The sequence below is a fragment of the Fulvia fulva genome, chromosome 4 (assembly GCF_020509005.1).
Source record: "Fulvia fulva chromosome 4, complete sequence".
Classification (NCBI taxonomy): domain Eukaryota; kingdom Fungi; phylum Ascomycota; class Dothideomycetes; order Mycosphaerellales; family Mycosphaerellaceae; genus Fulvia; species Fulvia fulva.
In genome coordinates this window covers 3,874,550-3,996,256 of record NC_063015.1, presented here as the reverse complement: position 1 = coordinate 3,996,256, position 121,707 = coordinate 3,874,550, and the positions used below count along the sequence as shown (strand labels likewise).

General features: G+C 48.9%; 28 protein-coding genes across 28 annotated transcripts; 16 read left to right on the top strand and 12 right to left on the bottom strand.

Moving 5' to 3' along the window:
• Positions 1-432: 432 nt before the first annotated feature.
• On the top strand, positions 433-1,743 carry CLAFUR5_04828 (Dothistromin biosynthesis peroxidase dotB; the record flags this gene model as incomplete). The annotated part of the gene is made up of 2 exons (XM_047903976.1): positions 433-889; positions 944-1,743. 2 exons carry the CDS (start codon positions 433-435, stop codon positions 1,741-1,743), a joined length of 1,257 nt encoding a protein of 418 aa, XP_047761294.1.
• Positions 1,744-2,712: 969 nt separating this feature from the next.
• On the bottom strand, positions 2,713-3,103 carry CLAFUR5_04827 (uncharacterized protein; the record flags this gene model as incomplete). The annotated part of the gene is made up of 2 exons (XM_047903975.1): positions 2,713-2,892; positions 3,038-3,103. The coding sequence occupies 2 exons, from the start codon at positions 3,101-3,103 to the stop codon at positions 2,713-2,715; spliced, it is 246 nt and encodes an 81-aa protein (XP_047760796.1).
• Positions 3,104-5,271: 2,168 nt separating this feature from the next.
• CLAFUR5_04826 (Trehalose phosphorylase) lies at positions 5,272-7,482 on the bottom strand (the record flags this gene model as incomplete). The annotated part of the gene is made up of 3 exons (XM_047903974.1): positions 5,272-6,832; positions 6,886-7,097; positions 7,150-7,482. 3 exons carry the CDS (start codon positions 7,480-7,482, stop codon positions 5,272-5,274), a joined length of 2,106 nt encoding a protein of 701 aa, XP_047760350.1.
• Positions 7,483-54,119: 46,637 nt separating this feature from the next.
• CLAFUR5_04824 (Kinesin-related protein 11) lies at positions 54,120-57,488 on the bottom strand (the record flags this gene model as incomplete). The annotated part of the gene is made up of 1 exon (XM_047903972.1): positions 54,120-57,488. The coding sequence occupies one exon, from the start codon at positions 57,486-57,488 to the stop codon at positions 54,120-54,122; it is 3,369 nt and encodes a 1,122-aa protein (XP_047761291.1).
• Positions 57,489-60,235: 2,747 nt separating this feature from the next.
• CLAFUR5_04823 (putative catechol O-methyltransferase 2) lies at positions 60,236-61,213 on the top strand (the record flags this gene model as incomplete). Its single annotated transcript, XM_047903971.1, has 3 exons — positions 60,236-60,484; positions 60,551-61,117; positions 61,172-61,213. The coding sequence occupies 3 exons, from the start codon at positions 60,236-60,238 to the stop codon at positions 61,211-61,213; spliced, it is 858 nt and encodes a 285-aa protein (XP_047760798.1).
• Positions 61,214-61,914: 701 nt separating this feature from the next.
• On the top strand, positions 61,915-62,871 carry CLAFUR5_04822 (uncharacterized protein; the record flags this gene model as incomplete). The annotated part of the gene is made up of 3 exons (XM_047903970.1): positions 61,915-62,051; positions 62,108-62,443; positions 62,490-62,871. 3 exons carry the CDS (start codon positions 61,915-61,917, stop codon positions 62,869-62,871), a joined length of 855 nt encoding a protein of 284 aa, XP_047760797.1.
• Positions 62,872-63,207: 336 nt separating this feature from the next.
• CLAFUR5_04821 (Werner syndrome ATP-dependent helicase) lies at positions 63,208-68,037 on the bottom strand (the record flags this gene model as incomplete). Its single annotated transcript, XM_047903969.1, has 1 exon — positions 63,208-68,037. One exon carries the CDS (start codon positions 68,035-68,037, stop codon positions 63,208-63,210), a length of 4,830 nt encoding a protein of 1,609 aa, XP_047760351.1.
• A 187-nt stretch (positions 68,038-68,224) lies between these two features.
• CLAFUR5_04820 (U6 snRNA-associated Sm-like protein LSm5) lies at positions 68,225-68,676 on the top strand (the record flags this gene model as incomplete). Its single annotated transcript, XM_047903968.1, has 5 exons — positions 68,225-68,306; positions 68,361-68,399; positions 68,456-68,483; positions 68,534-68,597; positions 68,647-68,676. 5 exons carry the CDS (start codon positions 68,225-68,227, stop codon positions 68,674-68,676), a joined length of 243 nt encoding a protein of 80 aa, XP_047761293.1.
• Positions 68,677-69,248: 572 nt separating this feature from the next.
• CLAFUR5_04819 (uncharacterized protein) lies at positions 69,249-69,883 on the bottom strand (the record flags this gene model as incomplete). The annotated part of the gene is made up of 2 exons (XM_047903967.1): positions 69,249-69,563; positions 69,617-69,883. 2 exons carry the CDS (start codon positions 69,881-69,883, stop codon positions 69,249-69,251), a joined length of 582 nt encoding a protein of 193 aa, XP_047760494.1.
• A 661-nt stretch (positions 69,884-70,544) lies between these two features.
• CLAFUR5_04818 (Farnesyltransferase/geranylgeranyltransferase type-1 subunit alpha) lies at positions 70,545-71,492 on the top strand (the record flags this gene model as incomplete). The annotated part of the gene is made up of 1 exon (XM_047903966.1): positions 70,545-71,492. The coding sequence occupies one exon, from the start codon at positions 70,545-70,547 to the stop codon at positions 71,490-71,492; it is 948 nt and encodes a 315-aa protein (XP_047760495.1).
• Positions 71,493-71,893: 401 nt separating this feature from the next.
• CLAFUR5_04817 (uncharacterized protein) lies at positions 71,894-73,117 on the top strand (the record flags this gene model as incomplete). Its single annotated transcript, XM_047903965.1, has 2 exons — positions 71,894-72,294; positions 72,637-73,117. 2 exons carry the CDS (start codon positions 71,894-71,896, stop codon positions 73,115-73,117), a joined length of 882 nt encoding a protein of 293 aa, XP_047760498.1.
• A 101-nt stretch (positions 73,118-73,218) lies between these two features.
• CLAFUR5_04816 (uncharacterized protein) lies at positions 73,219-74,271 on the bottom strand (the record flags this gene model as incomplete). Its single annotated transcript, XM_047903964.1, has 1 exon — positions 73,219-74,271. One exon carries the CDS (start codon positions 74,269-74,271, stop codon positions 73,219-73,221), a length of 1,053 nt encoding a protein of 350 aa, XP_047761339.1.
• A 276-nt stretch (positions 74,272-74,547) lies between these two features.
• CLAFUR5_04815 (uncharacterized protein) lies at positions 74,548-75,153 on the bottom strand (the record flags this gene model as incomplete). Its single annotated transcript, XM_047903963.1, has 1 exon — positions 74,548-75,153. One exon carries the CDS (start codon positions 75,151-75,153, stop codon positions 74,548-74,550), a length of 606 nt encoding a protein of 201 aa, XP_047760497.1.
• A 1,731-nt stretch (positions 75,154-76,884) lies between these two features.
• Positions 76,885-77,879, top strand: CLAFUR5_04814 (uncharacterized protein; the record flags this gene model as incomplete). The annotated part of the gene is made up of 4 exons (XM_047903962.1): positions 76,885-76,966; positions 77,091-77,224; positions 77,277-77,528; positions 77,583-77,879. The coding sequence occupies 4 exons, from the start codon at positions 76,885-76,887 to the stop codon at positions 77,877-77,879; spliced, it is 765 nt and encodes a 254-aa protein (XP_047761338.1).
• A 194-nt stretch (positions 77,880-78,073) lies between these two features.
• CLAFUR5_04813 (uncharacterized protein) lies at positions 78,074-78,964 on the top strand (the record flags this gene model as incomplete). The annotated part of the gene is made up of 2 exons (XM_047903961.1): positions 78,074-78,280; positions 78,383-78,964. 2 exons carry the CDS (start codon positions 78,074-78,076, stop codon positions 78,962-78,964), a joined length of 789 nt encoding a protein of 262 aa, XP_047760133.1.
• Positions 78,965-79,503: 539 nt separating this feature from the next.
• Positions 79,504-80,385, bottom strand: CLAFUR5_04812 (Tyrosine-protein phosphatase; the record flags this gene model as incomplete). Its single annotated transcript, XM_047903960.1, has 1 exon — positions 79,504-80,385. The coding sequence occupies one exon, from the start codon at positions 80,383-80,385 to the stop codon at positions 79,504-79,506; it is 882 nt and encodes a 293-aa protein (XP_047760501.1).
• Positions 80,386-81,114: 729 nt separating this feature from the next.
• Positions 81,115-85,039, top strand: CLAFUR5_04811 (uncharacterized protein; the record flags this gene model as incomplete). The annotated part of the gene is made up of 3 exons (XM_047903959.1): positions 81,115-81,319; positions 81,410-82,864; positions 82,914-85,039. 3 exons carry the CDS (start codon positions 81,115-81,117, stop codon positions 85,037-85,039), a joined length of 3,786 nt encoding a protein of 1,261 aa, XP_047760499.1.
• A 491-nt stretch (positions 85,040-85,530) lies between these two features.
• CLAFUR5_04810 (uncharacterized protein) lies at positions 85,531-87,843 on the top strand (the record flags this gene model as incomplete). Its single annotated transcript, XM_047903958.1, has 2 exons — positions 85,531-85,555; positions 85,607-87,843. 2 exons carry the CDS (start codon positions 85,531-85,533, stop codon positions 87,841-87,843), a joined length of 2,262 nt encoding a protein of 753 aa, XP_047760500.1.
• A 237-nt stretch (positions 87,844-88,080) lies between these two features.
• Positions 88,081-89,151, bottom strand: CLAFUR5_04809 (uncharacterized protein; the record flags this gene model as incomplete). Its single annotated transcript, XM_047903957.1, has 1 exon — positions 88,081-89,151. One exon carries the CDS (start codon positions 89,149-89,151, stop codon positions 88,081-88,083), a length of 1,071 nt encoding a protein of 356 aa, XP_047761265.1.
• A 561-nt stretch (positions 89,152-89,712) lies between these two features.
• On the bottom strand, positions 89,713-91,437 carry CLAFUR5_04808 (Glutathione hydrolase proenzyme; the record flags this gene model as incomplete). Its single annotated transcript, XM_047903956.1, has 1 exon — positions 89,713-91,437. The coding sequence occupies one exon, from the start codon at positions 91,435-91,437 to the stop codon at positions 89,713-89,715; it is 1,725 nt and encodes a 574-aa protein (XP_047761264.1).
• Positions 91,438-91,868: 431 nt separating this feature from the next.
• Positions 91,869-96,262, top strand: CLAFUR5_04807 (ABC multidrug transporter B; the record flags this gene model as incomplete). The annotated part of the gene is made up of 2 exons (XM_047903955.1): positions 91,869-92,613; positions 92,661-96,262. The coding sequence occupies 2 exons, from the start codon at positions 91,869-91,871 to the stop codon at positions 96,260-96,262; spliced, it is 4,347 nt and encodes a 1,448-aa protein (XP_047760046.1).
• Positions 96,263-96,737: 475 nt separating this feature from the next.
• CLAFUR5_04806 (uncharacterized protein) lies at positions 96,738-97,511 on the top strand (the record flags this gene model as incomplete). Its single annotated transcript, XM_047903954.1, has 2 exons — positions 96,738-97,406; positions 97,455-97,511. 2 exons carry the CDS (start codon positions 96,738-96,740, stop codon positions 97,509-97,511), a joined length of 726 nt encoding a protein of 241 aa, XP_047760045.1.
• A 337-nt stretch (positions 97,512-97,848) lies between these two features.
• On the top strand, positions 97,849-98,395 carry CLAFUR5_04805 (Small ubiquitin-related modifier 3; the record flags this gene model as incomplete). The annotated part of the gene is made up of 3 exons (XM_047903953.1): positions 97,849-97,973; positions 98,027-98,285; positions 98,339-98,395. The coding sequence occupies 3 exons, from the start codon at positions 97,849-97,851 to the stop codon at positions 98,393-98,395; spliced, it is 441 nt and encodes a 146-aa protein (XP_047760049.1).
• Positions 98,396-98,694: 299 nt separating this feature from the next.
• Positions 98,695-99,524, top strand: CLAFUR5_04804 (uncharacterized protein; the record flags this gene model as incomplete). Its single annotated transcript, XM_047903952.1, has 2 exons — positions 98,695-98,950; positions 99,001-99,524. The coding sequence occupies 2 exons, from the start codon at positions 98,695-98,697 to the stop codon at positions 99,522-99,524; spliced, it is 780 nt and encodes a 259-aa protein (XP_047760047.1).
• A 315-nt stretch (positions 99,525-99,839) lies between these two features.
• On the bottom strand, positions 99,840-100,636 carry CLAFUR5_04803 (putative phosphatase; the record flags this gene model as incomplete). Its single annotated transcript, XM_047903951.1, has 2 exons — positions 99,840-100,495; positions 100,549-100,636. The coding sequence occupies 2 exons, from the start codon at positions 100,634-100,636 to the stop codon at positions 99,840-99,842; spliced, it is 744 nt and encodes a 247-aa protein (XP_047761269.1).
• Positions 100,637-101,134: 498 nt separating this feature from the next.
• On the top strand, positions 101,135-101,494 carry CLAFUR5_20090 (uncharacterized protein; the record flags this gene model as incomplete). Its single annotated transcript, XM_059462932.1, has 1 exon — positions 101,135-101,494. One exon carries the CDS (start codon positions 101,135-101,137, stop codon positions 101,492-101,494), a length of 360 nt encoding a protein of 119 aa, XP_059318977.1.
• A 603-nt stretch (positions 101,495-102,097) lies between these two features.
• On the top strand, positions 102,098-106,260 carry CLAFUR5_04802 (Dolichol kinase sec59; the record flags this gene model as incomplete). The annotated part of the gene is made up of 4 exons (XM_047903950.1): positions 102,098-104,788; positions 105,251-105,260; positions 105,315-105,652; positions 105,703-106,260. 4 exons carry the CDS (start codon positions 102,098-102,100, stop codon positions 106,258-106,260), a joined length of 3,597 nt encoding a protein of 1,198 aa, XP_047760051.1.
• Positions 106,261-106,731: 471 nt separating this feature from the next.
• CLAFUR5_04801 (uncharacterized protein) lies at positions 106,732-107,614 on the bottom strand (the record flags this gene model as incomplete). Its single annotated transcript, XM_047903949.1, has 2 exons — positions 106,732-107,402; positions 107,425-107,614. 2 exons carry the CDS (start codon positions 107,612-107,614, stop codon positions 106,732-106,734), a joined length of 861 nt encoding a protein of 286 aa, XP_047761271.1.
• Between the last annotated feature and the right edge of the window lie 14,093 nt (positions 107,615-121,707).

The window sequence follows — 121,707 nt, the reverse complement described above, 5'->3', positions numbered from 1 at the left end:
CAATGAGAGACAGCCACCAGTCTTCCGAAAGCGGTCCCACGTCCAAACAGTTGGTGAGGTCTTTCGGCTTGTAACCATGCGGTATTCGGATGGTGCATGGAGCTTCCCGGACCTGAAATCATCACTGCCGGATAATCGCCAGGAGCCCGTAGAGCGATCTTGTTCGGGGTCGGCTAACATCCTTGCATTGCGGCCGAACCGATGTTACTTCACGTACGCGAGAAATAGCCAAGTCAGTCCAAAGGGGCTCGAGCTGTGTAGTGAGCAAACCGTCGATCCCAATGCGGATGATGCTGGATAGCAGGAGATTGGTTCGCAGAGCCTTGCGTGGACACCACGCGAGGTGCCGAGGCACACTTCTGCAGGTACCAAAGCCAGACACCAGTCAAAACCGGCTCCTTGGTCATCGATGTTTGAGACACTGATCATACCATGTATGCTGTCCACTTTCGGCTTTTACTGGCTGTCTTCGGACTCCTAGGGCAATGCGTCGTTGCGCTGTCGGGACCAAATCATCATGAACACCTACACGACCTGCACTTAAACCTTCCGGACAAGCGATTACTTCTGGACGACTTTTCTGAGCCCATCAGTGTGACGGGAGAACATGAGTTCCAGCCACCAGGCGAAGGAGACCAGAGAGGTCCATGTCCTGGCCTCAATGCTATGGCAAACCATGGATACATTCCCAGGAATGGTGTTGTGTCCTTGCTAGGGGCCATCGGCGCGATGAATGAGGTGTTCGGCGTCAGTATAGAGCTGGCCGGGCTCCTGGCTGTGATGGGCACGGTATGGACTGGCAATCCGGTGTCCTTGAACCCATCCTTCTCGATCGGCGGAACGGATCCAGAAGTGCAGGACTTGCTTCGAAACTTGCTCGGTCTCCTGGGTATGCTCTTCGATGCTCTGATTGCTGATTGTTGCTGACAAGCTGTCTCTGTAGGCGAGCCCAGAGGTATCAGCCATTCCCATAACTTCATCGAGGCAGACTCATCGCCCACGAGGAACGATCTCTACGTGACGGGCGACCCAGTCACGATGAACCTAACGAACTTCGAGCACCTGTACGATCTGGTCTCTGAGAACACCAACGACACCGCAACCCTCGACGTGCTGATCGAGCACGCTGCGGTACGCTGGAACCAAAGTGTTTCGACCAACCCATACTTTTACTATGGTCCAGTCACCGGCATGATCGCTCGTAACACTGGATACTGTTTTGTTAGCAATCTCCTTGCCAACCATAACAAGGAAAACCCAACCGGATATTTGACACCACATATCCTCAAGAGCTTTTACGCAGTGACTGGAGACCAGGAGAACTTCACATATACCAAGGGTCATGAGCGTATCCCCGAGAACTGGTACAAGCGCGGGCTGGACTACACTCTGGTGCAGCTGAACCTGGATGTGGTCACATTCGTGTTGAAATATCCAGTATTTGGCAGCATTGGCGGAAACACTGGCAAGGTCAATTCCTTCACCGGCGTGGACTTGTCGAATCCAGTCGGTGGTATCCTAAGTGGGATCAACTTGCTGGAGGCGAATAACCTGCTGTGCTTCGTGCTGGAAGTGGTCAACTTTGCGGCTCCAAACTACCTCAACAACCTAGTGGAGACGTTGGCTGTGCCGCTTGAGCTCATCACTAAGTACGTCGCCGCGCCACTGCTCAGTACGAGCTGCCCACAACTTGGCGAGATCACGCGGGATGGTGTTCCGCTCTGGGACTCTCTGGGTGCCTAGTTTCCTGGTGCCAATCGTAGCGGCAGTGCGATGTAAGGTGCAAGAAATGTAGAGGAGAGGCTTGAACTAGCTGCAACATGTTATAGAGGAGGTAATGAACAGATAGACCGCAGGCGGTTGAACCAGATTGAGGTGCCTTTCATGCTGTTTGGTGGCGCTGCGGGCAGAGCGAAGAATACAGCAATATGTGAATGGATGTGACGACAACAAGTCGTTGTTGATGTTCAGGGAAGCACCTTCAACAACAGGAAACACGTCGACACGCCTTCTCCCACCAAGACTTTTGTCGCACCACGACCTGTGGCACTCCTCGGAGCAATGCATCCGAAAGCTGACCCACGGAGATCCTTCCAACGTCACACACGACGTCTCCCTCCAACCTTCCGCCTGCTCTCACGTTTCGCCCTCTCGGTCGCCCAAAGAGGCGCAATGGAGATAGCCTCGACCTCAGTACAGCCGCTAATCGTGACTCAATGCCAGTCACGATCTTGAGACCAACGTCGTTAACACTAGGCAATGAGTCAATGGAACGAATGCAGAGCGATCGCACGATACTGTACACGCGAGGGCGGCTTTATTTTCATACGCTGCAGCTACTATGCTAACACCCGTCAAATAATGCTGCCAACGAACTCCCTTCCACTCGTGAAAGTGAAGCCGATGCTGTAAGCCATCTGCCAGTCCGTGAGGACATCTATCATCTGCATCGTTCCCTCTATCCCCCTCGCTATGCAGTCAAGCAAATGATACAATAACTCCAGCCCGTGCTATGCATAAAGTCCCATCGAGGTTGTTGAGAGCAGCCCATCTCCGAACCTGAAGACTACTTCGTCCATGATCGTAAAGAGTGCCTGCCGCCTGGGCAGTATCAAAGGGCCAGCCGTTGATGTGTTGATTTGTGTTGACCTCTGGCAGTTGCTGATATAAGAAGATGCTCGTGCCAATTTTTGTTTTGCTGTTGAGCATGACCTAACTGTTGGGTGGGTCGGTTGGGGTAGGGCCGTTTGGATGATTTGGAGGAGGCATAGCTGCGAGTATGGCGCTGGTGTCGAAGATATGGCTCATGTTGCTGGTGATGTTGTTCTTGATCTTGATCTTGTTGTATGTGAAGTTGATGCTGATGGAAGCTTGGGTGGTGTATGTGTATGTCTGATTGTTTGTACTGGATGCGTTGCTGTAATGTGTATTGAGTTGTGTGGGATGGGATGAAATATGGTGGGATGAGAGAGAGCATTATATGTCATTGGTCATGTCCACCAGCAGAGCCAAGGGCACCTGTCTGCCTGACACTTACCGTGGGTGCAACGGGCGATGCCTGGTACTCACAAAGCGGCCTCAGGACAGGGCGCAGTAACAACATCTGGACAGAAAAGAGCGTCCGCCAAGTGGAGCTCGTTGTGTCACACGCTGTGTTACTCTTTCTGCCTTCACAAGACGAATGCTCCTGTTGGTGAATGGGTCTTTTGCCACCTTGACGCTACAACGGTATAGGATAGAGGGAAGGATGGAGGGCCTGCAAGAGGAAGTGGGTTAGCTACAAGGTCGGCTAGAATGGCACAAGCACTCACCCATTGCACAGGGTTCAGCCTCCAACAAGAGTCCAGCACGACGCGCAGCACCAACAGTCATGCGACTAGAGGAGGAGATGTATCTTTCTCCAGGCAGGTAATCGGAAAGGTGCGTGCCTGAGGTGACTTTGATGCCTGTGTTGCCTAGTCCGCCAGTACCGTCTGGGCGGCTGTCCGGCAGTCAACAGTCATTGCCGCCTGCATGAGTGAATGACTCCGAAGCGCTATCTCAGTTCCAGCCGCAGACAGTTCAACGATGCATGATGTCTGTACACACAAGAGGTGAGTGAAAGCTGAAGGCAGCTTCGCGGCTGCGGTGCTCAGATCGAGCGTGAGCCTCGGCAAGCCGATCCATCTCCGCCCAGCTGGGATCTCACAGCCAACCCAATCTCTACCAACACCACCACATCTCACACATCTGCAGGTACACGGCGGCAGCCTCCACAGCTGCATGCTCGGTATCCCGAAACAGATCACTGTTAGCATTGATTCTTTTCTCGTGCCTCTATCTACACTACAACAACCGCCGTCTCGAAATGTCCAGGCCAGTCTCCACAAACTGTCCGCAGCACTTTCGACCGTGTTGGTGTCCGGTTGAGGGCTGAATACATCGCCTTCCTTTGGCTGCCTTCCCTCTCGCTTGACAGGTGTCCAATCACTGCTGAAGACTGGCCATCTGTGAAGCGAGCGCGGCTCCGATCGAAGGGCGGAGTCGGAGTAAAATTGGCCCCAGTCGCAGCCCTGCGCGACAAAAGCACCTCGCAGAAGGGGCGTGACTCTGAAACCATGCTCCAATCCTGACAGACGCCACTGTGCTCTCTACTGCACTGCCAGTCGACCATGTGCCGAGCAGGAACCAGGAGCCGGATCCCTCATCCATCCTGCAGGAATGTCATCGATACACCCGCCGCAAGGCCAAGGAGCCGGCCGCTGGAGACACGGGTTACCAACACGCATGGCCAACATGTAATGTAGAGCAGTTCGGCACAAAGTACCCGGCACGACTCGATCGAAGCCTTGGAGGAACAATACTTGGACAACATCAAGTGAGGCTGATGAACTCACGTTCCAGGCGGGCGCCGCCCATTCACACATTCCCGCGAGTGCCCTTTGATTCCCGGATTTTGCAGGACATGTTTATCGACAGCTCCTGTGAAATACCTAGCCTAGTCTCAGTAGTAGCAGTATGCACAATATACTTTCCAAACGCAAACGCGAACTTTCACCTTCTCTACCCTATGCGAAGCACTCCTACGAGGCTAAACACCACGCAACGTACTGAGACCACATCCAACCCGAGTGAATCCATCCAGAGTCACACAACAGCACCACGATCCAAGTCCAAGAGTTGTCTGCACTGCTCCAGCCTCAAAGCAAACCCAATCCGCTCACTACGCTCGTGCGCAGCAACATCACACAACAGCACGCGGCTCAATTCAAATGGCATCATCGTACTACAGCCCTACCCCAGGGCTGAAAGCAGAGCCTCATCGAGGCCACCTTGGGGCCCGGCAACGCATCATCCCTCCGCGGGCCGCAGCATGAGACCATTGCACGACATCCGCCAAGGGAGCGCCATTCGGGAGCCCGTAGCACCACCATTTGCAAATTCGACAACGTGCTGCGGAACTATCTTGAGTCGATCGAGTGACACCTGTACAATCTGTCAAACGAACACGTTTTCGAAGACGAAAGCTGTGCCACATTGCACATGCCTCGGCCCCGAGCAGATTGCACAGGTGGCTTTCATGTTGTGCAACAGCCCTGCAGCCTGGGATCTCCTCAATGTGTTCGTGGCTCCAGAGTTGAAGCAGGCACAGCGTGACGTCAGGACCTGAAAATGAGTGAATGCTCAGCTTGCACGCTCACATACGGGTTCATCACTGAGCAACTGTGGCCTGCGTGACTGAGAGGACACGCCTTGGTGGTGTCCTTTCGCCATGAATGTTCCCAACACACCCTACGTCGTCCAATTCCTCGGCAACCTAACCTCACCCTCCTCCCTCCCCTCCCCAACTAGATCCCTAACCAGATCCCAAATCCACCTTCCACCCGGCTCGACCCTCTCCCCTCTACTCAGCTGATCCGCCAGATACATCCAATTCACCGCATTCCCCACCGTCCCCACCTCATCACTCACATGACTCGCCGCAAACTGACTCATCTCCTGATACCGCTCCTCATCGCTAAACAGCACATCCAAATACTTCGCCACAGCCTTGTAGTCCCCCGTCTCAACCAGAAATCCCGACTTTTCAGGCTGGACTTGGAGCGGGATTCCACCAGCTTTGGTGACTATGACGGGAACGCCTTTGTGTAGTCCTTCGGAGACTTTCACCTCGAAACCTTCCCGGGTGGAGAGCTGGAGGGCCACGCGAGCATTTTGCATTAGGACGTTGAGGAGTTGGTCGGTGGGGCCTAGGCGCATGACGACTACGCTGTCTTTGATGTCGCTGTACTCGCCATCGAGGAGTTCGAGAGTTTGGTTAAGCACTCGGACGCCGTCAGGATCGTCGACAGAGTAGTGATCAGCGACGACGAGCTGCGGCGTCTCATCTGCCTTCTTATCTCTGCAATGTTCAGAATTACGGCGCAACTCGGCATAGCTGGCGAGAACATCCGGAATGCCTTTTGATGGATCGAAGCGTGCGATCTGCACAATGTAATCGCGCTTAGGGTATTGTAGGGTATTCATCCGCTGGCGAACACATTCCGTGTTGAACTCGTGGAGGTAATACTCATTGCCAAAGTCGCGAATCTCCTTATTAAGGCCATCGAGCCAATCGGTCGTCGCAGGCATGTACGCCAGAGCCCGCCTGTTGACATGTTTAGGCACGAAAGCGCTGACAGGATGGGCGATGAAAAGGTCGGCGTGCTTTACACTTTGCCACAACCAGTCCCATACGCCAGCGGTAGGTGTGCCAGGGGTATCAGCCAGATCAGCTTGAATCTGGATGTGGGAGCGGAAGATGACAGGGTGTTCAGGATCGGCCTTCTTCGAGATGTCCACAATGTTGGGCATTTGCGGATCATCCACAATGATCACATCGGCGCCACCTTCTGAACGAGGCTGCAGCGGGCCCTTGTCCCTGAGCCAGAATCGATCTGCATTCATCTGGACCCAGTCATGGATCGCCGAAGCCTGCTCGTCTGAGAGTCGCTCATCGTCGCCGGCAACTGCTTGGAGGATGTTGTGGTTTGTCTTGGTGATGCGAAAGATCTCGGGCTTGGGCTTTGGCACCCACCAAGTGCAGTCCACACCTAGCAATGTGTAGAATCGAATCAGAGCATGTCGCATCAGCGCAACCCATCCACCCTGCGGCGTGGCAGAGAAGAATGCAATCTTGACCTTGCGCTCTTTCAGTGCGGCAGCATACTTGGTGACGGCACTCCATGTCCTCTCGCTAACCGTGCGCTTGTAGTCTTCGATCGATGTTAAGCGTGCGCGATTTGCCAGGTCGACTTCGACCTTATTGCTGAAGCCGACCTGCACTCGCGGCTGGAAGCTGGGACCGAAGAACCTGAGATTATCAGCCAACAACGCGCGTGAGCGTCGGGTAGGGGTCCAACATACATCAGACACTTCCTCGCCATCGAGTCCGCCAACTCGTCCACGCCATCAATCTGAGAGGCGGTGTGCAGACTGCCACCTTCCTCCACCTTAATCAATAGGGGCACGATATCAAGCTCCAACCACAACCTCGGCGCGATCTGCGGATTGATGTCGAGAACTTCTTGTGACAGTCCGACTCCCACAAATGTATACGAGTTGGTCGCCTCATAGTCCTTGATAGCGCAGACCAGATACTCGGCAGCGCCTTCCCTGCTCTTCCCTCACCTCCGGTAACTTCGTCGGACACGCAGCCCTATCACCATGCGAGTCCGTCCCATCCGTACGGAGCGTATGCCCCGCGAAGTCAATGCTATACGTGCCATCATGACAAGCAAACCCGATATCGACCTTGGAATCACTCTTCCGCTCAATCGCGATGCCCAGGAAAATCTCCGATAGCGCTATACCCAGCTCATGCTTCTTCTCTCGTAGGCGCTGTTGCCGCTCGATGTGTCGTGTCGGTGCTACGGCCTGAAATTCGTGCTTTGCAGTGGCTCCGTTGTTGGCTGCGGCGTGTGAGGATCGCCGTGACGCTTGTGCGCTGCTGTGCGAGTCCATGGTTGCTGTGCTTGGTAGGTCAAGGGTATGTGCAGGTTACAAGGGGGGGATGATGAAGCGAGAGAGCTGATGGTGAGATCTGGGTTGCACAAACGCGGTCCTTGCATGTGCTTGGAGCTCTTGTTCGTTGTTGCGTGACAATGACGTTGACTGAGCGGCCGGTATTGTACCACTTACCTGGTCAGCGATGGACTGCAGCGGAGTCCACTCAGTGTGGGGAGTATCAAGTAGATGGGTGTCATCGACATAGCAGGGACTTCTCCGTGCTCGAGCGTAGATGTGTGGTCGAGTGTGTGGGAGGTGTTCGCACAACGCGTGTCCAGTGACAGATTGCTCGCTGGAGGAATGCTGCACGGAAGTCACATGAGGTCTGGTGGAGGACGAAGTCTAATCGCAGCCCAATGTTCCGCTGCCGGATTCTGCCGGCTTCACATCAAGGTCGATCAACGACCATATACAGATAGTTTGTAACAGTGCAACGTTCAATAACCATTCAAGAGGTATAGATAGCTTCATTGATCCACCCGTTATCCGTCTCTATGTACTGACTCAACAAGTAGCTAATTTACAATACATTGTTACACAACAGATAAGAATTTGATCGGTCCAACGACCTTCAGCGAGAGGGTATCGCGCACTGAGACATTAAACTCCAAAACAACTTCCGACGCTCCTCCTCACCATACCGTATACGCTCTGTTTTCATGCGTGTCATGCTGAATGGGAGAAGGCGCCGGTGAAAAGAGAGCACCGCTCGTTCGTGTACGATACGCCGTGTAACCGTTGAGCGTGAGACACCGTGAAACCATGCTAGCCGCGCGCATATGCAAGGAGACCCTCGCAACATCAATGCATAATTCAGCCCGCGACTCGTGCGCTCCACCAATGAGGGCAAAATCCGTTCATCTCCAGCCACTGAGCCTAAGGGCAGACGTGCAGACCCCAGAATAGACTCTAGGCAGACCCCATACATGACTTATGTAGAAATCACTATATCGCATTATTAGTCTGTGTAATTAACGCTTACCACTCGTTATTAACGAGTAGTCAAATTAAGAGCACTTTACCTTATATCGCAAGTATCCTACTAGTCTCGTTTACTACGTAAATTTCATTAAATAAAATTAAATCAAATCAAATCTCCTAATCAAACCTATAACACCGGAGTATATAAGCTAGTCTTCTTGTTTAGAACAAAGACCTAGGTCTAAGCTAGCTATTACGTTAGAAGTGTAGGAAGTTATTATACGGGCTTATATAGGGTGTTTCAAAAGCAGGTTATGTATTGTATATGTCTATCTAGAATAGACAAGTGTTGCTCTTGAAGAGGCTATAGGTGACTAATTAGTCACCTAATTCTTAGCGTACGTGGCCTTAAGTTTTGATAATAGGATGTTACCTATATATACGCTCGGATCGCGACACACCCCCTTAGCTCGTACGCTAGAGTAAATGAGCTGATTTCTATATGATTGCGTACACCCTGTCATAACTACCCCCCTACCTATAGTAGTGACGTTAGGCCCTCGGTATTACTACTACTATAGTAAGGGTAAGTCAGCTATTTTAAGTAAAGTAAGCTAAGGTAAGTAAGGTGAGCTTTATACCCCTTCCCTTATTCCTCACTTTTACTACTACTATTATTACCTATATAATAAAGCATAGATTGTGTGACTATTACCGGTAAAATAGCTTAGGTAATAGTCCCGTTATACGGACTTTTACTTAAGTATATAATTATCTTACCTACCGGTAAACATTAGGGGTCCTAAGTTTAATCTAGGGGTAGCCTTAGTCCTATCGTATACTTGAACATATATTATCGTCCGCTTAACTTATTATATTGTCCGATAATTACTCTATACTAAGTTATTTCGCTCCGGCGAATAGTAAGAGAGCTCGCTTTGCCCCTAGGGAGTATAAGATACTAGTTAGTAGCGCAATATACTAGGCTGTCTACAACAGAGCTTACACTATATAAGGTGTAATAGGGCTCTAATAGGTAATACCGGAGTAACGGTATCGGAAAGTTAAAAAGGTACCTTCGGGGTGCCTTACTTTCTACACTTTTAAAGGTCATTACCTTAGGGTAGTAACACCTTTTTGTTTTAGGCAAGTGTGTACTATATATAAAAGCAGCAGATAATATAGTAATAAGGTAGTAGTGTTATTACTAGTAGTAAGTTAGAGGCGTTTCTCGCGTTCTAATTAGACGCGCTACTTTTATCGCGCGCGCGTACGCTACTACTAGTAATAGGGGTGTTTCTCGCCCTTACGCTATTAGCTAATAGGAGTCCGAGAAACACCTATTAATAATAGTGCTAGGGCCGTACCGGTAAATAGTAGATACTTTACCCTAGCTTTGTTATCGTCTATAGTATAAGTAGCTACTAGTAGCCGTGTTTCACGCCTACTAGCGCTTCTAGAGAGGTGTCCGTAAAGATAAAGCTGTTCGGTGTTCGTTTCGAGATAAGGTAAGGCCGCTACTACGGACTTCTTAGGCGTCTATTAGCCCGTTACCTCCTAATACGGCTATAGAGGGTACTAAGGTACGTAGGTCTACGCCTTCCTTAGCTATATTAAGTAGCTTAACGAAGTGCTTATACTTCTATAGTAGAAGTAGCTTAGTCAGCCCGTCTATAGGTATATAGTTAGTACTAAGATACTTGATCTTAATATCTCCGCGCTAGTCTCGCTATCGGAGCTAGTAGTAGTAGATATTAACGTAGCGTAGCTTTGTATTAAGCCTTTACCCTTATTAGTTAATAAGGCGGATAGTCTACGTGTTATTAACTGTCATAGTCTCCCTATAGAGTGTACAGAAGGTGGGGACAGAAGAGCCTCAGAGTGCTCAGAAGTCGTTAAGAAGTGACAGTCTAGCTTAGTGTGTGAGCGCCAAGAATCATATGCCCCGCAACATTCACTACGGGACCCAGCCCTCCAAATTCACCCCTCTACCAAACCTTAACAGATTCACTTCGGCTCGTGACTGTGTGACTCACGGCACTCCCGCGAGCACCCGCGACTGCGCTGGACCCTAGAAGAAGCACGTGGAAGACTCGGAACGTAGGGCAGGTTGGAATAAGGTTTTGAGCAAAGCTACTAAGCGCGGCTCCGCACGGGTTAGCCCTATTGATGCGGGGACACGCACTCGCGAGGGTCGCGTATAAATATCTGGCCTTCCCTAGGCCTCTCTTGCTTTCTTCGTCTTTTGTTTTGTGTAGCAATTATACTATACCCTTTTGCATCTGCACTTCGCACCTACATTCTCGCTTTCACCCTTACATCTCACAGGCCAGGCTCTCGCCCTGACATTAACACGCCTTAGAGGGCTATTACCTCTTCGTATAGGGCTTCGATTGCTCTTATTACGATAGGCGCGTATTCTAGGTCGTATACCGGACATCTAGCCGATAATTATATTAGCGACTATAATCTAGTATAGTATATAGTAGAAGTAGGCCGTTCGTAGGCGCTTTCTATTCTCTATAACTATATAGTTAGACTCCTCTAGTGTATAGAGCTCTAGCTCTAGGGGGAAGAGTAGTATATTAGACGCGTTATATATTAACGCGTCTTCTAGTAGTATAAATGTAGATAGATATAGCTCGCGATTAGGGTCCGTGTTACCTATGATCTCCTTACGGTCTTCTACGGTAAGGGCATCTATTATCTACTACTATAGGGTGCCGTAGTAGTTAGTAGTGTTATATACTAACTACTATATATTGTCTTAAGTTACGTAATCTATTACGTACTCGATTTGCCGGTCTTTTTAGTTATATATTACTAACTCGCGGTGTTACGGCTAGTATAGTTCTTACCTAAGGAGCTTTTAGTAGGCGTCTCGAGGTTATTAGGTATACGGCTACTAAGCCTATTCTTCTACCCCCTCGGCCTATACTATGTCTTACTCGTAATAAGCGACATATAGGTCGTAGTATTATTTAGGCTCTTTAGCCGGTTCCGCTATTACGATATTCTCGATAGGGGTCGTATACCCTACTATTAGGCGTAATAGGTTATAGAACGTAGTCTTATCGAAGAGAACGTCCTTAACTCGAATAACCCTATCTTTTAATAGGTCCTATACGCGGTGGATATTAGTAGAGTCGTATCCTATAAGGTAGCCTATAAGCGCTCTCTCTTAGAGTTTCTCGCTCTTACTAGGCTAATCTAGTCTATAGATGAACACGTATACAAGGGAGCTATATACTACTATATGACCTACATTCGGAATTCGTCCTATTACTAATTCGAATAGAGTCTTCTAGCCCTTTGACTAGATAGGGGATCGCTAGAGGATGTATACCGCTACTATAGTATATTCTAGCTAAAGCTTTTCCGGCAATCGTACGTAGATACGAATAGTTCTACTTATAGTAATAATCAGAGCTCTAGCTCTTTCTACTAGGTCCTACGTAGGCGCGTATTCCGCGGTTACGCGCTATTTAATCTTATTGTTGTTAATAACTAAGCGAAACACCTCCTAATAGCGGGCTCGTTATCGCTATAGAAGTATACGAACCTACGACTAATAAAGTTAATAAAGCTTAGTAGGCTATTAAAGTAAGCTAATACCAATTACTAATCCCTATTCTTAATAGTAAACTAGAAGTGTCTATAGGTATCTAGATCGTAGAAGTAGATAAGGTACCTATTACCGTTATAGGCGATAGTGAATTCTACTAAGTCTATAGCTATATATCCGTATAGGGTCATTACCCTAATAGGCTAAGACCGATTATACACCTTACAAGCTTTACTAAGCCTATATACTCTATAATATATAGTAAGGGGTGCGCTTAGACTATCGTTAATAATCACCCCCTTAACTCTAAGCGGCAACTACTTGATACGTTTAGCGCTAATATAACTAAAGATTTAATGCTACTAGCGGCTAGAGAGCTTTCGGTATTTAATAGGGGTCCTACTAGACGTAGCTATACCTTTAGTACCCCTAGTACTGTTTATAACTACAAGAACGGTACGGTTACTATCCTCTTAAGTAGTTAGAGATACTACGCTATTAGTAGGTTTATCGCTGATGTTTATACCCCTACTAATAGTGCTAATAAAGTGCGCGTTACGTATCTTTTTAGTAACCTTCGGTAGTACTAGGCCCTCTTTTATAGGCTATTAGTAAATGATAGGTGACTTAGGTAGTATAACTACCTTAAAGAAAGGGATTGTACTAGTAGGGCGGTCTAGGTCTATCAACTTAGTATCGTTATGCCATATTGAATTGCTACGTCCGTACTACTAGAGTCCGGCCGTTTCTATACGTATATAAGAGATAACGTTTATATAAAAGCCTAGGTAGTAAGCTATATCTAGTAAGGTGAATAAATAGCCCCTAATTGACATATAAACACGCCCTAACGCTATAATTAGAAAGGTAGTTATTCTAGCCTAGATTTCTAAGGTAGTAAGGCGCTCTATAATAAACTCTACACCCTCCTAGTCATAATAATTAATGATATAAGTGTCTGAATAGTTATTATATACCTAGTAATCCCTAAAGTTGACGCTTGACTTACTAATTAAGCTAGAAAGAACAGTAAGGCCAATAAAGCCCTTATCGCTTAGTAATGCCTTCTCCGTATTAGTAATAGCCTTATTAAGTTCCTAGTCCTTACGATTGTTACGATTTAACACGCTAAGTAGACGCTCGCCGTCGTCGCTTAAGTAGTAGTTAATAAAGTTTTTCTAGTACTTCTTCTACTACTCTAAGCGCTAATCCTTTACTAGGCGCTTATTAGGGTTGATTATATCGTATAAGAACAGGCCCTTATAATAGGTGTCCTTAGGCTCGCCGGTGATGTTCTAGTAGCCGCTAAGCCTATTATTGTCCTTATCTTTGTTCTTATTGCCGCGGCTACTACTACGACCCTTATTACCGCGGCTATTACTACGGTTATTACTACGGCTACTACTACGGTCACCCTCCTTTTAACTAGTACCTATAGGTACTGTTTTATCCTCTACTAAGGTTTCTCCGGAGAAGGTTACGAAGACTAATCGACCGTTAGTTATTACTAGTACGGTGTCGCGTATCTATTCGAGGTAACGCTTAGTAAGCTTTTATAGTAACATTTTATTACGCTTCTACTCGTTATATAGAGAAGCACCGTAGGCTAGAGCCTGCTTCTACTAAATAGTAAGTAGGGAGTGTCTACTAAGGTCGTCGTACTCGGCGTAGTTATACTTAAGCATCTTAGTCTATAAAACTAACTAGTCTAAGTACTAGTTATCGATTCTACGTACGCTAGCCTTCTAAAGCCTAGACAGCTTAAGCGTAAGCTACCGCTTACGTAGTATATCGTCTAGACTATACTAATCCTTAAGAGCCTAGTATTTTGCTCTAAGGGTGTTCTAGCCGTATATTAGCTCTTACCCTAGCTCTATCGTCGTACGGATAAGGTAGGTAATAAGCTTTAATCGCGTAGTAGTAAAGATGTCGTATATCCGTTACCTTCGGTCTACGTCTATTTGTCGTAGCTTAATAAGATCTCTTAATATAGCGTCTCCTACCGTATACGCTTATTAGATTTCCTTAAACGTTAAGTAAGTAGGCTCTATTAGCTCGTTACTTAGTTAGTAAGGATCTATATACTTCTAGATATTTAAAGACTCTACGTAGAGCTCTAGCTAACGGTCAAACTTGTCCTATTAGTTATAGCTCTTTAGAACTACGGTACCCTAAGGTAGGGTACCGGTAGTTACCGGCGTCTCGGTAGTAGCTATAACTATAAAATAGGTTATAGGCTAGTAAAAGTTCTACGCGGGTTTACTAGGCCTAGGGGATACTACTATACTAGTTATAGTAGTAGTGCTATAACGATACAAACTCTACTTTAGGGCTTCCTTATTGTAGTAAATGTTAGTAAGCGCTAACCGGGCTTATAACTATTACGTTAGAAGTATAGGAAGTTATTATACGGGCTTATATAGGGTGTTTCAAAAGCAGGTTGTGTATTGTATATGTCTATCTAGAATAGACAAGTGTTGCTCTTAAAGAGGCTATAGGTGACTAATTAGTCACCTAATTCTTAGCGTACGTAGCCTTAAGTTTTGATAATAGGATGTTATCTATATACACGCTCGGATCGCGACACTAGCTAGCTAGTAATAGTCGTACTATTCTAAATTAAGGTAGTATCGATAAGTACCTAATTCCGAGGAATATTTAGGGCTACCTTAACGCTATAGTATAGTATTATACGTGCCTTACGACCTATCTTCTAAGCAATATTTAGCTCTTTGTTCTTAATAAAAAGACCTAAGAACTTACTAGAGTCTTACTATTTATCTAGTATAGGCCCTAAGTATTATATAGAAAGATAGATAGATATTTGATTTAAGCTGTTATAGTGCCCTTTGGCCTATATAGCTATACTATCTTGTTTTCGTATATATAGAGGGGAAACCGTATTAGTAAAACCCCTCCTCCTTCCCGCCTATCTTTTCCCCCTCGTTATTATCTAAGATTTCCCTTATTAAGGGTACGCTAGTATTATAGGCCTACCCTAATGACTACCCTATCTATAACCCCCCTAGCTTCCGCTTCTTATCTATCTACTCCTCCGTCTCGCTAGCGAGGCTAAACTACTAGAGGTATCCCTACTATAGTATCTACCGTAAGATTCGGCAAATATTGCCTTTATCCCTAATAATTGACTTATAGTCTCTCCTCTCCGCTTAGTGCCTCTAATTTCCTCTACTACTCGCCTACTACGGGTATCGTAGTAGTATATATTCTAGGTTTTACGATAAGTAGCCACACTAGTAGGCTAGGCTATAGATGTCTAGTACGCGTCTCCTAAATAGGTAGGCCCTTAATCTAACATGTTCGGACCTAATTTGGATCGCTATACTTGCTTCGGCCCTTGTTAGGTCCCTATATAGCTAGTAATTATGTCTCTAGAAGGCTCGGAGCGCTATCGGGCCTATTGTCTTAGAGGGCTTCCTTTTCTAGTCCTGCTCCTATAGGTAGCTCGCTATCTATTCCGCTAGGCTTTAGGTCTTAGCCTTACTCCCGCCGGCCTAGCGAGTCCTACGCTCCTCCTCTTTTCGTACTAGCCATTCGGTGCTTATCTATACGGCCGTAAAGGTAGTAAGGTCATCCTCTTTTTAGCTTGTCCTATGTCCGGCCCCTCTCTAGTAGCGGCTTTCTATCTTATTCTTTGCCTCCTAGATCGTAGTTTATACTAGGTAATCTATCGTCTTTACCGCGTATTAAATTCTTATTCCCCGGATATACTAGCCGATTAGTAGTATTCCTATCTCTATTTCTAGCGTACTTATTAACGTTATCTTATATACGCCTAGTATCCTACGTAGGTTGCCTACCTATATCCTATTTAGGGGTTACTCTATCCGTTTCGGGATCGGCTTACCTACGCCTCCTGTTCCCTAAATCTATACCCCGTATAATATAGCTAGTCTAACGATCGCCTTATATATTACTCTTACCTTATCGAATGTTACTCCCTATATAGATACCGTAAGCCTCTTTATCGAGGCTTCGTTAACTTACGCTCGACTCTAGGCTTTCTTAATCTATATATTCTAGCTTAGCTTCGGGTCGAGCTAGATCCCTAGTACTCGTAGCTCCGCTAATAGCTTAGTCTCGTAGCCTTAGATTCTTACCGCCGCCTTTATATTATAGTATGTTCTCGCTTTACTAAAGTGTATAAGTTAGTACTTTTTAGGGGCGAACCGGGCACTATACTTCTTTGCCTACTCCTCGCATTTCTTCTACCTATCTTTAAGGAGGCGACAGTTCTCTTCTATCGAGTCTAACTAGGCTAGAATATTTATGTCGTCTATAAACCCCGATACTAAGGTTTACGGAGAGGTGAGTAGGGGGATCAGATTAGACATAAATATTAGAAATAGGATAGGGGAGAGAGTAGATCCCTAAGATATTCTAGCCTCTACCTTTACCGGGTCGGACGTATACCTCCCTAGGACTAGGTATGTCGTCCGTTCCTAGAGAAAGGAGTAGACAAACGTCGTTACCTACTAGGGGATGTCTTTCTACTATAGGATATATATTAGCCTTTAGTATAAGACGTTATTAAAGGCTCCTACGATATCGAGGGATAGTAAGGACGCCGCTCGGTTCCTACCGTAGTACTAGAGGGTCTAAATTTACTCCGTAATTAGCTCTATTACTATTAGTGTTAATCGCTAGCTTCTTCCCCCTATCTATATTACTAGGAGTACGTAGTTATCCTCGGCTAGCTACGTAAGTCTCTAGGCTACTATCTTTTCTAGGACCTTCCCTATTATATTTAGAAGTACAATTAGTCTATACGATTTGGGCTAAGTATAGTCCTCCTTCTATAGCTTACGTAGCACTACTATTATAGACTCTCTATACGGCTTCGGGTGATATCCTAGCCGTAGGTACGCGGTAAATAGGTTTATAAGGCTCGGCGCGATCTCTTCTCTATACTCTTTTAGTAGTATATTTAGTATCCTGTCTAGGCCTAGGGCTTTTCGTCCTTTTAGCTTACTTATAACTCCTATTACTATATTAGAGCTAACCGCCTAATCTATGTCTAGGGGTTCCGGGTATATACTCGGGTCGATGTCCGTAAGGTCTACCTCTACTTACGTCGAAAAGAAATAGTCGGCTAATACTTTTGCCTTACCCCGGGGCGTAGCCTAGGCAATCCCTTTACGGTCTACGATTAGGGGGAAGTAAGGGGTTCGTTACTCTTTAGGTAGTCGTATCTATTTAGCTAGTCTCTATATCTATTTCGGGTTTTCTATAACGAGCCCGATCGTTGCTCTCTAGTCCTATTGTTACGAGGCTATAGTACGAGAGTGTAGGGGTGTAGTATTAACAAAGTCGATAGCTAAAGAGAGAAGTAGGTTCTAAGGTCGAGGCCTATACTTAAGAGCCGAGGTGTTACGGGTCGGCTTCGGGCCGAGCGTCACGTGATCTGAGGTCACGTGCCCATTTGCTCATCCTTTACTTATAGAGCGGCCGTAATACTACCCCCCCTTAAAATACCTTCGTCTCGAAGCGTATGTCCTTGAATCTTCCTTAGTATATATATAAAGGCTTTGTTATCCTCTATACCGTCCGTCTTATCGAGTAGCTCTATCTAGGCCGTCTTAATTATATCCTCTATCAATATATCCCTCGTTATATCTATTAGCTTACCGTAAGCCTTTATATTACTTACGCCCTCCTACTATACCGGCGGGTAGTCAACTTGGCCTATACGAGCGTATAAAGGTATAGTCGAGCTAGTACTCTCGCTTAATAACTTACTAGAAGTAGGTACCGAAACCCCTTTAATATTGCCTATAGTAATATTAGAAGGCGTATAGTTACTAATATAAAGAGCTATAGCACTAGTACCGTTAAAGGGAGGTCGTACGACTCTAGTTACCTAAGGTACTAGATCTATACTATATATATCTACTTTAGGTCTTATATCGCGTAACGTTTTATTCGGGATCTAACTAGGTAGCGGATAAAAGTTGACCGGTATAGACTTCGCTAGGTTATTATACTAGAAGTCTATAACTGCCTTCGGTACATCTTTATATTTTACGCCCGCGGGCTCCTAAGTAGACTTACTATCTAAATATCCCTACTACTTTACTAGTATAGTAATGCCTCTACCCTTCGGCTTTAAATCTAGAATACGCTTAATCTCCTACGTTTTGAACGTATTGCCTATATTATCTATAACCTTAATTAGCGGGGGACGTATATTATCCTCGGGATCCGCCGGTCGTAGAAGGTTTACGTAGAACGAGTTATATACTCGTATACGGGTCTCGTTAAGGTTGACTCTATATACGTTCTGTCCTAGTATAGCGGTAATAGTGACCGGTCCGTACTACTTTACGTCGAGCTTCTTAGATAGTCGCGATGACTTCTAGTTCTTAGTATTAATATAGACGCGGTCGCCTTTCTAGTATCTAGGCGGTACGGTACGGTATATGTTTATATTATTAGCTTATAGGGCTTAAGTATAACGGAGATACTCGTATAGGTACTTGTAGAAGTCCTTTATCTACTATACGAAGCGCTCCGCTTTCTTAGTACTAATACGTTACTTAGTAGGTATAAGGCGCCTCGGCAAGTTACTATTAAAGTTACTAGTACGCGGATTACGGCTACGCTCGGCAAAGAATAGCGAAACACCTATAGCTTCGGTAATATAGTTATTCTTTACAAATTTAGTAAGTAGTAGCTAATCTACCTAATCGTTCTAAGCGTAGTTAGTAAAGGTACGGAGGTACTTTTTATCTCCTTATTCGTATTCTCCGATTAGCCGTCCGTTTTAGGATAGAAGGCGGTAGATAGTTTATAATCTACGCCGACGAGCTCGTAGAGCCTACGCTAGAAAGTAGAAAGCTATTAGCTGCCCCTATTAGTTATAATCGATAGAGATAGGCCGTAGAGACGGTAGTAGTCCCGTACGAAGATATACGTAATATATTCTACGGTTATCTCCTTTACTAGGATTATATAAGAGCCCTTACCCGTACGGTTAGTAATAGTCAAAACATCCGTATATATTATACCGTCGTAGCTACCCGTACTTTCTAGTAAGCTAACTACGAAGTCTATTACGATCTTATCCTAGAGCTTAAAGGGAATTAGTAGTAGTTTTAGTAGCCTAGGGTATTACGTCTACGAGGGTTTCGATAAGCGGTATTTATAGTACTTAAAGATCTTATTACGGACGTATTATAATAGACTAGGCTAGACGAAGTCTCTAGTAATAAGCTCGTAGGTCTTCGCTCGTCCCGGGTAGCTAGCGGAAGGTATACTATAGTAAGCCTAGAACACCTTAAAGCGTAGACCAGGTATATCCGGAACAAAAACGTTATAGCCGCCGTATCTATTCTTAATATATATCAATCCGCCTACGGCTACGGCATTAGTATCGTCTATACGGTGTCGCCTTAGGAGCTAATATAGTTCTCCGGTATCTAGCTACCGTAACGCTTACTATATCTCTAGTTCACCGTAGGCTATACGTACTTCTATTATTAGGTCATTAACTTGTCGCCCGGGGCGAATTTCTATCGGTAAGATTTTAAGGAAGCGATGTTTAGGTAGTAGCGTTTATTCTTAGTGCTATCGCCGTAGGTCGTAATTACTAGTTAGAATATCTTACGGACGACGAGTAAGCGTATCGGGCTTAATATTACTTTTACTAGGGATATATATAATCTTAAAGTAGAACTGTAATAAGAATTTAGACTAGCGTACCTACCGGCGGTTTAGTACCTTCGTACTTATAAACTATTCTAGGTTCTTATAATTAGAGTATACAAGGATAGGCTTACCGCTCTCGTCGGTAAGGTGCTCGAAGTCGGTCTTATCGCCGTCGATATCCCTAGATATAAGCTCCGGTTTCTACTCCTCGAACGCCTTAACGATAGCGAGTAACTCCTTATTATAGATGTTATAGTTATATTCCTATAGTAACATCTTCTTTAACATAAATATAACCGGGCGCTAAATACTATAATTACCCTTTTACGATATAATAGTAGCCGTAACGAAATCCGATACGTCCGTTTTAAGTTTAGTTTCTCTACTAGCTACGAAATACGCGAGTACGATATTATCTTCTATAAAGGCTTGCTTTATACGGTCGAAGGCTTACTAATAGATATCATCCTATAGCTAAGGTACGTCCTTCTTAGTAAGTTATGTTATAGGATACGCGATACCTAAGTAGTTATAAATGAACCTACGATAGAATTTATAGAATCCTAGAAATAACAAGATGTCCGTTAGGTTACGAGGGGTCTCCTATTCCTAAAACGTAGCGATCTTTTCCTTATCTATCTTGATCCTATTAGTACTAATAATAAGGCCTAGGTACTTAGTCTCCTAGACGTAGAACTCGTACTTATCGATGTTAAGCTAGAGGCCGGCCTCCTAAAGCTTAGCTATCACCTTGTCTATATACTCGATATGCTCCTCGAGAGTATCGCTAAAGATCAGAGCGTTATTAAGGTACGCGGAGGTAAAGTTATTAAGGGACTCTCGTAGGGTATCGTTAATATATAACTAGAACGTACTAGGGGCATTATATAATCCAAATGGCATAACTAAGTATTCGAACTACCTATACCGTATTATGAAGGCAGTCTTCTATTCATCGCCCTCTATAATACGTAGGCGATTAAATACGGCGATAACGTCGAGCTTAGTAAAGTACTTCTTCCTACTAATCCGGTTTAGGGTGTCTTAGATAAGCGGAATAGGGTACCTAGACTTGACTATAATAGTATTTAAAGCTCGGTAGTCAATATATACTCGTAGACCGCCGCCCGGTTTATATATAATAATGACTAGCGAAGCGGCCGGTAAATTACTACGCTAGATATTACCTTTCTCGAGCTAGTCGTCGACCTAAGCTTTTACTACCTTAGACTCTTTATTAGATATTAGATATAGGCGTTTGAAAGGTAGTCTAGTATCCTACTTCAGCTTGATCTCGTAATCTAAGCCTAGCCGATACGGAGGTAGCTTACTTAATTCTACTTTTAAGAAGAGGTCCTTTCTATACTAGTAGTAGACTAGCAACTTCGCTATATCGGCTTCCTTCTCCTTCCTATATAACTTCTCTATAAAGACATCGTAATCTACTACGCTTATAGCGTACACTTCCGCCTAGTACTCTTAGTAGTATCGTAGTATACGGTAATAGGAATCTTCGACGTATATAGCGTAGGCGAAGGTAGCTTTACTACCTATAACTTTTCGTACTATTATAGTATATAGGCCTAATGCTTATATAGTTACGGGGTTAGCTACGCTCTTACTAGCGTAAGTCTCGCGCGGGTTAATCTATGTCGTATAGACTTCAGCCCCCTTTATACGAGATAGCTTACGGAGTCCGTAGAGGCTAATTTACTTAATATCGCCTTTACTTGTATAGTACCTAACACGCTCTACGCTAACTACTTCGATAGGTTAAGAGACCGGTATAGCGGAGATGTCTAGTCGTTCAAGGCTATTATAGTATAATAGAGGGGTTACTAGTGTTTCGGTAGGAGGTAAGACTATAGGTAGCATAATATTCTAGTAAAGGGAGTAGCTACGGTAGCTAGTATTGTTAAATGTGATTCTATGTCGCTTCTAGTCCTTATAAGGGCTATGTTTTACGTACTAACCTAAGCCTAATACGATGTCGTAGTAAGTGTCGGTAACTAGACACTTTACAATTTCGGTATAGCCCTATAGGTTAAGCTCGATATTTATTACTTTTGAAATAATAGTAGGGGCTTACGAGCCGTCCCCTAGTCCGAGAGTAAAAGGTTCAATATTATATAAATAGAAGTTATGTTTTTGCGCGTAGGAAGTGTTTACGAGTTTAGAGTTAGTACCGTTATCGAGAAAGGTATATATATAATGTCTATTTGCCCTACCCTCTACTATAAAGTAATACGAGACTTCGGGTCCTTTATCTACTTCTATAGAGGGCGTGTTCGGACGGGCTTATAAGGAAAATGCCTATACTATTCTTATACCGTAATGTTTATATTCGTGTTTGTGTTCGTAAGGTAAGTAATAGTACTTATACTAATATAATACTTCCTATATTGGACTATTATCTATTACGCTTAGATAATAGTCTAGACGTTTTCCGCCGGTAGTACTACTACTATAGCGGTTAGACTATTGTTAGCGGTCTTTCGCTTTAGGCGCTCGTAGGGGTCGAGTAGATAGCTAGCTACTCCTAAGGCGTGTCCGGTACCGCGGTACCGTAGGTAGCTACCGCTTATAATAATCTAGGTACGCTAATCTTAGGTAAGTAGTACGAGGTTCTTATATTGCTTAGGCCGGTCCTTCTATAGAAGTAAGGCCTAGTTAGTATATAGTAAGCGACTAAGCGGTATACTAGTATTAGCGGGAATCGCTAGCGGTATTACCTAGCCGATAGTAGGCGTAGTTATACCTAGCGTCGCGCCCGGAGGCTTACCGCTAGATAGCTTCTTATTGTCCTTATTATTGTTAACCTTTTAAGGCAGGTCGATGTCGAGCTAAGCTATCTCGCTCTCTAGGCGATAGCATTACGAAGCTAGGCCCTCGACTGTCTTGAATTCCGTAAGTCCTATAAGACGGCTACGGTACTTAAAGCTAAGCTTCTTCTTTAGCTTAAGAGCTTCCTACCTACGGCTTAAAGCTAGCGGTAGGCGAGCGCGTTCCTTCTAGTACTTAGCGTAGAATAGAGAGAACTTATCTAATTCCTATCTTTAGAGCGTCTATATTGTTACGTACCGTGCCTTCGGGGTTATAGTCGCCGAAGTTACGGTTAAGGAACTTAAGGGCTTTCTATACGGACTTAAAGGGCTTACTAACTATATACTTTCCGATAAGGATCTTCTATAGAATATAGTTTCGAAGCATCTACTATACTAATCCGGTAGTATATTCTTAAACGAAGCGGAGGGCGGATAGTACGTCTTTAAAAGTCGAGACGGCGAACTTATTACTAAGTTATATAGTCTACTCGTCGAGGCTTAGGGAGTCCTTACTATAGTCCTTACTAGAGAACTTAGGCTTCGGTATGTCGACGCGGCTACTAGTCTTAAAGTCCTTAGATATAGTAAGATTATAGCGGACTACGTCGACGCTAGTATCTACTATCTCGTAGTCCTCCTTAATAATAACTAGTTCCTTACTCTTCTTCTTATCCTTCTTCTTACCCTTACTCTTATACGGAGGTAGATCGACGTCGGAATTAGAGTCGGAGGATAAGTCGGATAAATCTAGATTAGATAAGTCGTAGACGCGCTACTTACGGTGCTTACGGGCGGTAGGCTACTTCTTAGTCCCCTTATCGACAGGCTTATCGGCGGGCGTATTAGTAGGCTTATTAGCGGGCTTATTACCGCGGCGGCGTCGTAACTCGGAGAGGGAACGAGCACTACGTTCCTTTAGTTTCTCGGTAGTACGGCTACGCTTAGCCTCCTCGAGTTCCTACTAGAGCGTCTAAATCTTCTATTATAGCCCTACTACGTCTATAGTAGTAGGTACGGTCTTATTAGGTACGAGGCTATCGAGTTCGGCTACCTTAGCCTTAAGTATACTAACTTCCTTCTTAGTAGACTTAGTATAATTATACTATTCGTCAGCCTACTTCCTATACTTTGTTACGTCCTACTTTACCTTACTTAAGTCCTCGTTTACTTATTCGAGGTCTTACTTATATTCCTACTTATACTTCGTAGTATATTATAACTCGGTATATATATCCTTAAACTTCTTCTTGTTCAGCTCGTTAGCCTTATATAACGCCGCCCTATCTAGGATAGCTTAGCGATGATCGGCTTCGAGCTTACGAAGTACGTATAAGATAGCTTCTAGTTAATTCTTAACGTAATTATAAAGCTAGGTCGAGTCGAGTATACGTAGCTACTCGAGTAGGATACGCTAGGTACTACCGCGACCCTAGGCGTCTATAAAGTCAACGGCGAAGTCTTTTCGAGTATTATCGTAGGACCTATCGTCGCTCTTATACTTAATAATGTCGCCCTCGTATAATAACGTAGTAAGGTTAAGAGTATCGAGGATTTCGAGCTATATCTCGTTACCTTCCTCCTCTTCTAGAAGCTAGTCGAGAATCGCGCGCTCCGTATTAGCGTACTTAGTATAGGGATCTAGTAGGACGGAGTTATCGGACTAGGTATACTAATCGGCTCGCGTAAAGAGTTCTAAGTTTCGAGTTAGTCGCGTATAGCGTACAATACGTTAAGTATTCGCGCCGCCGCTAGGGCCGGTGCCCTACGGTCTCGCTATACTATAAGTATAGTACGCCCTTCTAGCGTCTTTACTAGGAGGGAGAGAGAGAGAGTACTACGTTTCTAAGCTAGTACGAGTCGGGGATTTTAAGGAGTCGCGTTATTGCGATTTTTTAAGCTAAGCGGCGCTAAATGTAGTAGCGTCCTTATTAATAAGCTATCAAAGTGTTACGAGGCTATAGTACGAGAGTATAGGGGTGTAGTATTAATAAAGTCGATAGCTAAAGAGAGAAGTAGGTTCTAAGGTCGAGGCCTATACTTAAGGGCCGAGGTGTTACGGGTCGGCTTCGGGCCGAGCGTTACGTGATCTGAGGTCACGTGCCCATTTGCTCATCCTTCACTTACGGAGCGGCCGTAATACCTATAGCTTATTACGTCTTATCTATACCTTCTTCTCTTATATCGCGCGATAGTATTACTCCTACGTCTCTTAGGTATACTCCTTCGTCTACTATCGCCTTACCCTTCTAGCCTCCTTTACCTTTATAGAGTATTTAGGGGTCTAGAAGGCCTTCTACTATATTAACGGCCGGAGTAACGGCGTATATTGTTCCGCTACTTACTATATAACCGAGGTAATCTATTCCGCTACTTAATCTAGCTAAGCTATCGTCTCGAGTTCTCTATACTATAGTAGGTTCGCTATTAGGAAGCCTCTTATATCGTCCTAGCGTACCTTCTTCTAGTTACGGCGTAGTTCGCTTACTAGCTCCTCTATCGCCTTTACCCCTAGCGTCGTTTGAATAGGGATATAGTCTAAGGAGGCCTCTAGCGCGTAGTTCGGTCGGTATTAGACTAGTCTCTCTTTAAGTTCTCGTAATAGAAAGTATAGGTCGATTATACTTATACTTATACGAGCCTTCTACGTCTCTGTTCCCTTTAGTATTACTAAGGCTATTCCGTAGCGTACGGTTATATCTAGTAGCTTTCCCCCTAGAAACGCGTACGGGGGAGTGAATTCGAGTCCCTACTATAGGTAGTAGAGGTTAAAGTCGCCGAGGAGTACTTACTTCGTATCTTAGCTTAGGGTCCGCTCTAGGTAGGCGAGGGTTCCTAGTTCCCTACTCGTCCGACCCCGCGGTAGCGGGTTATAAACGTTATAGATCTAGATAGAGCCTTATGTCGTATCGATCTAGATTAATATTATGTCTCCTAGGTTGCCCTACTACGGTAGTATAACCTTCTACGACTTAAGGTCTATAGTCTTACTTATATATATATATATATCCTCGGGATAACGCCTAGTTAGCCCGCGATTACGGTATAGTATCTCTAGTTATTATAAGTAGCTAGGAGTCCTACGTAGAGGTTGATCTATAGTTCCTATACCGTAATAACGTAGTACCGTAGCGGGTCTAGCTCTTATAGAAAGTAGCGCTATACCTTATCCCTACTTTTGTTTACGTTATACTATACGATAGTAATGTCTTCGTATAGTATTTTTTATTATTAGTAACGTCTATTTCCGTACTAACCTACTATATCTCCTGAACCTCTATCCCGCTATCCGGCTAGCCCTAGGGCCGCTAGGGCGCCCTAAAGATTCGTATTTAGCCTAGTTTGTTAGTAGCCCGGTTAAGGTATCGAGGCCTACCGGGAGGTAGATACGTTTAAGGTTAGGTTCCCTTATTCGTCTCTTCTACCCTCTTACTCTTACTCGGCTCGAAGTCCTTATATACGGTAGGTCCCTCCTACTATCGTTAGGGGTACCTAGCTAGTATAGAGATCCTTACTTGTCTCGCTCGTTCTTATACTACTATTCTAGCTAGGTATTAGTTTGAATACGCTAGGTGCCTTCTACTATAGTATATATACCTACTATCCTTTTTTAGGCATTCCCTTCCCTAGTATAGGCCTACGTAGTAAGGACACCTTAGGGTCTTCTCTCCGTATTTTAGGGCTATATGACCGTACTATTTATATTAGAAGCATTATAGTACCCTATAGCTACTCTAATAGATCTGCGTATCTATTCTCTCGTAGTTCTAGAATAGCCTATTATCTAGTATCTAGTTAGCTTGTTCCGCTATCTCTACCTAGATAATAAGCGATAAATACGTCTTCTCTCGGTCTACTGTCTTATATAACTATACCGCCTTCGTTAGTCGTACTCCTAGGGATATGTTCTAGTTCTATACTTGGAGGTAGGGAAGGTCTTCGACCTTAAATATCCTAGGGACCCCGTAGGCAATAACGGTATACTATTAGTAGGAGACTCCTACCGACTTCGTAACTTTAGTAGTCTACTCCTTATAGGTCTCTAGCTTTCGTCTATTAGACTCTTATACGGTAAAGAGTCTTACTACGCCTATTGCCTCTACCTTCGCTCTAACTACCTCCTTTTAGCCGATTCTATCGACAATCTCCTTACTTATTAGGGCTACGATTTCTTGTTTGTCCGCCGGATAAGTAATATATAGGCGTACCGTATTACTTACCTTCGTAGGGAGTTAATTCTTACCTACCACTACTATTGCCTATATAGTTAGTCTCTAGGCTACCTTCTATATTACTTATTAGATTGTCTTTAGGATTTAGTATAATAGCGCTTTTAGCACTCCTAGTAGCTATACTATAGTGTTCTTATATACCCGGGCTAGGTATTCGTTATTATCTAGTAAGTTTTCCGCCTCCGTATATAGGGTCGTCTACGCTATATTGTTTGTCGTTAGCCTCCACTTTCTATATAGTAGGCCTTAGCTTATATTCTAGGTTTTTCCTTAGTTTGTTCTCCGGTTTAGCTCTTAGTATAGAATATTCGTAAGGCTATAGCTCTCGTTAGTTACTATCCTTCGCTACTATTCGGGGTGAGGTCGCGCTTCCTAATTAGGTAGTTATCCTCCGTAACTCCGTAACTCTAGGGTCTACCGTTAGGGGAACAGAACCTTAGTTTTAGGGTTCTTTATACTACGATTACGCCACCGCTAGCGTAGGCGGGTCGCTACTACTTAAGTAGATTACTCGCCTTAATAAGGGCTATTAAATAAATAGTCCTCGTCAATGTTCCGCTCTCTCTCTAAGTAAATATACGAACTATAAATAGGGATCTAATACTATATAAAGATATACGCTATCCTATTAGGTCCTTCTTCGTCTTTTATATAATCCGCCGTCTTCTACTACTACGTAACTCGTACCTATTCAATAGGTTATAAGCCCGAGTTAGTAACTCGGTGTTTTACCCTCGATAAAGTCGTATTAGAGTTATTCCTCTTTAGAATAAAAGGAAGGCAGACTAGAGGCCGTACCCGCCTTATATAGGAAGCTATAGCCGTACTATAGGTGTATATAAGACGTAAAAGAGCCTAGTAAGGTACTATTAGACTCTAAGTTAGGGAGCCTATACTAATACCTTAGATAAGTAGGCGAGCTTACTAAGAAGAGTCGCTCTCCGGACATCGCGTTCGTATCGACTAACTGTTTATTCTAAGAGAGCCGTAGTGTCTTAGAAGCCCCCTCTACTAAGAGAGTTACGCTATAGTGTCTTAGTACTAATACGATCCTTACCGACCGACTTTCCTCCTCTTCCCGGCGGTTAGCTATCCTCTCCGCTATTAACCTCGCGTTCGGTTTATCCTATTTCGATCCGATCGCGTACTATTAACGAGCTAAGGGCCCCCTTTAGACCCTGAAATTTGCGCGTCGAATCTCGTTAACCTTTAACGGTCAATTACGTAGCGGGGGTATATAGGGGTACTACTAAGATATATATAGTTAGGAGGCGACCTTAGTAGGAAGCTAGGATTTACGAAGAATCTCTCTATAAGGCAAAATACGGAAATCTAAAAATTTCAGATTTATTATCTTTTAGGATCTTAGTATATATTTTACGGCCCGCGGACTAGTAAATATATATACCTACGCGTAAGCTATCCTAAGGTTACTAGGCGCGCCCTTACTTACTAGGGTAGTTAGTCGTCTATATTTTAGTAGTTAATAAGGGGGGGGTTTAAGTATATACCCGGTAGTATTATTAGTATATTTTAGTAAAATCAAGGTCAAGGTCGACTCGAAGTCGAAATCTTAAGGTATTAAGGCACCTAAGGTTAAGGTTCTTAGTATTAAGTAAAGTAAGTATAACGTTACGAGTAAGGTTACGGTTACGAACAAGGTTATAAGTTTTAGTTATATCTTTATCGAGGTTCGAGTCGTTTACTAGTATTAGAGCTAGCTAAGAGTTACTAGAAAGTCTAACGAAGGTATATAGGCCTTATAGGGAGGCTATAATCCTAGAAGGAATAGAAGACTCGGATAGCAACGAAGATAACACCCCGGAGGCTTTAAGCTCTAATAAGGGTAAGGAAAGAGTACGACAAAACGACTAAGAAGAGGATAACTTAAATAAGGGCACTATAACGTTAGGAATATTAGTTAGTTATAAAGTAGATGCTGCGCTTAATCCCTAAGATTAATATACTTAATAAAATAGCTATTTCCGCTACTATCGACGATAACCTTATTTAGAAAATAGTAGAAATAAGTATTTAAGCTTACTAACGAGGTCGCGCGGCGGAGGTTAGATCCTTTAACCCTAGTAAAAATCAAAGGTCTATATAACTAGAGAACCCCGATCGAGTGCCTAAACCGTAGGTTTACTTAATATAGATAGATAGATATTTCATTAAGCTGTTATAGTGCCCTTTGGCCTATATAGCTATACTATCTTGTTTTCGTATATATAGAGGGAAAACCGTATTAGTAAAAACCCCTCCTCCTTCCCGCCTGTCTTTTCCCCCTAGTTATCGTCTTAGATTTCCCTTATTAGGGGTACGCTAGTGTTATAGGCCTACCCTAATAACTACCCTATCTATAACCCCCCTAGCTTCCGCCTCTTATCTATCTACTCCTCCGTCTCGCTAGTAAGGCTAAACTACTAGAGGTATCCCTACTATAGTATCTACCGAGAGATTCGGCGAATGTTACCTTTGTCCCTAATAATTGACTTATAGTCTCTCCTTCCCGCTTAGTACCTCTAATTTTCCCTACCTCTCGCCTACTATAGGCATCGTAGTAGTATATGTTCTAGGTTTTACGATAGGTAGCCATACTAGTAGGCTAGGCTATAGATGTCTAGTACGCGTCTCCTAAATAGGTAGGCCCTTAATCTAATATATTCGGACCTGATTTGGATCGCTATGCTTGCTTCGGCCCTTGTTAGGTCCCTATATAGCTAGTAATTATGTCTCTAGAAGGCTCGGAGCGCTATCGGGCCTATTGTCTTAGGGGGCTTCCTTTTCTAGTTCTACTCCTATAGGTAGCTCGCTATCTATTCCGCTAGGCTTTAGGTCTTAGCCTTACTCCCGCCGGCCTAGCGAGTCCTACGCTCCTCCTCTTTTCGTACTAGCCATTCGGTGCTTATCTATACGGCCGTAAAGGTAGTAAGGTCATCCTCTTTTTAGCTTGTCCTATGTCCGGCCCCTCTCTAGTAGCGGCTTTCTATCTTATTCTTTGCCTCCTAGATCGTAGTTTATACTAGGTAATCTATCGTCTTTACCGCGTATTAAATTCTTATTCCCCGGATGTACTAGCCGATTAGTAGTATTCCTATCTCTATTTCTAGCGTACTTATTGACGTTGTCTTATATACGCCTAGTATCCTACGTAGGTTGCCTACCTATATCCTATTTAGAGGTTACTCTATCCGTTTCGGGATCGGCTTGCCTACGCCACCTGTTCCCTAAATCTATACCCCGTATAACATAGCTAGTCTAACGATCGCCTTATATATTACTCTTACCTTATCGAATGTTGCTCCCTATATAGATGCCGTAAGCCTCTTTATCGAGGCTTTGTTAACTTACGCTCGACTCTAGGCTTTCTTAACCTATACATTCTAGCTTAGCTTCGGGTCGAGCTAGATCCCTAGTACTCGTAGCTCCGCTAATAGCTTAGTCTTATAGCCTTAGATTCTTACCGCCGCCTTTATATTATAGTATGTTCTCGCTTTACTAAAGTGTATAAGTTAGTACTTTTTAGGGGCGAACCGGGTACTATACTTCTTTACCTACTCCTCGTATTTCTTATACCTATCTTTAAGGAGGCGACAGTTCTCTTCTATCGAGTCTGACTTAGCTAGAATGTTTATATCGTCCTACGAACCCCGATACTAAGGTTTACGGAGAGGTAAGTAGGGGGATTAGATCAGACATAAATTTTAGAAATAGGATAGGGGAGAGAGTAGATCCCTAAGGTATTCTAGCCTCTACCTTTACCGGGTCGGACGTATACCTTCCTAGGACTAGGTATATCGTCCGTTCCTAGAGAAAGGAGTAGACAAACGTCGTTACCTACTAGGGGATGTCTTTCTACTATAGGATATATATTAGCCTTTAGTATAAGACGTTATTAAAGGCTCCTACGATATCGAGGGATAGTAAGGACGCCGCTCGGTTCCTACCGTAGTACTAGAGGGTCTGAATTTGCTCCGTAATTAGCTCTATTACTATTAGTGTTAATTGCTAGCTTCTTCCCCCTATCTATATTACTAGGAGTACGTAGTTATCCTCGGCTAGCTACGTAAGTCTCTAGGCTACTATCTTTTCTAGGACCTTCCCTATTATATTTAGAAGTACAATTAGTCTATACGATTTAGGCTAAGTATAGTCCTCCTTCTATAGCTTACGTAGCACTACTATTATAGACTCTCTATACGGCTTCGGATGATATCCTAGCCGTAGGTACGCGGTAAATAGGTTTATAAGGCTCGGCGCGATCTCTTCTCTATACTCTTTTAGTAGTATATTTAGTATCCTGTCTAGGCCTAGGGCTTTTCGTCCTTTTAGCTTACTTATAACTCCTATTACTATATTAGAGCTAACCGCCTAATCTATGTCTAGGGGTTCCGGGTATATACTCGGGTCGATGTCCGTAAGGTCTACCTCTACTTACGTAGAAAAGAAATAGTCGGCTAATACTTTTGCATTACCCCGGGGCGTAGTCTAGGTAATTCCTTCGCAATCTACGATTAGAGGGAAGTAAGGGGTTCGTTACTCTTTAGGTAGTCGTGCCTCTTTAGCTAGTCTCTATATCTATTCCGGATTTTCTATAACGAGCCCGATTATTGCTCTCTAGTCCTATAACTTATCGCGTCTTATCTATGCCTTCTTCTCTTATATCGCGCGATAGTATTACTCCTACGTCTCTTAGGTATACTCCTTCGTCTACTGTCGCCTTGCCCTTCTAGCCTTCTTTACCTTTATAGAGCATTTAGGGGTCTAGAAGGCCTTCTACTACGTTAAGGGCCGGAGTAACGGTATATATTGTTCCGCTACTTACTATATAACCGAGGTAATCTGTTCCGCTACTTGATCTAGCTAAGCTATCGTCTCGAGTTCTCTATACTATAGTAGGTTCGCTATTAGGAAGCCTCTTATATCGTCCTAGCGTGCCTTCTTCTAGTTACGGCGTAGTTCGCTTACTAGCTCCTCTATCGCCTTTACCCCTAGCGTCGTTTGAATAGGGATATAGTCTAAGGAGGCCTCTAGCGCGTAGTTCGGTCGGTATTAGACTAGTCTCTCTTTAAGTTCTCGTAATAGAAAGTATAGGTCGATTATACTTATACTTATACGAGCCTTCTACGTCTCTGTTCCCTTTAGTATTACTAAGGCTATTCCGTAGCGTACGGTTATATCTAGTAGCTTTCCCCCTAGAAACGCGTACGGGGGAGTGAATTCGAGTCCCTACTATAGGTAGTAGAGGTTAAAGTCGCCGAGGAGTACTTACTTCGTGTCTTAGTAAGGAAGGAATCGTATTTAGTAAGCTAGCTACGAGATAAGGTAATAAGTCTTAATCGCGCTTTCCTACTCATCTAGCACTACCGTGTAGCCTCGTTTCGAGAGGTTAGCCCGGAGCAAAAGCTTCCCTCTACGCCCTCCCTCCCTATTTACTCCTTAAGCTAATATCTACCTCTATAGGCCTAAGCCCTTTAGTGCTCTCTATTGACCGACATACGTATCCGTCCTCTCGGGCTATATAGATAGTGTTAGCCGTCGCTACTAGTGTATACTACGCCCTAGGTTTTGACGCCCTTCGCGTTACCGTAGCCTATCTCTAGAAAGCGGCCGTCTATACCTCGTAGGTTTGCTCGGGGCACACACTACGCCGGGTAGCGTACTCCTTACGTTTCTACCTACTAACTAATATGAAGTTCCTTATCGCCCTGCCCTCGATCCTCCCCGATTATAGAACTAATCCACTTGTATTATACGTCTTTTCCCCGTCCTAATAGCCGTCTTTTCCTTGCTTAGGCTATCGTCTTTTCCTCGTCGCAATCTACTATATTAGACTAGGTGCGTTGTGTAGCGGGATAGGCAGTGCCTTAGGCAAAACCCTCGTTCCTATACCGGGTGTTTAATAGGCCCTTATAGGCTTCGTCGCGTGTCTACCTACCTACCGTATTGCCCGCTAGCAAACACTAGATTGTTTCGTAGTCCGCTCGACGCCGTCGTATAGTCCGCTTAGTTATTATTCTATAGTCCGCTCGTCTAATGTTCGTCGCTTAGCCTACTCGGTTTACGGTCTCCGGAGGTGAAAATTCTATACTTATACTAGAGGTGTCCTATCGAGCGTATAGGCCACGGTTCTACGCCCTTCTTATACGTAGAAAGAAGAGGGACTCGCTCCCGATACGAGTATACGCTCGTCGGATAGTTTTTATACCCGTTTTACTAGTAGTCCTCTATTCGCCGCGGCTTCGCCTACGTTACGCGCCCGTCGCGCCTACGACGCTCTAGCGTAAGAATACTTAGCTCTCTCGTAGTAAGATAAGAGGTTCGTAGCCGATACTACGTATAGGTAATTCTCGTCGTCGACCCTCTTTATTATATAGAGCCTTGACTTATATAAGTGAATCCTACTATACTACCTACTACGCTACCTCCCCCTCCCGTAGCTCGCTTAAATTGAGCTTAATATCGAGGCGAGCGGGCGGTAGGATGACCTAGCTCTAATACTATAGACGTAGATCGCTTAGATCCGACGGTAGATCTTACGATCGTCTAGTAAGACTATTAGGCTTTATACCCTATACACCTAGACAATAGGTAATTTTAAATACGAACTGTACTAGGAACTATACCTAGTATACCTACCGTCTATTAAGTAATTTCGTACTTATAAAGTATTCTAGGTTCTTATAATCGGAGTAGATAGATAGATAGCTTTGTTATTCCCCTATTCTAGGACCCTATCCGGCCTATATAGGTATATATCTATTGTTATATACAAAGGGAAACCCGAATAGGTGAAAACCCTTCCCGCCCCCGACTACTCCTTATCTAGATTAGCTTTCCCTCTGAACGTACGTAGTCTATATTACTACCCCGTTAGCCCCCGCTTCTAGCCGGTCTCGTCGCGCTACGTCGTATCCTCTCTTCCTATACTACTCCTACTAGGCGGTACTGTTCTAGCTAGCCCTTCTCTAGTATCTAGTTCGTAATACGCCGTAGGTCCTTAACGTTATTAAGAAGTGCCCTAATCGTCCGGTTCCTCGCCTTTACTATCTACTCCCCCCTTCCTAGCGACTACCTCGGATAGACGAGGAGTACGTACCGTACGTTCTAGGAGCGATAGCCGTAGGGGCAGCTAGTATTCGTATATCCTAGAACCTTCCTCTATAATAGGTACCCCTAGAGGCCGATATGTTCGCTTCGTAGTTAGGTTACTATACTACTCTATACCCTCGTAAGGCGGTAGTAGATAAGCTTCGGGGGGTACTTAACCGCGGATTTTGTAGCTAACTATTCCTTAGGTTGTCCTACTAGCTAAGGGCGTCTACTATACCCTATAACCTAGTTGTTCTACCTCTCTTTCTATAGTTGCTCTATAAACGATTTCTTACCTTCCTATTATATTACTAGCTATTCGTCCCTTGCCCGGTAGTTCGGCTCGTTTCCGGGTCGAATGCCCTTATACGCTAGTACTAATTCGCGGGCCCTTACGACTATACTAGCGATGACCTTCTATACTAGGTACTGTGCCGACTTGCCTAAGTAGGAGGTCCGTAGTCCCTAGATATATAGGTCGATCGGCGGTATAGCGGTCTCGTGCTTAAGTATCCTCGTTAGTATCGACTTATATACCCCGGTAACCTTCCTTAGGCATTAGTTTTAGATCTTCGCTAGCGGCGCGACGAGTCCCTTCGATAGGTAGGCCCTCTCGCCTAAGGACTACACTTAGCTACTATAGGTAAGGACTGGCCGTATAATAGCCGTATATAGAAGTCGTAACTACCGGAAGTCCGCCCCCTATATAGACGTAGTAAGCCTCTAGTATAATACTATATTCTGTTTAGCTTTCCGTAATATTACCTATACGTACTTCCTCTACCGTAGCGCCGGGTCTACCTATAGTCCGAGGATCCTAAGCTAATTTGCTAGGTTAGTCGTATAGCCCTATATCTAGATAGAAGCTTATATATTATAGAACCGTAGCCGGCGCGTAAAGTGTATCAGATTGTACTTTTCTAGGGCAAACCGAGCCCCGTGCCTCCTAGCCTAGTCCTTATAGATCTTATACTTCTCTTCTAGTAGCCTATAGTTCTCCTTAGTCGAGGAAGACTACGCTAGGATGTTTATGTCGTCTACGAAGCCGCTCGTAGCGGTGTTCTAGGATTCTAGGGCTAGGAGTAGCGTCGCTATAAAGAAGAGGAACAGAATAGGTACTAGCGTTAAGCCTTACGGGATTCTAGTATAGACTGCTTGAAATAGGCTTCTGTACTAGCCGACTAGGATCGACGTACTACGGTTTTGGAGGTAGGACCGTACGAAGTTAACAAGCTACTTAGGGAGTCCTTTCGACCTTAGGATATAGAGTAGTAGCGGGTATAACACGTAGTCGAAGGCTCCCGATATGTCTAGGCTAAGTAAGGAAGCCACCTTGTCCCTATTCTTATACTAGATAGCCTTTACCTAAGAGGTGATAAGTTCTATCGCGGATAGCGTCGATCGCTATAGGCGCGTACCTATCTAGGTGTCCGGGAGTAGGGAGTGTTCCTCTACCGCCTCGGAGAGTCTCGTTATAACTAGCTTCTTAAGCGCCTTCCTAAGAGTGTTAAGGAGCGTAATTAGGCGGTACGACTTCACCTACGTATAGTCTTCCTTCTACGGCTTACGTAGGACCACTATCGTCAATTGTTTAAAAGCTATCGGGTAGTATCCGGTCTATAGATAGGCGTTAAAGATCGCTATAACTACTAGGGCTAGTTAATCTCTATACTTCTTTAGTAGCTCGTTTAGGATCCTATCCGGCCCCGGGGCTTTCTTCGCCGCTAACTTCCTTAGTATAGCGGCAACTTCTCCCTCGGACACCTCCTATTAGACCGCGATACTAGGGGCTAGGGGAGTAGAGCTGTTTATGTCGCTTAGATTAGCCTCGACTAGGAGCGGGAAGAACTTACTAGCTAGTAGACGCGCCTTAGCCTCGAGGTCGCTAACCGGGCCACTAGGCGATTGTAGCGCTAGGATAGAGAAGGAGGGGCCCTATGTAGGGTCCTGTTAGGCCCATTTTGCTAGCTTCTATATCCTCTCTAGCTTACCGGCGATTTCTTCTACTATAGCCCTCTAGCCGACTACTTTCTCCCTCCGTATTATAGCTTTCTTCTGTTAGTATACCTCCCTACATACGTTCTAGGCCTCCTCGCTATAGCTGCTCGTCTATACCCGGCGGGCTCTCCTTGCTTCTCTTACTACCGTAGTACACTCCGGCGTCTAGTATAGTTTAGACTATATCGTTAGTTAGGTAAGCGGAACGTTAAGTAAGGTCGCTTTTCTTATTTCGTCTATTAACCCCTAGACTGCTTCGTCTATCTCGTCTTTACTATTGTATTACTACTACGCGATATAGACTAGCCTCTTAGAGTTATCGAGGTACGCCTAGATATTAGCCTAGTAGGCCTTTCCCTAGTTTAGCTTAGGGGTTCTCGCTAGTATACGTTATATCTATATCTTAATAGAGGTCCTGACTAGTATATAGTCTAACGACGCCTCGAGTTTATATTCGATCCTATAGTAGGTTACCGTATAGTAGTAGCTATCTAAGATCTAGAAGAGGTCGATCGTGCCTTAGAGTCCCCCTCTCTTCTAGGTGCCTAGGTCCTTCGGGGTATTAAGGGCAATTACGTTACTCGCTATTAAGTCGAGTACTTCGTCGGCTATAGGGTACGGCTATATAAGGCTTTCCTAGGAAGGGTAGTATATATTAAAGTCTCCTACTACGATGTGGTACCCTTGTCTCTTAAGCGTACTGTCTAGGTGTCTATAGACCCCTAGGTCGCGGCTAGACCTCGAGGCTAGCGGTTATATATATAGGTTGTGTATCTAGGTACTACCTACGTAGAGGGAGGTAATATCGCCCCCGCCTTCTTCGTCTACGTAGTACACTACCTCCTAGTCGGATTCTAGTATGTCCTTACTAACATAGAAGTACGTACGGGGTCTACCGTCGCCTCGTAGGCATGTCGTATAGCCTAGTGACTTATAGGTCGTTAGTCTCTTATAGTACGGGTTAATCTATAGCTCCTAGATTATAAGGACGTAGTAGACGCGCGGGTCCGCCTCGTATAGGAAATGGTTCTAGACTATATCCTTGCTATAGTTGATGTTATACTAGATAATACTAAGCGTATCGAGGCTAGTTATCGGTATTGATAATCATTTCCTCTATATCGTCCTATGTCCTACTACCCTATACGTCCTAGTCTACGCCTATCGGCTATATACTAAAGGGGAGCCGGGCCTAGTTAGATTCCCTCGCCGTAGCTAGTAGAGTACGTAGCCTCCCGTACGCCCTAGGTTACGTATCCTTTATATCGTTCTCGGCCCTAGGGCGCTTATACCCGACCGCCGCTAGTTAGTTCCGGTATAGGCTAGCCTTACGGTCGCCGTAGAATCTTAGGGCGACGGTTCTATTTGTGATTTCCTTGTTTTTCGCTAGTTTCTGCTATAGGCATTCCGTACTATACGATAGGTAGTACACCGGACAGTTTGCGTACCGTCTCGTAGTCGATATATAGTCCCTAGATATATAGTCTCCTATATAGTTCGAGTAGGCCTACTTATTTATACACGTATAGGTTTAGTGTCTATACTATTAGCATTTAAAGCATTAGAGGACACGAAAGGATAAGGAGTGCTTTTCTACTATCTTAAGGCTATATTACTAGACTAGGCCTTGTTCTATCGCTAGATCCGCCGCTTTCGCGTCTTATAGCTATACTATTAGCGCCGAGGCCTTCTTGCCTTCTAGCCATTTCCTATAGAGCCAAGTCGCCTTCTAGATTAGAGAGTTAAGAGTGACCGGATTGTCCTCTTAGAGAGCGCGTAGGTGACCCTAGTTAGTTAGGTTAAACTTCTTAGGCATATCGTAGACTAGGATCGTAAATTATTTCGTTAAGACCTTCGCTAATGCCGTAACCTTAGATGCCTACTATAGCTATGCCTCTAGGTGCCTCCTAGTATTAGCAGAGCTAGTATAGATCTATAGAGTGCCGTTAGACTATTAGTTCACGACGACTAGCCCTAGTTAGTTAATTCGTTAGGCGAGCTCCTTATTCGATAGCTTCGTAACTTCGGCCTAGTCTTCCTTTGCTATAATACGGATCGTAACTATATTGTACGTTAGGCGGGGGCCTAGTATCGATACCGCGACCGATACCTAGCTATAGGGGTGTTGATTCCGGGTGGCCTTACTAATCGCCTAGGACGTCGTCCTTATTTCTTATTGCCCTCGGTAATACGATAGTATAAGCGCCGTACGTAGCTAAGTGATCATTACCTATAGAGACCGGTAAGGGAGCTAATCGTTAGTTTCTATACTTTTTACGTCCTCTATAAGTTGCTACTAGTTGTCTTAGGGGGGCTTCGCCTATAGGGCCGTAGGCGCCGTTAGTACCGTAGCCTAGGCTACTATTACCTAGGAGTTGCCTAATGTAGCTAGGCACCTCCGCGGCGTTTAGAGCTGAAGAAATAGGGTGAAGAGAGCTTCAAGCTGTCTAGATTGAATAAGGTAGAACTCCCTTAGTCCTAGGGTAAGGAAGGAATCGTATTTAGTAAGCTATCTACGAGATAAGGTAACAAGTCTTAACCGCGCTTTCCTACTTATCTAGTACTACCGTATAGCCTCGTTTCGAGAGGTTAGCCCGGAGCAAAAGCTTCCCTCTACGCCCTCCCTCCCTATTTACTTCTTAAGCTAATATCTACCTCTATAGGCCTAAGCCCTTTAGTGCTCTCTATTGACCGATATACGTATCCGTCCTCTCGGGCTATATAGATAGTGTTAGCCGTCGCTACTAGTATATACTACGCCCTAGGTTTTGACGCCCTTCGCGTTACCGTAGCTTATCTCTAGAAAGCGGCCGTCTATACCTCGTAGGTTTGCTCGGGGCATATACTACGCCGGGTAGCGTACTCCTTACGTTTCTACCTACTAACTAATATAAAGTTCCTTATTACCCTGCCCTCGATCCTCCCCGATTATAGAACTAATCCACTTGTATTATATGTCTTTTCCCCGTCCTAATAGCCGTCTTTTCCTTGCTTAGGCTATCGTCTTTTCCTCGTCATAATCTACTATATTAGACTAGGTACGTTGTATAGCGGGACAGGTAGTGCCTTAGGCAAAACCCTCGTTCCTATACCGGGTGTTTAATAGGCCCTTATAGGTATCGTCGCGTGTCTACCTACCTACCGTATTGCCCGCTAGCAAACACTAGATTGTTTCGTAGTCCGCTCGACGCCGTCGTATAGTCCGCTTAGTTGTTATTCTATAGTCCGCTCGTCTAATATTCGTCGCTTAGCCCGCTCGGTTTACGGTCTCCGGAGGTGAAAATTCTATACTTATACTAGAGGTGTCCTATCGAGCGTATAGGCCACGGTTCTACGCCCTTCTTATACGTAGAAAGAAGAGGGACTCGCTCCCGATACGAGTATACGCTCGTCGGATAGTTTTTATACCCGTTTTACTAGTAGTCCTCTATTCGCCGCGGCTTCGCCTACGTTACGCGCCCGTCGCGCCTACGACGCTCTAGCGTAAGAATACTTAGCTCTTTCGTAGCTAGACGAGAGGTTCGTAGCCGACACTACGTATAGGTAATTCTCGTCGTCGACCGATCGGAGTAGATAATAACGGGATTATTATCTATATCCTTCGTATTCTCGAAATCGGTATCTATATTATCGTCTAAGTTGATATTAAGCTTAGGTCTCTACTCTTCGAAGGCGAGGACGATAGCTAATAGTTCCTTATCGTAAATCTCGTAGTGATACTCCTATAGTAACATCTTCTTAGACATATATACTACCGGTCTCTAGACGTCTCTATGTTTTAATAAAATTACTACCGTAGTAACGAAATCTAAGGTATCTATTTCGACTATAGTTTCTAACCCTAGTACGAAGTATACGAGTACCGTGTCCGTTAAGAATATATCTTTCAATCCTTAGAAGGCTACTTCGTATTCTATTGTCTAAACGAATAGTATTAGCTAACTATTCTTACTAGTCTTTATTAAATCCGTAAGGGGTATATAGATTTTAGGAAAGTTCTATATAAACCTTCGATAGAAGTTTCTAAACCTAAGGAATACTTATATAGCCTTTAGGTATATTAGAGTAAGCTAGTTCTTGACTACGTCGACCTTTTCTAGGTCTATACGGATACCGTCGACTCCTATAATGACACTAAGGTACTTCGTCTCCATTTAGTAGAACTCGTATTTATCGATGTCTAATTATAGGCCGGCTTTACGTATACGCTATAGTACTTTACGTACGTATTATATATATTCCTCGAATATATCGCTAAAGATTAGGATATTATCTAGGTATACTAAATAGAAGTTATTAAGATACTCCCTAAGCGCATCGTTAATATATAATTAGAATACTCCTAGAGTATTATATAGGCCAAAAGGTATTACTATATACTCGAATTAACTATAGCGAGTACTGAACGTAGTTTTCTATTCGTAGCCCTCCGTAATACGAATACGGTTAAAGGTAGAGATAATATCGAGTTTAGTAAAGTACTTCTTCCTATTTAGGCGGTTTAGCGTTTCTTAGAATAGCGGTATTAGGTATCTACTTTTGACCGTAAGGGCGTTAAGAGCTCTATAGTCGATATAGACCCGTAGACCGCCGCCTAGTTTACGTATAATTAGTACTAGTATAGAAGCCGGGCTCGTACTTTGTTATATCGCTCTAGATTCTAGCTAATTATCGACCTACTTCTTAATTACCTTATTCTCGCGAGACGATATTACGTATAGCCGCTTAAAAGGAGGTGACTTAGTTCCGTCTTTAAGGTGTATTTTATAGTCTTTACTAGGGCGGTAAGGTAGGATCTTCGATATATCCTAACGGTTAAAACAGTCCTCGAAATCGTATAGTTCCTAGGGTAAGTAGACCTTAGTATCTTAGTCCTTATCTTTACCTTTTATAAATCTATCGAAGTCGCTGTTCACTATTATTATATATACTATTAAGGGGTTTACTAACTATACCTTCCGAGCGTTTATAGCGTAGAGCCTAGTAGGATCGAAGTCTTACCTAGTCGCTACTATTATATAGGCTCGTAATAGGTTAGCGTAGTACTTCTAACTAGATAGTATAATCTATATTATATAGACTTCCGCTCCTTTCTTACGAGCTAGTTTTACTACGTAGGCTACGGAGATGTTTATAATATCGATCTCTAGTTCTAGTTCGACAACTCGTTACTTTTGTTTCGTATATCGATACGATCGCTTTAACGTCTTAATACCGTCTACCGGTAACGGTTATCGAGTAAATATACGGAAGTCATCCTCTTCGTCCTCGAACGTCGTATAGAACTATAGTTAGAGTATATACTTAGGTAACGATAGCGTAGGAGCGGTAGCTTCGTCGGGGTTATCTTCTACTATCGGCGGTCGATAATTGCCTAATAGTACTAACGTAGCTAGATAGTTAATAGACTATACTATTAGGTACTTATTAGACCTCTAGTTTGCCTTATAGGTACGGCATTTCAAATGATTCATTATTATAATACCCTTCTCCTATTGTATCTCTAGTTCGTAGTCTACGAACTAACTAGAGCCGAGTACGATGTTATACTCTAGTAATTCTACTAAATAGTAGCTAAGGATTTCGACGTAGCCGCCGATATTAAAAGGAAAGTACGTAGACTCGGTAATAAGCTCGTTAGCGGAGCCGCTATTAGCTAGTCCTAATTAAAGAGGTTCTTCCTAGAGTCGAGGAAGATTATATATATAAGCGTATACAGAATTTATATACTAAGAGGTAGCACTATAATTAAGAAAGGTAAGAGCTTGATTACTATCTATACTACTAGGCATTATAAGGTAAGGGGACACTCTCGGCCTTAGTACCCCTTGTATAATAGGCGGTATTAGAGAGCTTACTAATATACGTAAAGCGTACTCTAGTCCTTATATTACCGCATCTCGCTATATTTCCTTCTTAGTATTATGTTCGTAAGTAGGACTAACGGTTATTGTACTTAAGCGTTAGTCTAGCTATTTCCCTATTACTAAGGGTTAGCCGGTGTCTATATTATAGAGCTAGTATTCGCGCGCGGCGGAGGGCGCTTATACTACTTAATAGGGTAGTCTAGCGAGTATAAGTTATAGTCTATACGGCGGTAGCGGACATAACCGCCTACTACGATAATACTAGCCTTCTCCTTAGGCTCGAGCTTCTTAAGTTCCTTAAATTCGCGCGGTATCTAAGCGTATAGCTTAAGGCCTAAACCTTAGGCTACGCTAGGCGCGGTAGGTATAGTATCGTTACTACCGCTAGTACTACGAGGTAGTCGTAGTATAGCTAGGGTCTTTGACTTTAGGCGCTTAAACTTAGCTTCGAGCTTATAGTATAGGTCGACTAAGTCTTCGCGGTCCTTAGTCTCTATAGGTAGTGCCTCTATATATTTATAGTTAAGCTTACCCTCGAGTAGGCGGTGATTAGTCTTAGCTAATAGGTTATATAAGTTGCGCTGTTTGTCGTACTTAGCGATAAAGATAGAAAATGACTCGTTCTTACCCTACTATAAGACCTAGAGCTTATAGAAGGCCTTGCCTACGACGTCCTTCTTACTATACTAATCGATAAGGAATTAGATTATCCTATCGATAGACTTAAAGGGGTTAACGTAATTACGCTTAGTACGCTTAGAGGGTACTCGCGGATTATATAGCTAGTACGGGTACCCGTCGAGGTAGTTAAAGATATAGCGTAGTCCGTCCTCGATAGTCTAGAACTATATTACGGACAGCTTGATCTCTAGCTTATCGAGCTAACGGTTAAAGTTTATATTCTTATTATTAAACTTACTTTCTAGGTCCTTAACTGACTTATTAGTATATATAATATTAACGGAGGGTTCAATAGTAGTGAACTAGCTAACGGCGGTATTACTAGTTACCCTAGAAGCACTACTAGGTATACCCTAGCGTTCTTATCGTAAGGAGTTACGGTATAGGTAACGGCGTAGTCGACTATTATCTCTACCCTTATCGTTATTAGAGTTGTCTCCGTCGTTATCGCTACTACCTCTACTACCTCCTCGTTAGGTGCCTCTACCTATACGGTCCTACTAAGTAGGAGGCGTAGGTGATCGTGAAACACCGTTACGACAAGGGGAGTAGACGCGGACCTAACGACTACGGTTATTATTATTATTACCGTTAGTACCGCTAGTATCGCTAGTACCGTTCGTGTCCTTAGCTACTAGCTAAGCCTTTAGCTCTGCTACCTCCTTATTTAGAGCCTAATTACGCTTAGATAGGGCTTTAATGTCCTTAGGTAATATGCCTACCTACGACTCCTCGACCTATCCGAAGAGCGTATCGTTATCCTATCGGAGGCGCTAATTAGCTTCCTTAAGGTCTTATATCTAACTCTTATACTTCTAGTATTTATTAAAGTAGAGTATAAAGAGGCCCTTAACATCCTTATCCTTTTCGAGTTAACTAAGACTCTCGGATGTTGAGAATATGTAGGTCATAGGGTCAACATTGAGTGCTTAGGGGGATTAGTAATCAGGGCTTGCTAGTCAAGTCCTAAGTACAGCTGTCCCTCCTGAAACACCTACACTAACACCGGCGATACTGTATGTAGATACACGCTATCCCATTGGGTCCTTCTTCGTCTTTCGTGTGATCCGCCGTCTTCCACTACTACGCAACTCGTACCTGTTTAACATCGGATACGATGTCATGTTCCTTCTTTATATCGGCGTACTTACGCTATATAACCTTATTAGCCTTCTTTAGGGACTCGACCTAGTTAAAAAGTGTGATAAAGTCTGACTATATCTAGCGAACGAGGTAAAATATAATCTCTAGGTATACTATAGTACGAGTCGCGAACTCGGCTAGGCTCTTAAAAGTAGTATACTCTAAGGCGACTACCTACTCCTTAGGTGAGCGTATGTCATTAGTTTTGCTATCTTATATAGATATATCATCTCTTGACTCTATAATCTTATACACCTTGATTCCTCCTTCTTCTAAGATCTATTCTTCGTCGAGGAATTGTACGAAGTTAATAGGGTTAGAGGTTAAGGCAAACTACTATTCTTTAGGTAGTAGATCCTTCTCGATCTCTTATTATTCGGCGGCGAATACGTTCGAGTCGTCGTCGGAAGGGAAGGCACCTAGGGCGGTCTCGATACCTAGGTTATCGAGTATCTACGTTTTAGTAGATACGGTTAGGAAAGGCTTAGCGCGTACGAGCGACTAACGCTTATACTTACTAAGATCTAGATAAAGAGGTTGCTTAGATAAGAGCACCCCGTTAGTAGTACTACTAGGTATAGCTATATTATACAATTACGTAGTAGATAAGACTGCTCTCTTAGTAGGTATATAAGGGCCCTATAAGAGTAGGGAGGCGCGCGTTTTACGCGAAGGAGAGAGGTGATCTATTGACTTAACTAATACGCTTATTTACGCGACTATAGTTATTATTAGTACGCCTATACGCGCGACTCGACGGTTAGTAACTATAGTGAACTTGACCTACTTTAACGCGTTTTACGTAAAGGAGAGAGATGATCTATTGACTTAACTAATGTGCTTGTTTACGCGACTATAGTTATTGTTAGTACGCCTATATACGCGACTCGACGGTTAGTAACTATAGTAAACTTGACCTGCCTTAACGCGTACTTTACTAGTACGATTTGATTATAACTACTAGCCTAACTAGATAGGCCGCTTATAGGACCGAACAAACTATTACGGATAGTAATCTATAAGACGATAGTATAGGGTTACCGTAAAATAAGCGTTGTTTAGTAAGGCTACGAAAGAGAAGCGTAAAGCGCGCGAGATATATAAGGAAGCGCTAAGGCGCGCGACGTTACGGTAGTAGTGAACCGTAATATTAGCCTAGTTTGTTAGTAGCCCGGTTAAGGTATCGAGGCCTACCGGGAGGTAGATACGTTTAAGGTTAGGTTCCCTTATTCGTCTCTTCTACCCTCTTACTCTTACTCGGCTCGAAGCCCTTATATACGGTAGGTCCCTCCTACTATCGTTAGGGGTACCTAGCTAGTATAGAGATCCTTACTTGTCTCGCTCGTTCTTATACTACTATTCTAGCTAGGTATTAGTTTAAATACGCTAGGTACCTTCTACCGTAGTATATATACCTACTCTCCTTTTTAGGCATTCTCTTCCCTAGTATAGGCCTACGTAGTAAGGACACCTTAGGGTCTTCTCTCCGTATTTTAGGGCTATATGACCGTACTATTTATATTAGAAGCATTATAGTACCCTATAGCTACTCTAATAGATCTGCGTATCTATTCTCTCGTAGTTCTAGAATAGCCTATTATCTAGTATCTAGTTAGCTTGTTCCGCTATCTCTACCTAGATAATAAGCGATAAATACGTCTTCTCTCGGTCTACTGTCTTATATAACTATACCGCCTTCGTTAGTCGTACTCCTAGGGATATGTTCTAGTTCTATACTTAGAGGTAGGGAAGGTCTTCGACCTTAAATATCCTAGGGACCCCGTAGGCAATAACGGTATACTATTAGTAGGAGACTCCTACCGACTTCGTAACTTTAGTAGTCTACTCCTTATAGGTCTCTAGCTTTCGTCTATTAGACTCTTATACGGTAAAGAGTCTTACTACGCCTATTGCCTCTACCTTCGCTCTAACTACCTCCTTTTAGCCGATTCTATCGACAATCTCCTTACTTATTAGGGCTACGATTTCTTGTTTGTCCGCCGGATAAGTAATATATAGGCGTACCGTATTACTTACCTTCGTAGGGAGTTAATTCTTACCTACCACTACTATTGCCTATATAGTTAGTCTCTAGGCTACCTTCTATATTACTTATTAGATTGTCTTTAGGATTTAGTATAATAGCGCTTTTAGCACTCCTAGTAGCTATACTATAGTGTTCTTATATACCCGGGCTAGGTATTCGTTATTATCTAGTAAGTTTTCCGCCTCCGTATATAGGGTCGTCTACGCTATATTGTTTGTCGTTAGCCTCCACTTTCTATATAGTAGGCCTTAGCTTATATTCTAGGTTTTTCCTTAGTTTGTTCTCCGGTTTAGCTCTTAGTATAGAATATTCGTAAGGCTATAGCTCTCGTTAGTTACTATCCTTCGCTACTATTCGGGGTGAGGTCGCGCTTCCTAATTAGGTAGTTATCCTCCGTAACTCCGTAACTCTAGGGTCTACCGTTAGGGGAACAGAACCTTAGTTTTAGGGTTCTTTATACTACGATTACGCCACCGCTAGCGTAGGCGGGTCGCTACTACTTAAGTAGATTACTCGTCTTAATAAGGGCTATCGAATAGATAGTCCTTATTAATGTTCCGCTCGAAGTTCGTCTACTTTAACTAAAAGTCTTTTTCTAGACTTTATATATAGGTTGATCTATAGTTCTTATATTACAATAACGTAGTACTATAGTAGGTCGAGCTCCTATAGAAAGTAGCGTTATACCTTATCCTTACTCTTATTTACGTTATACTATATAATTGTTATATTACTAACGTACTTTACTACCGAGCGGGCTATACTACCGAGTAGGCTACTTTTACTAAGAACTATACTACTTCTATAGATATAGCTATATAACTACTATTATAGCTTATAATATCTTTAAACAAGGCCAAACTGACCTTAGCTATCTAGGCTACGAAATGCGACGCGACAATTACGAATCGACTTGCTATAAAGATATACGACGCGTCTCGAACTATACTAGGGTATCGATTGAATAGACGACCTCCTCGGGGTAACTACGAGCCTAATTCAAAGAAGCTTATAGAGCTAGAAAAGAGGGTAATACTTAAGTATATACTCGAGCTAGATCTTAGAGGTTTTCCGCTATTAAAGGCTAGTATACGAGCAATGGCCGATTTATTACTATAAGAGAAGGGTCTTAAGCCCCCTAGTCTTAATTAGACAGATAGGTTTTTTAGGCGGTATCGTAAGCTAAAGGTTCGTATAACACGTAGATACGATCGTTAGCGAGCCCTAATAGAAGATCTAGACGTTATCGAGAAGTGGTTCTTACTTATACGTAATATAAAGGAGAAGTATAGTATTTTTAACTAGGACACCTATAACTTCAACGAGATAGGGTTTATAATAGGTGTTATTACGTCTTAGAGCGTCGTTACGGGTTTAGAAAGGCGTAGTAGAAAGAGGAAGGTCGATCAATAGGGTAATAGAGAGGGAGTAGAGAGATAGCGCATTAGATAGCTCTTATACGAAGCGAGATTAGTAAGCTACGTAAGTCTAACGAGGCCCTTATATAGCGGAAAGTACGAAAGCGTAAGTACATTCAGTCTAGAGGGTCTCTTACCTTCGATAAGGCGTCGCAATTGATACCTCTAGAGGATACTAGGAGGCAGGAAGTGAGTAGAGAGTCGCTAGATAGTGTTCGGCTAGCACTAAGGCTACGACGCTATAAGCGATATAGCGAGTCGGGGCATAACGTACGCACCTATCAAGTAGACTCGCTAGATAGCGAAGAATCTGAAGAGGAATTGTCCTCCTAGTAACGATTCTGTAGGATGTCGTCGTATTAAGATACCGTCGCAATTAAAGTGGAAGTGGTACAGTTCTTAGCAAAAGTGGCCCGCTCGGTAGTGTGGCCCGCTCGGTAGTAAAGCACGTTACATTATATCATTCGTCGTTATTAGTAAGGTCTATCTCTATACTTGTCTGTTCTTCCTAGGCTTATATATCTTAGGTTCACCTTGAACCCCTGAGGACTCGGAATGGCGACGACGGCGACGGAAAGAGACGGAGAACGAGGAGGAGATGAATGGGGAATGCTTTGTAGAAAGGCAGAGGAGATGGTAATGGCAGAAGAGGGACAATTCCCAGAAAGAGCACTAAAAGGGGTAATAAGTGAGCTCCTCGGGGGACTGAAAGCACTCAAACAACAAACAGGCACTACGATTAATAGAGCAATCGAAGTGACAAGAAACACCTTCCAGAAAGACCCAAGGCAGGCCCAAGGCCTAAAGACATATACTGCAGCAGCAACGAGCCCCCCACTAGCCCCCCAAAGCACGGTAGTCCGCATACACATCACAGACCAGCGGGAGAAGGAAGAGGTAGGCAAGATGACAGGAAGGGAGATAGTAGAAAAGCTTGGGATGAAGGAGGTAGTAGGAGCAAAGGCAGACAATAGAGGGGTCAGACTGTTTATAGCCCACACACAGGACAAGAAGACCCTAGAGATGAACAAGGAATGGACACTAAAGATTGGCAAGACAGCAAAGGTCTCCCATCAGCAATACATAGTCATTGCACATAGAGTCCTAAGATCCTTCAACATATAAGAAGACATGCCAAGCCTTCAGAGACAGAACCAAGCAACAGTCCCAGGACTACAGATCACAAAAGTGGCATAGGTCAGGAAGAAGATTGAAGAGACTAAGAAGGCCTCATCTCTCATCTTATAGGTAGGAACTGCAGCCCAGGCAAACAAGGTTCTAGACCAAGGACTATTTTGGGACTACGAGAGACTTGAAGCAGAGATACATCAGAGTAACCACAGAGTCCTCTAATGTTTTAAGTGTCAACAGTATGGCCATATTGCCCCAAAGTATAACAGACCTACACCAGTCTGCTCCCACTGTGCTGGTGATCACGTAACCCAGGAGTGCCAGAAGAAGAAGGAAGACACGAGATGTGCAGCTTGCGGAAGGAAACATCCAGCATGGTCAAACCAATGTCCAGCTAGACTTGCAGCCCAGTAGAAGGCGAGGGAAGCAAGAGTAACAACTCCTGCAAGATTCTTAGTGGGGGAAAAAGACCAGCCAGCAAGGACCTTTCACCCAAACAAGAGACCAAGGCCGCAAGATGAGCTAATACCTGCAATGGGGAGGCCAACACACCTGTTCAGAGCAGGACAAAGCAATGGACAGATGAAGATACACCAGATGATAGGGAGCCAGCGGGAGGAGTCGGAACAAATAGAGCAACAAAGCCAGGAGAACCAGCCCTACAACCAACCACATGACCAGCCAGACACACCCATGTCCTAATGCCTCACACCAACAAGCTAACCATCATTCAGTACAATGTCAATAAAAGCAAGGACAAGGTCCAGAGGAGCTTCCTGCAAGCCCTGGACCCAGAGGTACACCACATTGTGGCAATACAAGAACTATGGATCAGCCCACATACCAGAATCCCCTCAACAGTGAAGAGCCCAGAGTATCACTCAGTGGTCAACAGAACAGAGGGAGTCCCAAGGTCCTGCATCTACATCAGCAAGAAGGTGTCAACTGAGGACTGGCAAGCCTTGCCAAGGGCTGACAGGGACATTACCACAATACAACTAACGACATCACATGGCCAGATCCTGGTCCACAGTGTGTATAACCCACCCCCAGAGTCTAGGAGTAGCACACAGCTACACACATTGGAAAGACTTCCAGAGGCAATGAGTCAACAAGCCCAGAACATAGTGGTTGGGGACTTCAACCTCCATCACCCAACATGGGGATCAGACTTCTCCCCAGCACACCACTTCCTGGCAGGCAGGCTTATTAGCCAGATGGAGACAGCCCAGCTAGGCCTAGTCACACCAAATGGAACAGAAACATGGGCAAGAAACAACAGCTCTAGCACACTAGACCTGTGTTTTATGTCCCATGCCCTGACACAGAAGGTGGAGAGTTGCAAAGTGAGCAGCCACCTTGAGTCCTCATCGGATCACCTCCCAATCCAGACGGACATCCAGCCACGGTTGAGGAAGAGAGGGAGCCAGAAGAGAAGCTCAACTGGAAAAAGGCCAACTGGTCACTAGTGCAGGAACAGCTAGAGGGTGAACTTGAATGGGTGAACATAGACAACTTGTACACAACAGAGGGGATTGACCAGGCTGCCACACAACTGGTGACAGCCATAGAGAGAGCAGCCCAAGCCCACATACCCAAGAAGAGGTGGTCACCATACCAGAAGACATACTGGACACATGAATGCACAACCAAGGTCAAGGACGCAAGAAGGGCAAGGAGAAGATGGGAGCAACAACGTACCCAGGCCAATTGGGAGACCTATAACAATGCCTGCCAGGCCAAGAAAGCACAGATTAGGAGGGACAAACAGCAAGAATGGAGGTCCACTGTTGGGATGATCACAGAACATCTAGAACAAATCTGGAGGCTAGCCAAGTGGGCAAGGAAGCCCAAAGATGAGAAGAACTCCCTACCCCAGTTTCCCCCAATACAAGACCAGAGAGGACAGGTGCAAACCACTCTTAAGGGGAAGGCAGAGGCATTTGCAAGCCATTTCTTTGGGACCCAGGTAGAGGCAGACCTCAGCAACATCCCAGGAGCTCACATCCCACAACCAAGAGAGGCTAGCTGGCATGTAGATGCTAAGGAGATTGAGGGAGTCATTAAGAAACTCAAGGGAAACAAGGCCCCAGGCCCGGACAAGATCCCCAACTGCTACCTGAAGGCATGTAGAGACCTTATCACCCCAGTACTGGCACCAATCTTCACCCAATGTATGGCACAAGGCTATTGCCCAGGGATCTTCAAACAATCCCTCACATGTGTCCTAAGGAAACCCCAGAAAGAGGACTACACCAAACTAAAGTCATATAGGCCAATTGCATTGCTGAACACAATAGGAAAGCTCCTTGAAAAGATCATTGCTCAGAGGCTTACAGAGATTGTGGAGGAACATAACCTCCTCCCAGCAACACAGATGGGGGGCAGGAGAAAGAGATCCACCCTTACAGCAGTGGAGCTAATTACAGAACAGATAAGACACATCTGGCACTATGGCAACAATAGAGTAGCATCACTGCTCTCACTTGACATATCAGGAGCCTTCGACAATGTCTCCCACACTAGGCTCATCCACATCCTAAAACAGAAGGCTATCCCAACATGGATCGTCACATTGGTGCAATCATTCCTCCAAAACAGAACAACCCAAATCCTCCTTGGAACCTACAAGGCCCCACAGACACCAATAGCACGCACAGGGATCCCACAAGGATCCACACTCTCACCAATCCTCTTCCTTCTCTTTGTGGGAGACCTAATGCCACTCCTGGAGACAACAAACACTACAGCATCAGGATTTTTAGATGACACAAACATCCTAGCATGGTCAGACTCCACAGAACACAACTGCAACCTCCTCGAGGAAAGACATAAACAGTGCGAGAAATGGGCAAGGGAACACGGGGCAAAATTTGCACCAGACAAGTACTAGCTTATCCACTTCAGCAGGGCAAAGACAAAACACAATTTGCAGGCAACAGTACAGATCCAGGGCTTTGAAACTCACCCTACACAGGAACTCAGGGTCCTAGGGATATGGCTGGACCCAAAGCTTAGCTGGGGTCCACAGGTGAAGAAGGCTCAGGCAAGAGCAGACATAAACAGACAGTCTATAGAAAGGCTTACAGCCTCCACATGGGGCGCAACCTTCTCTCAGGCAAGGATCATGTACAAGGCTATTGTCAAACCTGCAATGATGTATGGAGCAGCAGTCTGGGCAGCAGCAAAGCACACCCCAAAGAGGATTGAGGAACCCCTTAACAGAGCCCAAGCAGCCTGCCTGAAGAGAGTACTTGGGGCCTACAAGTCAACTCCCTACAAGACATTGGAAATGGAGTCAGGAACTGCTCCTATCAAAGAATACCTCCAAGGCCTAAGGAGCCAATATGCAGGCAGGACATCTGCATACCAAGTACAGGGAGCCATCCAAGCAGCCACACTGAAGATCAGAACCCAATGTACAAGGAAGAGGAGACCCAACAGGCCACACATGATCCCACAAAAGGAAAGAGACCTTGCAACATTTCAAGAGATCACGGCAGCCCTTGAACAAGGGGAGGCCCACAGAGGCCAAGCCAGCTCAAGAGACAAAGACAAGAAGAAACAAAGCCAAGCTGAGCAAATTGCAGGATACCTCTGGGAAAAAAACTGGAGCCAACAGCACGTAAGACCAGGGGCCCCACTAGCAGCAAGAACATTTGGAAGGTACAACTACCACATCTACAAGGACCTGAAGAGGGCAGAAGCAAGTATAGCCATCCAGATCCGTTCTGAGCACATTGGGCTTAGGGCATACTTGCATCAAAGAAGAGTCCCAGGACATGAATCCAAGAGCTGCCCATGTGGCTACCTGTCCCAGAACCCGGAGCACATGGCCCTAGTCTGCAAGGAGTGGGTCAGAGGGAGGAGTCTATGGAGAGCAAAGGCAAGAGATAGGCAGTACCAAGCCATTATCAAGAACAAACGAGACATACAAAGGGTAACAAGGTGGATCCTGTCGGAGAACTACCTTGAACAGTTCTCTCTTGCAGTGGAAACAGAGAGATGGATTGAGAAGAGGGAGGAAGAGAGAAAGGAGGAGGATAGAGGAACAGGGAATGAAGAGGAGGACAGAACTAGGGCCGCGGGCAAGGTAGTCACAGGGTAACAACTATGACACTAGCGCACCCTAAAGGGAGGAAAACGGGAAGAACAAGAGAAGGACAAATCCAAGGAGAGGGAGAGGAGGTTTTCACCCGTTACTCGGGTTTCCTACCTACATAAATATACTCTATAGCGAGAGACCTGCATGGGCCAAGAGGCACCAAAACAGGCAAATGAATAATCTATCTATCTATCTATATCTTAGGTTCCTAATCTACTTAGCTATAGCTAAGATTAGAACGACCCGACGATTCGTATTTAACCTTACTTATTTACCGCTCGGCTAAGGTCTCTCGGTCTCCTAGGCGGCGGGTATGTCGGTACTAGGTCGTCCGTTCTCTTACGCTTGCTTGCTTCGAGCCCCCTATAGAGCCCAACTCCCTTCTAAGGTTGTTGCTATAGGTATCTAGCCGGCGTAGCGACCCTTACCTATCTCGCTCGTTCTTATACCGCGATTCTTACCGGGCATTAGTTTGAGTATGCCGGGTGCTTTCGGCTATAGTACGCGTATCGAGTCTCCTCCCTTAGGCAGTCTTTCCCTAAGTAAGGGCCGGCGTATCGGGGGTACTTTAGGCTTTTTTCTCCGTACTTAGGGGCGATATGTCTATATTGTTAGCAGTAGAAGTATTAGAGTACTCTATAGCTACTCTAATAGATCTCTATGTCTAGTTGCTCGTAGTTCTAGAACAGTCCCTTATCTAGGACTTAGTTTGCCTATTCCGCCATCTCTACCTAGACTATTAGGGATAAGTACGTCTTCGTAGGTTCTACGGTCCTATAGAGCTATATCGCCTTCGTAAGTCGTAGTCCTAGGGATATAGCTTAGTTTTATGTCTAGAGCTAAGGGAGGTCTTCGACCTTGAATATTCTAGGTACTCCGTAGGCTATTAGTATATATTGTTAGTAAGAGACCTTTACTAATTTCGTAACCTTCGTCGTCTATTCCTTATAGGTCTCGAGCTTACGTTTATCGGATTCTTAGGTAGTAAAGAGTCTTAGGGCACCGGTCGATTCTACCTTTGCCCCTACGACCTCCTTCTAGCTAATCCTATCTACGATCTCCTTACTTATAAGAGCTACGATCTCCTATTACTCTATCGGGTCGGTAATATATAGTCGTACTACCGTGCTCGCCTTTATCGGTTACGGTTTCGCGCCTATAGCGACTGTTGCCTATGTAGTAGGCTTTTGGGCTGCTTTTAGCGTAGCTTACTAGATTGTCTTTAGGATCTAGTAGGATAGCGCCTTTAGCGCGCCTAGTAGCTAGGCTATTATGTTCTTGTATACCCGGCTTAGGTGTTCCTTATTACCTAGCATGTTTTTAGCTTCGTTATATAGGTTTGTCTATACTTAGTTAGTCCCTTGGTTTGTTCCCTGGTTAGTGCTCTCTTGATTTGCCATGAGGTGACGATTGCCTAAATAGGCCGGTCTCCTCCGCGTCGCCGCAATTTCAGGGTCCACCGTCATGGGAGTCGGATCTCGACTCTAGGCTTTTTGTACAGCAATTGCGCCGTCGCTAGCGTGAGCGGGTCGCTTCTGCTTTCGTGAGGTGTTCGTCTTGGTGGGAGCTCTCGAATGGTCCTCAGTGTGTCCCGCCGCTCGGAGAAGGTCCTATCGGTGTAGGATATAGTTCTCGTTAATAGCGAAGGACTAAGGTAGATACGTTAGTAACGAGATAGTAGGGTCGAAGGATTAATAAAGAAATACGCGAGGACGCGACGGCAGTAGTAATGTTAGGTATGAGCGATAACATCGCGTTAATAACGAATACAACGATATAGTTATGTCTACATGAGTCATGTATAGGGTCTGCCTAGAGTCGATTTTGGGGTCTGCCCTTAGGCTCAGTGATCTCCAGCTCGTCACATATCATAAATTGCTGTGCTACCACGCCTCAGCGCCATCAGGCCTTGACGCCTTTGCTTTGGGCTGTTGGCACTGGATCCTCGTGAATGACGGTGGCGCTGAGCGCGTCGCTGATCTGCTGGGTCAGCGTATCATGACGGATTCGTAAAGACCCTCGCTCGCCCCGAACAACGTGTCCTGATTCCACTTTGTCCTGGATCATTTGATCGAGCAGCTGCGTCATTTCGTCAACACTCTTGCGACGGTTCACCTTGACAATCTCCTTGCCGAGGCTTTCGCGAGAATTGCTGGAAGAATGTCCTGGACTTAGAATGACCATCGGACTCAGCGGCGTCCTGGAGAAGTTCACAGCGCTGGAACTGGAATGGCTCGCATTCGAAGGGGTGCTGCGATGACTGCTTCGTGCCAGATTGGGCGGCCTGAAGCTGTGTCGTGATGCACGAGAGCTGTTGTGCCTCTGGAATGGCAGACTGGACAACTCCGGGACTTGATCAGACACACCACTGGACGTCTGGGGCCGCGCGGTCTCGTCACTGGTGGTGGTAGCGTGACTCTTCCTCTTGTCCAGCATCTCGCGCTTCCGAGCGGCGCTCCTCAATGCTGTCACCATCCGCATCTGGTCGTCCAAGGTTGCTCGAAGCTCTTCGATCTCGCGGTCTCGTTCACGCAAAAGACGTTCCAAACTTGCATCTTCCGGCAGCCCGACCCGGGAAGCGAAGTGCATGCTGACTCTGCTATGACTGGTTCTCCTGGCCTGCAAAAGACGCTTTTCAAGTGTTGCAATGTACCGATTCTTGTCGCCTAAATCCGCTTGCAGCATGCGAATCTGCTGGGACAAGCTGGCGTGGCCCTCGCCATCGATCCCACCAGAGTCTGCTCCATCCTCTTCGTCATCGAGCACTGCATCGTCCTCCACAATCCGGGAGGCCTCTGCCGCGGGAAGTGTACCCATTGTGATGGAGCCGCTTGAAATCGGCTGATCGCGTTCCTCTTCGAATGGAACTTGCAGCGTGACACCACTGTCGCGGGCCGGCATGCCACTGTCTCTGCTGTCCGGCCGGACTGTGCTCACTGGCCTGCCGTACTCGGACTGCGATATGCTGTATATGCTCATGCGAGGGTTGAAAGGCATGCTGGAGCTGGAGAAGCGTCCGGAGTTGACACCCAGCGACTTGGACGACAGAATCAGGCGATTTAGATGGCTGATGCGCTCTTTCAAAGCCGTACGAGCAAGCTGCATTTCCAACATCTGCTCTTCATGCCTGGTCCGTTCCTGGCGTTCGAGCGCTTCCTCCATCTTCCGATCCTCCTCGATCTCCTCCTGTTTCTCGGCTTCCTCCTTGGCTTTGTTCTGCTGTTCAAGCTGCGATCGTAGATCCTGAATCTCCATGCGATATCGATCGAGAAGCGCTCTGCTGTTAGGATCGCCAGGGTTGAGGTTCGATTCGTTCCGCTTCGCGTGGCTGACGATGTTGTTCTTCGCTCTGCTGGCAAACTTGAGTGTGTTCAAGGTCTCTCCGGTATGCGAGCTCGCAGTCGCGGCAGCAGTACCAGCAGAGGACAGCTGGATCGTGCAGAGAATGGAGACAAGTGAGTTACCAGAGAGTGCTCCCTGAAGCAGGCGGGTGAGCTTGCTGTCTCGATAGGGCAGATGCTTCAGCCCGTCCTTCTTATCTGTGCTCTTGGTGCCGTCTTCCTTTTCGTCTTCGCCAGACAGGCGCGCGATAACTGTGCCCAGTGTGAGCAACGACTTGTTGATGTGAGCACCTTCCGTTCTGCGCTCCTTGTTCTCTGCCGCCCTTTCTGAACCTGCCAAATCAATCAATGACAGTGTTGACACCAATACGCCACCCGGCATAATCTTGTCTGTTCTTCGAGTCTCCTTCTCGAAGTAAGCGCCGTGGTCCGTAGCCGTCCTTGCGCGAGACTCGACAACAATCTGCACAACGGCGTGTGATCGGGAAGAGCGCGCATTAAATTGTGTGCTGCCTGTTCTCCTAGCAAGGTCACCTCGTGCAATGACTCGCAAGAGCTGATTCGGTGACTGCACTATCTCTTCCTTGAGTGGTGTCGCATACACGCCACGCTTGCTATCCTCGCGAAGCTTAATTTCCTCTTGTTGCTGCCCAGGTGTGGACTGACTGAGCAGGTCATATATCTTCTCGTTGTATATCTCCAAGTAGCTGACACGTAACAGAAACTCCCGGCATGGGTTCTCGCGAATGTAAGAAAATATGTCAGTGATGGCCAGCGGTATAACACCAGGCGCGTTGGCGGTTCCCTGCATGGAATAAGTCTTTCCTGTACCGGTCATGCCGTACGCAAAGACTGTGCCGTGGTAGCCTTCCATGACCCGACGCACTAGTCGTTTGGCTGCGTTGTCGTAGACTCGTGAATTGTGATCGTGTGGGGAAAAGACATTGTCGTAACGATGATCGCCGCCCTCACGTCCTCTGTAGGAGATGAGTGACCTCCGCCCATCGACCAGCCATTCTCCGTCCATTTTGGTATCGTCGTTGGCCGCTGAATCGGGTCGTACACGGACGCTAACGATGACATTGCCCTTAGCATCCTTGCCACCTGCAGCGTCCTTCGAATCTGCTGTCTTATCGGAATTCCGAGAGCGGCCTCGTCGACCGCCATCCTCGGCCCCGTCTTCGTAGGAAATCATGTCCCCCTCGCGAGCGCCCTCGGCAGAAGAGCTTCGGCTGTGTGGTGGGGATGGCAGACTGAGCAGGCTCTCCGAATGCCTTGCACCCCCACTTGATATCATGGCGCGCTCGCCTGTGCCATTGAGCAGACTTGGCGAGCCGCCGAGGCTTGGACTTGTCCGGCTGGGATGCGATGCTCTTGGACGAAGGCCATAGCCAGAACTGCGGGTGCGCGGTTTCTTAAGCCCGCTTTCCACGCTTCTGTGCCTTGACGAGTCGCGCTTGGGACTTTTCGCTGGAGGTGGAGGCGGGATGCCATTTTGTTCGTTCGAAGACGTGGATGCGGATAGTGGGCTGGGTGGGAGGCTCGTTACCCTAGCAGCGCCCTTGGGCGGTAGAGGGAAAGAGCCAATGCTACTGGTCTTTCTCACCGTCTTCGGTATGCCTGAGCCGATAGGCGGGGAAGGGGAGGGTGCAGGTCGTGCGTCGTTGGTGGACAGAGTAGGGACGGCCGATGTGGAGTTGGCTTTGGCGGGTTTGTTCGGCGTGGGCAGGCCAGAGATTGTCACTGCTCGTGAGGGAATGGACGTCTTCTTCGACGAGGGCGGGGGGATATTAGAGGCAGTTGAGGTTCGCCTTGATTCGGCGGCAGCGCCATCGTCGCTGTACTTGCGCGTCTTGGAGACTGGCAAGGCCGGTAGTGGGCCTGTCGGAGGCGGTCGTGGTGTCCTGGGACCTGAAAGAGTGGACGCCATGATGGGTTGGCTGTTTGGCTACATGCGATCATGCGGCGGCCGGTGCGCCTACTTGCAGCAGCTGTTGGCAGCAGTTGGCCAGTGTGCTGTTCGCCAGCGGCGGCTTGTCACCTCTCCATGCGGGTGGCCTTCAAGGCCGAGAGGATGAAGTCGCGCACCTCCCCTTCGTGTGGTTCGCAATGTAAGGGACCCTAAGGGAGGGTATGGCGGCTGCGCGTGGCCGAAGTGAAGTGAAGCACGCACACCCTGGCAGGGATCGTAGGAGGGAGATGGTGTGCGGCGCTGAGACGAGCGGCGAGCGGCAGCCAGGTTGTGCTCGTGGACTGTATACAGCCTGTAGGTACGCGATGGGGAATCTCCGGTCGATGTTCCAGACGTGTCTCGGGCGAGAAACAATAAGTTAACGCTCAGGCTGCGGAGACAGAAACGTGGCGGAACAATGTTGTAGGAATGGGTGTGATGCACGGTGAACCAGATAGAATACAGATCCAGGGCAGTGGAACGGCCGGCCTGGTGTGGCTGCGGCACTGCGAGATGGGTGATTGTGATTGCTGGAGCTCCTTTCTGCAGGAGTCGAGTGGCTGCAAGGTGCAATGCAGCTAGCTCTTCCGACGGCACGGTATGCTAATGCACAATCTAGTCCTGCTAGGCTATGCTTGTCGTGAAGTGTTCTGTCGGGACGCAGATGTCCATGTCAGAGATTGCGTACACGACTGCAGTCCGCATGCGGTCCAACATGAACGACGACCAACTTCTGCTTCTCTTCGAACGACACTGACACTCATCGACGGACCTGGAATACAGTACTGTATCTCGATGCAGGCCTCACCATACATCGACCCCAGTGGATCGCTGCCCTAGCGGAGACTAGAGTCCACTCTCGCGTAGCGGCGTGGAGTTGCCGGCCGAGCTTGTCGTTGCCGCGGTCAACAAGAACGCTGAAGCTGTCACTGGCCTTGTTCTGCCATCTGCCTCCTCCCGCAGCAGCTTGCGCACGTGAGTGCCCTACACCACCGACAAGTGTACCATACTGCTGTAGTGCCGCCATGGAGAGCGATTTTGTGGTTGTCGGCCCTTCGGACTGATCCTTGTGATTCGCACAAGGTATGTGGCCAGGTGGTGCATGAAACTGAATTGCCATTGGTCGCTCCTTCTTAATGTCTTGGACCCTCTCAACCAATGCATCGCACCCTCCTTCCACAGTTCACAACCTGACCAACGCACCACCAGCAACACCTGCCCTTCTCGGTCCACGACAGGAGAGTTACAACTTGCAACATGCCGCTGCCACGATCCTGCTATTTTGGGCATGCAGTCATCTGACGCTCCTTCTCCTATAGATGCTGGCGAACTGAAGTTCTTACTACAATCACATTCCTGGCTCCTTCCTATTGGCAAACGACCTCCCTGCAGCTGCAGGGCACGAGAAATATACCAACATTCATCACACTTCAGCGCGGCTAAAACAACACACATCCTACATGCTCACATACTCCTAGCATGGTGTGTTCAGATGACTGTCTCCCTCCGCGACATTGAGCCGATGCATCTGCCGCGACGGTTGCTGTCTCCAGCCCGCCAGGCCTTCATCTGCCCCTACGCCAGTAGACAATTGCCGCATGTCCGAAAACAGCTGACAGCCGTTCTGGATGGCGCTCGTCAGTAGTGCTCTGCAGGTACGAGTCAAGCAAACGACTATCGATCGTCCTCGCTAAAGTGTTTTCGACGATTTGGTATTCCGCTCGCTGAAGCTCTAAACCTGAAGTCGCTGGCAGCATGGCACAGTCCAGAGCATACACGAAGCCACGAAAGAAACATCATCAGCTTTACATCGGACAGTCAACATCCTAAGGCCACGTCCCAATCCGGAATGCATACGACTGTTAGCCGAATTCAAGACTTGACGTTCTATCGACTTCAACGCTCGCCATGCGACACCAAGATCTGCAGTGGAGATGAACTGGTTGTGAGCAGCATCCCTGCAGCAAACAATGACAGAAATAGTATGCCCTCCGCCTGTCAATCCAGAAAGCACAATTTCAGTCCATCGCGGAAGTCACGGGCCTGAGCACCTTCACCCTGCAGACAACATAACCTCGACATGGCGCACGGGAGCATTGCTGCGATGAACAGCGTCCTGGCGCCACTCCTGACCAACTGCACGCAATACCAGTAGCGGTTCCCGCCGTGTGGGAGCAATAAGAAGGTGATTCTGCACAGTGCTTGTGGATGACGCGGCCGGATGGTCAGGCAGTCTCCATGTGTGAGGAGGAGGAGGTAAGTTGGAGAAGATGGAAGGTGAGTCGGCTGTCTTGCTTCACACCTTTTTGAATCTGCACCGCGACACAGATGTCTTGCCGAACAGGTAAGTATGGTACTCGATGGCATGATGATGGATGTTGAGGCTCATCGAACACATGAATCCCGATCAAAGTACCGGCCCTGGCACTCTTAGCACCAGCAGGCTGCTGAACGCTGTAACACAAGACATCACACGATCTGTCTGTCAAAAGAGCTCTTTAGCCGACATCTCCAAAGGCGGGATGTCTCTCTTGGTCTTAAACGCCGCAAGCTTGGTACAACTGTGGGTCAAACCCCGGAGACGTCATCAAATGCCGACGTGATACAGTCATGACAAGTACATCTTGGAAAGCCACTCAACCACATCAGGATCTTCACAATATAATTGTCGTTCGACAACAACCACAATCTCCAATCGCTAATAGACTTTAAGAAAAAGTACAACCATGCCAGACTTCGATCAAACCAAGGCTTACGTCGAGCAAGAAGACGTCTTCTTCGACGATGGCCGCGAGATCGAATTGTTGCATTTCATCTACGACCTGCCAGAGATTGATGAGATCCGTGGCAACCCCAAGAAAGTGCTCGAAGCCATTGACCAATTTGGTCGCAAAAAGAAGTACCTCATGAACGTTGGCGAAGACAAGGGCAAAATCGTGACCGATCTGATTGCGGAAGTTAAGCCGCAGACTATGGTACAGTACTCTGACCTAAAACACATTCACACACTGCTTATTGATCTATGCTAACAACTACCCCAGGTCGAGCTAGGTGGCTACATCGGCTACTCCTGCATCCTCTTCGGCGACGCAGTCCGCAGAGCCGGCGGCAAACGCTACCACAGCCTCGAACGCAACCCCGAATTCGGCGCCGTGATTTCCTCCCTCGTCGACCTCGCCGGCCTAGGCGACATCGTCAAAGTGGAAATCGGTTCCTCCGACGCCTCCATCAAGCGTCTCCACGAGCAAGGCCAGCTCAAACGCATCGACCTGATGTTCCTAGACCACTACAAGCCTGCCTACACCACGGATCTCAAACTCTGCGAGGAGCTGAAGCTGGTGACTCCTGGAAGCGTGCTGGCTGCTGATAATGTGATTAAGCCGGGGAATCCACCGTATTTGGAGTATGTGAGGAGTACGGTGGCGCAGAAGCGCGAGAAGGCGAGTCAGATTAATGGGACGACGGATCCGGATGAGAGGTTTAATGATCGTACTGCGGCGCAGTATTCGAAGCGGGTGGAGAAGGAGAAGTTGGGACATACGATGGGGAATCCGAATCTGTTGTATGAGAGTAAGCTCGTTAACAGCTTTGAGCCGACGGGTGTGCCGGTATGTTACACACTTTCACTTTCTCGGGACTACAGTGTTTGCTGACATTCGCAGGATGGCATCGAGATCACGCGTTGCACGGGCGAGGAGAAATGAGTATGTCGAGAAATGCTCCTCGCATCTTCGGTACCTCCTGATTTGATGGCTGGAACAGTGGACTGCTTGGGCTTGCCGGGCCGCTGCGTATGACTTATCGTGTCACGAATGTCCATGCACGTATCGCTCGGTCTCTTATGATGGAGCACTGTGCCAGGCCAAAGCCATCGGACAGCTGCAAACGGCGATGACCAATCTAGCTTCTTGTGTTGGTTGCCATGTAAGGCATCAGCTTGCGTAGGTAGCTGACACTATATGATAGATCATTCAGCTTACACTATTCGTACTCAACAACCAAGAGCGCATGGCGGTTTGGGTACGGGATGCGAAAGAGGGGCTTGATTCGACTGAGATTATGGAGATGTGACGGTATTCAGTGTGGACTGTTGCAGAAAGGCCACCAGAAAGCAAGCAAAGAAACAAGATTGGAGAATCATCTGTAACCCAATGATCACTTATCGAGCAGGCCCAAAGTCTACGGCGGATTATCTTGGTCGTCCGGTGTGGTGCCTGCAGCATGTGAAGTGCGAAACGACGGGAGGCCGTGCACGAAGTGACAGGGATTGTGCCTTCCTCTTTCCTTCTCGCGGGTGCCGACTTTTCGCTTTCACGGTTACTTTCACTTTGACTGTCACCTACACCAACTTCATCACCTTCGACACTCTGGACACTCCCGTCAGGCACTCGTCAGACACGACGATATGACTAGGACATCTCGCGCACGTAAGACTGCTCGAAAGCAAAAGACTGCCGTCGACAAGGCTCGAAAGCAAAAGGCTGCCGACTACAAGGCTTGGGCTCTAAAACAGAAGGTTGCCACCCAGCAGGCTGCCACCCGGTATCGTAGCTTCTACATTCACGGGTCGACGTACGCAGTGTTGACCACCGATGCAGTCTGAACGGCCGCAAGCGCATCGCAGCCATGTCGGTCGTTCCTCCCTGGCATCAGGGCACGCACTTCTTTGAGCTTCCGCAAGAGGTCCAGAACATGATCTTTGGTTTCGCATATCCACCTGAGCAGAAGAGCTGGCACACAAACCGACTATCGTGGGGCTTCCTACAGCGTGGGCCGTCACTTCCCAACATTAACGAAGCTTTCGGGGCCGTACATCACAGCATCAACCCCTTGTTGGTCTGCAAGGCTTGGTTCGAGTCTGCTGCTGAAGTCTGGGTCCAGAGCCACGGTCTGCTCAAATTGAGGCTTTTGACACGCTTTCTCGCCAAAGGCCAGTCGGGTGGCATCGTGGGCCGCTATGGCACACTCACGTCCAAACAGCCCGGAGTGTTGGACAGGCATCACGTGTCACGGAGCACCCTTCCTCACGAAGCTCGTCTGGTCCGTCCGTCCGAAAGATCTCAGAACTCTGAGCGAAGTTCGCGCATGGGAGAAGCTCTTGGCCGAAGACGAACTGTCAATTACCGAGCTCTACGAAATCTTGCTTCGGAGTACGGAATTCGACAGCGTAGAGCTTTCAATCCCTCCTGGCCTATTTCGATACTGCCGTGACCGTGAGGATCGAATGATGATATTACGATCCAACGTCAAGAGCCTGGAGTCACTGCTGGCGTCGAGAATACAAGCACACAAGCCATTCGAGGAGCATGAGATCCCAGAAGACCCCTACCAGATTGGTACCTTTCTGGTACAGAACAAATAGCGCTTTCCGGCATGGCTCCGCAATGCGAAAGAGGTGAAGAGGTGTAACAAGGCACGCACGACGCGGGTGAGACTGGCTGCATGAAGTCGATACGATGGCTAAGGGTATGCTGCACAATGGCTATGACTCTTGGAAGGCAGATCTGGACGACGATGTGCTGACGTTCGACGCTGCATCATTGGCAGCATCGCATGTGAAAGGCATGATCTTGAAGGATGAGCAGAGGATATACTTATTGTATCTATACACATGCATGGCCGAATCTATTTCTGTATAGTCAAGCCATGCTCCACATGCACACGCTATGCAAAACATTCCTCCACGCACTCTATCCATCTACTTCGGTATACGATCAAAGATCTTCTGATACCTCCTATGCACACTCGTGGGCAAGATGTCCCTCGGATCTCGCACCCGCTCCGGATCATAAGGCAAATTCTCCTCCTTCAGCGCCTGCATGACATAGCTCGCTACCGTCGTCAAGGCCAATGGCGGCTCACGACAGATAGCTGCGACTTCCTTCAAGGCGAATCCTTGATGGTGCCAGAGATGGTATGCTCGCAGCTCGAACGATCGAGCTGACACTGTCCAGTCTGGCGGAAGCGAGAACCGCCAGTCCGTTACCCATGCGTCTGCAGCTTTGAGTTCCGTCGTGTCTGGTCGTGCTGACTGTCGGGTCGCCTCGGCTCTTGGCTGGGGTCCCTCGTCCTGGGGCGCTTCAGCGGCAGGACTCGCATTGGCGTCCTCAGCAGGCTGTTCTGTATCAAGCTGTGGCAGTGTTGGATATGTGACAGTCGATGTAGTCGCGCCATCGTCTCCAGCAATATCAAGTGACTCCATCTTCGCGGTGAGATCATTGGCATTCTGTTCCTCAATGGCGTCGAAGAACTCGTCTTCTTCCTCCTCCACATCAACACCCTTGCTTGTGGCCGCCGTCTTGCGTCCAGATGCTTTCCATGACGACTTGTAGACCTCCGTGCCGTCACCTAGTGTGAGCGGCAATTCCTGCTCCAGAAATCCAGGCCTCGGCGGCATTGGGTCCATGGACTTGCGCATCTCATCAAGCTTGTGATATAATCGAAATCCGGCATAGGCATCAGACGCCGCATAATCAGTCTGCTGTGTATTCAGCTCCCGCGACCACGCACTGACTCGATTGTCGTCCTTTTTCAATGGCAGCATGAGGATATCCTGAACCTGGCTGGCCAAAGACACGAGTTTGAAGCTAACGTTCTTCCGCTCTTGCTCAGAGTACTTGACCACCCTATACATGTGGCTGAGCTCGAAAACGCCCTTCATGTCGATGTTGAGCAGCTCGCGCACGCGGCGCGCATCACCCACAACATTGACTCCAGCCTTGACCACATCTGCAGACTCCAGGATGGCTTTTAGCGTGGGTGGCATAAGCTCTTCCGCCGTGTCACCTTTGAACAGCGCGATCTGGAACAATGCAATCTTGTCCTCGGCGGCGATCTGGATGAGTGACACGTTCCTCTTAATGTGACCAGTCTTGATAGACGTCTGCGGTTCCCATTCCAGGTCAAATCCGAGTACGTTCTCATTCGTAAACAACCTGGCTTGTCGCTCGGCCACCTCGAAGCTTTTACAGTACATCACTGCCGGTTGCTTGCCATCTGTGCCTCTGTAAAGTCGATGCGACCAGAACGCAGCGCTCGAGTTCGGAGATGCCATTATAGCCGCGCGAAAGTCCTGGGCCGGGATATTGTAGGTAAGCTCAACATCCACGTCATTGCTCTCCGCTGGCGATGAATCAGGCGCGACCGATCCTGGGGACTCAACAGACGGTGCGATACCCGGCGAGTATCCAGAGGCCTCGTCTTCCAGTGTGTCGCCTGGAGCAGGTGTTGACTGAGCAGTTGGCGGCATCGCACCTTGACTGCGAGCGACAGGTGCAGATTCGTGGGTAGACCTGATCATTTCTTCGTGAGGTGTCGTCGGATCGGTTGGAAGAGAAGGCATCGTCGAGAAGGCTTCATCAAGAGCATCGAGATCTGCTTCTTGGAGGTGGGACAATGAGTCAGCATCCGAGGCAGCGGCAGTGAATGTCCTTCGCGAAAAAGCCGTACTCTTATGGACAGCGCGCACGCTAAATGAAGGCGACGCGAACAGTGAATGTTGTGAACGCTTTGGTGCGGTGGGCTTCAGCTTGAGTCCGCCACTCAAGGCGTCTGCGCTAGCGCCACCTGAAACGTTTGCGGCCTTGGCTCCGAGCTTCGCGATGAGACCGTCCATGGAAGTATTGTCAGTCGTTTGCTTTCGCACGGGGAACCGCTCACGGCGAGACTTCTTCGCTGGTGCAATTGTCCAGGTACGGTTGGTGTTTGTGCTGCCCGGTGCAGCAGGGGAAGCTGTTGGTCCTTGTGCACTGCCGCTATCGCCTTCCGCATGGCTTGCAGGCGGTTTGACACTCTCAATTCTGACTTCAGGCTCGACTGCAATTGCATTGGCAGCGGGCGTACCGTCCGACTCGCTGCGTTTGACGTCAGAAACCCCATTGCTAGAATCTCCATTGCTGGAACCTCCATTGCTGGAACCTCCATTGTTGGAACCTCCGTTGCTGGAACCTTCACTGCCGGGCGCACCAGCTGCAATCACCCCTGCTTTGAGCTCTATTTTCAGTGTAGCGATGTTGGACGCTATAGCTGTAATAGTGGCGTCGAAGACCTCGACCGACCCTGGCTCACGATTAAGCAACGAGGCTACGGCCTTTCTTCTTTGTCGATACCGTTCCTCGAGTTCTTTCCACAGCTTAAGTGACCTCCTGTTGTCTGCATGCACTCGTGGCTTCAGACGCGCGATTCGCCGAGACAAGCCGTGCAGGTCCTGGGCCTGGTCATCCGCAACGCTTTCCAGTGCTTCGCGGCTAATCTCACGCATGAACGACCGCTGCTTCGTTCCGAGCGTCTTTTCAGCGATCATCAGAGCCTGCTCTGGCGTTCTCCTCTTCAGCGGCGTTCTCAGGGCGGTCTCGAGTTTAGTGAGTGGGATAAGCCTTGTTGACTTTGCAGCCGACACACCTCCCGGGAGCTTGGCCTTCCTGTCGTCCATGCTCGATGCTCGCATCAACGATGCGCGGGTTTGGCGACCAATGGACCTCATGCTTGGCAAAAGTTGGTCGATAAGGTCGTTCTGTTGCCCCACAAGCCGTTCAATGCGCCTCTTTATTTCGCGATCCGCCTCGGCTTGCTCCGTGTCTGTGAGCTGATCCAACTCTTGTTCGAGAACGCACCTGTTGCGGGCTTGGACTCGGAGCTCGTCGAGAGCTGTATTAGCCTTCGTCTCTTCATATCTGAACTTGCGACGGAGGTCCATACGATCTTTTTGATCGATACGACTCTCGTTCGATGATGCTTGTAACCTCTCGAAGAGGCCCAAGTACATATCTTGCACCTGGCTGAACTCCTCAAATGCGTCTGCTGTTCGCAGGAAGACGGCCTTCTCCACAGGAGTGTCATGCAAGAGTGCTTCATAGGCTTTCATCCTTCGAATGAGTTCAAATAAGCTCAAGAGTCTGATCGTTGCAGCACGTCTGTCACGTAACACGACCAACTCTTGCCGTAGAGCTGGGTCCACCGTTTGTCCGCTCTGCTCAGAGTTTGACACTTCAGCTTGGATCTGAGAGATTCTGCCATCGCACTCTTTACGTCGCTGGCGGAACGGGAGCACCGTGGCAATGTGAAACGCAGCGTCCACAAGATCAAAAGCTGTGTGCTCCTCGTCATAGTGGAGCAACCTCGTGAGCTTTCTGGACATATGAGCAGGACCTTTGAAAGCTTGTGCATCGGCGCGAAGCTGCGTCGCAAGTTGAATGATGTTCCCAGCCCCAAGTTCAGCATGCGCTGATCGTTCTTCAAGAAAATTGTTGATAGACTTCCTGATGACGTTGTGCTTGGAAGTCTGGCGGAACAGATGCAAGTGCTTTGTGTTTTGGAAAGTGCTCGCCGATCTACGCCAGAGTCGCGCTTCAGATTGAAGCAGACGCGCAAGAAACAAGAGCTTGGTCATCGTATCGTGCGCAGCGTCGTGCACATCGTCGAAGATGTTGCGGTAGGTGATGTAGCTGTCTCGGTCGGTCTTTGCTCGACTCTGCCGGGCGCTATACTGTCGCTGGAAATAGCTGCTCAAGTGTTTATGCTCTGCAATTTCCTTGGTTGCGCTTTTCACTTCGGCCTGGACCTTTTCCATTGCTTCACGGTGTCGCACTCGTTCCTGTTCGTGCTGGGCGGCAAGCAGCGCATTCTGATTCCTCGCTTCTGTAAGGACTTGGGAGTTCTCTACGGCGGTCGCGATCTGCTGTGCATACGACTCTTTGAGCTCTTTGATTTGGATTTCGTGCTGCCAGCGCATCACAGCTTCAACTTGCCGGCGGGTTTCGTCGCGAGCGATTGCGCGCTGATTCTCTATATTTTGCGCCGAGGGCTCCGCATCAGCAAGGAACTTCGTTTGTGCATAGAGCTCTGCCCGGAGCTTTGACGTCTCTGCTTGACGCCTCTTCTCCAGCTTCGACGTCTCTGCTTGACGCTTCTCCTCCAGCGTGCGTTTCTGTAACTCAAAGTCTGACTGCATCCGCTTGATCTTGTCCTCAAAGTCTGACTGCATCTGCTTGATCTTGTCCTGCTGGGTGTCGCCGTGCTTCTTCAGTTGGATGATTTCGTTGTCTCGACTCTTGATGTCAGACTCCAACTGACTGTTCTTGCTTCGCAGCTGAGTGGCCTCTACTTGGTTCATACTCATACTCGGAGCTCTATGAACATTGTCGCCGGCCCATCCAGCCTTGGTCGCATGATCCGATGCGGTAGTACCCGTTGAGGTAGTAGCAGCCGAGTCTGTAGCGAGTGGCTTCTTCTTGGCGAAGACCGGGTTAGTGGCATAGTATCTGGTCGAGGCTGGGATGTTGCCGAATATGATGCCATGCGTTGGCGACCAGGTGTGATCGCGTGCTATCGTGCGCCTCGCGTTGCTGGAGATGATGCCTCGAGATCGGTCCCAGCGTTGATCGATGGGCCGAGTAGATGGCAGGCGTGGTGAGGCTGCGGAAGCGCCCTCGCAGGCCAATGCCACACTGCCTGGCCGGACTCTGTGAGCAGCATCGGCGAAGATGGGCGCGGAGAAGGACATGCCCAGCAAGCCATTGCCACCAGACATCGACGTTGCTTGCACGAGAGAAAGAAAGAAGACGGGAACATTGTTTCGGGAGGCATAGACTTTACGGCGGGCGGCAACGCGCAATGGTCGCGCTCTCACATGGCCTCGGAATTCCAGGTTGCTTGACATCCGACGCGATGCTTCTGTACATGTATCCACCAGACACAGACATCCCGACCACAACGACATGACTTCACAACTGCTCCCGCTGGAGCTCATCGACAGATGCGTCGGCTCGCCCATATGGGTCATCATGAAGGGCGACAAAGGTCGGTGGCGTGCGCTTCGAAGTTCACGCTTGCGAGTACTGATGATCATGGCAGAATTCAGCGGCACTCTGCTCGGCTTTGATGACTTCGTCAGTAAGTCGGCGTGAATGCGCTCCTGTTTACCTGAAGAAAAGCTGACAAGATCGTAGACATGGTGCTCGAAGACGTGACAGAGCAGTATGGCCAAGCCCAGGGATCTTGCGTCGCCGCTGCTAACAAGCCGACAGTGATTACACCGGCGTCCAAACAAAGCTCCCGAAGATTCTACTCAACGGCAACAACGTCTGCATGGTAGGTGAAGACCTCGCATTGATCTGCGTCTTGAGCTAATGAGACGTAGCTGATACCTGGAGGAATGCCCGATCAATGATCATCTGCCTACGAACAACCAGGAAAGCAAGCCACACACACCTTCTTTGGCGCATGGCCATGGTCAGAATGAAGCAATGAGCTCTGTCAAGCGTCCAATCTCGCGCAGTCTGCTGGACCAGCCGAAGACGATATGCAAACGCAACACGAGTCTCGAGCCGCAGGTCGCCAGTTGTCACCAAGACTCAAGCGCAGGGTCTCAGAGAGCAAGCATACCTGCAATATGTTTTGGGTTGCAGCAAGGCTCATCAAGACAGTCGAAGCTGTAATCATCATTCAGACACAGAGCTTCCATACACATCACTGCGTCACAGTTTCACCAAAGACCATTCGGACGAATCGATGCACGATGTCGCGTTCGCGATTCATTTCTCGAGGGGTGGGTTGTGCTTTGTTTGTCTTCGCCGTCAACTCCTATGCATTACCATGGATATATCTATGGTACATAAGCCCTCTGTGCAACCGATCTCCCTTCCAACGCCGCTGCTCGAACATCGATCACGTGTACTGTTCGCCCGCTTCCCTGCCGCTATAACATAAGTCCCGCAAACATCCAAAATGGACCGCGAGCAATTACAGACTCATCCTGTTCTGTTGCTTGATCCCCACCTTTCTTAGCGCATCGTCTTGATCGCCCGTCGCCATCCATCCATACAGCCTAATGACACCGTCGAGATACTTCAACATGTAGCCGATGACATACTTGACTTTCACGGTCCGGCCGTTCAAGTCGTATGTGGCTTCCCATGTCACCTTGGGCATGGCGTGTACCTCGTCGACGATGATGACTTCCATGCTATCGATCTCGATCTGCTTCTGGCCTTTGCCGCGCATTTCTTGGATTTTAGAGCGGATCAGATGGGTGATGTTGTCTCGGTTGTCGCCAATCTGATCAGTCAGTTAGCTTCATCTTCACTCGTGAGGATAACATGAGAATTCACCTCTACGCCGAACGGCGACGAGTAGATGAATTGCGGCGCGAAGAGATCCGTCAACTTGTCGAGGTTGTCCTTGCCCTCCAGAGCCTGCTGAGAGAGCTTTTGGTACACGCCGAAAAAGTGTTGCACGTCTTCTTCGATCATCTTGACCTTCTTGGCTGAGAACAGAGATGCGAATTCAGATCCCAGAGAATGGAGAACGGTATATGCAAAAGAAAATGCTGGCGAGGCTGGAGTGTTAGGAGGTTCTGGAAGCTCCGGCTGGATCATGTGGAAGAGTAGATCGTCTGCAACGGGCGGAGCGATGGCGCCAACGATGTATATAGAGAGCAAGGCTCTGGCGGCGTTGACGAATGTTGCTTACCTCCCTCGGATCGGTTCTTCTAGGCCTGCCCAGCACATATCATCGGGCAGACATGAATGTAGCCGTTACCTTATCCAGCCAGTACTAAGGCGATGGGTGGTCAATGGGTGTGGTGGTTGGTATGTCATCGTGCAGTGATGCCTCACGTCGATGAGTGCTACGGAGCAGTGCCGACATGCAGGTGAAGTCTATCGCGCGATCAGCAGTTTCAACGTGGTGTGTGCAAGCAGTGGTGAGACGGATGATCATGCGGACGGCTGGAATGTCGGCAAGCTGACTCGCGTTTGCCCATTGCGGTCTTAACGGATCCTTGCTATTGTTCCTGCAGCTGTCGTTGCAACTCCCGTCGTTTGTCGTCGCCGAAAGTCAAACAAAGCCAGACGCCCCGCGCCCCACGCCCCACGCCCCACATCGTCACCAAGGCCAAACACCACCTGCCTGCACATGGATCCCCCGTCGCAACCACCGAACTCAGTGCCCGAAACCTGCTTTCACACGACTACCGCCACCGCCATCGCTAGTCGCTATTGCAGCTATTCGATATAGACGTTAGGCATAGCGGCCGTCATGGGCAAGTACGCAGACGACCCGCAATGGGCAGACATCGCCCCGCTGCCCACCGACGAGGGCGGTCCCAACCCGCTCGCGGCCATTGCATACAGCGACGAGTATGGCGAAACCATGTCCTACCTGCGCGCCGTCATGGCTGCGAACGAGTACTCCGAGCGCGTGCTGGCCCTCACCGAGGACCTCATCGACATGAACCCCGCTCACTACACCGTCTGGCTCTACCGCGCGCAGACACTCTTCGCCCTCGACAAAGACCTCAACATTGAGCTCCAATGGCTGAGCGAGACGGCCCTGCAACACCAAAAGAACTATCAGATCTGGCACCACCGCAACTTGATCGTCGATCGCCTGGGACAGGTGGAGGGCGAGGCCGAGTTCGTGGAGAGCATGTTCGATCTCGATGCGAAGAACTACCACGTCTGGAGCTATCGACAATGGCTGGTGAAGCGCTTTGGGCTGTGGGAGAGCGGAGAGCTAGACTTCACGGAGCGTATGATGGCTAAGGACATCCGCAACAACAGCGCTTGGAACCATCGCTGGTACATCGTCAACGGGCGCGAAGAGGACGGTGTCAAAGGCGTGACAGACCCAACAATCGCTGCACGGGAGCTCGAACTCGCCAAGAAAGCCATAGCCAAGGCGCCGCAGAACCAGAGTCCCTGGAGCTATCTGCGAGGCATCATCAAGAAAACGGGACAGTCGTTGAAGGAGTGGATAGGCTTTGCAGAGCAGTATGCAGACGTGAGCCAGCCGGCAGGTATTCGCTCCAGCCATGCGCTGCATCTTCTTGCAGATGCTTTGGCTGAAGAGGAGGCTACCAAACAGCAGGCGAGCGATGCATTGGACCTACTCAGCAAGACGTATGATCCGATCAGGAAGAACTACTGGGAGTACAGAAAGGGCCTGCTTGGCCTGCCAGCCACTAGCGCAGCAGCTGTCGCCTAAGACTGCGACATCGAGAGCATTGTTTCGGCGTTCTGGGGCATGGTAGGAAAGGATGATACCCAGATAGATGGAAACGGATTTCTATAATTGCAGACTTCACTTATTGCTCCCAGGTCCTTCTTCACTCTCCTCTTTGTCCTCCTCTGTACCCAAGACAATGTCGCAGAGACATACCACAAACACATCCTGCACAATACCCTTTGTATCTCCTCGAGGCAAGATAAGCAGACGAAGCATGAGATACTCGATTTCTCGAGGACCACCTCTTCCGCAGTCACCTACTCTACGACAAAATCCCTCTCAAATCTCTGCAAGGCGCGTCAGTGTTTCGGACCGGTCTTAAGACTGAAGTCCACAATCTTCCTTATCACTCACCTCCCAGCAGAGCACTCATGACGATAATGGCCAGCGTCCGCATTGACTACCGTGTCGAGGAGCTCTTACAGGAGCTTGAAGATGCGCGATCCGACCTTCTCAACGCTGTCATGTGCGACAATGACCAAGACACGATGCATCTGTGGAAGGAGCTCTCTCGCAATGCTGAGACGCGGAAGGAGCTGCAGCGAATTCTGAGACTCCGCAGACGCAATAGACTAGCCGCGGATGATGCGCGATGCAAGCGGATTGTGTTGGCGTTCGACCTGGGGCCTGGGACGTGGTACGTGTACCGGCCTCCTGTCAGCGACTGGCCGGCTCTGCGAAGATTGGCCAACCCCAACGAAACTGTCGAGTTCCGAGATGTTGACTGGGAGAAGCCGCCAAGCTGTGCCCCTGAAGATGGCTTGTTCAGTCCATACGACGTGTGAGAGGCGGAGGCACCACGAAGGACCAGGGATGTATGGTGCTTTGTGCATAAAGCCGAAAGACCGGCTGCGTTGTACGATTTGTAAGTACGCCGGCTATAGCCCTCGTCGTTTCTTTCAGCTATTGCTGCTCTGCACACTCCAATCGTGCTGTTCGGAATGTCCGTGTTTGTAAGCCAGCCAGGTATGAGTAGCATCGACATTGCCATGGTCTTGTCGGCTACACTCCAGCAACACCACCCAGCAAGCACAAGATCTTGACGTCTTGTCCAACAACCAGAGACCAAAGCCAATCCATACACCTTTAATACAATGTGAACCCCAGACACCGCCCTCTACAGCACCATCACCACTACCATCAACCAATACATCAAATCCTTCAACCCCTTTCCCCCAGACACCAACACCCCCTCCCTCGAATCCATACATTCCCTCACCACCCCGGACTTCCTCATCTCCTACGGCCACTTAGCCTTCATAGCCTCCCAACCCCCACTCCAAGAACCCCAGACCAGAGACGTCTGGATGACCGACTGGCATAGCATCACCCAGAACTTCGACACCTGGACAACCGTGCTGATGAATCTGTTCGTGGACGTGAAGAGGCGGAGCGCTGTGGCGAGGTCTACGTATACGTTGATCAAGGGAGAGATGAAAGTGGTGAATGATATGGTGCAGTTTGTGAGGATGGATGAGAGGGGGGAGGGGGTGAGGGGGATTGTGGAGTTTAATGATGCGAGGTGTTTTGATGAGTTTGAGAGAGTGATTAAAGGGGGGAAGGGGGAGTGCGGGGTGTGGAGGAGTAGGTTGGTAGATGGATGATAAGGGATGACTTATTTCGAGAAGAGGTGTTTATGATTACCCCTGGGTCCCGTCCTCTCACCTCACCCTCTCCCCCAAAACCCTGCCTCCACAAACCCTACCTACAACCTCCTATAATGAAACCTCGTCCCCTCATCCTCCGTCATCCACTCAAACAACACCCTGCCCCCGCAATAATCATCCTCATCCTTCCTCGTCCCCCCGACCATCATCCCCAACGCCTCCACATCCAACCCAGCCCCCTCCAAAAACCCCTCCCCAGGCCGCATCCCGCTAAACAACACATCATACCTCACCTCCCCATGATCAACCTGCTCCACCTCCCTCTCCACCACATCCGCATTAACAATAAACACCACCAGCTGCCCAAACGGCGCGTGCCGCCAGGCCAGGATATACCCCATCTCATGCCCGCGTCGGAGGTTCTCGATGTCGAAGCAGGCGGTGAACATGATGCGGAGTCGCGCGGCCATTTTGGGGACCGTGGGGAATCTTTTCTTGAAGAGGTTTCGGGAGGTGTCGTGGTGGTGGCGGAGGATTGTTTTGGTGAGGAGGTCGGTGCTGATGGAGCCGTTATTGGCTGCGAGGATGGCTTTTTTGTGTTGGGAGGCTTTGGGACCGCGGGGGAGGGGCAGCCAGAAGGCGTCGTTGTATTGGTCTATTTGGAGGGGGTCGAAGGTTAGGGAGGTGCGCCGGCGGATGTTGTGGTTTAGGCGTCCGTCGTCTGTGGGTGGTTGGATTGTGACTTGGACTGCGAGGTGCAGAGTTTCTAGCTCGAGCTCTTCTGCCACGCGCACTTCGTGGAGATATCTGTCGCAGCAGTACTCGGAGATTTGAACGTTGCGGAGCAAGTCGGTTTGGATAGCAGAGCCTAGCGCTTCGAGGACGTAGTCGCGCATTGTTAGGTTGCCATTCGTGGATCCCTTGGCGAGCTCGATGGAATGGACGGTCAAGGAGGCGGTTCTGGGGATATCACTGACATCTTGTTCTATCTCTGCCCTTTCGTCTGGAGTCTTTGGGTGCAGCATTAGGATCCTGCGGGTGTCGAAGATGATGATGTGCATAAGAATGCCGCTGAAGTTCTCGGTGTTTTGTCCTTGGAAATGATCGTCGGCGAAGTCTGCGGCTTTCTTGTCGAGCCAATGTGCTGTCATGTTTAGCGTAAGTAATTTCTGTTTTCCTTGATCTCGGGTCAACCTCAGCATCGGCCCAACCTATATGTCAGTTGTGCTTACAACTGTTTGCTGGCTGATCAACATGTGAACTCATAGTACAAACCTTGCGCATGCTGCATGGCACAGAAATGAAGATCGACGGCCAGGATGGCCTTTGTTCCACGCAGACCATGGCGAAACGTTTGTCTTCGCGCAGAAAAGCGGCCTCTCCGTGCCACTGATACCACGACTACATCGTCTTGCCAAGTATATCGACTATGCGGACAGCTGGTCCCATTTCTTGGCCAATATGACCTCGGCTTGCACCTCCTTGCCACCAACATTAGCAACCTTGTCGAAAGACTTGATTCTGCCCCGCTCAAATTCTGCAAACTCCACGACGTCCGTCAGAGTGTTGACTTTGCCTCGCGACTGGTACTTCATCTTGTCCTCCAAAGAGACGGTAAAAGTGCCATCTTCCTGCTTGACCGATTCTTGCTTGATCGAGATGACAACAGCATACCCCTTTGGACGAAGACCGTAGCGCATATGCTTCAAGCCTCCAAAGACGTACTTCGGGTCGTCTGACTGGATTCCAAAAACGGCATGGGTGTAGAAGTCCATCTTGAAAGCCTTGTCATTTACGGACACAACGCTGGCGTTGGGGATGCCCTCCACTTGAGAGGCATCTGCTTGTCCCTGCGATGCGACGATGATCCTGGGACCGAAAGGTGTTCGTACAGATTCTGTGGTTTCGTAGATGGACTTGGCAATGGCAGCATCGCTGACCAAAACCTCCGACTCGCCGTGGATACTCAACACGCTGCCAAACTCCTCCAGTACTTGACGGAGGATGTCCGTGGCTGCTTCTGCTGATGACATTGTCGTGGAATGGCCCTCGTTCTTGTTGCTTTGCTGACTCAAGAGCTGTGTTGTGCGATGTACCGGACTTGATGTTCTCGGTGGTCTTGCTCCTTCAATTCAACAATCTGAAGCACAACTTACCGAAGGATATGAATGCAATTGGAGATCTCCATCACGCGGAGGCGCCCACTTCTGCCATCCATCCGGGTGACGTTGATGAGCGCCTAAGATGCTGCTTCGGGCAAGGTCTGCCGAGGTACGTCAAGCGATTGAACATAGCAGTGCTCGCACACCCAGATAATACACCTGGGCGGTTTAACGCATATCATATGTCGACAAGGATTTCTGCGCGATTGACAGACCGATGTCGATGAGAGGACAATAATAAGGAAGGCAAGAATGGAAGGCAACACCGACCGCACGTGAAAAGCGGGTCGCAATTTCCCTGATCAACCTCATCGCGTCGCGCCTCCAAATCTTCTTCTCCTTTCACATGCCATTTCTTTGTCCGGAACGTCTCAATTCTTGCATGATGGGGCCGGCAGCATACCGGTCCTTCGATTTCCCAGCTCTTTGCGCTCTCTGAGGCATGGCTTGCTTCCCTCCCATGTCAGCACCGCTATCCATGCTGAGAAGAAAGAATTCGAGCCCACCTTGCAGGAGCTCTTGGGGCAGCATTGGTATCCGTCCACGACTATGTGTATCTTTCTACATCTACGACGCATCTCTCCACGACTTGGCCGCTCCCTGGGCCTCTAATCGATCTCCGATCGAGATCTGGCATGATCCGGGTAGCAAGCCTAGGCCAACGAGGTTATCTGGACTCAACAGTCGACTATATGCTCGCAGCACTTCCCCGAATGTGATTGCTCAACGCCTGGACCAGACAGTGATGAAGCAGATATGCATGCTTCCTGTCATGCTCAAGCGTGTCATCGAACGAATCCGAGGCTATCTTGGGGCTCGCGCGTGATCTGGCCAGTGTCGGGAACCATGCAATACGCGTATCGGCCATTTTGAGTCGATGCTCTTCCTCTACGTATCTGCTGCCTGATATCATCAAGATACCATGCGACGTTGTGCTGCTCGTGTGGCGTGTAATACGACCACGGCGCGTCCGCGTTGTTGGGTTCACAGTACCAATGCTCTCCGTGTGTGAGCGGCGCGTGGAAGGACTGACTTGTATCTAGCACATGCTCTTACTTGCCGCCTGATCGCAGGTATGGCATCCCATGTTAATGTACTGGCGGTAGCAGAACCTCGGTGGCTCGCCGTGGTGACACCAGCGTGTTCGACGCGGTTGCTGTAGTCGATCGCGTACTCGTGGGCGCAACGCTGAGGCGTGGTACTAAGGTCCTGCACGTGAAGAGCGATACTTGGTCTGGTGGAGCTCTGGGCTGTCGATGGTTGGGGAGGCGTGGATAGCCGAAGTGCTAAGCAACGTGGGCACCAGACGGACGAAGCATGTGCTTGCAAGCATCCGATGAATGATGCTCTCATGCAGAGTCGACAATGCCATCTTCTGCTCAATGGATATGACATCAGGAAGAGGAAGAGCGGGCGTTTGCCGATGATCACGAGGGTTATGAATGAGAACAGCGGGTCCGCGTTTGAGTAATGGATCCCCAACACATGCCGAGTTATAACGCTGTTCACCTACAACCATCTGTTCACTACCTCGCAAGTGTCCGCAGATATTGCACGGTGTGAACGTGTAGCAAGTTCTACTTTGCCCATCGGCGGGACGAAATGCAACAAGACACCAGCGCGTTCGTCTTGCTCGTGTTTAACCCCGATGGGTCGTCCGATGAATACTTTGTGCGCGGTACAGGTAAGTGCAAAGGAAGAAGCCGCTGACTCCCTCAGACCGGCCTGCTGCATCTTATCCTCAGCATCAGTTGCTGAGACAGGCCCTCTGGCGTTGGAGTATGGCTAACACTCCTCTGTGTGGGCAGAGACTGTCCTCTCGCTAGGCGTCGAAATCGCGTATTGTCAGGGCATGCCGGTCGACGACCAGGCCTTGACCATTCGTGGCACCGACGTTTACGTCCGGCCGGTTCAAGTCAGTCCTGCGTTGCAACTCCACGGGGTAAGTCTCATAGCTGCATCACCTCCTTGGTACGGCTTTGCTGACCTGTCAGCTCCTCATCGGTAGGAGCACACGAATCGAGCTAAGCCGTATGGTCACGGTCACAGTACGAAAGACCTGGTGCCTTGAGACCAAAAGCTTGCGCCTGTTCCCGTTTGACAATATGGGAACCGTCGTAGAGTACATCCTCGATAGACGAGACCCGCGTCCCTGGCAGATCCGAGTTTCGTACAAAGGGAAGCAGATATTCCGGGGCAACTACACAATCGACGGCATGAGACCGTTGGATGTCACTCTACGATCGGTAGGTCGAGGCATTTACTGTTGCTGCAAACATTTACTGACCCGCCCTTAACAGACGGGGATTGCCGACGACCCCTTCCCCAACCTCATCGCCACCCTGGTCGTGAACGAAGGTTCGAGCTGTGGGACATGTGCAGGTGCAACAAGTGACGAAGGAGATGGAGACGATGGAGACGATGGAGACGATAGGGACGATGGAGACGAGAAGGACGAGGGAGACGAGAAAGAGGATGGTGCCAAGCAGGGCGATAGAGACGAGAAAGACGATGGAGACGAGAAGGACGTTGAAGGCACCATGGACACTGGGGAGAGAGGACTTTTTTTGCACAGCGATGAGTACGATACCTCGTAGACTTTGTTGGTCCTCATCAGAGCTTGGCATGACAGGCCCCAGTGACTGAAGCTATACATTGGCCGTTGCAAACGCAGTGAATTGAAGCATCTTGCTTGAGCAGCTCGAGGCTCTTAAGCAGATTACAGCCTCTTGCAATACTCCCACTAACACGATCTCACACGTCTCTCCGTACCACCTCCATCACAGCCTCAATGTACATCTCGCACTACACTGCCGCCATGGCAGCGATCGACAGCGCCACCGAGCTCCCCTTCCAGATCTGGCTGTCCGCCGAAGACCTCCTTACACTCTGCACCATAACACAAAAGCCATGTGAAGAGCGCAGCCTTGACGACATGCTGAAGGTCATGGCCGTCACATCAAGAGCCAGTCAGAGCCTCATTGACGTAGCAAGGAATGTAAGTTTGCACATGCTGTCGCTCACTCCACCCTGACATGTGCTTGTAAGCCGTGGCAAAGGGATAGGTTTTGTAAAGGTGCTGACATGTGTATTCCATTAGATCCCCCACGACGACGTTACAGAGCTGCATCGCAGACTCAATGCCAACAAGCGGAGCACCCTACTCGAGATCGAAGACGATTACTCAAAGGCCCTTGGCGAAGCAACAGATTCCAAGAATAAATACGATGCAGCATCTTCGACACCAGCCGCCACCTCGAGCAAGACCGACGATATCAATGACCTTCTTAACAAGTTTCCACTCCCGCCACCAACAAGAGCGCAGATATGCGAGCACTTCATCATCACCATCCACAACACGTACACCGACAAATACTACCCAGCCAAAATATCCTTCAGCACCAAAATCATCACCCTCGCAGCCCTCCTCCAAGCCTCCGAAGGCATCCCCCTCCAGCGCATGCGTCTGATCCATAAAGACAACGCCCTCCTCATCCCAGCGCGATCCAAAGCCGACCCAATGCAGGACACGGAGACGTTCGGATACTACAACGTCCACCTAGGCGATCTCGTGAGCCTCAGTATGATCACAGACGAAGAGCACATGCCAGAAGCGAAAGTTCACGTGCCGATTTATCGACTCCGCCACCGCTTCGAGGAGAGAGGGCGCTTTCAACGATAGAAGAGCAACCCGGCCTCCCATACGGCAGGAGCCCTTCGACACAGAGGTCCGTGGAGCGCTCGCGGGCCGATGGATTGCTGGGCAGAGTCGAAGAGACCGCGAAGCATCGGACGGACGTGCAGCTGGCACGGCAGGAGAGGACGCTGCGAAAGGCGCAGTCCGCTGGCGCGCTGCGGCGCGCGTCGCCTGTTGTGTCTCCGGTGCGTGCGCCGATAGGCTTGGGGGTAGGTGGGCAGGGTGGACAGCAGGGTGGAGGGCGGTTGCGGGAGATGCGATCCCTCCCTGGCGATATGGGGGATGCGCTGCGCGTCGAGGATTCACGCGCTCCGCCGGGTATGGTGGTGAGGAGGGACTCGGTCGCGCCCTCGACTGGGAGCCCTGTCTCGTCGTACATGCGGCAGACGGCTGCGTCGGGCGCTTCGCGTGTTCGCGGCTCTCCAGGGCAGCAACAGCCACGCTATCGCGGCGGACGCCCGAGTGTTGGCAGGCCGGGCAGTGTTGCTGTAAGGTCTGCCGCGATGAGGAAGAAGTAGGCCATATCATATCTTCAAAACGGCAATAACCTTCTGTTGCTGTTCCTTGCTCACACCACAGCCTTGCAGATAAGCCTCAACACCACCATAACGCTCATCAATCCACTTGGATATAGCCTCTACCCACCCAGGCGCACACCCACCAAACTCATCCGGAAGGCCAATCGAATTAATCTGCTTCAACCCCTCCTCCCTCTCAGACGCCAGTTCCTTCTCGCTTAGCATATAATCCTGATCAACCGCATCCAGCGGAGCTCCCAGAAGCAACAACACCAAAAGAACCGTAACCCCCGTCCTATCCTTCCCCTGCGTACAATGCACCAGAACAGGAAAACTCGCCTCATCAGCCAAAACGTCAAAAATCTGCTTAAACTCCACAGTAGAATGCGTCAACGAATCCTCCGCCAGTCCAATCAAGCCCCGTTTCGCCATGACGTTCCTCCCCAGAATACTGATCGCCTGATTCCGATACCCGGTGACATACAGCCCAATCAACTTCGCTGCATTCCAATACGACAACTGCTTCATGAGTGCGGAAGAGTAAGCATGGCCATTTAGAGAGATGTCGTGGTATTGGACCCCAGGGATCCGGAGCGGTTTGGAGGGATCGTGGGGTTCTTTGATGGGGGAGGAGGGGATGTCTTTGGCTTGCTGCTTTTGGGTTTGGGAGATGTGTTCGCTGTCGGTGCGGAGGTCTATGATGGTTTTGAGGAGGTGGGAGTTGGTTAGGCGGTGCTGGTCGGAGGGGGTTGCTTGGTCGGGGAGGCCGCTGCGGAAGAGGAGACCTGGTTTTAGGAGATGTTGAGCGGAGAGGGTGTTGATTGAGGTGGCGACGTCGCGGAAGTTGAGGATTTGGTCGAAGGGTGGTATATTGGTTGGAGATGCCATGGCTGTTGAGGCAGAAGCATGTGATAGGAGGCTACCGAAGAGGCTGTGGTGCTTGGCACGGTGGACAAAAGAGGAAACGAGGCAAGGAAGGTACTGGCTAACAGAAGCAACAGCCGGGCAGAGAAGGAGGTCTTTCACACCTATCTGAGGGTCTTGGCAGTGATATCGTAGAGATGCCTTCGTCTCTGTGTTCTTCGATGGGACGATTCGTAGCGACTGCAAAAGGCTAGTAGTAGAACATAGTTCTAATCAATTTCCCTGTTTCTCGCAACAAGTCTGTGCGCACGGCAACTGGGAGACGACCAGGACGAGGTGAATTGTCAACGACGATACACTTCTTCCTTGCAGCGACCATCACCACACCCCTCAAAGTCATTGTAGTCTTCCTCCAGGAAATGCTGATGGTCACATGGTCAATACAACGACAATTCGTGCACGACGAGGACTTCTTTCACGCGTTCCTCGGCTTCCCGGATGTCTGGCAGTGACGTCGGTCGATCCTCGTTGCTGGGCCGCCGTGGCTTTTCACGTCATTGACTGAACGGCCAAAGGTTAATCGTGTAGCTCACTCCAAACACATCGCACCGTCCTGCTCCTCTGCTGCGCCATATACCCCCCAGCGTGAAACATCCTCTGCATCTTGATTGCATTGTAGCCTTGGAAGCACAGAACGAGCATCATAGACGGGCAAGAACAGCCCAGTAACCCTCGGTGGCTAGCTCCACAACAATGGCTTCGACGTCAGAAACAGCCAGCGTAGGCCCGGGCGAGATGGCGTGTCCCGACCCATCAGTGCACCACCACCAGCACAAGCTGTCCGAACAAGCCTCCACCGCCGCCCTGTATGCCACCAACCCATCGCGACGGCAGCAAGATGGACGTGAAAGCAGGAGCGAGAACCCACTGGGTCCAGACGGCAAGCTGTCGTCCAAGAGTGAGTCTCCTCTACGCGTTGCATATGTGCATGTCTACCTTACATGTATGTAGTATGACATATGCTCGGAGCTGAAACAGTGTGCTGCAGGTGCCGCAACGTCATTGCGATATGCGAAGCCGCAAGATCTCCCCTCCTTTCCCACCGCCGGCCTCACCGCAGACAATGCCGGCAAAGCCGCGCTGCTCGCCGAAGACTACAAGATGAAGGAGCTCTGGCAGCCCGAGCAGAGTCTCGCCGGATCGAAAGCCGCACTCCTCGCGCAGAAGAAAGGCGGCAAGCTGGATCTGTGGGAAGCGACGTCGAGCAAAGAGGGCTTGTCCGCGGCAAAGCTCGCGGTCGGAAACAAGATGACCATCAACGCGTACGGCGGCGTCGATGCCGAGAACAAGAGCAAAGCACTGCAAGCCGCGACCATGTCCGTCAACAAGGGCAGGTCGCGAGCCACCTCGACGCCTCAGCCCGTGCATCCAGAATATCCAGATTCGCAAAACGCCACTGCCAATGCGCTCGGTGCAGCAGTCGCATCTCATCGTAAGATGGGCGCAGCTGGTTGGGACGACGAAGCCAACCAGTCAGCCAGAATTGGGAACTTGCACAAACCCGTGAGAGGGCAATTCACCGACCACATTGAGTATGATCCGGATCCGGATGACACCAGGCACCAAGCCGCGCTCAGAGCTTCAGCTGTCGCCGCAGCCAAGGGAATTTACCAGAACCAGAATCGAAGCAAGCTGACCGATGAGCCCAACACTGCCAATCTCGCAGGAGCGCAGGCTGCCGCTGGACGAAGCTCGACTAGCGCTGCACCGCCAGATCTCAAGCAACAAGCACTGCAGTATATGAGCCTCCAAGGTGCAGCGCAAAAGCTGGCTGCCGAACGCCTCGCCAAGATCGACAAGGACACTGAGAACGCACGCTATCGCGAGTATTACGGCTATGGCGATGACATTAAGTCTAAAAGGCTATCATCGCGCATGTCGATGCGCAGTGTCGGCACTGGGCGCCAACGTAAGCGAGCTTCGAGCGACGGTGGCAGAAACTATTCGGATGACAGCGATGACGAGGCACAGGCGCAGCGCATTCGCACACAGATGGCCCAATTGAGCACCGCTACTGGCAAGGTTGACCAGCGTAAGCAGCAGGACGATCGCGCCAAACTGTTGGCTGCGGCAGAGAAGCGTGTCTCCGCGCGCATGCATACCATGGACGAGAAGGTGCTCGCAGACACTGGCAAAGTGCCACCGTCGCTCATGGAAGATTGGGAGGCAAAGGCTCGCGAAAGGGCACAAAAGCAGAGAGAAGAGGCCGCATCGCATCCTGGCAAGACACACGTTGGCGGTGGCAGGTTCATGGATGACGCAGACATTGAGGCAATTGCAGCTGCGCGACTGAAGCCCACGCTTGACCAGCTCAACGCAAATGCTGAGAATCGCAGAGGGAGAGAGGAGGAGCTGCGACTCGAGAAAGAAGAGCAAGACAAGGAGAAGCGTGATGAAAAGCAGAAGACCCGAGAGGAGAAGGAGAGAGTCAAGAAGATTGTCGGTATGTTTGTTCGGTCCATGCTGCCTGATAGAACACTAACTTGCTGCAGCTGAAGACAAGGCCGCCGAGAAAGCTCGCAAAGATGAGGAGAAGGCGCGCAAGGCTGAAGAGAAGCGCCTTGAGAAAGAAGACAAGAGAAAGAGCCGCGAACAGAAGAGAGACACCATCGTGGTCGCGCCGACTTCTGCGGACGCCTCCAAAGCCGACGATGACGATGGAAATGCCGTCGAAGACCCCGCTGTCGCCAAACATCGCTCTGCACTTGGTCGCTTGAAGGATAGATTCAGCAAGAGCAACAAGGAGGAAGAGAAGCCAGACAATGAGCTCGAAAAGGTGGAGACCGCCGAAGTGAAAAAGGAGCGACCAGCCACCGCAGCGAGCACAACGGCTGTTGCAAGCGGAATTCCAGGCAATACGACCTCTGGTGGTACTGCTACTGATGGCAGTGTCTCGCCAGTTACCCCAGCAGATGAGACGGCGGTCGTGCAGCCTCAGCCAATTCACCCGCATCAGACAGAGCGCTCGGCCGTTCTTGACCATCAAGATGCGCCGGTTCCACCAGCGATGCCAATTGCACCACTGACTGTGCCTGAACAGCACGATGCTCCACTTACTGCGCAGAACACAACCTCCGACAAAGGCACGGAAGACGGCGCAGATCGATTCCACAAAGCCACTGTCCCAGGCGCCGCGGGTGTGACAGCTGCCAGTGTGCCAGCTTTAGCTGTCAACGGCAACGAGACTGATGTTGACACCGCTACGGCCCCGGCGAGAGCTGGGTTTGAGCAGCATGGAGGTCTTTCATACCGCGAAGAAACCCAGCCCACACAGCTGGGATCGCACATGCCAGACCTTGAGAGGCACATCTCAGCGATACCGGACAGCGATGACTCTGACGATGAATGGGACAGTGATGAGGAAAGACCTACTCGCAACGCCGGCGCAGTAGCTGTACCCACTACTCAAGCGGGTGTTGCCGAACAAGATCACAGCAAAGCAGCGATCGGCGCTGGTGTTGGTGCTGGCGCTGGCGTTGCCACTGGGGAACTTGGAGAAGACAAGACGCAGGAGATTGTTGATCGAGTCAACGCCGCACCAGTAAAGAATGACACTACCCAAAGCCCAGTCTCGCCGATCGACCCTCCTACCCAGCGGTCAGTGGAGCCGACATCAACAACTGTACATTCGCCCACGACGACGACTACCACCCGCCAAGAGCCATCGGCCAAGCCTGCCGCACAGCAAGACCCCATCGCGAGCAGCTCGGCCGGCCCAACAGATACGCAGCACCCCAAGGCATCGATTGACGAGGCTGTGGCTCATGTGGCCGAGACCAAGTTTGGCACTGTCGACGATAAGCCAAGTGCCACCGCATTGGGCACGGCCGTGTTTGGACAGCCAAAGGGACCAGCTGGGCCAGATCCTAAGCCTGCAAAGCTGCAGAAAAGTGGTGGCCCAGTCGAAGGCGTAGGCACCACCGCCAACACCAGCGTCGACTCTGGCAAGCTGCACAAAGAACAGAAGGCCGGTGGCGAGTCGAAGACGACCACAAAGTCAGAGAAGGAGGGCAAAGGCTTCCGCGGCTTCTTCAACAAGCTGCGCAACAAGGAATCAAAGGGTGAGAACAAGTACCCCGACTTCAAGTCGCCTGAGCGCGGCGAGTCCTCGAAGAATGTGTCTTACGATAGCACAAAGGCAGGTGACAAGCCCATTACGACCGGCACCACTTCTGGCGTACCAGCCGCTGGCGCTATCGGAACCGGCGCAGAAGGCGCTTCAGCTACCAAGACGGCCGATGCCGCTCCCACGCTCGGTAACGTCGATACCGGTCCAACATTCAGCTCTGGCGCTGAGCCCGACTCGCCATCCAGCTACCAGCGCGGCGGTGCAGGTCTCGCAGACCTAGACGACGAATCCTCCGGCGCTGAAGAGGAAGATGTCACGCGCGGTCGAGCTGGCCGAAGCAAGGCTGGGAAGAAGATGGGCTTTGGCTCCAGCCGCACAAGCGGTGCAAAGGACACTACCGCTGATCGCCAAAACAGCAGCACCGAGGACGAGACCTTCGAAGAGGCGCGCGATCACTTTGACGAGAGCCTTGCACCACCGCCTGCTTTTGCTGGCCAGGCTAAGAGTGAAAGTCCCAGCCGTGGCACCAGGTTCCAGGAGCAGCTCTAGAAGGGCTATGACTGGCCGGGATGGGAGAATGTGATGTGTTCTGCGCTTGCGCTTGGCTTTGTTGCACTGCTGCACTTTTGGTTTTTGATTCCGTGTTTTATACCAGAGTATACTTGGGATTGGACAGCACAAGATGATTGATGGCAGTGATAGTAACAGACGCGAATAGTAGTAATAATCAAAATGAGAACGACGTTTCATTTTTTTGCTAGACTCGAGCTTTACTTTGGTTTCGTCTCTGATGATCTCGAGAACCGGAGAGCATGAATCCGTATCGCGCTTCCCATCCCTGAGGACTGTTCGAAAGTCGTCAAGAGTTGAAATGTTGAGGTGAACGTTACATACATGTAGTGTTCGAAAGTTAGCGCTGCGCTCGGGCCGGCAGTTGCGGGACAAGCCGTGCAAAGAACTGCGCGCCCGATATAGTCGACAACCAGCGTGGCTGTTCTGCCGATTATCAACTCAAAGCAAGCAATTGCACTAGGGTCGGCATGATGAACCAGCATCAACAGACATGTATGTAAGGCTGTGTGCTGAAGATTGAACCAACACCTCACACCACACTAGACCCGCCCTTCCCTCCGCAACAACAGCAAGGCCCGTACGCGTACCCCAACACATATCCACCACCACTACCACAGACGACACCCTACTCATATCCGCCGGCACTCACCCAGCAGCCGCAGCCGTTGCAGCACTCCCCGCCACAGATCCAACAGAACTCCACACCGGCGCAGAATCAACCGCAGCAACAGTCGCAGTTCTTCCAGACGCTCCCGCAAGGCGCACCCAGAGCACAACCTTCACGGAATCGCCAGCAGCGGGTCAACAATGGCAACCACAATGACCCGTCTTCCGTACCCTCGACGCCAGGCAATGGGCCTGGTGCACCCCCACCGATGCCGAATAGCCCACCGAACTACGAAGAAGAGCTCATGAGCGCGTTGCAGCAGGACCACCCGAACAACAGCCATGTAGTAATTGACGATACATTAAACGATGACAATGACAATGATGACGAGGACGATGATGATGTCCACATGGGTGATGGCAACGACGATGAACCCATATACCAACTGCCTCCTCCGCCAGAGGCCATATACCCGAACGAGGTCGACTTGGAAAAGGCAATGCACGCATGGTCGCTGGAGCACGGTTATGAGTTGGTCCGCAGAGCCAGCAAGAAGAATGCTCGCGGTCTGCTGTACAAGCGTTACTTTCACTGCAGCAAGCACGGCAAGACGTCCACACAGAAGAAGGATGCCGACAAGAACAAGGTTCGCATCAACAGGAAGAGCAATCGCATAGGATGCCCCATGTCTCTTGCTGCTGTTGCCGTCGACCCACACGATCCGTCTGGGAACTGGCAGATCAGACATCGCAAGACACACCACAACCACCCTGCTGTGGATGCGATCAAGCTTGCTGGACACAGACGAAGGGCACGTATCGGTGGTGTCGAGAAGGCGGTCGATGGCCTTTTCGCCATTGGCACCAATACCTCTGACGTGTTGAAGTTCTTGCAACGCACCAACCCAGATGGCCTCTTCAATCGTACTGATGTGGCCAATATGAAGCTCAAGTACAAAAAGTATGGCACATGCGCCCAACGACCGGACGATGGCACTGTCGAGAAGCAAGTTCAAGTCTCTTCCAAATCTGGCTTCCCCTCTGCGTGCACAAATTGCCGATCGAAGAAGACAAAGTGTGATAGCATCCGTCCAGTCTGTGGAGCTTGTGCGAAGAATGGAACGCAATGCCATTATGATCATGCTCCACATCCCAGAGTAGAGCAGCCAGCACAGACTATCAATGCGCCGCCTCCAGCTGCGGTGCAACTTCAGTCGTCGCAGCATATGCCAGAACAGCAGATGAATGGCATGGACAATAGCATGGCCATGATAGACCAGCAACCACTGCACCCACAATTCAGCAACACTCCGAGCATCAATCATCAAAATGCACAGCAAGCTGAGCAAGTCCTGGCGGCGTTGGCGAACTTTCAGCAAGAACATGTCAAGCCCACGAGGCTGACGCTGGAAAGTTCTGCAGTTGAGGTACTGGCCAACTCTGTATGCGGTAACGGAGACTCTTATCGTACGGTCATGCCGCGGCCATTCACGCTTGGCTCAGATTGGAGGCTGTTCAAAGACAACTTTATCGCCGCAGCAGTCAAGGAGAACTCCTACGATGTATTAATCGGCGACAAGAAAGAGCCCGTAAAGCCTACGGGAGATCTTACAGTCGAAGAAAACAACGAATACATCAAACAACTCGCCATATTCAAGCGCCGCAACGAAATGCTCAAGATCGGCCTCAAAGAGTGTCTAGCAGCCAACATGTGGTCCCGCATGAACCAATACAAAACCGCCAACGAAATCTGGCTCGGCCTCGAAGACATGTGCATGCCCCGCGGCAGCGACCAAGCATACGTGCGCTTCCTCGAGATCAACAACATCACCCTCCCCAACAGCGGCAGCCTCGACCAGTTCGTCCACAATCTTGAAATGAAGTACAACGATTTCAATCAACTGCAGCATCACCACGATACGCGGCGGCTGCCTCCGGCCGAGAGGGCGAAGAAGTTGAGGGACGGGAATGGGACGTTCCCCGAGGATATGTTGTGTTTTATATTTTTGAGGAATTTGGGACATCAGCATCAGACGTTGGCGAGTAATCTTTGTAAGAAGAATAATATTGGGGGGTATGGGTCGGGGGAGAGGTTGGGGTTCAAGGAGTTGACGAGTTTGGTGAAGAGGGCGATGGATTGGGAGGCGAGTCGGCAGGCGAGTGGTGGTCGATGAACTTGTGGTCGGGAGTGATGACGGCAACTTGAAAATTTACTGAAGGCCACCGCGCTGATCAAGGAAGACGACTTACCGGCAGCTGTAAAGCCACGACCTGATGCGGTCCGGTCTGGTGCTGAGGCTGCGCCAGGGGTCTTGGTATTTCTCTAAATCAGCGACGCGATCGCTTCGCTACTATCCAAGAGGGAGACATATCTCATGAATCGAAGAAGTATTACAACATACGTACCACACTCATCTCGAGATTACCCACCACGGCTTCTCACCATCCATCCCAACCCCAACGAAACCACTCATCCTCTCCCCCCAAATCTTCCTGAGAACATTCTTGAAAGCTACCTTCCGCATCTTCGTCTCATCCTTCACAGCGAACCTGCGCTCTTTCAGGGCATACGATGACTGTTGCATGGCAGCAGCAGCGGCGGGGGTATACTTCTCGACACTTACGCCACAAGCCTCGAAAGTGCTCAACAACTTCCTCGCCTTCTGAGCCTTGGAGAGGGATTTGCACTGCACCACCACTACCGACTGCACATCCGCATCGACGGCCAGCGTCTCGAGATGCTTCGCCTTCGCGATCCCGGCGGCTTGGAGAGTTTGCTGGATGATAGTCCTATCCTCACCTTTAGGCAACCCACTAATAACGATCTTACCTTCCTGCTCCTTCCTTGCACTTTCCAAGGCCTCCACTCCCATCTCAAGCATCCTCGCCAACTCCCCTATCTCGGCGAGCTGTTTATAACACTGCATCAAAACCTTCCCAACCTTCCTCACACACCTTGCACTCCCAGCGTCGAAACAGGGGGACATGACTCGTCTCTGCAAATCCGAATAAGACGCGGCGACGTTTATCCACGACTCGAAGAATGCGTCCTCCTCCCAGGGTTGAGTGGTGATTCCGAATTGTAAATGCGCCATCGCACAACCTGGGTCATTAGCACAACGCGCACGGATCGCGAGGGGGTAGGAGTGGTATTGAGTGCCTAGGTCTGTGTATTTCACTTGGAGGGAGCTGAGGTGGGCGCGGATGGTGGAGATTTGGTCTAGGACTTGGCGCTGGAGGGTTGGGGTGGAGATGTTGTAGCAGGAGTCGCGGCCGCAGGGGCTGGGGTGGGATATGATGGGGATGGAAATGTTGGATGGACTGTCGGCCAGCGACGCGGTCTCGTTGAGGTCCTTGCGGAGGAAGGGGATTAGGGACATGGTGGGGTTTTGAAGGCTCTGCTCGTGGAGGTGGACCGGCACCTGGGCGGAGTGAGAGCAGGAGAAGAGGATGTGGGTGGATTGTTGTGTTTGTGATGACATGGTGGAAGGCTAGAGTGTATGTAAGAAAAGATGATGCGAACCAAGGAAATGGGGTAAATAGGGAATGTGGAATGGAGGATAAGGATGCTGAGTGTGAGGTTGTGAGATATCGGGATGGAGAAGCTCAGAGCAATAGCACATATGATCTCTCCTTTGTGCTGGACAAGGTGGGCGAAAGTGTAGACAAAGGCTGGCATTGTTCGCTATTGGTGCTTTGTGCTCGTCTGGTATTGCATTTCTTTGTTCGAAGCGTGGCGTTCGTTGGTGCAGTTCAGTAATGGATTATAGCCTGCCATCGAATGATCAACATATGCATTAGTCAATCTCGTCCGCCGAAGTGTACTGGACGCAATGAACATCTCCTTGAGACATTCGATGCCGCGGTGCAAGCCTGACATCACCCTCTATGTACGGGTAAGAAGCGGCGAGACGCTGCCGCTACTTTCGATCCTGCTCGCAAAGGACAAGTGATTTGCCGACAATCCGTCTCAAGGGCCGAAGTAGGGATATGATTGGCATACCAGCGCTTCGAAATGCTATAAATCTTGAAATAACATCCGCTCAGACTGCAATCCCTCCCGAGTTCTTCTGTCGAGGCTCGCTGGCTGCCTCGAAAGTACCATTCGGAAGCAATCTCAACGCGTGTCCTGTACTCTGGCCAGGAGCCACCCAAGTCACATTGTGGCCGAGGGACTTCATGAAGGCCACGGTCTCATTATTGTACGTGTATTCAAAACTGACTTGGTTGGGAACCAACTGGTCATGAAGTCTTGGTTGCGCAAGTGCCTCGACCGCAGTCATATTCTGGTCCAGAACGTGCCATACATTCTGGAGAACGGATGTGAGAATGCGGCTTCCTCCTGCGGCGCTTGCAAGATAGTAGAGACTTCCGTTGGCGTGCTCCACGATTGTAGGGGTGATGGATGAGAGCGGCCTCTTCCCGGGACGGACGTAATTTGCTGGGGACGGAATGTAGCCGAAAGCGTTGCTTGAGCCTGGGATGGAGAAGTCGTTCATTTCGTTGTTGGCGATGATCCCGGTTTCTGGCACGAGAACCTTGGAGCCGAAGAGCGTGTTTACCGTGGTTGTTAGAGCGATGGCTAGACCATTGACATCGGCGGCAACGACAGCAGACGTGCCTGGTGTCTCCAGACTCTCAAACCCAGATGGATCGTATGCCGAGACATTGAGGGTGTGAAGAGGACTGATCTTGGCTCTGACCGCTGCTACTGTCTCCGGTGAGAGCATATCGGCCTGGTATTCTTCCATGCCCTCCAAGAACAACGGGTCACCAAGTTCGCTGCGCTGACCATATGCGAAACGCATCGCTTCGTCCACGTAGTGAGTCGATAGATTGAGTGTAGCCGCTTGACCAATGTCGGTGTAGCCTTCCATGATCTTCAGGATGCTTAGGCCAACAACTCCAGATGATGGCGCACCGCAGCCATGGACCTTGTAGTCGCGGTAGGTGATGTTTTGTTCGGGGCGAATGGCTACAGTGTAGTGTTTCAGATCCTCCAAAGTCATGGTACCGTTGGTGGCCTGTATCGCATTGATCAAGGTCTTGGCAATAGGACCTTCATAGAACGCATCCACGCCGTGTTCCGCGATCATTTCCAGAGTCGCTGCATATCTTTTCCGAGTAATGGTGTCGCCTAACTCTAGCCGAGTGCCATTAGGAGCAAAGTCAATGGCCCAATTGGGATCGTTGACCAAGAAGTTGTCGATGCCGGATACTGCCGAGTCCATGTACGTGATCAGATCGTCGTTGACTGGCCATCCATCTCGTGCAACCTTGACGGCTGGAAGCACAAGCTCCTTCCAAGGCAAGCTGCCGTAGTTGTCGTGCAGATGCGCAAGACCCCTCAGCTCGCCCGGTACACCACTTGCCAAGCCCCCGTACAGACTGGCGTTGGTGTTGTTGTTGTACATATCCTGGAAAGCTGCCGCTGGAGCTGTCTCTCGGAAGTCGATGAACTCGTAGCTGCCATTACTGCTTCGCACGAGCATGAAGCCACCGCCACCGATGCCAGAATGATACATGCCGATGACCCCAACGCACAACACAGTGGCTACTGTGCTATCAGCAGCGTTTCCGCCAGCCTTCAGCACATCGCCACCGATGTTGGTGCATATGTCGCTCTCGCTTGCCACCGCTCCCAGCTTGTTGCCCTCAGGATCGAGACGTGGATTCGATACATCGTAGTCTGGTGCTATTGACGCTGGCGCAGCGCTGGCGAGCTGGGACAGGAGGACTGTTGGGAGGGCATAGCTGGAGAGCCTCATGGTGTGCAAGCTCCTAGCAAAGCAACGACGAGCGAAGGCTTGGTGGAGGTGCCATCCTGTGTGAGCGGGCCCTCCATACTTTATATAGGTAGCACCGTAGAGCTACCAGTCGCACTACCTAGGTAGTTCCTTCCGCAACGCTGTGACTTTCCTCCCTTTACAGATTCGGGCCTTGCAGGTACATGTACCAGGCTAGGGCACCGCTCGGCCAAGCACCGAGATCACTGACGGCAGCCTTCATGTTCGAGAAGTCTTCCAGGTTATCTTCGCTGAGACTCGCTCCTGCACCTTTGGGAAAGGTCCAATCGCGTCATCCGAGCATCCTTGTCGCGCACGAGCCCACCACGTGACATGCAGTCAAGTCACACCTTCCAAAATGTACATCTTCGCGACGCGCCTTCCGTCGCGGACTCCCAGCACCAACAGCGGCCATGTCGTTGGCGTGCACCGCAAAAGCAGACGACGCGTTCGGGCCCACCATTACCGGGGCATGCCGACAAGGATTCGACTTCACTCTCCTCTTTGAACAGTCCATCCTACAGATCGCGCCTTGTGCCATCTTACTACTCCTCGTTCCAATCCGAGCAGCTCACCTAAGGAAACAAAATGTCAAGGTCCTCCGCAATGGAGCTCAGACGATCAAGCAGGTCGCCATCGCGGTGTTGGCCATTACGCAGCTTTTGCTCCTTATCATGTGGAGCGTAACGCCGATGTATCGGACGAGGACGTCAATCCCAGCAGCCACGATATCGTTTCTGGCCTCGCTATCACTTCTGTACTTGTCGAGCATCGAGCACGCGAAGTCTGTGCGGCCTAGTACTCTGATCAACATCTGGGTGCTTTTCTCCTTGATCCTCGACCTGCCTCAGACGAGGACGTTATGGCTCCGCGCTGGACCGCGAGCATTGCCTGGCACTTTCACAGTTGGCGTCGCAGCGAAGGCTATTGTTTTGTATCTGGAGGCACGCAGTAAAAGAAGATCGCTCATTCCGGCTTACAGACTGTACGCCCCGGAATCTCTGGTCAATTTGTATGATAGGACTGCACTCTGGTGGCTGAACCCTCTGTTTTGGACAGGCTACAAGGGCTATCTTTCCACCGATAAGCTCTTTACTGTGGACGCTGATCTTGGCGCTGAATCTGTGCAGGATGCCTTTGAAGCAGCGTGGGCGCAACGTGAGTATATCCTGCTCTTGACACACTGGCGCTGCTAATTTTCTCAGATGCCCGACGCCAGAGATGGCGCGCCCTGCTGGCAGTCTTCAACTGTTTTCGGGGTGACTTTTTCGCGATCGCAGCTCCCAGACTCTGCTTGAGTGCTTTAAAGTTATGCCAACCACTGCTCATTGCTCGAATCACTAGCCTACTCAGCACAGGATTTACTGGCCGCGACGACAACTATGGACGAGGCCTCATTGGAGCTGCTGCTCTGATCTATACTGGAATCGCGATCACTACAGCACTGTACCAGAGGCAACTTCACCGTCTGATCACCAAGCTACGCGGCTCAGTCATCGCCGCAGTGTACGCAAAAATGCTCAGACTCGACTCAACGAAGCTCAACGACAACGCCGCTTTGACTTTAGTCACTGCGGACATCATGAGAGTGTGCAACTCTCTGAAACAGATTGATGACCTCTTTGCCACACCTATTGAGATCGGTGTGGCTATTTATCTGCTCAAACGTCAGATTGGAGTCTCTTGTGTGGCACCGGTAGCAATATCCCTGGTCATGACCACTATCAGCTTTTTCAACTCCAACACCGCAGTACCAATGCAAAAGAGCTGGCTACAAGCCGTATCGGACCGTGTTGCTATGACATCGTCCGTCCTTGGATTTGCGAAAGCGTTCAAGATGATGGGACTCACAGAACACTTCACGGACACGATCCAGCACATGCGCGTTCTAGAGCTCGAGAAATACGCCGAGTACAGGAAGTACGTGACCTGGCGAAACGTCTTCGCACACGTTCCTGAGGCAGTCGCGCCTCCACTGACCCTTATGATGTTCGTACTTTTGGAGGGCCGACGAGCACTTGATCCTTCGACAGCATTCACATCATTGGCGCTTGTAGCACTGTTGACCTCACCAATACAGGAGCTGATCCATGCTGTACCCCAGTTCCAGACAGCAATAGCAAGTCTCGATCGGGTGCAAGACTTCCTTCTACTTGGTGAAGATACTGCCATAGTATCACAGGCTACCGACGAGATCGACACCACCAGGAATCCGGACCCAGTCACTTCGTCTGAGCCTACGGCGATAAAAGCCAGACCCAAGGATGACATCGGCGTGTCTACTGTGCTGAGCTTGGCCAATGTGTCTGTGTTGCTTGGAGCCGACCAGCAACGAGTTCTGCACAATATCACCATCGACCTCAAACGGAGGAGAACACACTTACTTGTGGGCGCGGTCGGCAGCGGAAAGTCTGTGCTTCTAAAAGCGATCCTGGGAGACCTGCCATTCTCACATGGAGAACGTCGCTTGCGCTCGCGAGATGAGGGTATGGCTTTCTGTGCGCAGGATGCGTGGCTTCCCAACGATACTGTCAGATCACTGCTCATTGGACAGTCAGACTTCGATTGTATATGGTACAGTACCGTTGTGTCAGCTTGTGCTTTGACATCAGACATCGGTTCGCTGCCTCAAGGCGATGAAACCCTCGTCGGCACCAAAGGCGTGTCACTCAGCGGCGGGCAACGGCAACGCTTAGCACTTGCTCGAGCTCTATACTCACGCAAGGAAATTATTGTGGCGGACGATGTTCTCAGTGGTCTGGACGCCAATACTGCAGCTCAGGTCTTCTCGCGCGTGTTCGGACCACATGGTCTTTGCAAGGCCAACGGAATGGCCGCTATCTTGGCGACACACAGCTCCCACTTCCTTACACAAGTTGACCATATAATCGCGATCGGCGCCGGGACCATCATTGAGCAAGGGACATTTGAGGAGCTTGACACCAAGAAAGGCTACGTGCACGGCATCAGTATCGGGACCAAGCGTCTTGGTGGTAGCGAAGACCATGAGATTACTCCAGCGGAGCGTCCTGAACCAACAGCTCCGGACAAGATCGACATCGCAGGCCAAGATCTCTCCCGCCGCATCGGAGACCCAGCCGTGTATGCCTACTACCTCAGGTCCATCGGCTGGAAGCTAGGTATACCATTAGCATTGACCATCCTTGGCTTCGGCTTCGGCATGAAGTTCCCTGACCTGTGGGTGAAGTGGTGGTCAGAAGCTGAAGCCTCGGGCCATGGCCAGCACTCGCTAGCATACTGGATTGGGTTGCTGTTCTTCTTTGCCTCGATCTCAGTCCTGTCTGGCGGCGCTCACATCTGGACCATGCTGGTGCATGCCGTGCCGAGAAGTTCAGCACATCTCCACAAGCAACTTCTGCAGGCGGTCATGCGAGCGACCTATGGCTTCTTCGTGAACACAGATGCGGGTGTCACGCTCAACCGTTTCTCGAACGACATGTCGCTCATTGAGACCGAGCTTGCTGGTGCCTTCATGCAGTTCACTGATGGGGCCGTCGTGTGCTTGTTCGCCGGAGGACTCATCGTGGCTGGTGCAGACTATGCGGCCGCCACGATACCCTTCGTTCTCGCAGCCCTCTACTGCATCCAAAGGCTCTACTTGCGGACTTCAAGGCAGCTACGATTCCTTGAGCTCGAAGCACAGGCGCCCTTACTCACGCACTGCTCAGAAACACTTGCAGGCGTTACCACGATTAGGGCTTTCGGATGGCAGCATCAATCACACCGCAAGCTGACTGAGTTGCTGGATAGATCGCAACGACCGTACTACCTCCTACTCTGTGTGCAGCGCTGGCTCGGCCTAGTCCTCGGTCTGGTCACAGCCGCATTAGCCGTGGTCGTGGTATCGATGGCGATGCTGCTACCACACACTTCGAGCGCCGGCTCCATAGGAGTCTCGCTTCTCGGCATCCTGGGCTTCACGTTCTATATTACGTATGTCGTGCAGGCATGGACGACATTAGAGACCTCCCTTGGTGCGATTGCGAGGTGTAAGAACCTTGAAGCTACAACACCTTCTGAAGACAAACCTGCAGAAGTGCAAGAGCCACCTGCTGACTGGCCGGCGGCTGGCAAGGTCGTGATCAAGGGCCTTCGAGCTGCTTATAACGCTGATGATCGAGATGTCTTGCGGTCATTTTCCCTTGCGGCAGCCGCTGGTGAGAAGATCGGCATCTGCGGTCGCTCCGGCAGTGGGAAGAGCTCGCTGCTATTGACAATCTTTCGACTGCTTGACTATTCGTCGGGCAGCATCGAGATCGATGGCATTGACATCTCAACGATACCACGACAGACCGTCCGCAAAAGCTGTACTGCTTTGCCACAGGAGGCACTGACCTTTCCCGGCAGCGTGCTGGCCAACCTCGACCCACTCGGCAAGTCCACTTCAGAAGACGTCAATATTGTCCTTCGAAAGGTTGGACTCCTCGACATCATAACCTCACGAGGCGGTCTCCACATCGACATTAGCACTCTCAGTCTCTCGCAAGGACAACTGCAACTCTTCGCTGTTGCACGAGCTCTGCTGCGGAAGTCGAAACTTGTGGTGCTGGATGAAATCTCGAGCTCTGTGGATGCCGCTACTGAGGATTTGATGATCAAGCTTATCAAGGAGGAGTTTGCCGATAGCACGATCATTGCTGTTGCGCATCGACTGAAGACGATTATTGCTTTCGACAAGATTGTGGTCATGGATGGTGGGAGGATCGTTGAGAGTGGCGCGCCTGCTGATTTGCTTAGTAGGACTGGTGGGTATTTCAAGGATTTGTGGGAGAGGTCTTGTCAGTAGTGATTGGGTGCGATGTTGATGTCGTGCCCCCCCATTCGGTTAGCGCCGAGGGCTGTTGACAATGGTGAAACGCGTGTGCGATAGGCGCTGTCTGAAGCGCTAGTCAGCTAGATGATAGCACGAGCAAACCTGCGAGACCGTAGAGCCGCAGCCAATACCCCAGGCGCCAACGCAGCCATCCAGCATCGAATCAGTCCGCTCACTCTCCCACCGTACAATCCGTTCGTACGGCCACACCTCAAGAGCTCCAACGAGAAGGACATTCCTTGGACACCCGAGAGATATCGCGAAGTAGCACAGAACGCCATGGCCGACGAAGCCACAGCCCGCAAGGTCATTGCCGGTCGGATCATGGCGACAACCCTCCTGTGCAGCCTAGGTCTTCGACATTACGGGGGCAAAACAACGCGCGAGCGGTTCGCGTAGATCTTCATAGCTAAAAATCGCTTTGGCATGCCGGACGGTTCAAGCAGCAATGTGGTCAACGAAGGTCGACGACGCGCTCGGTGGTAGCGAACTTTGTCCATGGCCCTCACGCGTGGTCTTTGCACGTCGCATTTGCAAGAGGGTGTCCGAGCTTTGCGTCGTTTGTCGACCCATTTCGCACGCCAACGCTGCTTGTGACAGCGTTCTCGCTTCAACCCACTTTCTTTACGACCTGCACGACATTTCCACTCCAAGCACTTGTCGACTCACCAGGCCAAGAAACATCATGCCAGTCAAGGCAAGCGTCCAGGTGCCATTGGACGATAAAATTGCAGAGTGCACCATTTCGGTGCCAGCAACAGTCGGCCGCCTCCAGAGGGCCGACTTCATCAATCGTGTCACCTCTGCAGTACTTAAGATCGCCAATGACATGAACGACGAAGCTGAAGCAGCAGAGATCGATCGATTCAATCGGCAGCACCTAGTTGATGGTCAAGAACCAGACGTCGAGCAGCTGCAGAATCGCCTACGTCTTGACGACTCCACAACCATTGTTCTGAAGGGTGTGCATGGGATGACTGCACAGTATAGAGTGAAGAGGACCACCAGCATGGGAAAGATCATGGACATGTATGCTACACAGGCGGGCTTTCATGCAGGCACATTGCGTTTCATGTACATCGGGCAACGCACAAGTGCTAAGGACACACTAGAATCAGTAAGTCAGGCAATGGAAAGGAGCCGATATGTCGCTAATGCTTGGCAGCTCGAGGTCGAGGACGGCGACATTATTGAAGTGGCGTCAGAACAGATCGGAACATGATGCACTGGTACCGGTGACAACCATATGAAATATGTGTGTTTCGATGGCAAGCTCGACCGTAGGCACAAAGGTCTGTGGCACACGAATGTGAAGGACGCGTCTGAGAAGTAGTCGCAATTGAGAAGCGCCCTTCTATGCACGCCATTGCGATATGGCCCGAGGGCGGTCACAGGAAAGGGAGATGGGTGGAAGCTTCGTGCCGGCTACCGAATGCTGCGATGTCCATGCAACATACACGAAGTCATTAACAGCGGTCCCCTTCCCACATTGCCGCGCTGCTCCATCCCAGAAGTACCCTTAAACTCAGCTGTCTGACACCCAACCGCCTCGTCAAATCATGTCGATCAAATCCATCATCCAGGTCCCGCTTGGCGACGACTTCGTCGAATGCTCCGTGTCGCTTCCTGCAACTATCGGCAGCGCCAGAATTTCCCAGTTCACAAGTCGAGTCTCCGCCGCCGTGTATGTGCGGACCTCTGTGGCGATATTGCGACTGCTGACATATCGTGGAACAGGTTCGAGATCGCGAGCGACATCGACGAAGGCAGCGCCACGCCATCGTCTTCGAACCGATCGCATAGCAGAGCAGAGTCGAATATCGTGAGCATCCAGCTGCGAGGAGCTGATGGGTTCACGGTGTGGTTCAAGGTGAAGCGGCAAGCGACTCTCTATAGGGTCATGGAAACCTATGGCAGGCAAGCGGGCGTGCGGATTACCAGACTCAACTTTGTGTTTGAGGGTCAGCGAATCCATCATAGCTACTCGGCGGATACGGTGAGTCGTCAGCTTGTGATATGACTGATTGTTGCTGTTGCTGACGTTCGCAGCTCGACATGGAAGATGGTGATACTATCGATGTGTATCGCATTCGGGAGAGCTATTGATGTGGTAATACTCGCATGTGGACGTAGGCCATAGAGGGCCGTGGGGTGTCGGGCGGTCTATGTGTATTGTACATGCTGATGAGTACAGATGGGAGCCGCCATGAGCTCTTCTGGAGAGGTATATACCAATGCATTTAAGTTTGACGCTTATGCAGCCACCGAATCTTCCTCATGTCTGCCAAGCAAGAAGCAAGAACTTGACCAAGACGTGGCTCGCGGAGCAACTTGAGAACCTCAGGTCGTTGCCTGACCGTCCGATCTTAGGTGATGTAGAACCAAAATTCCCGTCTTTCGGCACCATGCCAGTACATACATACCAACAAGTCGCCGAAGACGACGATCTCAGCGACATCAAGCAATCGATACCCACACTTTCGACTCCATTGGATAGAACTAAGCCAAGAGGTCACAACTCGAGATGGCTCATTTCCATCCTGCTATGCTGTAATGTGCTCCTCATGGTTCTTGCCATGGTCCTGGGCGTGCAGCTCTGGCGAACGCAGCATGATCCTCCTTACTGTAAAGTATACCCCGAAGCTGGGAGTAGAAGAGATCGTAAGCATGAGCCTCAACTCCAACTCTTCACGGATTAATTAAACGTCCAGAGTGGAAGCCACTGATACAAGAAGTCCTCTTCCTCCCGGACCCCCGCTACGTCAATGCAAAAATGTTCTCTTCATCCGAAGAAGCCAAACACATCCTCTCGAACTGGAAGGTCCAGCTGGGCCACGGCGGCATGGTCAAGATTCCCACCTCAGACCGTCACGGCCTCGACCCACCCTTGCTGGCTGATGGAATCGAAGACCCGTACATGGAAATGTACATGCTCTCCGGCTTCCGTCAGCTTACGTGTCTACACCAGATCTTAGAGTCATATGCAAATCTCCGCAATGGCGTGAAAGATACCAAGATCCTAAGCTTCGATGGAGTCATTGCCGGATGCTTTGATTATGTTCGTCAGGGGACTATGTGTGCGGGCGATGTAACGCTGGAGGGCAATACTAGTGCGAGGTATCCAAGTTTGGGGGAAGAGCAAAGCTGGGGTACAAGGCATGAGTGTAGAGATTGGCACAGTATTAGAGAGTGGGAGGAGGAGAAGAAGAAGTGGGAGGTTGACTTTCCGTGGTAATGGATCGGCAAGTCTGGTCTTGAAGATCGGTCCTCGCAGTGAGAGTGTGCAGCAATTCGGATCGCTGTATGCCTCTGAAGGCCGAAGTACGTACACTGATGTGAGCGTGTAATCTATAGCATAGGTATGAATCATCGCTAACAGTGCTTCATAGTGCAGAATGATCCCCGTGGCTGGGCACTGCCAACATCATCGCCGCTTCGAGTAGCATCCTCTCAATACTCTCGGCAGCGGCTGAAGCGGGTAGCACGGTGCTGAACACGGTGATCTGAAACCTGTAGCTCGTACTGAGTCGGGCCCTCCAGGCAAGACAGCTCACATCTCGTCTCTCTCTTCCCCTGCCTCTGCCTCTTCAGGTGGGAAGTCCCACTCTTTCACCTTGAAGATACCCTTTGGACTTCTCCCTAGCCCACCACCTTTCCGCATAGTGCTCAAGTCTTCGACCAATTCCAGCGCACCGCCGTTACTCTTCTTAAATGTAAAGATCCTGTAATCGGCATTCGCATACCGTCGCTTTGTGATCGCAGTCCTGAGAAATCCAGCATGGCTCACCACGGCGATGACCTTCTCTGGCCGATCATACAAAGATCTTAGACAGGCTTGCCCACGAGCGGCATTCGCAGACTCGGCGAATGCATAAGGCGTACCGGGTCCTTTGTTGGGATAGGTTGGGTCAACAGTGCTGAAGTCCAGCTCTGGAAATTCCTTCGCCACTTTGGGAATCGCAGTTCCTGAGTCGCAGGGCTCGGTGGAGTTTTCTTGCCACATGGCGTTCACTTCGACTGGTATACCACTTTTCACCAACCATGCCAGGGCGGTCAGTGTAGTTTGGCAGGTCCTCCTCATCGGACTTGTGATGATAGTCTCGACTCGCTGCGCCAGTGGACAACTGCTCTGCAGATGCCGCTGTAAGTCTTCGCATTGCTGAATCCCGGCTTCGGTCAATCTCGGATCTGGTAAGTCCCAATTCTGTGGAGTTCTTGTCAGCGCATGTTCTTTACTGCGTACATCGGAAGATACGTATCAGTGGCATTATGCTCCGCCTCAGCATGCCTGATCAAAATGAGTGTAGGTGGCATCTTCGCCTGTGATGATCTAAGTGTAGGTGCCATAAGCAAAGAGTCTGAAGAGCAATCTTTCATAGGTCAGGCATCGTGAGAGTTCAGCTCGAATAGGAAGTTTACGTCTCACATCAGAGGGCGGCGGTGATGATCCGAAGCGCGGTGAGGTACATGTGGTGCTGCCGCTGCCGATTGGAAAGATCTTACGTCATCAGGTCGCCGCTGTCCTTGCAGAAGTTGTCGTGTGACACGGTCTGTGTAGCGGTCTGCCGGAGCTTGAGTATTGTGGCAGGGAAAGCAGTTCGCAAGATTGAGATTGAGTTTTCCACCAGGCGGCAGATTTCGGCTGATCACGTGCAAGGTGCAGAAAGCTGCACAGTCTGCCATTGAGCACTGTGTCCTACAAACTTGAATGGCAATTGTGATGTGAGAGAATCTCAAGAGCGTGCAGCAGAGCGTACTACTGCCGATAGCGCCTCGTATCTCGCTATATCAAAGTGGAGCTCAACCCTCTGACTCTCGCCACGTAAGCACGGCTTTGCTCTGCACATGGAAGACACCGAAGCGATCATCTTTCAGTGCATCCACAATATGGTTGTGCTTCGGGCTCTCTTCACTATTACGCTGGCAGTGCTAGCAGCACCAGTGTGCAGCCTTCCCACATGGATGTGCAACGGGGACCTCGAGCAGGTGACCATGAAGAGCGTCCATTGTGATCTCAGACATCCCGTCGACGCCGCGGGATTGAAGCCAGCTGACATCGTCGATGATCTGAAGGAACTTACAAGCAAGGTACTGAGTGAAGATGTTAACAAGGAGATTGTGGAGGATTTCATATTTCATCAAATCGCAACTTGCTCGTCGTCGCTTCTCATGATCGATAGAAGGCTGTCAAACCGCGGGGGGTAGCGAGCACGGTTTGGTTTCCAGCGGTGTAGCAGAGACACTCTTGGTGAAGGCGTTCTTGGTAGTTGGACTGCCTCTCCTGTGAGGTGGAACTAAGGTGCTTTCCTGCCATCAACTACTTTTTCCATGTGCGGCTGCATGTCTTGTGATCCGACAGTCCTACGCTTCGGAGATTTGGAGATTTGGTTGATGGAGGGATGATGTTGATGAGAAGGTGGTGAAATTCACAAGGGTGTTGATCAAAATTTGATGAGTAAGCAGTAGGCCAGATCGATGTCGTGTCATGTTTCAGATTGAGTTGACCAGGTTCGTGGTGAAGACGGTCTTGAGGATGACGTTGCCAGTAAGGCGCGGTATACTATACATGTATTGTGCGTAGTGGCTATGTCGTCGTTCAGCTGTCTCGTGGCTGTGGTATGCACATGTGTCAATCCTTCTTGTCCCGCGGAAAGACGACGTTGCTCATGGACGCGGTTGAGCCCCAATGCGCCTGACATCACATGAAATCCTTCTGCAGTAGCATTCCATCATGTCCCTCACCCATCTTCCTCCCCCACCATGTCCTCATATACCACAGCATAGCATGCACCTGAACCGCCCCTCGGCATGTCTGCTGTGCAGTCGCTGAACCAGTCAGACGATTCCTCTGATCCCACCACCACAATCACCGGACCCGACGATCTAAGACGACAGTTCTCGCGAACACCCCGACCATATCTTTACTCGCACGATGGCCTGCAACGAGAAGATGGTGAGGCTGGTGGGCATGAGCCTGGTGCTGGTGCCCGCCATGGTCTACCTGAACAAGAACGACCCGTGGGCGAGGAGTCCGGCGCAGCGACTAGGAGGGGAAAGGACTGGCAGCGACAACCCGGACACAGCTCGGTAGCCAGCAGTGAGAGCGGCACTGATGCCGATGATGAACGTCCCAACTTTGTGAAAGCACTGCCCCCTGCCGGGATCAGACCTAGGAAGGGACTGAAGACCGGCGAGCAGGACGAGGATGCGCTTCTTACTCCCAGCCAGCTTGACGAGAAGGAACGGCAGGTGCAGGGATACTTCCTGAGGCAGACAGTGGACCAAGAGGCGCTCAAAGATGAAGAGCGCAAAGAGAGAGAAGCTGTGCAGAAGAGACGCTTCGCCGAATTCGTGAGGAGATTGAGTGAGGTTGCGCTGATGGGCTTCATCCTCATCTGCGTACTTTGTGGCGCAGGAGCCGCACGAACAGCCTGGTATTGGAGACGGGAGCTGCTGTGCGTGCCTGTGATCATCATTGGTCTGGTTCTGGCATACCCGGTCAAGTTGTCAATTGTGGACACTCAGGCAACGCACAACAAGCTGAGCGAGCGCTTTCGCGTGCCAGCTTCTTTCGACCCAGCGACGGTACTGTACCCGCCTCTGATACCCGTCATGGTGGCTCTTCTGGTAGGGCCTAAATATCCCGCTGTGGTTCTGCCGAACATCATTCTCGGACTTGCTTCGCTACCACAAAGATTATTTCCACGATCCAGCCGACTCGGAGGCTTCAATGCACTACACTGGCTGGTGGCCATCATACCATTGATTGTCTCGGATAACACGCTCTGGTTCGATAAAAGGCGCCCACCTGCACCTTATCAGCTCAAGACATCACAAGGACTGTCACCAGAGACGTTGGTCTCACTTTACCCTCTGCACCACGCGTTAATGATCCCGTTACACTATCTTACGACGACTAGTCTGCTAATATCAGAGCTACATCTACTTTCAGCAGTATTAATCAATCTGCTGCTGCTTGCACAGTCGCCTCAAGCTCTGGTATTAAAGTCATGTTTATGGCTTGGCGGCGTGCCTCTCTTTTTGGCCTGTGGCTCGCTTCTACACTGGAATGTCACACTCGCTCGCGTGCCAAGATGGAAGCTGAGACGCCCTGGCCATACAGCAGAGGAGAGGAGGTCTCTTGTCGATGCAGTATCTGATATCATCAGCCTTCAGAAAGCCACAGGAGCATTTTCGGGATCCACAGGACTGGAAAGTGATGCAGATGAGGATATGCCGCCCAGATCGATCAAGCAGCAGCTGAAGAGATCGATGGCCACTATGCCGAAGCTCAACACAGCAGGTCTAGTCATGCCGTCACTGAACAATGTACTCGAGACACATTCTGTCGCCGAAGCTCGAGAGTTCGCACGCTCTCTACTACCAAGCATTGTCGCTGCACCTTGGCCAAGACCGCGGCGTAACACTGTACCAGTCCGCGAGCCACCCAGCATCTCGGACAGGCAACCAGAGCAACCACCTGTCAGGCGTGCAAGCAGCAGACGAAAACTCAAATCTGTGAATATGTTGTGGTGTCTTCAACTCACACCAGAGCAAGCGCAGCGCAGGAAGTGGATTTATGCCGCCGCAACGTACTTTGCAATCTTCCTTACGATCGCTATCCCGGTGCGGATGTACATCGCCACAAAAGCGTTGCACAACCAAGAACCCATCGGTTGGGCCCTCAGCTACGCCTTTGGCCATATCGACTACTTCCGCATCATCGTCGATACTTCCTATCTCCAGTCCTGGGTCCCACTGCCGAAGCCTATGGGCGACTGGACAAAAATTACCGTCGCCCTTCCTCTCCATGTCGACTTGATCCGCGAAACACTCGGTCAGGCCAACGTCCGCCTCCTGCTCATCGCATACTGGGCTATAGTACTGCTTGTCGGCCTCTTGGCAGTCTTCTCACTCACTGCCTTTGTCGAAGTCGACACCCGCCGCAAAGTCTTCCATGGAGTTATGGTCGCTATGCTCACACCAGCAACCTTCGTCGACCCCTGCTTCGTGGCGTTAGCCCTCGGCCTGGTTCTAGCTGTTTTCTTGCTGTTGGAAGTCATTCGAGCAGGACAGGTTCCGCCTCTAGGCAACGCCATCTCGCGCTTCGTCGCACCCTACGTCGATGGCAGAGATCTGCGAGGTCCTGTTGTGGTCAGTCATATCTTCTTACTTATTGGCTGTGCAGTTCCGCTCTGGTTCTCTCTGGCAAGCATGGAACGAAGCGGCGGCGCACCGTGGCACGACTTCGAGCTGGCCAACAACCGCCGCGAAGTCGCCATGGTCGCAGGCGTTATCTGCGTCGGCATGGGCGACGCCGCTGCCAGCTTGATTGGTCGTCGCTACGGCCGCCACAAGTGGATCTGGGTCGGGGGGAAGAGTATTGAAGGCTCTGCAGCTTTCGCGGTTGCGGTCACGATAGGCCTGATGGCTGCACGAGCATGGCAGGAATTGGGTGGTTGGAACGGTCTTTCACACGACAGAATCGCTTCGGGATGGGTACCGTTTGCGTTTGATTGGAGCATAGCGTTGGTCAAGGCCTTTGTTTGCGGGTGTGCTGCGAGCTTCATGGAAGCGGTGTTGACTGGCGCGAACGACAATGTTGTTGTGCCAGTGGCGTTGTGGCTTCTGGTTAAGGGTGTCAGGCTATAGATCGGACGAGGAGTTGAGGCGTAGGACGGGGGACACGTAGGGCATGCTATACTACAGGATGAGCCGCAGTTCAGCTACAGGACACTTTCACATACGTCTCCGCCCGGCGCTAGCAAGGTTCTTCGGCTGCCACTAGCAATTCTCTGACTTATTCTCGCAAACACATCGACACATCGACTAGAAGCGACACAACATCCTCACTCAGGTCACCACAAGAACAACACTGACTGTCAGCATATCTGTCCGGCGACTCGATCCTCACCTGCACAGAAGCACGCCTGCGCTCCCACGAAGTGATTACCGTCACAGCCACCAACTCGTAAGCTAACACTGGACGCACTCGACGCACTCCTAGACTGACACTCACTCTCAGCGCAGCACTTTCCAACCATATCCATCAAAATTAACCTCACCGCAGACATCCCACTTGAGCTCGTCGCCGCCAGCAGAAATGGCGGTCTCGACAACCTGAAGCCGCAAGAGCTCGCCACCATCAGTTCAATCGCCACTCAGGCCCTGCTCGAAGGAAGCAAGACTTTGCAGCCTATCTCACCACTACCGGCGGACTTCCCCGAGATTGTGGACAAGCTCAAAGGCCGCCTTGGCCTGACACCCCAAGAGAAGAACCCCAACAAGAGCCAGGGTGGAGGCGAGGAAACAGGGCCACTCGCGACCACAGATGGATGGAACGAGTCCGAGCCTTATGGACCAGTGCGCACCATGCTTTCGTCAAGGCTTCAGTGAAGTGATGCGAAGCACAGCTTGCTATGGGCTCACTCGATCCAATGCGAGCTGTGAACTACCTTGAGACGCAAGCTGTCTGGGTCCATTCTGTTGTGAGTGGCCTTGTTATCGACCGCGAGCACTGGAAGGCAATCGCCGATATGGTGGCGGCAGACGATCTATTCGAGCGCATGGAAGAATGCCTTTCCAAGCAACATGCTGGCCTTCGCCGAAAGACGCAGTTCTTCTGTTGTAGCCACGATCCAGACCCCGAGCACGATGAAAAGGGTGACATGATCTACCGCGTAGCATGCAGGAGTTTCAGCCTGCGAGAACACAGGTCCACGCCATTCTCGCACGCCATGACATCGCTCGGGGCTGCCAACTTCTTTTGCGAGGCTGATACGTACTCACGTCTGGTCGATGGAGGAGCAGCAGTAGGCGACGCGAGCTACTTGCGTGGAATGAGTCGGAGTCGGTCGAGAAATGGGGAGATATGCTGGCGACTGAAATCTGACGAGAATGTGTTGGAGTTCGCAGTGGTCGGACATCGTCGTCGTGGAGCTGAAGTCCCGACTGACAAGCTGTGGGGATGACCTATGGGGTTGACCACTTAGTCAGTTATTCGAAGCCAAGTGTGTAGGCGAAGTCAGGTCCTGGCCGATAAAGATGACATGACCGAGGGCATGGAGTTGATGTTCTTATGCGGACATCGCACGGTATCAGACTGCGGTTAGAAGGTCCAGTACTAGCAGAGATCCCCACGCACAGCACGCTGTCCAAGACTCGGGCGAAGTCCCGGAGGAAGCGTCCTATCCTACGATTCACCACGACTGTGGAATGTGAATCGTCTTCTCATCGTTACGGCTTCGTCATGCTATTGCTCCTTGAAGCATCTCAACCGTTCTCCTTGAAGCTCGTTATAGACGAGCTCGCTTTGGAACTCTAGCATCAGGCTAATTCTTTCTTCACTTGCATAGCTCATGGTCGCTCTTCTCGGACACTTTCCCATCGAGATGCACTTCTGGTCGGTGTCGGTTAGACTTGTCCACCCGAAGTATCTCTCTTCACGGTCGATAGCCCTCTACATCAAACCCACTCCAGCAGCTTGCAAAGCCTCCACACGCCCAGAGCATCGACAGAACAGCGAGACAAGCAATAAGCCTGACCAATATGCGCCGTGCCTTTATACGCCACAGCTCTATCCACTGAATCTCGCAAGGTACTTCTGAGCCCAAGTAGAGCGGCATTGCAGTTGAGATGGGCGTGCTGTCGGTCGAGCCTTTCTTCGGGCGGTGTTTCAGATCATCCCGCACAACTCTCTCGAGTCGCTGTAGACTTGTCGCCAAGAGCTCGGACGGTCGCAAGTCCGGTCTCGTAGACACTACGGTCAGGTGGTAGACCTTCTTCAACGCCATCAAACGGCGATATGCGTCCGATGCACGGATGTCGTCATCTGTCAAGTCACTGGGAATCTCCTTCTTGAACCTCCGGACCTGCTCGCGGCGAAAGACTCCTCCCAGGTAAGAAGGGTCCACGGCGACTGTCAGTTTGCGCAGTCTCGGGTACTTCTCCTCGAAGTTCTCCTCTTCGTGGACGTCCCACAGAGTTGCCTTCACATCGGTGGCGAAAGCATGCAGGACTCCATGACTTCCGGACAAGATGTCGCGGTCGATGATTCCGGGCGCGACACCGCTGGTGGAGATTTGATGACTCTCGACCCAAGCTCGGGCAGCTGCTATGAACCATTTCTTGCAGACGAGCCACTTGTTGATGGTTGACTTGCGGGAGGGACGCGGCTCGTAGGTGTCTCAGGTCCGCGCCTTCCTTGCGCGGAACTATGACTTTCTTCTGATCACTTCCGTCGTACGCATATGCAAATATGATGTCTTCAAGTTCCTGCGGTAGACTGAAAATGTGGTAAGGGCGCTTCTTGTTTGACATCGCCATGGCGACCTCCCAAGTCAGGTGTTCGCTCCACCACGTGACCGAAGCAAGCTTCTTGGCGGAGCCGGATTGGTGGCTTCACTATCGAGTGCAGCAGCGGTCTGATTTAGGAGGTAGCGCCATGGTTGGTCGAGGAGAGCTTGACAGAGAGTATTTTACAGAGCGACCGTCGACGTCCATGATGAGATGCTCATGTTTGGAAAAATGATGCTTGTCAAGATTGGGCCGTATGGACCATAGATTGTCAAATAGTTGGGCATAGATGGCGCCGCAACTCCAACATACCCGACTGGCTTGTCAGTGTAGATGTCTTGGAGATTGACGCCGTGGGAAATGATGGGAAATCGAGGAACCCAAGAAGTGTTGAAGCCAGTCTGTATCTCGGAATCAGCTCACAAGTCTGTGCGAAGAATGGTAGCCCTCACCGCGCAGATAAAAATGTGCTGTTGGCGGTTGTGAACCTCCAAAGGTAAGCGTAGCGGAGTGGAGCTCTCTACCAACCCTTCTAGACTGCAAAGTAGCGTGCGATCCACGCTACCGCTACCCGAGGTACAGTGCTTATTATACGACGACATAGGCGTTAGCGACGAGTATATGTTTGCGAGTTCGCCAACAGGCACAGTGCGGTAGGTCACGTGACCCTAAAACTTGAAAGTTGACCAATCAGAGCGGGCGCCAAGGCTAGTTGCCTCGCTGACGCCTCACCTACGTACTCGCAAGCTCGTACTCCGGTGTGGCTAGCGCTCGGTCGCTACGCTTGAAAAGTTATTTGTTTGCTGTGTTTTAACGCGCGCAAAGTGAAGTAAGCCAAAGCTCGGACGCCAAGCCAGGCATATATACTTCTTTCTATTAACTATTCGCGTATACGTCGCATATACGGACACGTAACGCAAGATATTTAGTGAATTAGCGACATAAATACTAGGATTCGGATCACTTTATAGAGATACATATACGTACACTATATACCAATCGTACTACTTGCCCCGGTTCTAACTCCGAAGAAGTAAGACTATACTAGTTTCTAAGGTTTATAATCGTCTCCTAGTCCTATAATTAGTAGGAAACGCGATTAGCTTAACGTGCTTTACTACCGAGCGGGCTATACTACCGAGCGGGCCACTTTTACTAAGAACTGTACTACTTCGATAGATATAGCTATATAACTACTATTATAGCGTATATTGTCTTTAAACGAGGCCAAACTGACCTTAGCTGTCTAGGCCACGAAACGCGACGCGACAATTACGAATCGACTTGCTATAAAGGTATACGACGCGTCTCGAACTACACTAGGGTATCGATTGAATAAACGACCTCCTCGGGGTGACTACGAGCCTAATTCGAAGAAGCTTATAGAGCTAGAAGAGAGGGTGATACTTAAGTATATACTCGAGCTAGATCTTAGAGGTTTCCCGCTATTAAAGGCTAGTATACGAGTAATAGCCGATTTATTACTATAAGAGAAGGGTCTTAAGTCCGCTAGTCTTAATTAGACAGACAGGTTTATTAGGCGGTATCGTAAGCTAAAGGTTTATATAATACGTAGATACGATCGTTAGCGAGCTCTAATAGAAGATCTAGACGTTATCGAGAAGTAGTTCTTACTTATACCTAATATAAAGGAGAAGTATAGCATCCTTAACTAGGACACCTATAACTTCGACAAGATAGGGTTTATAATAGGTGTCATTACGTCTTAGAGCGTCGTTACGGGTTTAGAAAGGCGTAGTAGAAAGAGGAAGGTCGATCAATAGGGCAATAGAGAGGGAGTAGAGAGATAGCGTATTAGATAGCTCTTATATAAAGCGAGATTAGTAAGCTACGTAAGTCTAACGAGGCCCTTATATAGCGGAAAGTACGAAAGCGTAAGTACATTTAGTCTAGAGGGTCTCTAACCTTCGATAAGGCGTCGCAATTAATACCTCTAGAGGATACTAGAAGGCAGGAAGTAAGTAGAGAGTCGCTAGATAGTATTTGGCTAGTACTAAGGCTACGACGCTATAAGCGATATAGCAAGTCGGGGCATAACGTACGTATCTATTAAGTAGACTCGCTAGATAGCGAAGAATCTAAAGAGGAATTGTCCTCCTAGTAACGATTCTATAGGATGTCGTCGTATTAAGATACCGTCGTAGATAAAGTAGAAGTAGTATAGTCCTTAGCAAAAGTAGCCCGCTCGGTAGTATAGCCCGCTCGGTAGTAAAGCACGTTAAAGGTTTAAAAATAAGACTGTTACGGTTCACTACTACCGTAACGTCGCGCCGCGGCTCTTCCCCGCGGGAAACCCGTATCCCTACGTACTAGCGCCTTAGCACTTCCTTATATATCTCGCGCGCTTCGCGCTTCTCTTTCGTAGCCTTACTAAACAACGCTTGTTTTACGGCAACCCTATACTATCGTCTTATAGATTACTACCCGTAATAGTTTATTCGGTCGTAGAAGCGGCCTATCTAGTTAGGCTAGTAGTTATAATTAAATCGTACTCGTAAAGTACGTATTAAGGTAGGTTAAGTTTACTATAGTTACTAACCGTCGAGTCGCGCGTATAGGCGCATTAATAACAACTATAGTCGCGTAAATAAGCGTATTAGTTAAGTTAATAGATCACCTCTCTCCTTCGCGTAAAACGCGCGCCTCTCTACTCTTATAGGGCCCTTATATACCTACTAAGAGAGTAGTCTTATCTACTACGTAATAGCACAATATAGCTATACCTAGTAGTACTACTAACGGGGTGCTCTTGCCTAAGTAACCTCTTTATCTAGATCTTAGTAAGTATAAGCGTTAGTTACTCGTACGCGCTAAGTTTTCCTAACCGTATCTACTAAAACGTAGACACTCGATAACCTAGGTATCGATACCGCCCTAGGTGCCTTCCCTTCCGACGACGACTCGAACGTATTCGCCGCCGAACAATAAGAGATTGAGAAGGACCTACTACCTAAAGAATAGTAGTTTGCCTTAACCTCCGACTCTATTAACTTTATATAATTCCTCGACAAAGAATAGATCTTAGAAGAAGGAGGAATCAAGGTGTATAAGATTATAGAGTTAAGAGATAATATATCTATATAAGATAGTAAAACTAATAATATACGCTAATCTAAGGAGTAGGCAATCGCCTTAGAGTATACTACTATTAAGAGCCTAGCCGAGTTCGCGAATCGTACTATAGTACACCCGGAGATTATATTTCACCTCGTTCGCTAGATATAGTTAGACTACATCACACTTTTTAACTAGGTCGAGTCCCTAAAGAAGGCTAATAAGGTTATATAGCGTAAGTACGCCGATATAAAGAAGGAACGTAATATCGTTTCCGAGAGTCTTAGTCAACTCGAAAAAGATAAGGATGTTAAAGGCCTCTTTATATTATACTTTAACAAATACTAGAAGTATAAGAGTTAGATATAAGACCTTAAGGAAGCTAATTAGCGCCTCCGATAGGATAACGATACGCTCTTCGGACAGGTCGAGGAGTCGTAGGTAGGCATATTACCTTAGGACATTAAAGCCCTATCTAAGCGTAATTAGGCTCTAAATAAGGAGGTAGTAGAGCTAAAGGCTTAGCTAGTAGCTAAGGACACGAACGGTACTAGCGATACTAGCGGTACTAACGGTAATAATAATAATAACCGTAGTTATTAGGTCCGTGTCTACTCCCCTCGTCGTAAAAGTGTTTTACGATCACCTACGCCTCCTACTTAGTAGGACCGTATAGGTAGAGGCACCCGACGAGGAGGTAGTAGAGGTAGTAGCGATAACGACGGAGACAACTCTAATAACGATAAGGGTAGAGATAATAGTTAACTACGCCGTTACCTACGCCGTAACTCCTTACGACGAGAACGCTAGGGCATACCTAGTAGTACTTCTAGGGTGACTAGTAATACCGCCGTTAGCTAGTTCACTACTATCGAACCCTCCGTTAATGTTATATATACTAACAAGTCAGTTAAGGATCTAGAAAGTAAGTTCGATAACAAGAATATAAACTTTGACCGTTAGCTCGATTAGCTAGAGATCAAGCTGTCTATAATATAGTTCTAGACTATCGAGGACGGACTACGCTATATCCTTAACTACCTCGACGGGTACCCGTACTAGCTATATAATCCGCGAGTACCCTCTAAGCGTACTAAGCGTAATTGCGTTAACCCCTTTAAGTCTATTAATAGGATAATCTAATTCCTTATCGATTAGTATAGTAAGAAGGACGTCGTAGGTAAGGCCTTCTAGAAGCTCTAGGTCTTATAGTAGGGTAAGAACGAGTTATTTTCTATTTTTATCGCTAAGTACGACGAATAGCGCAACTTATACGACCTATTAGCTAAGACTAATTACCGTCTACTCGAGGGCAAGCTTAACTATAAATATATAGAGGCACTACCTATAGAGACTAAGGACCGCGAAGACTTAGTCGACCTATACTATAAGCTCGAAGCTAAGTTCGAGCGCCTAAAGTCAAAGACCCTAGCTATACTACGACCACCTCGTAGTACTAGCGGTAGGAATAGCGGTAGTAACGGTACTATACCTACCGCGCCCGGCATAGCCTAAGGTTTAGGCCTTAAGCTATACGCTTAGATACCGCGCGAATTTAAGGAACTTAAGAAGCTCGAGCCTAAGGAGAAGGCTAGTATTATTATAGTAGGCGGTTATGTCCGCTACCGCCGTATAGACTATAACTTATACTCGCTAGACTACCCTACTAAGTAGTATAAGCGCCCTCGGCCACGCGCGAATAATAGCTCTATAATATAGACACCGGCTAACCCTTAGTAATAGGGAAATAGCTAGACTAACGCTTAAGTACGATAACCGTTAGTCCTACTTACGAACATAATACTAAGAAGGAAATATAGCGAGATACGGTAATATAAGGACTAGAGTACGCTTTACGTATATTAGTAAGCTCTCTAATACCGCCTATTATACGAGGGGTACTAAGGCCGAGAGTATCCCCTTACCTTATAATGCCTAGTAGTATAGATAGTAATTAAGCTCTTACCTTCCTTAGTTATAGTACTACCTCTTAGTATATAAACTCTATATACGCTCGTATTAAATAGGTACGGGTAGATAGTAGCGGAGTGGAGTAAGAGATCAATCTTTGACTAACTAATAGCACGAGCATATAGCAATATATTAGGAACTAATATGTTGATTATATTAGATATCTATCTAAGCTAAAGGGGAGAGAAGGTATCTCCCTATAAGCTAAGTCATCGTAGATGCCTTAGGCTACTAGATCACTTCCTGATTGTTGACTCCCTTTGAGATACTATATCTTAATAGCTCGTATATATAATCTTCCTCGACTCTAGGAAGAACCTCTTTAATTAGGACTAGCTAATAGCGGCTCCGCTAACGAGCTTATTACCGAGTCTAAGTACTTTCCTTTTAATATCGGTAGCTACGTCGAAATCCTTAGCTACTATTTAGTAGAATTACTAGAGTATAATATCGTGCTCGGCTCTAGTTAGTTCGTAGACTACGAACTAGAGATATAATAGGAGAAGGGCATTATAATAATAAATCATTCGAAATGCCGTACCTATAAGGTAAACTAGAGGTCTAATAAGTACCTAATAGTATAGTCTATTAAATAGGTACGAGTTACGTAGTAGTAGAAGACGGCGGATCACACGAAAGACGAAGAAGGACCTAATAGGATAGCGTATATCTATATATAGTATCGCCGGTATTAGTATAGGTAGATACTAGGTATCCGGATGTTTGCTAGCCTATAGGCTAGTAAACCCTAGTCACGTATTCTAGTCACATAACACACCTACACCTATATACTTGTCCTACGGTCTATATGTTCTTAACACTCCTACTTAGGCTATATAGTCTCCTATAATCCCTTTACGTAAGCTAGAGCTGCCTTATAAAGTTTTAGAACTACTAGCTATTAAGGGGCTTTATTAACCTATTAGTAGCTATGTCCTTTGTATAGCAGTAGTCTACTATAATCTTCTTCTACTACTAGAGATGTCTAATATAGTTATATATAAAATCAATATGCTTTGACCTTTTATAGATAGATAGATTTGTTATTCCCCTGTTCTAGGACCCTATCCGGCCTATATAGGTATATATCTATTGTTATATATAAAGGGAAACCCGAATAGGTAAGAACCCTTTCCGCCCCCGACTACTCCTTATCTAGATTAGCTTTCCCTCTATGTTAGGGCGAGAGCCTAGCCTATAAGATGTAAGAGTAAAAGCGAGAATATAGGTACGAAGTATAGGTATAAAGGGTATAGTATGATTGCTATACAAAACGAAAGACGAAGAAAGTAAGAGAGGCCTAGGGAAGGCCGGATATTTATACGCGACCCTCACGAGTACGTGTCCCCGTATTAATAGGGCTTGTTGAACAGGTACGGGTGGATAGTAGCGGAGTAGAGTAAGAGATCAATCTTCAACTGACTAATAGCACGAGTATGCAGCAATATATTAGGAACCAATATGTTGATTGTGTTAGATATCTATCTAAGCTAAAGGGGAGAGAAGGTATCTCCCTACAAGCTGAGTCATCTTGGATGCCTTAGGCTACTAGATCACTTCCTGATTGTTGACTCCCTTTGAGATGCTACATCTTAACAGGGCTAACCTATACAAAGCCGCGCTTAGTAGCTTTGCTTAAAACCTTATTCCAACCTGCCCTACGTTCCGAGTCTTCTACGTGCTTCTTCTAGGGTCTAGCGTAGTCGCGGGTGCTCGCGGGAGTACCGTAAGTGATATAGCTACGAGCCGAAGTGAATCTGTTAAGGTTTAGTAGAGTAGTAAATTTGGAGGGCTAGGTCCCGTAGTAAATATTACGGGGTATATAATTCTTAGCGCTTATATACTAAGCTAGACTTCTAATACTTATAGCGGGTTAACTACCGTGAATTAACCCGCGTTCGTATTTTTCGAGGGACTGTGACTAACAAAAGGCTCATCGATCTCTGCGCCAAAACAAGACACATTCGAAAGCTCTCATCAAGGCCATTCTAACGATATATAAAGCAGGCCACTGCCCCTAGGACTGAGGGAGTTCTACCTCATTCAATCTGGACAGCTTGAAGCTCTCTTCACCCTGTTTCTTCAGCTCTAAACGCCGCGGAGGTGCCTAGCTACATTAGGCAACTCCTAGGTAATAGTAGCCTAGGCTACGGCACTAACGGCGCCTACGGCCCTATAGGCGAAGCCCCCCCAAGACAACTGGTAGCAACTTATAGAGGACGCAAAAAGTATAGAAACTAACGATCAGCTCCCTTACCGGTCTCTACAGGTAATGATCACTCAGCTACGCACGGCGCTTGTACTGTCGTATCACCGAGGGCAATAAGAAATGAGGACGACGTCCTAGGCGATTAGCAAGGCCACCCGGAATCAACACCCCTATAGCTAGGCATCGGTCGCGGCATCGATACTAGGCCCCCGCCTAACGCACGATGTAGTTACGATCCGCATTGCAGCAAAGGAAGACTAGGCCGAAGTTGCGAAGCTATCGAACAAGGAGCTCGCCTAACGAATCAACTAACTAGGGGTGGTCGTAGTGAACCAACAGTCTAACGGCACTCTATAGATCTATACTAGCTCTGCTACTACTAGGAGGCACCTAGAGGCACAGCCATAGTAGGTATCTAAGGTTACGGCATCAGCGAAGGTCTTAACGAAACAATTCACGATCCTAGTCCACGACATGCCTAAGGAGTTTGACCTAACTAACTAGGGTCACCTACGCGCTCTCTAAGAGGACAACCCGGTCACTCTTAACTCTCCAATCCAGAAGGCGACTTGGCTCTATAGGAAATGGCTAGAAGGCAAGAAGGCCTCGGCGCTAATAGTATAGCTATAAGACGCGAAAGCGGCGGATCTAGCGATAGAACAAGGCCTGGTCTGGCAATATAGCCTCAAGACAGTAGAAAAGCACTCCTCATCCTTTCGTGTCCTCCAATGCTTCAAATGCCAACAGTATAGACACTAAACCTACACGTGCACAAACAAGTAGGCCTGCTCGAACTGTGTAGGAGACTATATGTCTAGGGACTGTACATCGACTACGAGACGGTGCGCGAACTGTCCGGGGCACCACCCATCGTATAGTACGGAATGCCCATAGCGGAAACTAGCGAAAAACAAGGCAATCACAAACAGAACCGTCGCCCTAAGATTCTACGGCGACCGTGAGGCTAGCCCACACCGGAACTAACTAGCGGCGGTCGGGCACAAGCGCCCTAGGGCCGAGAACGATGTAAAGGATGCGCAACCTAGGGCGTACGGGAGGCCACGTGCTCTGCTAGCTACGGCGAGGGAATCTAACTAGGCCCGGCTCCCCTTTAGTACATAGCCGATAGGCGTAGACCAGGACGTATAGGGTAGTAGGATATAGGACGATATAGAGGAAATGATTGTCGATACCGATAACTAGCCTCGACACGCTTAGTATTATCTAGTATAACGTTAACTATAGCAAGGATATAGTCTAGAACCATTTCCTATACGAGGCGGACCCGCGCGTCCACTACGTCCTTATAATCTAGGAGCTATAGATTAACCCGTACTATAAGAGACTAACGACCTATAAGTCACTAGGCTATACGACATACCTACGAGGCGACGGCAGACCCCGTACGTGCTTCTATGTCAGTAAGGACATACTAGAATCCGACTAGGAGGTAGTATACTACGTAGACGAAGAAGGCGGGGGCGATATTACCTCCCTCTACGTAGGTAGCACCTAGATACACAACCTATATATATAACCGCTAGCCTCGAGGTCTAGCCGCGACCTAGGGGTCTGTAGATACCTAGACAGTACGCTTAAGGGACAAGGGTGCTATATCGTAGTAGGAGACTTTAACATATACCACCCTTTCTAGGAAAGCCTTATATAGCCGTACCCTATAGCCGACGAAGTACTCGACTTGATAGCGAGCAACGTAATTGCCCTCAATACCCTAAAGGACCTAGGTACCTAGAAGAGAGGGGGACTCTAAGGCACGATCGACCTCTCCTAGATCTTAGATAGCCACTACTACACGGTAACCTACTATAGGATCGAACATGAACTCGAGGCGTCGTTAGACCACATGCTAGTCAGGACCTCTATTACGACACAGATACAACGCACACTAGCGGGAACCCCTAAGCCAAACTGGGGAAAGGCCCACTGGGCCAACATCTAGGCGTACCTCGATGACTCTAAGAGGCTAGTCCAGATCGCGCAGTAGCAATACAACAGTAAAGACGAGATAGACGAAGCAGTCTAGGGGTTGACAGACGAAATAAGAAAAGCGACCTCACTTCACGTTCCGCTTGCCTAACTAACGATATGGTCCAAACTATACTGGACGCCGGAGTGCACTACGGTAGTAAGAGAAGCAAGGAGAGCCCGCCGGGTGTAGACGAGCAGCCATAGCGAGGAGGCCTAGAACGTATACAGGGAGGCATGCCAACAGAAGAAAGCTATAATACGAAGGGAGAAAGCAGTCGGCTGGAGGGCCACAGTGGAAGAAATCGCCGGCAAGCCAGAGAGGATGTGGAAGCTAGCGAAATGGGCCCGACAGGACCCTATATAGGGCCCCTCCTTCTCTATCCCAGCGCTACAATCGCCTAGTGGCCCGGTTAGCGACCCCGAGGCCAAGGCGCGTCTACTGGCTAGCAAGTTCTTCCCGCCCCTAGTCGAGGCTGATCTAAGCGACATAAACAGCTCTACTCCCCTAGCCCCTAGCATCGCGGTCTAATAGGAGGTGTCCGAGGGAGAAGTTGCCGCTGTGCTAAGGAAGTTGCCGGCGAAGAAAGCCCCGGGGCCGGATAGGATCCCAAACGAGCTACTAAAGAAGTGTAGAGATCAACTAGCCCTAGTAGTTGTAGCGATCTTCAACGCCTGCCTACAGACCGGGTACCACCCGATAGCTTTTAAACAATCGACGACAGTGGTCCTACGTAAGCCGTAGAAGGAAGACTATACGCAGGTGAAGTCGTACCGCCCAATTGCGCTCCTTAACACTCTTAGGAAGGCGCTTGAGAAGCTGGTTATAACGAGACTCTCCGAGGCGGCAGAGGAACACTCCCTACTCCCGGACACCTAGATAGGTGCGCGCCTATAGCGATCGACGCTATCCGCGATAGAACTTATCACCTCTTAGGTAAAGGCTATCTAGTATAAGAATAGGGACAAGGTGGCTTCCTTACTTAGCCTAGACATATCGGGAGCCTTCGACTACGTGTCACACCCGCGGCTACTCTACATCCTAAGGTCGAAAGGACTCCCTGAGTGGCTTGTCAACTTCGTACGGTCCTACCTCCAAAACCGTAGTACGTCGATCCTGGTCGGCTAGTACAGAAGCCCATTTCAAGTAGTCTATACTAGAATCCCGTAAGGCTTAACGCTAGCACCTATTCTGTTCCTCTTCTTTATAGCGACGCTGCTCCCAGCCCTAGAATCCCAGAACACCGCTACGAGCGGCTTCGTAGACGACACAAACATCCTAGCGTGGTCTTCCTCGACTAAGGAGAACTGTAGGCTACTAGAAGAGAAGCACAAGATCTGCGAGGACTAGGCTAGGAGGCACGGGGCTCGGTTTGCCCTAGAAAAGTACAATCTGATACACTTTACGCGCCGGCCACGGTTCCACAATATGCAAGCTTCTATCTAGATATAGGGGCACACGACTAACCCGGCAAATCAGCTCAGGATCCTCGGACTATAGGTGGACCCGGCGCTACGGTGGAGGAAGCACGTACAGGCAATATTACGGAAAGCTGAACAGAATATGGCATCATGCCAGAGGCTCACTGCGTCCACATGGGGGGCGGACTTCCGGCAGTCACGACTTCTATATACGGCTATTGTACGGCCAGTCCTTACCTATGGCAGCCAAGTGTGGTCCTTAGGCGAGAGGGCCTGCCCATCGAAGGGACTCGTCGCGCCGCTAGCGAAGATCCAAAACCAATGCCTAAGGAAGGTCACCGGGGCATATAAGTCGACACTAACGAGGATGCTTGAGTACGAGACCGCTATACCGCCGATCGACCTATACATCCAGGGACTACGGACCTCCTACATAGGCAAGTCGGCACAGTACCCAGTACAGAAGGTCATCGCCAGTGCAGTCGCAAGGGCCCGCGAATCAGTACCAGCGCACAAGGGCATTCGACCCGGAAACGAGCCGAACTACCGGGCAAGGGACGAACAGCTAGCAATACAATGGGAAGGTGAGAAATCGTTTGTAGAGCAACTATGGAAAGAGAGGTGGAACAACCAGGTTGTAGGGCATAGTGGACGCCCTCAGCCAGCGGGACAACCTAAGGAATGGTTAGCTACAAAATCCGCGGTCAAGCACCCCCCGAAGCTCATCCACTACCGCCTTACGAGGGCACAGAGTAGCATAGCAACCCAACTGCGAAGCGAACACATCGGCCTCCAGGGGTACCTATTATGGAGGAAGGTTCTAGGATACACGAATACTAGCTGCCCCTACGGCTATCGCTTCCAGAACGTACGGCACGCACTCCTCGTCTGTCCGAGGTGGTCGCTAGGAAGGGGGGAGTGGATGGCAAAGGCGAGGAACCGGACGATTGGGGCACTTCTTAACAACGCTGAAGACCTACGGCGCATTACGAACTGGATACTAGAGAAGGGCTGGCTAGAACAGTACCGCCTAGTAGGAGCAGTGCAGGAAGAGAGGACACGACGCAGCGCGACGAGACCGGCTAGGAGCGGGGGCTAACGGGGTAGTGACATGGACTACGTACGTTCAGAGGGAAAGCTAATCTAGACAAGGAGTAGTCGGGGGCGGGAAGGGTTTTCACCTATTCGGGTTTCCCTTTGTACATAACAATAGATATATACCTGCATAGGCCGGATAGGGTCCTAGAACAGGGGAATGACAAATCTATCTATCTATCTATTAATAAGGTCTTATAAGAACACCTAGACGACTTTATATCGGCCTACCTAGATAACGTACTTATCTTTAGTAACACCTTGGAGGAGCACATTAAATACGTACGGAAGGTTCTTACTAAGCTACGCGATGTAGGACTTATAGTAGACATCGACAAAAGCGAATTCTACTAATAGAAGGTGAAGTATCTTAGGCTAATTATAACCCCTAACGGCATTAAGATAGACCCCGAGAAACTCGAATGTATTTAGACATAGGAAGCTCCTAAGAACCTAAAGGATGTCTAGGCCTTCCTTAGATTTACTGACTTCTATAGGCGGTTTATCGAAGCATTTTCGCGTATAGCTACTCCTCTTACAAACCTAACCAAGTCGGACGGACTAAGTAATTATAAGAATAGAAGGATTTAATAGTTACTAGATTACTAAAGAGCCTTTAACAATTTGAAAGCTACGTTTAGTAAAGCCGGCATACTCGTACATTATATACTAGGCAGGGAAATAGTAGTAGAGACAGATTCTTCAGATTTTATAAACGCCGGCGTACTTTCGTAGTATAACGAGAATAGTATACTACATCCTATAGCCTTCTACTCAAAGAAGTTGAGTCTATAGGAGTGCAATTATTAAATCTATAACAAGGAACTATTAGCTATTATCAAGGCTTTTGAGGAATAGAGACCCGAGCTCGCCTACGAAGTAGATAATAAGGACTTATAGCTAGTCAAGATTTACACCGACTATAAGAACCTAGAATACTTTATAAAGACAAAGTAGCTAAATCGGCGACAAGCGCGTTAGGCGAAGTTCTTGTTATAGTTTAACTTTAAGATAATGTACCGTCTAGGACTTCAAGGTATAAAGCTAGACAGCCTAACGAGACGTAGCTAGGACCTTCCGTAGGGGGTAGACGACCCTCGGAACTAGCATTAGTATTAGACATTGCTACCTCCTAAGCGATTCCTTAAGATCGCCTTACTATAGGCAATAGTAGAAGATGCGCCGGAAGAAGAGAAACTAGTATAGCTAAACCCTAAAGCTAAAGAGTTTATGCCTATAGAACGAGATACGCCTACTAAATAACCGGCGACGCGTAAAAGTTAGCGGGAAGCCGAACTCGAGTATCGAATGTCGACGGCGTACGTAACCGATAACGAGCTTAAGACCGCGATCGAGGACCTATAGAAAGACCGCACTCCTATACTACTATAGAGAGCGAAGATTTACCTAGCACACTATAAAGTAGATAGCGACCTACTATATATTCGAAATTAATACGACGGCTAGAGCTTATAGGTACTAAATGACTAAGCTTTATTGACGAGGATAATTAAGATAAACTATAACGCTCTAGTAGTAGGCTATCTAGAACGAGCTCGTACTTATAAACTCGTAGTACGTAATTTCTACTAGCCTAGATTAGCGAAATCCGTACGTAGATATACCGCGAATTGCCGTACCTACCGTATAACAAAATCTCTACACTCTTAGCTACTAGGATTATTATAGCCACTTCCTATTCTAGATCGGCCTTAGAAATATATTATAGTCGACTTCGTTCTCGGACTCCTAGATAGTACTCTTAACGGTATAGTCTATAATAACATTATGACCGTTACTAATAGGCTTACTAAGGAAGTCGAGCTGATCCCTATTAGCGTAATAATAGTATAGAATGCGGTAAGGCTTTTCCTTAAACATATGTTCTGTCGGCGCGGGTTTCCTAATACTATTATATTAGACCGTAGCAAGTAGTAGGTTACTACCTTCTAGAAGAAACACTATAAGATACTCCGTATAAATTATAAGCTAAGTTCTTCGTATTACCTAGAAACTAATAGACAGTCAGAACGTACTAACTAGGCAATAGAATAGTATCTTCGTATATTTACTAATAATATATAGGATGACTAGGTAGAATAGCTATGCCTTGCTTAGTTTGCGATCAATAATTACCTATCTAAGACTACTAGTATGTCGCCGTTCTACGCTACCTTAGGCTACAACCCTAAGTTTATAGAGCGAGTTGACCTAAACGGTAGAAAGGAGGGAGAACTAACTACTCTCTAGCGACTAGATATACGATTAGTAGAAACCTTTATACGTCGAATTGACGAGCTTTATAAGCACCTTTAAGAGAATATACGAATGTTATAAGCTCTCTAAGTAGAAGTAGCAAACCGCT